Raw genomic sequence first — 121,896 nt, 5'->3', positions numbered from 1 at the left:
GGTCGAAATTAATCCCGAGCCCTCCTTTACGGCGTCCCACATAGCCACGTCGCTTCGGGATTTTAAATCGACACACCATACCATAGTCTGGATATCTGCGTACAACGAAGCATTTAGAAACTGCGCCGTTATCCCTCTCGACAGGAGGTCAGTCGAAACCGACTTCCTGCACCTTGGAGAGGAATTTGCACACACACATACGAAAAGGCTTACTCGCAGAGCGCATAACAACGTTTTATTTGCAATATGATATCAACAACACGTCATAAAGCGGGCAGCCGCTTTTAAGATATAATACAAAGTAGGAGCAGCGAAGGTTCACTCCCGGACATGATGCTTGTCAGCTGCGTCAGGCGAGACTGTGCCACGAAGTACTGAAAAACAAGACTGCCTACGAAACAGAATGCAGAAGCTTGCGGCCGAATTAACGGTGGAAAGGCATCCTTTGTTTCGAATTCGTTCAACGCGGCGCCATACAGTGATGTTTTTGGCACTTCGTCTGCTGGAAAGTCGAAACGTCTTGCGCATGAATCCGAGCTTTTGCTTCTAGGGTAAAAGACATTACTCAACGGACTCGGACATCACTTTCAAATGCGAATCTCCTCAAGCTTGTGGTCGCACGCAGCTTGCAGAGCGCGCTCATTCAACCATTCACACATGTCTTACGGTCGGCAGCTGAAAAGAAAGCAAAATAAAGGTGAAGTGGAAATGAAGACTGACGCGCGTGACACGACGATATTGGATACTAGGCACCATATTTGTGACTTGCCTATATAGGATGATTGCTATTGCTGATGTCGGCTAAACGTCGATTTACTGGCCACCTCTGTTCACTGCCTACCGCTTTGTCGTGGCTAACCTGGCGGCGACCGCTACTTAGGTGGCTTAATCAAGTGCCCCCCTTCAAAATGGGACCAGCTCATCTTCCACTTGCTCTGGTGCCTTCATTCTCAGTTGAAAGTGGTAGTCGGACTAAGGCACACAAGTATCATACAGACCGCCCGGACGGTGGGTCCGCCAACAAAGTAAAACTGTTATGACACAGTAGCTAAGCAACCATGCCTAAAGTACACTACGGCTCGCATGGAATAAAAGAAAGGTAGGCGGAGAGCGAAAACAGGAATGCATCACAAACAACAACTATACAACTTATGCTGCCAACCATTCCAGCTACACCAGCTTGCAGTCATTTGCGCGCCCATCCAAAAAAGAAAAGGGCCTCTCTCCTTAATTTGCCTGCCGACTAGACAAAAGTTCTTAGTCGACTTTCAATCCTCGGGTGGCGACATCCAACGCCTTTACATCCAATACTTCATTCATGATCTCATTTAAATAGAAACAAGAAACAGTTCTCATCTATCCTCTACGGTTCAACAGCCAGAGTGATGTTCGTTATGCGGCCTTCTTCAGCAGCTGAGTCTGTTTGGTTCCCGTGCTATTCCTGGAGGAAGTTGCGGTGCCGTTAGCCGTCGAGTTGTCCGGAGTGTCGACGTAGTCGTAATAGTAAACGTAGTCGATGTACTCCACGTCGTTGTTGCTGGTCGGCGGCGTCTGTTGGCCTTTGGTCGTGGCGTTGCCTTGTGCCTGCGTCAGCGAGTCCTCCTTCTGCAGGCTGGCCTGCGCGTTACTTGGCACGTCTCCGAGGGGTTGTTGCGAAGTCCTGGTCGAAGTGGGAACCGGGGTAGTTGGCGCTGTTGTGGCGCTGGTAGTTGCGGGCTCGGTGCTCGTAAGCAGGGGCACCGTTGATTTGGCAGACTCCACGGGTAGCGTTTGGAGCGTCGTTTGAGTCTGGGGGTTCGTGCTGGTCGCGTCCGTACTCGCTGCGGATCCTGTAGTCGTGACCGTCGTTGGTTGACGGGTACCAGCGGTTGTTGTGCTGACGGTTTCCGTCAACGTGACGGGCCTTGTGGTTTCGGCGTTTTTCGTTGTGGTTGTCTGCTGTGCCGTAGTCGTCGACGGCGGCGCGGTGCTAGGCGTTTCTCTCGGAGTGGACGTCGTGGTCCCTGCTGACGTGGTCCCAGGAGCGTTTGTGTTGGTCGTGCCAACGAAAACGGTCTCCGTCTCTCCTGCAATTTGGTAAGAACGAGTAACGGTCTGAGTTGTGTCTGGCTGACGAGAGGTCTCTGGTGGTGCCGTCGTCCTTGTGGTTGTGACTGCGGCTGTGGTTTCTTGCGTAGACGCTGGCGTGGAAACTGTGGTTGGGGAAGTTATGGTTCTGCTCAACGTCGTTGGTGTCAGCGTGGACTGCGGGACGGTCGAAGTAGTCACAGTCGTGACGGGGACGCCTGTTGTCCTGTCCTCAGGTTTCTCTGCCGAAAGATTCTCAATTGCGAGATTCACTCTTGTTCTCGACTGCGATCCCACGCTCTTGACCAGTGTCAGGGTTGTGTCCGTTGCTGTCGCCTGCGTTGTGGCTTCGGTGCTGACTTCGGTCACCGTGTACACGGTCCGTCCGGTTGTTGCTGCTGTGCTGGTTCCTGCTGTTGGAGTGGCTGTGGTAGAAGTAACCTCTGCGCGTGTGGTCTCTTGTGTTGCCGTCTCGATTCTAGCAAATGCGGTTGTCGTATCCTGGGGTTCCTGTTTCGTCACACGCGGTATCTCTACAGCCATTTTTGTGACCAGTTCTTTCTGGAATTCCTGGTTGTCTGGGTCCGGCGTTGTGGTTTCCGGATCGTCCTTCGGTGCTGGCTGGTCGTCCTGCAGGTCGTCAACGAGCAGCGAAGACTCGTTCCTGTCCTTCTGCTTGGTTAGTTGTTCCTTAACCAGCTCCATCATGGACTCGGGTATCCTTCGCCGGTCGCTAGCCCTATCTTGACCGAGTGACGACAGGTTACGCTTTTGGCCAGGTACGTAGTAATCGATATAGTCGTAGTAGTCAAAGACGTTGTCGACCAGGGATCTGAGGATGGTCGGCAAATTGCCGCTCTTCTTACCGCTCTCACTTTGTTCCTCCTTCGCTGTAACTTCTTCGGCTTTTTCGGTTGTCGCTGGCGTTGTGGGTGTGGTCTGACGAGAAAGCTCCGTCGAAGGCGACGGTGTAGTTCCGAAGATGGATTCTGGCACTGTCAGGCCGAGCGATCTGGTTGTAGTCTCATCGTACACTTCTGTCGTCGGTTCGCTGGGTGGTTCCGTCGTGACCGTCGTAACCCTGGGTTTGTCCGTGCGGTCAGAAGTGAGGGCCGATGTCCGGATCTGTTCGGTGCTGTCCTCAGGTGTGCCCTTCCTGGACTGCGTGGTAGTCTTGGGGCTGTCCGGGGCACTCGTCGTCGGTTGCACTTCAGAAGGCGGCACCACGGGCGCGTCGTTCAGGAAGAACTCTTCGTCGTCCTCGACAGGCGGCACCGTGAGGTTTTTGGGCGGCTCTTGTTGCAAGGAGTCGCTCTGGAAGCCAGGTCCACGGACGATCTCTACCGGGGGTTCGGTCGGCGTCCTCTGCGCTGGCGATGACGTCGTTACTGTGCCGTCAGTGGTGCCGAATGGAGTGGTGTCCTGCGTTGTGACACCGGGACCCTGCGTAGTCAGCATCACCACCTCCACGAGGTCGTCCATGCTTGTAGGGCCGTGGAGGGCGGCGTCGGCTGCCGCCGTTCCGTTTGCGGCAGCGCTAGCGTTGGCGGCGGCTTCGAGGGCTTTGATGCGATTGAGGATGATTGCGTCCAATAGGGTCGTGTTTTGCACCTCCAGGAACCTGGAACGGAAAAATGGGACCTTTACTCGTCGGATAAATGGTACGAACTGGCTGACGTGGGAAGACCTTGAAAAAGATTCAACAATATCAAGATAACGCGTGTGTTGCTCAGCAAGGATGCGGAATAAATATTGTCAAGAGTGAAAGCTAGAAAGAGAATTTGAATATTCCCAGGCTCTTTGCTGAACCTTGCATACAAGGTTGACGGTCGGCGTATGTGGCTAGGCTGCCCCCCCCCCCCCCCCCCCCCGTGTCAAGCTGGTCGATAGAATGCCCTCCTTGATGGGGTAGAAGGCATCTTTGCTCACGTATGTGTTCTTGAAATGTGACAAAGTTCACCCCGCTGATGTATGAATTAGAATGTTGCTCAGGCACACTTCAGGCTAGTATTTCCAAGAGGACGAGCCTATTCAGTTTGAGTTAGAGACTCGTTAAAAATTGGTAGTGGTTTAGCTCGGCTATGCCAGGATATACGTAGCGAAAGCTAAGGCATAGCATGGTTAGCCTTGGTTAATCTTGATTGCAAGGCCAGGTTATTTTGGTTGTGTAGCTATGATGTTGTCGCATTAAAGGCGGCACAACTGTGGTTGCGGCGCACGCGAGCTCTGCTTTTCAATCCTCCGACATGTTATCAGGCATGCGACGCAGCTGTCGAAGCGAGCGGAGGCGAGCGCAACGGCGAGCGCGGTGTGACGTCATACCAAACGGCGGCGAGCCGCGCGGTGTGACGTCATGCCAGATGGCGCGGCGAGCGCGCAAAGCACAGTAACCGTCTCACATATCTCGGCGGACACCCGAACCGCGCCGTAAAGGAAGGGATAAAGGAGGGAGGAAAAGAAGAAAGCGCGGTTCGTTTGTCCACCGAGATATGTTAGGCGCGCGTTGTGACGTCATGTGCCTCCTCGGAGTGCGGCCACGGCGAAATCGCAAGTTCGCGGCTAGTAAAGTTTCCGTTTAATAAAGAACGCCGGGAAGTTTGCGCGACGGCACTTCTGCCTACTGTGTTTCAAGCTTTCTCCAAGCCACCTGGCGAAACTGTCGCCGCTTCTTAAAATGGCAATGCGATCGCATTGCGACTTTAAGAAACCTGCACTGAATAAAGAAGTCTATACTGAATGGATGCCACTCACAGAGTGCAGTTACATTTCCACGGTTGGACGCATTTAGATGACAGGTTGTGAGGTTGCTCACTGCAAAACCTAACGCTTGCTGCGCCGCAGTTTAAAATTTCCGCGGGTATGCTTCTCAATTAGCAGTCCACGAAAATTTTCAAAATATTGCTTTGATTTACTGTAACTGCCTGAGTATGCAGTACTTTTTTGAATCGTAAAATAATATTTTTATCTGTAAATCTAAGTCTTTTACATTTCTGCAGCATTGTTGAGAAACGCTTGAAGCTCAGTAGTTTTACCCCACATTTCCAATGCTAGGGCATTATTAGGGCTAATCAGTGCATTCACTTCCGCTGCACTCTGTCTCGCGCTTTGCAACTGCACTCAGAGACAGCGCGACACGCGGGGCCACGCAGAGCGCAGCCTTGCCTGTCGGGTCGTCTGCCGCACGCGAGTTGAGAGCAAAAGGTGAGGAGGGCGTGCACTGGCCTCTTGAGGACGAAGGGTATCTTGCGCAGCTCCTTGTCGACGCTGACGTGCGGCGTGAAGGGCTTGAGCTGCGTCTGCGTGGGCGGCGGCGGCTTCTTGTGGCGCTGGCAGATCATGCGCGGGCAGCAGGCCGGGAACGGCAGCCGCTTGTCCTCGATGATGTCGCAGAGCAGCGTCGGCCGGTTCTGCAGCCGCGGGCACCTGCGCCGTGGCGAGGGAAAAATGTGCACAATAAGTCAGTACTGCGGGGCCTCATCATTCAAACATCATCGCCATGGGCTGTAGTGCAAAGAGGTTGTCCTTCATATATGCGACATGCGAGGCACCAGCACAGCTAGTCGGCTTCTTTTTGCAACAGGAGAACACTTGAGAGCGACGGCAACGGTTTTGCCGTTCGATTTCCTTGCAGCACTCGGAGGACTTTGGATTTATATGCTTCACGTTGCCTGTATGAGCTTCTTCCGGTAAACTGTGACCTATATTTTTCTTATACGAAACATATTTACCCGACAGTGCTTTTTTTTTTTCCTAGCTGCCTTAGTGTCTGTGAAATACTGGTTTACAATCGACAAAGATGGAAGCGGAAGGAAGTTAAATTTGTGAGTCAGCTGACCACGCTTCTAGCGCACACTGCATTCCCGCGCTTTCCACGGTGGTTGGCTATTTTCAGCTCCTGCCACGGGGGCACACACCGAGTCGGGAGGGAGCGTGCAGTGTGCGGAGTCAGACACGCCTACCTCTGGCCCAACAAGACGAACACGCTGCACGCATCGTGCGGGAGCGTGCGAACCTCGGATGGTCGGGGGGGCAACACCGATCATGGTGTCTTTTGTTCGCCACCGACCACGGACCGGGTCTCGGCAGATGAATCGCCGATAAAGGTGACGGAAACGAGCGGCAGCCGACCCGCCTCGCGTATCGCACACTCCGAGGCGGACGTAGTACAGGTACTTACACACGCGCCGTGATTGTACGGTTAGTTTGTGCGTTCCTGTCTGCGTTGCGCCAACGAGCTCTCGAAAGCGGTTGGGATGGGCGCCGCACCTGGCCGATGCGCGGCCGCTGCATGGGGAGCGACGCGACTGTATATACATCGAAAGTGGGCCCCAATACGACCGCGCGCGGACGGCTGCGTGTAGTATATTTTCCGGTCTACAGTCCTCACCGAGTTACACACTTTGGTGTCTATAAAGAAACCTTATTGGTGCCATAACCGGCGGTAGTCGTATGCACGAAAAGTAAAAATTATAGACGACCAAGGCGGCTGATGGGGCTGAGTATGCGTTAGCATTAGTATTCCTGCTGGGCGGACGAGTCGCTGACGGGTTCAGACCGGGCGACGTGATCCGGTCAACAAATCACCACCTGACACGCCGTACACCCTCTCCGTTCTACCCCACCCGCCATCCGTCGCCTACCACCCTCTCTTTGTCTTCTCTCTCCCATTTTCCCTCCCTTTCGGGGGATTTCCTCCTCTCCACTTTGATACCTGCCAACCGAGGCTTCAGACGGACGGACGGGCAGATGTTTGCAACGTGAGGGTTCTAATGCTAACGCATTAATAATAGTGAGTAACATATTTCATTTATTGGGTCCTGCAGGCCAATATATGACCCCAGCGGGAGCGGGATAAGCAAATCAAAGATCTTGGCATAGGATAAGTAGCAGTGTTATTCTGGCTACCCTCCTGCGTGATTATAACTGGCACAATAATAACGAAACTTCCAGGGTTTCCTCGACCTCAAAAAAGCGGTCACTAGCATGAAATGCCTTACGGTTCAGGAAGTGATTGCGCCGCACTAAAGCGCGCAAGTGGAGACGCTTCTGTCACTGTGATGTGCACCTTCTTATCCGTCGCCCATAGGCTCGTCCACTTGTTTCATTCGTTCCGCTCGCGGAAGCTTATAGCGATAAAGATCCGACGCTTGTGACAGGAGAATAGGGTGTATACGTAGCTCGTGTAAGGTGTACCTGCCATGATCCTTTCAAACGCAGTGCCGATTCCGCTCTGGTTAGCTTCGTCTTCGACAGACATCTGCGGCATACCGAGTTCGCTTTCGTTCACCGGCCTCCGACCGTGCGGCTTCGATTATCCGTTACAACTCTCCGCACTCGCCTCCAGCTCTGATGCACGCGTGGTGGAACCCGAACGGCACAGGAAACAGCTGGTGCGCGTGCCTGCGCAGTGATAGGTAGGTATAGACTCTGCTTCGAAGATGTAGCAAAGGGGATTATGCCGTTGGACGGTAAGTATACACCATGCGTAGTGAGTACCTGAATTCCTTTATCTCCCCCCCCCCTTCACCCTCTCTTCATAGCTTCCCTCACTGCGCGGTTCAGGCAATGTTCAGGCGTCTACAGACCCGCTGCGGTGTGCGGGATGGCCATGGCGTCCACCTGCCGAGCACTGCAGCTTTTAGATGGCGCCGCATTTCGATAATGACCACTGCAAAGTTGCCTGTGCGGCCTGTGGGACGTAGATGCGACTGTTTATCATTTTTCCTGTGCCTGGCACCAGCCATCTAAGGTGAGGGTAAAACAGCGTGATTTTGACAACATACTCTGCTACAAAGGGATAGCAGGCGATTAGCGAACTTGGGACGAAATCGAGCTTCGCGCTCTCAGGAACGGTGCGAAAATTGCTGTAGCACCTTGGCTATCTTATCATCGGCTAATGGGAAAAACCAGTCAGTAACGAAGAGTTCCGCTCTAAAGTGCGCGCGGGTTTGCGAAATCGGTCCCTGTCTCATTGATAACAGACTTGACGATCATAACGCTGGGTCTTTCAGTATTTGAAAGCAGTATTGCAAAATTGAATTCTTTTAGTCGTGTAGGTATCTGTAAACGCCTGTACATGCGTGTTGATGCCTGTGGATACCTATAGATGTGGATACCTACACATACAAAGCTTACACAGGAGAAGATTATTTCCTTCTGTGATCCGCGAACTATACGCCGGCATATACGGCACGTGCTGCCGCCAATGGCTCCACCACAACCACCACCCTGCATTTTTGAGGGCGGGCCAGCCGAAAACGCGGTGGTCATCTTCCTCCTAGCTCGGTGTCGCGTCGGCCCAACGCGAGCTGATACGAGCTTGCGGGACTATGTAGCTACAGGGGCAGCGCCTCCAAAGTGGTCCGCTTTCGCGTCGATCAAGGAGGACACGAGGCCATGCGGTGTGAAGAGCAAAAAAAAATGCACGCCAGCCATCTGGCTGAACGGAGCGAGCGAATCCCTTCCTGCTTTCTGTTATTATTTCGCTGCCAAGGTTCGGTTGAGTCGAGCTGGTTCTTCCCGCAGCTGGCTAGCGTCCACGCTGGGTGCACATACTTGCATGGCGGGCTGGCTTAACCGTCCCGGTGGCTCAGTAGCCTAATAAGCACCGTCCGGCTGCTGGCCGTGAGTTATCGCGCCCGAAGTGGAGACTGTCGCTACTTTTACTTCTCAGAAACACACCCCCGAGACCCGCACCCGTCACATTGCAAAGAAAAGAATTGCGACAAGATGGCGGCTGCCTTCGCACTTATATGTGGAGCAAGTGCGCCTCTTATTGCAGACGTCGCTCGACGATTCACCTTCGAAAAAAGGACGCCCGAAAATATACGACCTTGTCGCTGAAATCACGGACGTTCACGTGGAATGCAGGCGATCTTATAGTTGTTGTTGTTGCCTTACTCTTTATAGTTCCTCCCCTGCCGTGACTGTTGAGCATTTCTTTCTAGCTCAAGCCCAGGGATAACTTCTTTCTTAGGACTCCTCGTAGGTTTCTTAGACCTGAATCGCCCTTTGTCGTCGAGCTTATGAGAAACAGGTCTCAAGGCGCAGCCTTTAAACATGTATAACAGGCCGCCGCGGTGGCTAAGTGATAATGGTGCGCGGCTGCTGACCCAAAAGACGCGGGTTTGATCCCGACCGCGGCGGTGGAATTTTGATGAAGGCAAAATGTAAGAGGCACGTGTACTGTGCGATGACAGTGCACGTTAAAGGACCCCAGGTGGTCGAGATTTCCGGAGCCATTCACCACGGCGTCCCTCATAGCCTGAGTCGCTTTGGGACGTTGAACCATCTTAAACATGTATAACACTTTTTTCTAGCTCGCTGCCCAGTCTCGTCTTGGTCTCTGCGTGAAAGACAAAAAAGAAAAAGAGACGAGCTATCTGATATCCGTGTTTCATTACTGGGTTGAAACCTCCCGCAGATGTTGCATATTCCGCATTTATGCCTGATACAGCATAGTTCATTTCACCACAGCTGCAGATTTTGTACCGGTCCCGCCCACGGAAGGTGCACGTTGAGTTAACGAACGTTCGTGCTAGCATGTGCACTCGCATAAGGGATCGTCTTGCAGCCATTCTGACTGCACACGGGCCTTGCACTCTACTCACAATGCCGCACACCGTAGGCCACTATTTCAGAAAAAGAACTTTCCTAAGGGAGACTTGTGTTGATCAGCTAGGTGACGAATTGGGTTACTACATTTGTTTGTGGTTAGGGGTGGTGCCAGGTGGCCCAAAACAAGGATATATAGTCACAGATTACAACTTTGCGCTATAGTCTATGACAGTCAAAGCGATGGTAACATCCTGAGCCTGTGGTAACACCTGTGAGCCGTGTGGAATGCGTGTTTTTTTCTTGTCCCGCTGTTTACGCGCAAGATATGCTCTGTCTGGCTTTGCCCACACGCGCTGTTCTCCCGCGCACGGTTTCTCATCCTTCTTAGTCATCTACAGGAGTCACCGGGCTCACGAAAGAGATCGTTATAAGGCAGTACATGTGATATCAGTGGAACTTTTCATTGTGCGCCGCCTTCAAAAGTTTCTTCCGAGCTCGGCAGGCAGCGATGATGAGAATATACCACTCTTTATTTCTTCCGATCTGTTCGGTGGTAAGTCGTCACTATTCCGGCAGCAGGACAAAATCTAGAGGCTTTCTTCGTTTTTTAAAGCTTCAAGCCTTACGCTAATGCAATCGGATTAGTAGTACTGTTATAGATATTGAAGAGCAAAACCGCCCACGTTGTAGGCTGTACAGTTTATTGGCTGGATAAAAAAAAAGGAAAGACAACGCCATGGCAAACACCGTGGTTGGTGTCCGCTGCCAGCAAGGGTTTTGCCACTGTAGCTTGTTGCACGAGTGGTAACGGTAAGTATTCGGGAGGCAAAAGCGTCCCACATACCGGCTACACCTGCACGAAGCTTTAAGTTGGCGCATACGAAGTTGCAGATAGAAAGAACGAGTAACCCCGATATCTTTCCCTCTCTCCTGAATCGAAGTGATTGCAAAAGCGATAGGCACCCCTTTCTTCTCTCTTCCGTCGATGTGTGCGCTCACTGCCAGTGCTGCCTGGATCACGTGACCACAGATGGCACTTTATAATTTTGCAGATCAAAGACGGGTACTAGAGTCATTGGTCAGAGGTGACGTCACCGTGTTTGTGGTTGTCACAGGCGTGGTAGTGTTACAAAAATACAACATAAGACGACAGTGACTACGCCGTCAACCCTGGAAAACTTTACTGACTCAGCAGTCATTGTAAATAAAAGGTTTGCCTAATAACCCACTGCTTTCAAGACGACTGTGTCCACAGAAAAAAAAAAAACTGGAATGGTCCACATTTGAGTCACGAAGAAGACGGCAAGAAAAGTGGCGTTCTTTCACAAATGGTCCCCCCCCCCCCCCCGCCACACACACACACACACTTGCAGGGCCCGGGACGCCTACGCGCGCGTTCGGCACTCAGCACGTGACCCCGAGTAGAGCAGCAGCTCGCATGCACAGCGGTCATGTCAGCCTGAAGAGAGCGCTGCCAGGAGCGGCGTTTTCTCTCGCCCCGTCCGCACAAAGACAGGTCGGCTAATTACGACCGGGGCCGGCCGGGTCGCATAGCGGGGCACAAACGCCTCGGCGACCAGAAGAACCGGCAGCAGCAGCAGCCGAAGCGTCTTTGTTCTTGCGAGAGCGGCTTGTGCCCCGCAGGCCAGGAGCGGGGTGAACACTTCCTGAGGCACCCGTTCCGTCCCGCGGGCGGCTTCCGTTCGCTGCGTTGTTCCAACCCGGCGGCGGTGGCTGAAAGAAAAAGTGTCCGCGAGCGTCGTCCTGTTTTCCTAATAGCGCTCGGAGGAGCGCTTGGCACGCGAAAAAAGACGCGGCGGCCATTGGAGTGCGAGACATCTTGGCGCAGTCCCGTGGACGACGTTTTACGGATGATGCGCGCCGCACAAATTGAAGTCGGCGAGCTGGTGGGGCGATAACTATAGGCGAGATCAGCCCGCTCTTCCGATTAAACGAGAGGAAGCGTACACGTTCAGAGTCTCGCTGAAAATTTTCAGAAACAGCACCTCTTTTACTAAGCCTATAAAGTCTGTGCATCAAGATCGTGCACCAAAGATACGGGTGGCACGGAGCGCGACGACATTGAGTCCTCGCTCTCCTGTCCGATGCTGCGGGTCTCCGCTTTTAGAAGATAGAAGAAAATAGATTGTAGAAGAAAATACGTATTCCTGAAGATGCCAGCTGGCTTGCCCCTCGTTTTACAGGATAATTCCTTGCTCAATCGTAGACCACCCATTCACGTTAATCTGTGAATTATTTGTTATTTCAGAAGTGTTAATTGTTGGGCTAGTTCGTAGTGTATTTGGGACATACTCGTAGACAACAACGCAAAGGTTCTAGGCCAAATGAGATACACAGCGCTGTCTTTGTCTTTTCCGCCCTTCCTTCTGTGTATCTTCTTTGGCTTGGAGCCGCTGCGTTGTTGTCTACGAGTATTTGTTATTTACTTAAGTTAGGGGGTTACTCAAGTGTCTTGAAGGAAAGTACGTTTCTATGACATCTTGACCTCGCGGTAAGATTTCCTTGAGCATGAAAATGTCCTCGATCGTCATCAGCCCTTAGCTTCTCGGGACCTATCTGAGGACTTTGGGTTGGTTGTACTGCTCTCCCTCTTTAATGAGAGCGTTTATTGTGTACGAAGCTACGCCGGATGTCGGACAGCTACCCTCCGATCAGCAGTGAACGATGGCCTCATTGAGCCCCCTTGGACCGCGTTTCTGAAGCTTCCGCGCAAGGATGAACCGTTGCAAGTGAAATAACGCACGGTCAACCTGAATACTATGGACAACGCGCACTTTGTTATGCTATATACATCGCACGGAATGTTGCTGACAGCTTAAAGAGAGTATATGCGCAACCTAATCTTGTTCCTCGCCGAACTACAGCGGACGCGCGACAGTAGCTGTCCGGAAGTGAGCTCGCGTACATTACGGGCGTTGAGCGAAAGCTGCAATTAGAAGCATCCCTTCAATTAGTTAATTACGCGGGGGCCACCTGCAGCGCCGCATCGTGTGAGACTTCGCTATTAATAAACTTAATGAAGGGTGGCTTTAGGGCGTGTGTAGCATTGCCTTCGCCATTAGAGGCAGCTCACACCGCGCTTCTCACGAGACGAGCCTGCCTGCCTATGTCATACGAACTGTGTATCTTTCCTGCAGGAAAGGATGTAAGAAAAGCAGTTGCTGAGTTCGGTGACACTATAAGGCGCGCAGCGGCCCGCCTTTTCGAAGCAGCTCGGAACTGCCACAGGCTACAAGCCCTGACGGCCTGTGTAAAGACGTGTATAACCTCTCCCAGCTATAAAGTTTCTCAAGATTACCGAGAGGAAATAGTGGCGCCACTGTCAACGCTTCAGAGCGCTTCATACACCATGTGAATGCTGGGAAGAGCCAACTTCGTAATTGGCTTGGCTAGCGGCTGAGCGAATGCGTGGCTATGGTTGCGGAATCATAGTTTGTGCACGATTATCTTAAACATCATCTATTTAAAGTGCACAGAACATCCCCGCGGTCACGAATATTATAAAGATGTTCGTGCAGGTTTCTAATTTGATAGAAAGGTTAGAAGCTGTTTCCCCGCAACACACGGATTAGATTATGATGATGTTTATGAATCTTCATGGCACAAGGAGAGCTTTGGCCAGAGAGCGTCACGGCACAAACTGTTTTGCTCTATACTGAAGATAAAGTCGAAGTCCCATTTCCCAAGCACTTCACCCGAGATAAGCCGAGGCCATGTGGGAAAGCTTGCACACAGTGTGTGACCGCTAGCAATGGGGATCCATATAAGAGGCAGATGCTCAAACTACGAGAGCAGCACTGCGGATGCAAATTATATGACGCTGTAGTGTACATTTTTCGCTAATGTGTTATATTCCATAGAGGTAAACGCTCGGTGTTAGGCTTGCTTTGAAATTAACAGGGCGCTTTTTGAAGCTTTGCATGCCTTAAGAAGAAGCCTTGCCTCCGTTGCCGAATTCTCGTTCAGAGACAATTACTAGCTGAGTCAAATACACTGTTCAATGCTTCCCGGCATTCGCGTGTAGGGGGATGAACTATCCCTCAAGTCGTATGTTCTTTTCGAAATGTGCCCTCACCTTTTCCCGAAAAAAGAAACTATGCGTTTGAAGCGGACGAAACACAATGCTGTCGAGCACCACCTCAGCTAAGTAACGAGCCATTTCTCGTTTTATATTTAAATCTGGTAAAAAATAAAAGGAGGATTCTTTAAGATTGACGAGGAAAAAAATTCATTTCCAGAGATGTAAGACAGCAGAGAAAGCCAAATGTTGGTGGTATTTCTCGAAAATGCACTTTTAATGCGCAGGGATTCATTTTTGCTTTCCAGATTAAGAGGGAAAGACGCAAAGAACGTTTCGTTTTCGTTTGCGAGCTACTAGCCGCAAATGGCTGCCTCTCCCGCGGACCGATGCCATGGTGTCAACTTCTGACTTGAAATTGCACTACGGCCTGTTCCACGCTTAGAATTTTTCACGCTTTATAACTTAATAACAGAAAATATTCGCGCATTTCAGGAACGTGTCAGAGTTGCTGCTTGCGCCACTTAACCCACACGCAGCGAGTGCCTTATTCTGATAAGCTAAGCTCTAAATTTCACTCGGACATCTTGTTCCGAGCCCATTCTTTCGGCACAAACGTATATTTTCTTTTTTCTGTTTTGATTTTGTATCGTACTCCTCATCGTCAGTGGCTTATAGATGTCGAACTTCAGTTCAGTGTCTACAAATGCAGGTAGTAAAGAAGAAGAAGAAAAGAAACCTTGCACTCGAAGACGCTTGTCATATATGAGCGGGTGCGCTTCGAATATACGCACTTTTTCACACGTAACTTTAACCTCTTTCAAGCATAGAAAGCGGCTCGAAATAAAGCTTCGCTTAATTCATACTCACCTCTTCCCTACAAGGAACACATTGCGACGTGACAAATCTCAGGGTAGTTCGTTGACGAGCGTCGTAGTTATCTAAGTTAAGCGTGTTTTAACTTGCCACAAGTGTTTCTGCAGATTTCGTTCGTTGTGCTGTGATTTAGCCATTAAATTAGTCATTTAGATAGCTCTGTGTAGACTAGAATGCTCTTCTTCTTCTGCTGATGCACGTTAGCGGGAATTTTTTGTTCTTTCACTCAGAAACACAGCACGGATAGTTTCAGTTTCGAACAAAAGTTTAATAGAAAGGAAAACCCGGAACCTTTAAAACAAAAGGAAGACGGCCGCACTCACTCAAAACTGTACTTAAGCTTTCGTATTTGGGTAACTACTTTTTGCAATTCCTAGCCTCTCTCTCTCTCAATCTCTCCTCTTTTTTTTACTGATCCTCTTACCTGATTTTCAGTTTGTTAGGTCGCCCTAACCTCCTGCAACCTCCTCTGCTACGGAAACAGTTACACAATTTTTGTTAGATCATCCCACGCTTGCCATATGCAATCTGCGATTTAAATAGTCACCGCCTGGTTATGGCCAATCACCCTTGTGGGTATGTGCCATTTGTGAGGGGAACAACAACAACAACAACAAAACTGTACTTCTCCGACCCAACTTACGCGACGCTAGCATTACAGAGCTCGTTCGTAAAGTGGACGCATCGAGTTCAGTCGGGGAAAAACAGGTTCCCACAGCGTGTGTACCCGAAAGGCTTGAGAAGAAGCACGCACTGACCGGCGCAACGACGTGTTATACAAAGCGCGATAGAGAGAGGCGCCGGCAGAGGGCGCGCACGCACACACAAAGCACATTAGGGCGCGCACATCTCGTGCGGACGGCGCGCATACTATACCCGCATCTTGCCTCGCGAGCCGAGAAGAGAGGCGAGTTTTACACCGCATCTCTCTCCGCTCGTTTGTCCAGCAGAAAAAAAATGATCACCGCGTATCTGGAGCGGCTTGAAACGCGACGACCCACCAGCCGCGCTCCCTCCCCTGCAAGTCTGTTTTCTTTCTGATCTCGTGCTAGAATATAGGCTCTATAGTTCACGATTACTTGTTTCGTTCGCCTGTGTGCCCGTACTTGCGTGTATGCGTGCGTGTGCTCGACAAGTATGGGCAGGCACAATGAAAAATGCAAAACATTAAATACACCGAAAAAAATAAAGAAAGAAAGAAAGAGAGGGGGGAGGGAGGAGAGAGAGGTGCGGCCTCCCGAAGCTTTCACTGAGGGCGTGCCGTGGCGTGGACGCTGCTGACGGCACATCAGGAAACAGTTCTTTCTCACAGCGCCTGGACAACGGGGCTTGGCCAGATACCGGGAACCCCTTTCCTTTTATGGTGCACCCGATTGCCCCGCGCAACAGCTGTACAGCGCGCACGCTAGGCAGACCTGCAAGTTCGCGTTCGCTTTGAAGACGCGTTGTATACGCTCGTCACCTGTCCTCCCACTAAGATTGGCTCCAGTTACGCGCCACTCGCAAGCAGTCTATATTTATACCGGTAACGTAAGAGGTTTGTAAACCTCTCTAGGTGTTCGGGATCGATTGCGTGGAGGGTGTCGAGGGTGCTAAACGGAGGGTTACGCGGGCTTTGCGGTTATACCGCGACTGCTGCTGGTACTTAATTGCTTGTCTCATTATGCGATCGTCTTGCTACAGCTGCGTTTACTTGGCACAATCCTAAGTTTTTGATCGCGCCTGGATTTCAACCCCTAAATTCCTTTATTTTTTATTTTTTTTTTGCTTGCAGGCATAAAGGAAACTATATCGTCGTCCACAGCGAAATGATTACATCCAAGCACTCTTTTTGCTCGCATGAATTTTGGTGTGCGATAATTACCCACCGCAGTGGCTCGATGTTTAGGGCGCTCGGATACTGAGCCAGAGAACACCCGGGTTTAACCCCGGCTGCGGAGGCCGCGTTTCGATGGAGGCGAAACGCAAATGGTGCCCGTGTTTTGTACGATGTCAGCGCACGTTAAAGAATCCTACGTGGTGTAACTTAATCCGGAGCCCTCTACTACGATGTTCCTATAGCCCATGTGTCACTGCAGGAAATTAAACCCCGCAATTTACATTTTCAAACATTCTGCGGCAGACTGTCGAATGAGGAAGTGTAAGGTGCGAAATGCAGCGGTCTCCTGTAGTATACCATGGCAAATGGGACGGATGCGTGCGGGAACAGCTTGAACCAAGACTCCCTGACAATCCCGTGACGCCTAGGCAGGGGCTTTTCTCGCGATACGCTTCTGCGAATTCTGGAAAGCCTATTCTCGGCTGTGCAAAGGGTGCGTGTGTGTACCCAAAGGATAAAGCGTGCAGATTGCTCAAGCTATTTTCAGCCTCCAGCTCGAAGACTTTCTCACCTTCTTCGGTGAAGGCAACCCGCATCGTGAGTCTGGGGCGCCAGAACCAAGCCGAATCTAATCTAAACAAATCGAACCGACCGTCACATGCTACGGTCACGCGTCATTTTCTCGCCGTCCACGTGCGAAACTGACGCACAAAGCCCGAAAATGCGGAACAAACACCGCCTGGGGCGTTTCTCCGATTAGGAACTTTTTCCCGAACTGGCCCCGAACTGGCATCCTTCGTATAGAGCAGCGGTCAAAGGTTAGGCGCCCGCAGCAGCAGCGCCGCCGCCACTCTCGTTGTGAACGCTCGTCCACGTCATTTACGCGCGTTAGGCCGCCTTTCTTACCACCCTTTTAAAAGACAGCTCCTCGCCCCCGCCTGGCGCGAGCTTTCTTCGTTACGCCAACGTCACAGACTTGTTCTTCCGCCGCTTCCTCAGCAGCGGCTGCTCCGTTGCGTGAACTGGACGGACGCGGGAGCAGGCGGCGCAGCAGGAAGCGAGGGTGGCCGCTCTGCTGTGCGTGTGTAACTTTGCACCGAACGGCCGGCGAGACTACGCCGGCGTCGATACAGCGAGAGTTGGAGGCTTCCTTATTCGAGCGTCGTCGGCATTCTTCTATTCTTTTCTTCGCCCTTCTTCGTTCCCGGTCTTAGCGCGCGCTGCTCTCGCACACACACACGAATGCATGCTGGGAGAAAGAGCAGAGCAGAAGGCAGGGCTGCGCGCGTGCGCCTCTGTCCGCGTCGGTCGCGCGTGTTTGTTGGGCGCCCCGCAAAAGAAAGGAACGCGCGCCAGAGAAAAACAAGCCGAGACAAAGAGAGCAGAAAGAAAGCACGTGTATGAAAAGATGGAAAGAAGCGGCGTTCTTCGCGTTCTTTCTTTCATTCTGCGCTCCTTTTCTTTGTTTTTTTTTCGCTTTGACGATTTCTCACGCCGCGTGTCGGACGGATAGAAGGGATCGCGGTTGCGGCAGGAGAGCAAGAGTTCGTGCCGAAACGTCGCCCTGTCACGAGTGTGGACGCGGCGGAGACAGACCGTGCGGGAAGCCGGCGTTCCTCTCGATGCGAGTGGCTTTAGCTCGGCCGTGCGATGCGCAGTGCATACAGGGACGAAGGTCGATTGGCAGCGGCGCTTACGCTGGCTGTCAGCCGAGACAGCGTGCAAGACAGATGCGAAATGCACGTATATATAGCCGGCCGCCGTGTATATATGTGCGGCGTGAGAGAGCGTGTGTATGCTCTTGCGTGCAGTGTGTGTGCGTGTGTGTGCGAATGGGTGGGCGCGTGCATGTTTGCGTGATTGACGCTTCTTCGTGCCGCATTTAGTGCACTTCTCTGCTTCTTGAGTGCTCTTAGGAGCTGGATTCTCCGTCTAAATTAGTTTTGAGTCTGGCAGCCGGTTATTAGCGCCGCCGATAGAGTTTATGTGTCGGACTCACTATTCCTGTTGTTCCCTCTGACACAAGGCATTCGAGGTTGATTGCCTTGTTCAGCAGCTACTGTCTTCGAGGTTCTCCCACCAGTAACTAGACCTGAAAATCTTAATTGGAAGCGTGCTGGTACCACAAGCTATCCGGACGAACAATTGATTAACTTTCTCGCTGACAAATCGGTAATGCGTAGATGCCATTGCTTGAAATGTTGTTATAAACGCCGCGCGTTACAATTGTCGCTGATCTAAGAGCCATAATCAGGGAGGCCTGGAGGCTGCTGAGCGTTAACTGTCATCTGCTAAATTGTGTGTTGCTATTTGCAGGCTGCAGCTCCTGCGGTATAGGTGTTAAATTAGCCACTCCCACGATGCTTTTAACGACGAGACACAATTCTGTCTGTATACTGTCCTTCATTTAAGCTGCGAATACTGCATATACAGCCCCGGGTGATTTATTTACGCCGTCACGTATACTCTACCCAGGAAAAAGAAGACTGCGGCCGCATTCCGAAGGGACTCGTTCCTTCTTGTCACCGACGCCTTTATGCTGCATTGGATGGGCAGGTTGTCGTAACAGAATGGCGGACAGAAAGGCACCGAAGACGGGAAAGCACCGAATGGGAATAGGGACGCATAATACACGCATTCTCGCCATTCGTGGCATGCACGCAGTCTCGCACGGCCGTTGCTTCAAGCCGTGAACTAGGCCAGAGCTGCATTCTCGGGGCGTGTAAATCGAGGAGCGAATGCAAAATAGGAAGTGCGCGGAGAAAGCGGGGCGTTGCATTGCCCGGTTCGCTTCCACAGCGCCGCTGCAATTGGACCGTTCTTTCATTGTGACGCTCTATAGCGCACAGGTAGGGTAGCACAGGTAACGAGAAGCCGTGATTCGTAAATAGCGGCCGCTCATTGTAATTCCTCGCGGCTGAGTGCAAAGCCTTCTGAGCTCTCGGTTACACGATACAGCTTCCTCGGACAGTCGGATGCCTCCTGTTTCGTTGGCATGCATTGAAGTCTCGTTACGCTTCGGTGCCACGGAAGACCACAACTATGGATCGGAATAGTGCCCTATTACACCGTTCCGAATGCTGACACGAGGAAGCGCTGATCAAGGAAGCGTTACGAGGTGCGCTCACTTACACCGAGACAATACACCAGTGTGCGCTGGATGGTTTAGGTAAGCTCCTGGCTAGGTTGCGAGAATACACCTCGCCCACACCCCTTAATTAAGTGCAAGACGCCTAACCTTCATTTTAAATCACCTGCCTTAGTGCTATGCTGATGACCAACAGCCACGCGATGAGACATCTATATAGAGCGTGGGAAGCAGTTGCTGAAGATTGTTTCCAGACTTCATCACATCTGTTATGCCTAGAAGAGAGTTGACAGGAGAGTTGCGCTTACCGCTGTTATTCGGAATGATTTCGTACGGTTGCTACATTTGTCGAATGACATTTTACTTTCCTAATGCCTTCAAGTTAAACGATGGCGAAGGCTTCGCATTTATTTTTCTTTTATTTCCAAAAGCAGGTTGTTGAACTCCTCCTATACCCGAGAGTCGATAGAAAAAACGTAGGAGCCAACTCTGGCAGCAGACGAAAGGTTCACTTGGGTAATAGTCTTGCTGAAATAACGGGGCGAAGAATATGCTATTGCACTGCAGGCCTAATCAGGTTTGAGACCACGAAACGTGTTGGCGTCATTTCTCCGAGCGAAGCCTCGAGGCAACAAAATTCACGCACTGTAGTCCACCGAGTGGAACCTAGACACACTACGATGGAAAGTTCTTTCATATGGAAGCTGCAAGCGTGGCGGACGTGATGAAGCTATTTACTGCAGGCATTCGTGTTTAAAACGGCGATGAGAAACTCTCCTTCAATTGAATTTATCTCCCGGGGCGTCATTTCAGATTTAACACGTAAAGCATCGACAGAGTGCACGATCGCGGCTTCGGTGCCAGTGCGATGTTTTGCAACGCGACAGCGATTCTCGAGAGAGCGCGCTGAAAGCCACGCGACGCCCCCCCCCCCCCCCCCCCCCCCCCCTTTTTTTTTTTCCGCTTTTCGGAATTCTCTTCCCCGGCGCACGCCTGCCCGCCCGGTCGCTTTCCGCACGGCCCTGCGTAAGCATACACATGCGGAACACGTATATGCGAGGGCTTGCCGCAAGCGCTGGCATCATCGACTGACTACAGGGCGGTGGCTCGCATTCGCTGCTCCGGCGACAGCTGAACCAACGCGCAGCGGAGAAAAAAAAAATGGCAGAGAAAAAAAAAAGCTCGCTTCGCCCTGTTTTCTAGTGTGTGACGGATGGGAGATGTGTTCCGGCGGAAAGTGTCGCGCCAGCGAGCGCGAATGCGGCAGGGCCGTGTCACCGGGGATTTGATGCATCTTGCAGCGTTACATAGCCAGAAAATAAAAACAAAAAAGAGAAAGTGAGACGAACAAGTGGGAGAAAGAATCCAACAGCAACAACAAAAGGCAACGACACTAGCCCGGTCACCGATTTTCGTCGACATCAATCTGCGTGACCGTCATGGTTGTGGATAAGCAGTCTGGTTTGAGGCAATCATTCCCCGTACGTCGCCCGATCTTTGGCGTGAGCGATGATGAGTGGCCAGAGCAGAGACGCGTGTATTCGTTGTGGTTGATTCGGTGGTTGCCAGCTGGCTCCCTGTTCGACGCGCGGATAGCTCCGGACTGTCGAGGCAAGAAAGCGATTCACCCGCGAATCGATTGGGAACCTGCGAGAATTCTCCTGTCTGTTACCCTCGCTTTAGTAATCGGCTATGCCAGCTGGTTCCGGTCGGTGAGCTGGAAGTGACGTTAACCACATGCTCGCTGGCAGCTGACGTGATTGGTCGTACGAGGTTTAGGTAGTAATGCGGGGAGCTCGAGCAGTTGAAATTGGCGCCAACGTCTTGCAGCGGGTCATCTCCGCCCTGGCTTAGAGTCGTCCTCGTTTCCAAGTTCCCTTCCGCGCTGTGAGTGATGATGACAGTGGGGCATTTTGCGTCCAAAATACTGCCAAAGCCACGAGTACAGAAGGGATAAATTGAGAAAGAGGAAATAATAAAGGCGAGAAAAGCACTGAAAAAACAGATCAACCATATCCAGTGTGAGTGATTCGCTGCGATCTTCATAAATGCCCGACGAAGAGTGAAACTGGGTTTTGAAATACATTCTGTCAGTTGCCTTTCTTTATTTTAATGCGAAAGTATTAGGAAGGCCATGAAGCTGAAAACTGTCTGGCGGAGTCGGCGTCATCGGCGTGAGTGTGAAACCTCCACCTTCTTGGAGGTGTTTAGGGGAATGTGCTTCTTCTCTCCACCTACCACTTTTCGATCGTCTCACTCTCCCCTTCCTACTTGTATGGGAGAGCAGGGAGACGTCGGGAGAAGATGAACTCTGCAAAAATAGAAATGACCAAGGTTCAGGTGTCCAACGATATATATGAGACAGATACTGCGCCATTTCCTTTCCCCAAAAACCAATTATTATTATTAAGATTCGTAGTTCCCGGGTTCGAACCCGAACGCGGCGGCTGCGTTTTTATGGAGGAAAAACGCTAAGGCGCCCGTGTGCTGTGCGATGTCAGTGCACGTTAAAAATCCCCAGGTGGTGGTCGAAATTATTCCGGAGCCCTCCACTACGGTACCTCTTTCTTCCTTTCTTCTTTCACTCCCTCCTTTATTCCTTCCTTTACGGCGTGGTTCAGGTGTCCGCCGGTATGTGAGACATATGCTGCGCCATTTCCTTTCCCCCAAAACCAATTATTATTATTATTATTATTATTATTATTATTATTATTATTATTATTATTATTATTAAGAAGAAGAAAATGACTCGGACAACAGCAGACCTGCGTGCAAAGTATGCAACCTTCCGAAGAGCTAGTATCTGCGCAAAAATGACGCTTGCGGCAGCTATTCCTTCTCGAATTGCTGGGGAGGAGAAAGCTGGGTCTCACAAGCCTCACTGGCGGCAGTGCTTGAAACAGCCACCTGCCGGTGCAGGAGTGCATCATTTAACCTTTGCGCCACTACGCCGGTATATAGCGGCATCAAGACTCGCCGCGATCTAACAGTGTGACACATTTTGTGTAGTCGGAATTAGAATACAATCAAAATTGGAACACATTGAAGAGTGAAACAGAATGGACTCAGAATTGGAATATAATAAGGTTTGGAGTAGAATTAGAGCTGGAATAGATTGGTACCTGAAAGAAGAATGAGCCGCCACGGTGGCTGAGTGGTTATGGCGCTCGGCTGCTGGCCCGAACGACGCGGGTTCCATCCCGGCCGCGGCGGTCGAATTTCGATGGAGGCGAAATTCTAGAGGCCCGTGTACTGTGCGATGGCAGTGCACGTTAAAGAACCCCAGGTGGTCGAAATTTCCGGAGCCCTTCACTACGGCGTCTCTCATAGCCTGAGTCGCTTTGGGAAGTTAAACCCCCATAAACTAAACTAAATTGAAAAAATAATGCGATAGCATTGCCTCCGCATCAATCCAATTGATCGCCTCGAAGTTATTTTGCTCAACTTCTCCTTTACGTCGTTGGAGTTAGAACAGAGGGTCAGTACATCACAGAAGCGGCTCATGGCGCAGTATTCATTGGATATAATTTCATTGTAGCTTATGATAGCAAATGAGGCGCGGTAGTAGAGTATGCGCGTTAGAAAGTGACAGGGCTTGCGCGTATCAAGCGGCCGGGTCTTTTGCGTAAAACATAACTGCCAAGACCTCCGGGTGCGTTACTCTTAACGTGATATAGGTTGGACTCAGTCATGCTTTGTACTAAATCTGCGTGCACTATTCATCGGGGAAATCAAACTAGGTCATGGCGAGCCAAGCCTGTAGCCAGTACGTTAGTGTCGAGACGAATTCATGCCTGTCCGTTCTCAAGCATCAGAATGCACACCAACGGCCGCAAAGCACCCAGGGTTTGCCGGCAGCATCACAGCTATATACCGCTGATGCGACGCCCTATAAGCAATTACGCTGGAAGCTCAGGCAAAGGCTGTACCCTGCAAAGCATACGGACGCGCGAGCTCATGCAAATCGTTGCAGCGAATAGTCACGAGTTGCATAAGCCAAGGTAACGCGAGCCATGACTTTTGGGTTAAACGCCAATTGTTCGCGAATGCGCCGTCTTTATACACACCTGACAACGTTCCCGACGCGCATTACGTAAGGGCCATTAGAGATCTCACTGCCGGGATTGTGTGAAAGTTCCCGAGATCACGCCGTTTTTGACGCGCTACTTTCTGCGCTACGAAGACGGCCGCAGTATTCGTGGAGGACGTACAGCGGCGCTGTCTTCTCCAATCGGCATAAGCACTGACCCAGAATTTACACTCTCCCGTGGGTCCGAGGATCAGCTCTGCAAGATACGAGTCCACGATCGTTGCTTATATTTTTTTCCCCGCGCGAGGTCAAGGCAGCTTTGGGAAAAAGGAAAATCCATCTGGCTATGGCGAGCCACGACTGCAGTACGTGTCGTTACATAAGCAGCATCACTAATCAATTTTTAAACGTAACTAGCTGTCCTGAATACTTTTCCCGAGGTTCTGCGTCAATTGCCCGCACACTTGCGTCCTTCACAGTGCTGCCATAACGTTTTGCAGCCGACGGACGTTCCTGAGAATTAGAGCTTTTCATCTTTTACTGCACTGGACACAATATTGTCTGACGTCACGTCTCTTGGCAATCATTTCTGCATAAAAATTACTTCCAGAATTTCTGAAACTGCACGCTATTCAAGTAAAATACTGTTACTGCGCAGATATTGCGAGTGTTATTTGCGCGTGGTTTTCGATGATCGCTGCAGCGTCCCAGGTTAATTACTGGGATTGTATCTGTCGCGGCGAGATCTTTGTCTATCTGCTCATTCACGCGCGCCTTCACATTACGGGCTATAATGAACTTTTCATAAGCGTCGCCATTTGCACACGAGCCGCAGTCTCGAATGCTGTGGTAATAGTTTGAGGTTATATTTTGTTGCCGCGAACCAATTAAGCTTCAATGTTTCGAAACTTTGCACGCGCCTGAGATTTTTTTTTTTCTTCCTATAAGAGGCGCCTATCTTTCACAGCGTGCAAAGGCAGGCATATTGCCCAACAGTCCTCTGGTTGATCCGTCCTTAGCCCCGAACAAAGAGTTAAGCGTCCGTCGCCAAGGAGCCCAGTGTCGCCAGGCCGTTAACCACACGCCACGGTGCCGCACCACCATCCCATGCGGTCACGCCCCCTCGAATAGGCGTCGCTGCTTTTCTGCCCGCACCGAGCACTATCAGGCCGGGCCCATAAGCACCAAGCGCCGAGGCTCGGCCGAATGATGGACGACGTTTCGTCACTGCAGCCACCCTTGTCTGACGCCAAGACGGGCCGGAGACGTCGAGGCATCAATTTCGCCTCGGCGGACACTGTCACTGCGTCTGAATGAAACCATTTGTCACTGCAGTCTGACCTCGCCTAACGGCATCTCCTCACTCGCACCATTTCGCTCCTCCTTCCACCTTCCAGGGCCATAGCCAAGCCCCTCACGCAGGCTCAGTGCTCGCAAGCGACGGAGGACCGCCGCGGGCCATTCCACGCAGAGAGCGAACCGGCCCATGCGGTTACGTGCCACCTAAGCGTTTTGAATCTGGTTGACCCGGGCACGCGAGGGCGGATGCACTCGGAGAGGCTGGAACGAACGCACTCTACGCGCAGCGACCATATTGACTTTGCCCACCTCGCGTTTTGTGGGTCATCCGTAGACTCCGATGCTCGATGTTAACGGATTCCCGCCACAAGTCTGCCCTTTCTGCTGAGTTCCGTATGTCGTTCTCTCTTTATTTTATTCCCGACGCTTCCCTCCCTCGAATCACTGAGAGCAGGGGTGACGGACGAGTCACTTTCTCTGCGAGCGCCTCGGGCATAACCCCTGTAGGGCAATAACATACGCGGCGCTTTCGGTTTATGGAAACGTGAAGGGAGGTTGGGTCGCCTATTAGGCGGGTTGTTAGTGCGAATTTTGACGCCTGCCGTTCCGGCTCCGTATAATTATGCGCGTGCGTTCTCCGCTTGACTAGAACTTGGTGACCTGCAATGACGAACTCGGGAAGCTCACACGCGCTCTGCACGGAGCTCTTCAGTCTTCCGCTTGCTTCAGACCTGTGTGGTATACGTCCTTGTAGGTCATAATTATACGAGGGGCGGTCGAATATGTCAGCATAAATGCTGGGTTATATCACCCTATCGTCGCCGTGGGCGGAACAATAAATGAATCTCTCTACGGCGACTCGCATGTCAGATGAAGTGGAATACAAGAGGGGTTGTACACACAGGTCAAACACGCACTACGGCACGTGCTTTTTTTTTGTCTTTGCATTGCAGGGCTGGCGTGTTTACTCGCGTATTTAGAGAGAAGGACACGCTCGGTAGAAGTAGAGTTGAATGCATTCTCCAGTAACCTTGGGGCAACTGAAACCTGTAGTCTATGCTCAATTGAGTTTAAAGGAACAAGTTTTGGGGATGTTTTTATGAACGTTTGTGACCAGTACTTCGTTCCTTCTAGATCGCGTGCAGTTTGCAGCGTTGGAGTCAGTGTAGGTACAGGATGAATGTGCTCATAATTGAATAAATTAAATGGCCTACAATGAAGATATAACGAAGAATGCGCATTTCCGAAAGGATTTAACAAAACAGAGGTTATAAGAATATAGTAGCTTCTTTAATTTGTTTACATAGGAGGTTAACTGCATGTCACCTTATCTTTATTGGCTGGAACATGTTACTATATATAATGTTGGGACATTTTCATAAGGCCCCGCGCAGGACGACATCGGTTTTTGGGAGGCCCACGGCCATTAACAGCAGCGAGATCACATCCAGTGGCCTGCCCCATCCGCGGTCATCCAATACCAGCAGATCTCGCAGTGTTGCGGTGGCGCCGCCCTTAAAGTCATCACTAAAATGTGGCCACTATAAAACGATGGTGGCGCTATGGTTTAAGCGCTTCGAATTCTGAGCTTTATAAGACGCTGGCACAGACTAGGCTAATCGACTGCGACTGTGTCAAAGGCTTTCAGCTTGGTTTTAATTAAAGAGCAACTTAATTTGACGACCTTAAAGGGATCGAATATGTGAAACATTCAGGCAAATCATGTGAAGTTTTTTTTTTGTGTTAGCATATAAAACGGGGACGTAATCGCCTAATAAAGCCGCATGGTGTTCAAGCTTTTCAGTAGCGCATTGCGCCCGTTTGCTTGAAAGAAAACCAACGTCACCGAAGATAAAGCCCACAAGGTATTCTTTGATGTCGTCGAACGAAGCACGGCATGCAGGATGTGGGTATAGGCAGTGAAAATCTGGTGTCAACCTCATCGTTATCATCGAGCTTCTCCGCGGTTCTTCAATGCAGTGAGCAGAAGCCTGAAGATCGTTACAGCAGCATTGTTTTCGTAGTAAAAAAACACTTCAGATTTAGTTTAAGAAAACTCACTTTAGCGTTAGCCGCCGCGGTGGCTCAGTGAATATAGTGCTCGGCTGCTTAACCTGAATATGTGGGTTTGATCCTGGCCGCGGCAGTCGCATTTTGGTAGAGGCAAACTGCTAGATGCCCGTGTACTGTGCTATGTCAATGCAGTACGTTAAAGAACCCCAGGTGGTCGAAATTATTCAGTGTCCTCCACTACGGCGCCCCTATCATAGTCTGAGTCAGTTTAGGACGTTAAACTTAGTATAACCAAAATAAAATCACTTTAGCGTTTAAAAAAGAAAAGAGGTCGCGCAGCCGCCGTAAGTGCGTTTGTTTCATAAATTACAATACCGGGCCTGTGCATTTCTTGGTAAAGGGATAAAGTAAAAAAAGGCACAACATGACCTAGATGGTCAAAAAAAATTCTCTTAATAGATGATACGCTCTGCAGAGCATCAACTTCTGTTTACAGTCACACCGTGCGATCGACGCCGACACATATACGTTATTTACCCGTGAGAAACGCCCTCTTAGAGTTAGCGGGGAAAAGGCAGAGACAATCGGCAATATTTAACTCATAGGACGATACCCAGTGGTATGCCAATAAGTAATACTGGTGAATCTGTCCTGCAAGAATTACAAGAAAGCAAAGAAAGCGACTGACAGTGCAAGCACTGTCAGCGGTATGCAGTGGCACCTGCGTAATGTAGCATAAGCCAGGTGCTTCAAATAACTGCACTACTCACAACGTTTCGTTGTACGAGGTTAAGAAAGACAGCTTCTAGCAGCAAACGAAACAAAGAGAATGAAGAGACAGTTCAAGGTTTGTCATTAAGAACAACGTGACCGTTCAAACACGTGGAGGTCCGTGCTGAGTCGTAGATGTGATCCCGCTATCCCACGCTGGAGAGTAAAGTGTCTGGATCCTGCTTGGCGGTGGCGTAACGTTGACCCATTTTCTCTGATCGTCTTCCGCGACGACAGAGATGGAGTGACCTTTGAGCTCAGGTTCTTGTACCGCCTCTCGTCGTTTAAAAAGTCATCACGGGATAATCCGTAGTCGCCCTTCGATCACTCTCGCTGAGACAAAACGAAAGCTAAGATCTCGCTGAGCCAATGTAAATACTCCAGAGGGTACAAACGCCCCAACAGAGCACTCCTATTCGACACCGGCGGGGAAAGGCTGGGAAATATACACCTCGCCGTAACGGCGTCACGGCGCATTGTACGAACCATATTGTGGTGTGTATAAGTATACGATGTCTGGGAGATGGAAGCCGATTGTCGGCCAGTCAATCTCCCGTCATCTCGTCGTTCGACGATAGCGACAGAGACCGCGGCAACGCTTAGCGGTGTATATAAATGTCACTACCCACTTTTGCTACTCTTTGAAAAAACGTGACCCTGCACCGAATTCCTCTTTCATCAGACACTTCGATCATCATTTGCTCCCAGCTTTCTTGAAGGCGCCGCACAGCTAGCGTGGTATTCAGCGCATTCGCCGCGGTCCACGTATTTGTGAAGGGGGCAAGCAGCTCTATTGGTTTCCGAGAGATCAACATGGACAGCACTTCGCGCGGCAGTACAAGGTCACTTGTTTGCGCTCTATGAAAATTTTTGTTCACCAAGCGATGAGTTGCCTTTTTTTTCACTCTCCGCCAATGGTGTATAGCCTTCTAACGCACTCAAGGCGATCGCTGCGGCGGCACCCACAGCCGTCAGAGTTCTTCGGGCGCGCGTGGTTCTTGTAATGAGAGCTGTCCGCTCTCGGACTGGAGGGATTGTGTGCACGTGTGTTTTTGCTCGGCACACACGACACCCACGTTTGCGCAGCGGGTGTACAGCGGCTCTCCTTCGCATCGGGCTGCTGCTCGTGGAGACGAAACAATTTGGACCATCGGGGTCTGATACGCGCGCGCTAACACGGAGGCTGTGTTGTGTCTCCCCTGACACGACCGATTGAGTGGAACGCGTGTCGAATCGGCGAGCTATGCAATAACGCCCTGCCTGTCTGGTCCGCATCGTGACGGCGCCCTATGGCCTTTCAGTTTCCCCCGGTTCTCTATATTCTAAAGGCGTGCTCTTTACTGACCCTGTATAGTAATTCAGTGCAGACGCGGGGACCTCCGGGTTTGCTAGGTGACATTTGGTGTAACGGTTTCCGAGCAGAAGTTGACTGAAAGGACCGATGTACTTTTTTTTTTTTTACTGTTCACCGTTACGAGTTCTTTATGGGTGGTTCAGGAGTCTGAAAAATGGCAGTGCCTGAGACAAAAGATATACCCGATTTTGTAACAACATGGTAGCAGTTCGGGCCCATTATTTTTGAAAACAGGAGCATGTCGGTGACAATCACGTAAGTATACGGTGTCAGTTTATAACGTTCATATAGTTTGAGGCAATGTATTTGAATGCATGTTTAAGACGATTCTTATCAGACCGCTATATTATGATTTAATTAATTTGAATATTCCTAAACACAGGCGAAGTGGCGTTTTATTTTGTTGTGAGTCTTATTTTTCGTTTCCTTCCTTCCGCACTTCTATCGCTGGCAGCGGCGGCCTGCGACATGAGTGTCGATATCTGGAAAGCAGCGTCACTCGCTGGCTCCGTTATCAAAAGTAGCGCAGACCACTGTCCGAGAGGTAAAATAAAAGAGAATTTTACATAGTACGGCATCAGATTCTCACTGCTGCTAGTAAGACCGGTCTGTGATTGGCGGTAACTTTGAGCTTGCCAGTCACGACCATCGATTTGACGGCAACATGTCTCACAAGCCAATCACAAATGACTCTGCGGTGACGCGCAAACGGCCAGGTGAGACTGCCTTCAAGTAAAATGATCGCTGTGAGGGAAACTGGAAAACAATCTTTGCAATCACGCCCACAGGATGTCCAGACACGCATGGTTGTTTGAAGAAGGGTGCTTCGTAGTGCGCGCGTAGTACGTACGTGTAATGCACTTCGAGCAGGATACCGGATTCGTCCATCTCGCAGGCCGCTCTGCTGCAGGCTCCGATGGCCCAGCTCTCGTTGATGGCCCTCGCCGAGCAGCTACTCACGTCGTAGCACATGCCCGGAAAGTCTGCGATGAGGGAATGAGAAAAATCAATCAATCAATCAATCAATCAATCAATCAATCAATCAATCAATCAATCAATCAATCAATCAATCAATCAATCAATCAATCAATCAATCAATCAATCAATCAATCTTATTTTCACCAAAACAAAATATACATGGCGAAAAAGGGGGGTAAAAGAAAAAGCTGCCCAATAATATGAACATGTTGAGTACGCTCGTTTAAGACAAGGTCACTATGCACTATGTAAAGCTGACGCCATGCATGGCATGGACCGTCGCAATAGCTTTGGGTCTGAAGGTGTGGCCACACATTGACAACTCGTGGCTGTGAATAATAAAAACCATTTCTTTCTCTTTGCTCGAACACACCCGGCTGCACTTACTTTGCTCGCTCGTGCACTGAAAACAAGTTCTCGCCTTATCTGTGCCGGTCGCAGCACCTTGAACTGGGCGGGCGGAGCCTCTGGCAATGCTTCCGTCTTGAGAACCCAAACCGAGACGGCTACTCCGATAGGGGCGGATGATCTTTGGGTGAACATGAAATCTGATAACTTCAGCAAGATAAATGGCACCCAATGAAAACTCGACGAAAGTTACATAATGTGGTCGAAGCGAACAATCGGTGCATTTAAAATAGACCATGATTTTTTTTTTCCTTTGCCAGTGTGAACCGAATTACAAGCAAAAATAGTTTCATCACGGAGCTTCAAGACAGTATCGTTAAGTACACCTCGCAGTCAAAATATATGCTCATTCATGTTTTGTAAGTTTATGGTGTGCCATGCACACCATAAACTTTGCTCAAATTTTACTTTATACTTTACTAAATTTTACTTTATATAATAGCGCATCGTGAAAACTCTCAATTGTAAATCCAACAACAAAAGGCACAAAAACCCAGACGGTACAAAAGGTAACGTCCAGGTGAGCACAGGATGCTGTGAAGAGTACGCGGAAGTGACACTGCCAACAGTACAGAGAATGCACTGCACGCTCACTAGATTTATTGACCCTGGGCTCTTCTCCAAAAATAAATAGAAGAAACTACGTTACCAAATGTATTCGCCTATTTACATCTGCTGCGCCATGTTCGAAGCATACGTAGTCTTTTGCGTACCTTTTGCCGCCAACTCATTTATTATCGCGCAACGCTGCGAAAACATGTGCGCCGTGAACACTCGCAGCACTTTATATCGAAGTCAGGTTAGTGTACTTTCCCATTTTTAGCCTCCTGAGAAAAATTCGCCGACAGAATGAAAGATTCCCATTTGTAGGCCCGGGTCAGAGGAACTTATTTCCCCGTTTAAGGTGATTTGTTTGCTGGCCATTGTCTCTCATGCTAAACAGTTTAAGTATAGAGCTTGTACGCTATTTATGTCCCTCGTTATTATTTGAATGCAGATTTCTTTTTTCTTCTATTGGCTACAACGGGGAACAAAGAAAGCAAAACTTCGTATGAAACAGCACTGTTGCATAAAAGATGCAACTTTTCCCTATTACATTATTCCTTGTGCAAGGCTCTCTGAAGATTCTGCTCACTGTAACAAAGTAAATGAAAGAAAGAATATAAATGAAAGAGAAAGAAAGAAAAAATGACCGAAGAGGCGTCGGAATCGTTGATTGTGTGCCGAAAAATGAGTTGCGAGAGGGAAAAAGAGGGGAGAATTTCGAATGCTCGCCGCCTTATAGCAGAGCTAAAGCCCGCGCTCAATAAGCCTGTTGCGCCTAAAGACGCTTCGTGTCTTATCGGACGAGATGGTTCGCGCCGATTTCTTTTTTTAGCGCGCACTCTTTCAGTGGACGTTTCTGCAGACACATTAGCGCTATAGCATTTGACTAAGAGGGGCTTTTTAAAGCAACCGCTTCGATTCTGAGGGGAAAAAATGGGCGTCTTTGTGACCTCGTTTGTCGAGGAAAGACCGGTTCGTGGAAAGTCTCGCTTGCTTTCTCTTTATTCTGTCGCTCGCCAAAGCGGTAATGGAAGGCGGATTCTCGGACGCCATTCGGCGGGAAAGTTCCTACAAGTTGCGAGAATCGAGTCAGGCGGGAAGAATCCTAGCGCTTTGCCGCTGATTTCTCTGGCAGCCCTCTAGGCGGATGAAAAGCTATTACTGAGGGGACAGATTGGCGTCGCTGGGAACTCCTTAAAATAGGCCCGCAGAGTGGCTAAATTCAGCCTTGCGTAATTATGGATAACACGGTTAACAATGATCTTAATTACTCGCAAAACGAGATAACAAAAGCAGAAATTTAAGGCAACGCAAAGAGGCTGTTGTTATAAATGGCGATGAACAAACAAAAAAGAAAATTTCAGCAACGTACTAAAAGCGTAGGTGATACGCAGCTCTTAAATACAGCTGTTACTTAAAGTATAGGTGTAGTAGGCCTGCCAAGAGATGTATATTTTTAGATATGCTTACTAGAATCAATAGTATTCGGTTCATCTAATTCTGGTAACTTTCTGTTTTTCTTGTTGTTTGCAAAAGTCGATGAAGTTCAGTAGCAAAAAATAGTTGATGCTCAAGAATAGAACTGTATGACGCTCTAAGACACTGGGAAAATAATGGAGTATTGCGCACGCCTCAGATCAAAATTTCTTTAAAATATAATTAAGCACGACATACTCCTATATGGGTCTTGTTTCACATTTTCCTACCGCTTCCAGCCCAGATCCTTCGCACAGTTGAATAGAATAACAAAATAACTTGTTCAACAAACCCTGTGGCGTGAGTCTTAGGAGTTTTTGAGGAATGCAGTCGAACACGCTTGTTCATGCACAGTCTTTACCAGAAAGCGTTCGGTGCTTTAGCTACCCCCTGGCACAAGTCAGGCTTAGTTGTTCATCACTTTTATTCTTTTTCTCAGGCTGCATACAAGTCGCAGCTGCAATGTCCTGGCACAACAGTGTTTCCCGAGTCGGTCGGCAGCTGATCGTGCCGTGGAGCGACGTGTTCGCGGAGTGAGTCACAGTGTCGGCGGATGGGCGCGCGACTGCTGATCGGTTGCGTAATCCGGTCAGGACGCACCGACCAACCAAAGAGAGGCGGGCGTGACCTGGGACGCATTAAGAAAGTCCTGAGGATGCCTTGCTCGCCACGTGCCCTGTCTATAGACTGTCAACTGGTTCTGCGTTGAGTCAGGCTTGTGCTGCCCTATCAGAAAGCGAAAAAGGAAAGGAAAAAAAAAACAGTCCTAAAGGTGCACAGGTCTGTTATCAGCGCGCGGTTCAGCTCTTTCGCGTTGATTTCGGCTACGTGGTGTTGATTTGACTTAAAAGCCATCCGATACATTTCTGCGCTGGTAGCCCACGAAAACCTATTAACTATTAATTATTAATTCCACGCGCGTTTCTGGCCTTACAATGCACGGGTCGTTCGGCAGAGGCAAAGACGTGGACAACATACTAGAGCATTTCAATTGCTTCCTTCGATCGGCGTCGATGTCTCGGAAGCTGGCTCATTGTCGAGATCCCCTACAGTGAGCGTCGGGCAGATGAACCAAGTCTGCAAGACGGGTTTCCTGTTTTAAGATGGGCTCTAACATCGCACGATGAGCAATGTTGCTGCAGGACTCCCGTCTTAACCAATTAAGATAGCTTAATCTTCCCGACATCAAACTTGTTAGGAATAGTTACGGCTGTAGAGAAAGGACGTCGACTTTACTCAGCCTGCTAGAACTGAACAGAACTAATCGTAAACGGCTGCTGCGTCCCGCAACCGGTAATGTCGAAGGCTGTATAGTATCTTGGATTTTTGCGATGGTCCCCGCAAGCTCGCAATACTCCACAGTGAGTGGTAATTCTGGACAATGTTGATTCACGCTTGTTTTTTTTTTTTTTGGCACCGCAGATCACTCTGAGAATCCAGAATTTTCTCGAAAATTCAGGTTGACAGGCAACTGTTCTTCTTTCAGCAAACGATTAGTACGCTAGAGGAAAACAAAAAAAAAAACAGAGAAAAATTGCAGCATGTTTATTCGGGATGCACCGGTGTAAAAATAATTCTAAAATATATACGAACCAGTTAATATCTTCCGTATGATTCGCAGAAATAGTCGGGGCTGCAAAGAAAATTCATTAATTTGTAAATGAAAACGGACATGTTACTTTTGTGTAATTCAGTATCAAAGGCGGGAACCTACAACGCAACGCTTGTTTAGCGATCAGCGGTACTCAATAGCGGTAACGGACCTGCTGTTGGATCAGTGATAATAATAATAATTGGTTTTTTGGGGAAAGGAAATGGCGCAGTATCTGTCTCATATATCTTTGGACACCTGAACCGCGCCGTAAGGGAAGGGATAAAGGAGGGAGTGAAAGAAGAAAGGAAGAATAGGTGCCGTAGTGGAGGGCTCCGGCATAATTTCGACCACCTGGGGATCTTTAACGTGCACTGACATCGCACAGCACACGGGCGCCTTAGCGTTTTGGATCAGTGGATATTTTCAGATTCTATGCTCGCCCCAGATGTGTTTGAATTTTCCCAAAAGCCCATTTAATGATTTAAAGACAACTTTCTTATTTCTTATCTTCCTTTCTGAAAACATCACTAAGTTACGACCAATCATGAAAGAAACTTCTCGTGCGCATCTTCTGTACACTCTTCCCACCAACTGCGCTTCTTTATTTTGCGTTCTCTCTCACGTTTTCGGCCGCGGTTCCGAGATCTACAATTTGTTTTCCTATTTTGCGCCGTTCCGAACAACGCCTCGCCAGCTACGCACCATCGCGTGTCTGTACCGTTCCCGGTGTTAATTCCGTCCCAACGCACCTGCCGCCGAAAATTGGCCATCACGAGTTAAGCGCGCGCGCGCAAAGCGAAAACATATCAAAACACAAGCGGCGCTAAGGCGTAGTGCGAGGAACCCGGGGAGGACTTGTGATAGGTCAGGTCCCAGTGCCCTCCTATAAGAGCGCCGTTTCGAAATCCCCATGAAATAAAGAAGAACGGAGGTGGAGGGGGGGGGGGGGGGGGGTAGATCCGCGCAGCTACGTGCTTGCGTCTCGGCCCAACGGTGCTACTCACGCCGGGGACCGAGCAGCTCTTCCAGAGCGAGGTCACGCGGTTCGCTGTCGCCCCTGCGTCCGGCGTAACACGGTTGGGGAAAGCCTCCAGCGGCAGCACTGTCCCCCGCAACGGTGTGTACGCCTGTTTTCCGCGCATGGCGTCTCGTTGGCTGCGCTTTCGGAGTGGGCGAGGGTAGGTCGGTCAGTGGAAAGCGAGCTTGCCGCAGATGGCCACTTCCGGGAAGTCCGGCATTTCTTCTCCGGGTGAGAGGAGCTTGCCCGAAGATGAGTGGGAAACACGACAGGCGCAGCAACAAACAACGCCCCGAGCTGAGCAGCCCTTGTCCGGCTGGCGTGAGCACTTATTGTTCTGCTCTCTTCTCTCTCGCCCTCCACCGCTCTCCCTCGTCGCAGAAACTAGTACAGCGGCTTCCCGACGTTTCGGGGCAAATCGGTAATCAGCCGTTACGACGGCCATCGGGGTGGCGCCGCCGCTGCCCAAGAAACTGGGCAAACAGCGACGATCCCGATGCCCGGCCGCGATGAAAGATTGACAGCGGCCCGCAGCTCTGCGGAAAGGCCGAGCACTGCAGGGGGTTCGCTGCCTCCGGTAAAAGAGAACGCGCGAGTTAATGACCCGAAAAAGGTCAGTCATGGTCAGCACGCATGACTCGCGTCTCTCTGTGCGCGACATGTGGAACGCGGCTAGGGCGAATAGCGGGTAAGCGTTTCCGTGGAACGCGCAAACGGTGGTGCACTCAAGGTTCAGCCTCCTGTTGCGCGACATGGGCTCAGGTCAACCATCAATCGCATTACATGGCCATATCTACTCGAGCATGATGGATGCTTGCATTGCAAGGAGGACCTCTCACTCGCACCCCGATTAACAGCGGAGGTGGAAATAAATACGCTTACTTTCTTTTTTTTTTTCGAGGTATCACCTGTCAGAAACTTGTGCATTAGTACACGGCATTCCGGTCTATGAGGGAGGCCGCTGTGAAAGACTCCGCGTTAGGCTTGACCACCGGCGGCCCTTTAATATGCATTATGAAAACGAAAATTGGTTTTGAGGAAAGGAAATGTAATTCACTTGGATTAGACATTCCCTGTTTGGACCTGCACCAAACCCTGGCCAATCCCCCACCGTGGGTATGTGCCATCATCTTTTCAGGGCAACAACAACAAAAGAAATGTCGCCGTAACTATCTCACATATCTCGGGGGACACCTGGACCGCGCCGTAAAGGAAGGGATAAAGGAGGGACCAGAGAAGAAAGGAAGAGAGAGGTGCCGTAGTGGAGGGCTCCGGAATAATATCAACCACCTGCGGATCTTTAACGTGCACTGACATCGCACAGCCCATGGGCGCTTTTTGCGTTTTGCTTCCATCGAAACGCGGCAGCAGCGGTAGGGCTCGAAGCCGGTACTCCGGCTCAAAAGAGCGCCTTAACCTGTGAGCCACCGCGGCGGGTATTTAATATGCATCGAAACCTCAGTTCAAGGTGGGGTGCGCCAACTCGCAACTGCTGCATATGTGTTCCTGCTCCGCAGTTAATTAGTGATGTGTCATGACTTATCTAGTTGATGGTCTAGTGTACAGTAGTGGTTAGTGGTAGATTGGGCTGTCAGCTAGAAAAAAAAATGGTTCTGATTAGTTTTTGCGCATTTAAGTGTTTTTGTGGCAGGTCCAGAAGCTGCTTGAACTTTGACGCATTATTACCGACTGGTGTGTGTGCTCACGGCCTCTGCATGACCTCCTTTGCTCGTTGAAGTCTTCTTCTTCGGTGCTTTTATTTTTGCGTCAAGTTGTATTATACCTACTCCGCGACAAAATAATTGCAAATAAAATACCAACACGTAAGCCCCCTTTTCCTATGTCCTTCCTGAATTTCTTCTTTAGTTTCGACCTAATTTTGGTTTGCATTGAACTGAGTGCTGCTAGTCTAGTGTCACTAAAATGCATTGCATCCAGATCCATGCAGGGGCCTCGATAGAGACTCCCTTAATAATGACACTCGCGGACGTAATTTCATCCTTGAAGGTGGCGAAAGAAGATTGAGCCTGCATCGTGTTTCCGTGTACGATTCCAAGAAAAATAGTGCTTGCAACATATCTAAAACACACACGAAGCGCCCAGTATATATCACTGCTCGACCAAGTGGGAGGTCGGGGGTGAGGGGGTGGGGGGGGGGGGGGTAAGAAGGAAGAGGCGAACTGGGTATATACTCCAACCTGGCGGTGGCCGCACGACAGCCGTGGCTGGGCGTCTGTCACGCGCTGTCAGAGCCGTGACAGGACGCCTTTGAGACCACTGCCCTGACAGCGGAGGCGGCGAGTAGCCGATACCCCCCTCGAGAAATGAAGCAATGACAACGGGCCGATCGCATGCGGGGTAGCCTGGGCGCGTTGTTTCGACGTATAGCTTCACGCTCCAACTTCGCTTGCAACAATGTTGTTTGTACCGTGGCCGTGTTTACCTTTCTTTTTTTTTTTGCGAAAGGTCTGGAGTGAGTGCTAATAATAATAATAATAATTGGTTTTTGGGGAAAGGAAATGGCGCAGTATCTGTCTCATATCTTTGGACACCTGAACCGCGCCGTAAGGGAAGGGATAAAGGAGGGAGTGAAAGCGTAATAGCGTAGACAGTAACCGGCTTTTGATTGCTTTTTCTGCGGAAAGCAGAGCGCGTGCGCCACGCAAATACGTAGAAATATGACAGAAATGGGGATCTGTGGCACTCCAAAAAATAGTAAATAAAAATAGGCGTAACAATAGATGATTCTGGTGTAAGTAAAACTGCAGGTTTGCAGTTGCGTGCATTTGCCACGTAAATCAGCTGTCCATATGTTTCTGAATGGATTCATGCAAGCTTCACACTTGATTCAAACGCGGCCTCGCAACAAGCAGAAATATTTTCGTATTATGAGGCCTTATGACGAACGGAGCGAAGGTAAGTGAGACATTTGGCGACATTTCAGCCCTTATGCGTTGAAATTAGAATAAAAAAAAAGCCTTCTATTCTAAGATACTGCTGTCCTTAACATTTAATGTTACGAATTGACAGCCTCGAGTATTAGAAGCGAGCAAATACCCTTGTGAATTTAGTTTCAAACAAACGATGGTCACGATGGTGTTTTTATATTATCCAGTGAGCGATTTGGTTATGGAACAGTATAGTTTATGTGGATAGAGCCTTTGGTTCGTTCCAACTCGTCACTGGGAGTCAGTGGCGTAGCCAGAAATTTTGTTTGGGGGGGGGGGGGGGGGGGGGCATGATGCAGCGCGGCCTCTTCATAGAATTTGTGGAAGGGTCAAACGCAACAAAAATAACTGCATTGCCATTGCCATTGTGTATTAGAAAACGCTACGCACTGTCTAGACAAACGAAATATGTATTTTTAAAAAATAAAGCAATGTATTCGTATGTCTTAAAAATCATGGCAGACATGATTAAAAAACGTAAAACTGAGCAGGGGACAAGACACAGCAGAGAAGGAAACAGGACGAGCTCGTCCTGTTTGCTTCTCTTCTGTGTATTGTCCCCTGCTCAGTTTTATTTCTTGTAATCATGTCATACCAACTATCACTTTATCGTTCACTCGTGGCAGACGTAACTGATACCAATGCTTCCATGTTTTTGGGTATTTATTAAGTAAAGAAAATATCACACGAAGTCTAGAACTACATCGGTCCGGAACCAGCAAAGCAGTGCATGTCGCTGATATGAAAAAACGTTAAGGCCATGAAATTAGCAAGTAAAGGACAATTATTCTAATGAATGTTTGTTGTTCAAGAGCCTCTACATTTTTGTGCATATGCAACAGCCAGGGAAAAATCTCAATGACGCTGTCCTTCGTTCCAGTGTACTGCGCAGCAGCAGCTGTCACCGGGCATGTATTGCGAGTAATTGCACCGAAATTTTAGTCGCAACAGTGAGCCATCGATAGGCCCTTGGAAGTTTGCGCTAGGATGGGTCCCCTTTCGTTACATGACTCCAGGGGCATGGGAGTTGCCACGAAATCTAACCCGAGTTAGCAACGTTCGCGCCAAAATGTCTTTTCTAGTCTGAAAAAGACACTGTAGGTGGCAAAATCCAGGATGACTTCCGGCGCCGGTGGTTGTTTTGGTCAGCGGTGCGTGACAGTTCGAAAAAATTTCGGAGGGGGGGGGGGGGCTGAAGCCCCATAACCCCCCCCCCCCCCCCCCCCCCGCCTACGCCCCTGCTGGGAGTATCCGTTACTGCGCTTGAGGTATAGCCATCAATGCCACTCACACATTGATTCTTACTTAATAATTTACATACTTTCAATGCAGTGCAACTACAGAGGCCCTATTAATTGAAAGTACGCTGCTGTGAGTTTTCGCGGAGCTAAAAGTAAATGCATGCGACCTTCTTCTTTCTCCGTAATAAAAAGAAGAACAGATGAAAGAAAGCGGGCCAAACGCGCTGCCTATAGGCCGAGCCGATCACAGGGAAAATTGTGAGCAGGCACTGAAGTAACGGACATTGACTTACTTTTTCCTCTTCCCCCGCCATCTCGTAACTGAGACAATAAACAGGACACGCGTCAAGTTTTGCGTCATTTGTGCTTTGCTTAGAGCGTCCGAGTAACGCGAGTCGTTGGCCGACGCGCGACTCGGAGCATCGTGCCCTGTACGAGGAAAAAATGCGCTCGAACCTTTCTCTCGTCCTAATTCAATTCGTCTGTCATGCTCTGGCCGTGGTTCTATAGAGGGCTGCAAAAGCGAACAACGAGGATGCTCTCTCAGTTATGCCCGTCGAGTATCGCCGGGCTCCTGCTGTTTTTTTATTCCTAAATGTGGCGCGCAGTGCCAGCCTGCGCTATATCAGTTGCCTCTGCAAGTTGCGCTTTCCTTGTCTTCACTTACTCCTGCTTCTCGTTCGCTTACCGTAAGGTGTGTCATCCAGTTTTCGCGCTCGTAACGGGTGACCTAATTCATTTCATCCTGCTCTCCAGCGCAACTCTGTCGCATATTTTGCCACAGGTGTGCTTTGTGCTTCAGTAAAGAGTTCTCACAGTACGCTACGTTTTGTCGTAAAAGTGCACTCACACGTGTGGTTCTCTCAGTCAAAACTGTTCTATTTTATAAACCATGAATTACAAGTTAAACGGACATACGCTGCCTGCAGGTCAATAATCTATGTGAACAGAAACGCGAGTAGAAGTTGTTAGGCAAAAAGACCGAAATCTCACGCCAATCACATATTTTATGGCATGTGCTTATGTTGCATGTTTGATTGAAGGGGCCTATTATCTAGGCCTAAATCGTTCGGGAAATTCCCGCATCAAGGATATGCTTCAAGACAGCCGTCGACAAGGCTGTGTTTGAAACTACCTGGTTATGAAGCAAACTACATCAAATACACCGCAAGGAACCCGTTAAGGTCGTTAGACGTCAGTGTAGTATTTATGCTAGTTTTTATTGCGCCGCTCCAGAGCAGATAAACCGCTGTCAGCATTGATACTTAGTTGCATTGCAAGGCTCACCGGTCATTATAGCGTGTCGACCCGCCTTCGTCAACCGTCGGCGTTCTTGTTGCGTAATTAGGGCAATCTGAATAGGAAGTTTGGATGTGGTCGTGCCAGATGACACGCTAATTACGGAGAGTCCATAATACTGACTCCTCTTGGTAACGATTTCTTTCAATTTCGTGACAGCACGCTCAAAATACAGTCACCCACACGCTTTGCACAGGTGCCCTTCAGATGCGCTTTTATGTCACCACGAAACTAAGGGCAAGTTTCACTGCGACAATATTGTACAAATACCAGCCGTGCTCTTGTCTCTTCCTGAACGGTCAACGTTTGCTTCGTGAAATTTGTTTGCGGCGCGTTTTTAAGGCACGCTTTTTGCACGCCTGACTTGGGTTTTAAATTTGACGTCACACATCCCTCACTAAGCGGCGTTCGACACAGAGGTCGTCGAGCGTTTACACGTTCTTCGGAACTGCGCCTACTGGAAGAATCGTCAAAGCGTAGCGCGACAATCTGCGAAAAGGGGGACCACGATGTTTCCCGAAATTTTTTACGAGCGTCTTGATATCGAACATTGATCGGTGCGCCAGAAGTTCACGGAAAGCACAAACTAAATGTTACAGCGGCGCAGCACTCCCCGGCACGCCCGTCGCTCGATCAACGTGTCCTCGTGGCAGAGTTCGACGTTTGCAACTTAATTACCGCGATGTGAGAGAGTGATGCAGCAGTGTTTCTTTCCGGCGATTAAGTAAAGCTTCGCCTTTCCGTGCTGCGCTCTCTCTCTCTCTCTCTCTCTCCCCCCCTCTCTCTCTCTCGTGACGAGCGCACTGACAGGCTCTGACGTCGATCGGCGGTGCGTTTGACCGCGAAGGCGACTGCACGCTGAGAGCGCTGCCGCAGCAAGTTGCATCCGCCCAGGACGTTCGTCTTATTTGGCGTACCTTTCTCGGACACGCCAGTTGGATGGCATCCATCCGCATACACGAGAAAATGAGCACGCGAGCAAAATGAGCACGAAAACAAGCACGCGAGACAGGAGCTCCCCAGGAGGCGAAGACGAGATTGTTACGGTTCATCAGCAGCAGCGACGCAGGCATTCCTGCGCGCGTGCTTCACTGCACTGCCGGTGCAAAGTGGCTCAGCGTCGTAACACGGATACAAGTGATGTACGCCGTAATTACAAAGGAGTGCGGGTCAAACAAGATCCGATGCAAAGATGTATAAGGATTCGTCTCTCAAGAAATCAGACTGATCAACGCAAGCGGGAGCGGACTTCCCGTCACGAAGCTAGGTGCACGCACGTTAGCTTGGCCTAATTTGCGCAGATTCGAGCGGCGTTGGAGCGTTAATTCGGTCGCTTCAGAGCGAAAGTTGTTTATCTGTACACGTGCGGCCTAGAGAGAAGACAAATTGGCGGGCTTTGAAAGCGTTTAGACAAACGTGAAGAATCGGCTAACGTTGTTTGTTGGCTGGTCACCATAAGAAGGATTTGGATAGCGTGTCGATACACCCTCGAGCGTTTAGGAAATGGGATTAAGGAATTACCGATTCCAGTGCCAAACCGAATCGACCCTCGATTCGCTTAAACAAGGACCGACATTACCGAGCACTGCGCAGTGCGGCCTAGCCTTTAGAATACTGCGCACATTAGCTATTCTGGCGATGCGTTCGATCTGCACAAGGCTGCTTTGCTGAATGTGTGGGTCTCCTGGAAACGTGACAACTGCGGAAGCAGGTGCTGATAAGCTGAAAAATAAAGATAAAAATAGAAAAAATAAGAAAGCTTGCTAAGTGTACTACAGGGTCTTCCTCCGAGTTTTTGAGTATTAATATGTGACGACGAATTGGGAATTCCAGTAGGCCCGTACGCATGATTGATGCCCCTGTCACTGCTCCCGATAGCCTTTGCACTTTAATCCAGCGAGATAGCCTGCCTCATCTGATGGGAGCAGCCGACCTTCGAGCAGTCATCGAAATGATGGAGCTGGACACGGCGATTTTGGTTTCAGGAACTTGGCCAGCTTTTCACTGAAGATAACGTCGCGTGTGGCAGCACGCTGATAAAAACTCGGACATCTCATCGTTCACTAGTTTACGGCAAGGCATCCGGACTCTGAGGTGAAATGTGAAAACCGTGCTGTGCAGTTCGTATGGGAAAGTGTATTATAGGGCCTGTTTGCCAATCGCAGACGTTGTTTATTATCAAAAGAATACACGTACACAAAAAAAAACAAGGAAATAAAATGCCACATAAGCGAAGCTTCGTTATATGGAATGCATGATTTTGAACAGAACCGTACTATCTCACCCGCATGTAACAGCGAAATGAAATAAATAAAAATATATCTTGTGGTGCATAGGTAGCGATGAAATGTCTGCCGCACCGTGCTTTCGGCGAATGTCCTCGGATTACAAAAGACTCTTGAATAGCGGCAAGATGGAGTGGTATTCCTGGAAGTAGGTCGCGGAGAAGACTGCATTGGCTTATACTCAAAGCAGGAGCGAACTTATGACTTCTAATTAACCATTCAGAAGAAGGGGAACCGTGCTCAACGCATACGATGTACTACCTTCTGATGCGGATTAGTTCTTTTAGTGCTGATTGTAAGAAATATGCGCAACTTTCCTCTGGCCCTCTTTCAATATCGTTTTATTTTGTGTACCGTAATTCGAACTCGATCTGTCTTTGCAAACTGAACACACCGGCGTACGTGAGCCCGATTCACGCGGCATAAGTGCACGAAGATTTGACCCGATTCAGATCTCGGTGGAGGCCACTATTTTGTGTGGCAAACAACAGCAACTACAGCAACAAGCGCAAAACTCTTTGCGAGAGTGGATTATTCAACGAGCAATGAATGCAGGGAGACAAGAAGCAAATATGAAATAACGAAAAAACAGGAAAATGAGGAGAAAGGGAAAATAAAAATAAAAGGAAAACTTGATGAGTTGACACACTTGGCGCGCGCTGATTTATTCTGCGAGCATAAAAATTTAGAGTTTTGATCCACGAAGAGCGCTTCTACCAGTTGCTCTATGTTCTAGTTAAGAATAATTCGGACTTTGCCACTTCAACAGAGTGACCGCAGTTATTTGTGGCAGGCCATGACGGTCAAGTAAATATCCACCTAGACTGCCGCCGTATAGGTGCTGACATGTGTTCAGAAATATTATTTCAACCTCTAAAAAACAGCCGCACTCCAGTATTCATTCTCCACTTCTATTCCGCATACATATGTTCACTCATATATAATTTAATTCACTCATGTAATTCGTATTCTAGTACTGTCACTAGGAAAGCCGAAACGGTGCTGAAAGACGAAGTTAAAAATGCTTTCTTTTGCCAGACACGTAGCATCGGTTAGAGTAGGTAAAAAACAGAACGAAAAATTCCTCTTCCTGCGACTGAGCTTTCCAATAAAGCGTACATCAGTGCGGAGTGCTCGCGGTTGGTCGACGAATGAATGCTCGCACTTTACATAATCTCTGCCCAGCAATCTTTGTTTATTTTTATTTTTAAGTGGAGGCACATCATTATGTTCGATGTTGGGCGTGGGCCCATCACTCGGCGAAGGCGCGTCACGGAAGAACAGAAGAAAAACTCGAGAATGAAAGAAGGAGAAAGGGAGAAGACCACGGACGGAAGAATCAGCGGCACAGGAAAGGGAGAGGCGAATAGAAGGAGGTCTGAACGGCTCCAATTCGAACCGTTTGGTTTCTCGAGTTGTCATCAGACGCTGGCCGGCGCCATGCAAAGCGATTTAGTCTCCTGACTGACCTGACTGACTGACTGACTGCGCAGCAGAGAGGACGGTGGCGAACTAGTTCAGGTCGTTGCCGCCCCGATCGCGTATGTATACTACCGCGCCTCTCGCGATGATCGTCACGGCAGACGACGCGCGCGCCCCCGTTTCCGGGTTTGCATGCGTCCACCCTGTCCTCGCGAGCCTCAAAAGGCGTTTGGCGGTGGAGGCAGGGTCTGAGCATACAGCGGTGGATTGGGAAAGGGCCCATGCAGCCTCCCACCCTCCCCTCTTCTCTAATTCCACAGCAGTTATAGCTGTCGCAAGCGTCCATCTCGACAACGACGATTTTGTCTAATACTGTGGTCAGCCTCCATCATGCAATGCACCTCTCCCACGTGTGCAAAAGCCGGGATAAAAGAAATTTTTCATGGTAACCGTACCATCTCATTTTTACATTAGATTTTGAGCCGGTTATGTTTCTTTTGGCGCTTTGTTTGTCTCCGTGATTACATTTGTCGCTGCGCGATTAGCTTTAGTTCAGCCCGATAAAGCGTGGATAGCTCTGCGGCGATGATTGAAGTCGACAGGCTTGACTGGTGCTTTGGTTTCGTTCTGCCTGGTTGCAGCCCGTCCCGAAAGCGCTGGACTGTTAAAACGTAATTTTATCCCCGCTGAATCGGGCGTCGCTAACTTAACACGTCCGTGCTGATCAAACAAGTTTTGTTGAACGCCTTTGCTGCTGCCACATTGGTGGCGCAGTGACGGAACTTCCGTCATAAAAGACAGCATGGCAGTGTGTTTTTATCAAAACTGCAACCGTTTGTATCCCGCGAGCACGATCGGTGTTCTCTCTCTTGCGAGGGAATTGTCAATACTCTGGTTAATTCTTTTGTTTACTGTTGTTTATTCGGCTTAACGTGGGATATGAGCGTGCGTTAAGGAATCCCAGGCGATCTAAATTTATCCGAAGCCCTTCACTATACGACTCTTAAAAATTCCTTTAAGCAGTCTATAGACAGTTCATAGACTTCTGTCTATAAACTCTATAGATTCTCTGTAAACAAACCCTAGAGAACAGTTTATAGGCAATACAAATCCTACAAACAGTCAATAGACAATCTATAGATTTATGGCCGTACACTTTTAGTAGACTTTTGTCTATAGACAGTCTATAGACTATGAACGGACAAAAATAAATATCTATAGGAAGGCAATAAATTCTATGAGAAGTCTATAGACTGTCTATCGACCATTTTTCTAAGGTGACGCCTCTCACGGCTAACAGATGCGTCGCTCCGGGGCGTTAAACCACAAAATTAGCAATTTTTTGTTTACTTCTCTACGTTTTTCGGCCACCCCGCCTGCTCCAAGTTTCTATTCAGCACTGTGTGTTTCGTTTTCTGCCCGTATTTAACTCCCGCGCATTTTAAGTTCAATACCGGATGCTCTAATTTGCCACAGTCTATTAAATTCAGCCTTTGTAATATACAGATTAAAGTTTTCGTTTATCCTGTTCCATAAAGTCGGGGGGGGGGGGGGGGAGCAGTTTTATTGTTGATCATTTTTAAACTTTTCTAGAAGGCGATCTGTATAACTATTTCTAGTGTAACAGAAATTCTTCCTGTGCTCTTTGACATTTGGCGACACTTCAATACATTTCCACCCGCAGCAGTGAAGCTCTGAGGACTTGATTCATTTCTTTCAATCTAACCATGCAGCTTTTTAAAGGGGTTCTAAGCCACGCATTAGCTCCATAAGTTAGGCTGTGAAGTTGCGTTCTGGGTATCCTCTTGCGCAGCCAACTTTTTAGCGTCAACATGCAATAATGATATACTTTCGTTTCTTATAAACTACTATTTGCAATTCAACAAGTGCCTGTAATGATAGGGGTGAAGGATTAGTCTTCGTTTTCAATATAGACACAATGTTCACTGATTTCATGACTGTTTCCGTCTTTGAGTATTTTTTTTTTGTGCGCCTCACTACAACCACGTGGCAATAATTTGTGTTTTATTCTTTTTTCTTTACAACTCACTGAGTGTACTACGTTCTTGCAGACTTGAGGAAACTTGCAATGCGAGACAGAGAGTTGCCAGAATGCGTATACCTGGGCGCTTAATATTCCCCAAACGTAATCGCTGCTCTGCTCTCGTCTGCTCTCTTTTGTTCTTTGAGATGCCTCGCGTCGACTTTTACTTCCGCAAGCCGGGAGTCTGCTCATCCGCGCGGCCGCAGGCATTTGCGGAGTGAGCTCCTTGAGTCACGTTTCCCACGAACGAAGTGGCATGAATATGCAGCCTCGGTGATTAAGAGCACGCAACGGTTGCCTGCTTCTGCATCGGACTCCCATTAGCCCCTGTCTCCTCTTGGTGCTCACTCATCGCGGCAGCCACAAGTACGCCGGGCCTAAGAGTTACTGCGTTGAGGTTTCTTTTTCATCGTACTCTCTTTTTCTTTTCCTGTCAGCCATTACTTCACGCATCTATGCATTTCTTGACTCACCCCGTGAGCCCACCATCATGGTGTTACGCTTTCTTGTTCTCACTAACCAACTATTCCGAGAGACCACACCTAACGCTCACGTTCCGCGCTAGCTGAATAAAAATAAGAGCGCTAACTAAATTCGAGACTGGAAGCGTTTTGTTTTTGCATTGCGCTCCATCTATTCCGGCTTTTTCTTCACGTCTGCGGACGTGCTCTCTCGCACACGCACACAAAACACAAACGGCCACACAGGCATTCGGGTGGAGGGAGGGATAGATGAAAGGAGGTAGAGAAATAGCGAGAAATAAACCTTAAAAGAAGTCTAGAAGGAACGTATTTTGTTCTTTTAATTCCTTCGCGCCCCTTTCACGACGCCTCGTGTGCTTCTGTACAGATATCGTCTGCCTCCTCTTTGCTTTCGAAGAGCAAAACCACACCGTTCGTCGCCCGCGTACCCCACCCAGCCAGCGCCCTGCACGCATCCAAGTTGCTCCAGCTGTTGCCTCAGCCCCGAAGCAACGAGCGAACTACCGGGCGAAGAAGCAACGCAGACCCGCGTGCGTTGAGCCGCGGCGCCGGCAGCGCGGCCGATTGTTCTCCCGGCGCAGCCCGCCGTCGCGATGGGCAAGAAGACCTTGCAAGGACGAAGGCGCGATCACCGCGGCACTTAACCCACTTCATCGCGCGGGGGCCCTTTCCTCCTCCTCCTCCTACTCATCCTCCTCCCGCCGCTCCCCTTCCCGCTCCTCTTCCTACCGGATGTCCAGGGGCGCCACCGCAGAGCGGGACGCCGGCCCGGCCGCCGTTTGCACGCGCTCGCGAGGCGGATGCACTGAGCGCGCGGATGACCAGTCGCTCGAGGAGAACAAAAGGATTGAAATTGATTGTTTCTCTTGGCGCCAAGTAATTGGTCGGCGCCGAGAGGTTTGTCCGGAGCCGAGCTGCGGGTTTGTGTGTACGGGCCGGTGTGCGAAAAAAGCCACGATATAAAACCGATACGTGCTGTTGTTTCTGGGTTGTCGGCTTTTGGAAGCGTACTTCTATTGTTTCAAAAATAGGAAATAAGAGTCGTATTGTTTGCTTTCGCACTGAATTTCTATTGTCTCTGCTTTTTGTGTGCGTGTTTGTGCGAATGCTGGGTTTCAACTAGCGATATAGTCGCTTCTTGTACACCGAAACGTGCGGACTATTCCTTTTATTGGGAAGCATTGTCCTTTGCCTTTCTTCGAGACCACTTCAAACAGAAAAGGTGGCCGTGAGCAGGCTCAAACAGCTCCAACTGGTACGGGCCCCAGAAACTTGCGTTGCAACGACCCGATCGTTATGCGTGCGGAAGCATTTCATAGAAGCGTAGTTTCTTGCGAAACGTTCACGGCCGCTATCTGCTCTCTCTGCAAACGCGTTAGGAACGTGCCCGCAAATTTGGTTGGCGTGGTTAGACCTGTGTAATCATAGTAAAACAACTGAGCTAGAACACGCCGGGCAAAATACTTCGAGTGAAATCGCCATCTCACGCATACCAAAAGCCATGCTAATTCAAACGTTCTTAACAACGAAGAGCCCGCAGTTTCGTGGAAGCAACGTTGCTCAAACGTTGACTCTAACATTATTACCGCGGACGCTTGCTCTTAGGAGAATGCTCGCAGGAACCTTGGCGAGCATGTTCATCGCATGACCTGCGCAGCACCTTGGCCACTGGTGTTGATCTCTGATGGAGGATGCAGAAACCGGTTCGATACCTATGGGACTCCCCTTTGTTTCACGTTCGCGACCTTGCCAAGACGTATGGGTGAAGCCTCTGCACGGTAAAGACAGGCGGAGCTGTTCAAATGTATGCGCTCTATCTCTTCCAAGCACGACGATGAAATCAATCGTGATGATCCTGCTCCTGAGTTTTGAAGCAATGCTTGAATGGTCAAGAACGTCTAGCTTCTTGCCCCATTGTTTTATTCGTTATCGGTAGAGCTAACACATAGGTAAAACAGAAATTGAAGCGCCTGAAATGCTTTTTTTTTCATCATTAATCGAGACGTGTCCTTCCACGGGGGTGGTGGTTAAAAAGCGCGAATGTAGACAGATATTTAGTAGGCTCTCCTTGACGCCATGATGGCAATTACTGTTATGTGACCGCTGGCGTCAGCGCCCTCTGCTGCTGCAGGTGCAGGGCTCTGACAGCAGCGTTTATGCATTATTATAGCAGCTTTCAAGCACAGCTGGCATCGGTGAGAGTCAAAGACAAAGTAAGCGTCAGGGAACCGGGTGCAGCTAGGCATGAGGGCAAGGAATTCTCAGGGACAGAGCATCAGCTGATAACAGAGGGAGATCACTGGATGAGGCCCTTGACTAGCAAGGAACTTGGTCTTCTTGATGACGATACTGATGGCGCCGGTGGTGCTCATATAAGTTTTTTTTTTGGGGGGGGGCGGAACGAAGAGTCGCTTCGAGACGATCTCAGCTATATATGTAACAAGTTGCCTCGTTAGTACGTTTTGCCGCTAGTGCCTAATTTCAAGTTTGGACTTGAGAACGGAAATGTCTAACCTGTACCAGCCTCCACTGCACTCTCGCTCCTTACGCTCAGTCTAGCTAACCTGAAAGATCACTGCGTTGTAAGTTCGTCGCCATCAAACAAAGAAGAAATATCCAGTCCTCTTGAACGTGACTCGCAGGGGTTGTCTTCAAGTCGCTTTGAATAACTTAACTTTAGAGATAGTCTGAGCAGTTACTCTTTCTTGGCATAGAACTGGCTCAAACGAACAAAATGCTTCAGAGGCAGCAACGGTTTCTTGCGGACTTCTCTCCTTTTGCCTTTTCGAAGCAACGGAACCCGCACATGTTAACCTCTACAAAAAATGGTCTATAGGCAGTCTATGGGCTTCTTATTCATTCAGTCATTCAGTCTTTATTTTTCTCTTGGACAGAGAAGGAGACAGGACTAAAAGCTCGTAAGCTTGACAGAGGTCCTGCCCCCTTTATCAACTTGGCAGTGCAGTACACAGGCAGAGATTTTCAATTTTCCAAATAAACACTGAAACAAAATAACAAAACACTTTGCAAAAAAAGCAGCGCTATGCATTGCAGCACAAATATAGGTATTAGAAAAACAAATAACTGGTCACGGGGAAACGAAAAAAAATAATAACAGGTATATGTTTAAACTGAGTGCAATATTACGTAATCTTGCTAAGAAAAAATCGCTTAATAACATCACTTGAATGCTGAAAGGGGTCAAACAATTCTTTGTTTAATTTATTTAATAATACTGGAACAGTATAAGAAAGAGACTGCTCGGTATAATAATATGCCCTAGGCGTCGGCACTAACCAAATTTCTTTATGTCTAGTCTGCAGGGTATGCGTGTTTTTCTCAAGTTTTGCCAGATAACTAATATAATGTTCATCACTTTGTGAAGAGCGTTTATATATCATTAAAAGTCTATAATTGTTCAAACTATAGATTGGCAGGATTTCATATTTTAAAAACAAGTCATGTGTGGGGGGGGGGGGGGGGGACTCTATTGCCTTCCTAAAGATATTTCTTTTTGTCTGTTCATAGTCTATAGTCTGTCTATAGACAAGTCTACTAAAAGTATATGGTCATATATCTATAGACTCTCTATAGACTGTCTACAGGATTTGTATTGCCTATAGATCGTTGGCTAGGATTTGTCTTTAGAGAGCCTATAAACTTTATAGACAGAAGTCTATAGACAGTCTATAGACTGTCTAAAGAAATCATTGTAAGGGAATACTCTGCGCTCAGTTACTTCAGCGCAGCCTGTCCGGCGTTCGAATAACATCATCAAGAGGCAGATTTCAGCATATATTAACGCTCGCTGCTCACGAAGCCACCAGGGCTCTCACGTTACCGGCTCATGTCGTTGGGCTAAATTGCGTTTCATTACGCAATCGCACGAGACGACGGCGCAGAATCCGTGGCTTTTCCACGCGGCCACAAGCAACTGTCGACAGAGTCCGGAACAATGGGCGCATCTTAAAACAAAGCATCATATATAACAATGAACTGATTTGGGGGGGGGGGGGGGGGTAGTCGATTCGGTGGTATGGGTCTGGTAAGAGGGGTGGCAGAGACGAAGCGGTTAGCTCGGCCTCGCTGACTGCTTGCTTCCGAATGGCAGGAGGTTAAGGAGAAGGCTTGCCAACGGTGGACAATACGGGTGGGTTGTGCGATACCAGTTCGATGTGTGTACGACAGCGTTCGAAGGGCGCTTCGAAATGACCGCACCGCCGCTAGAGTGTCTTTGACCCGGAAAGGACACATTCCTGGAGCACCGGTCAAGGAATTCAACCTGTTGAAGTCAGTCAGTCGTAAAACAGATGGGAGTGCTCTTCACAGTCGTAGGTAGTTGCAAAGCAGAGCGTTGCTCAGTGCCTACGGGGTGTATGAACTCAAGTTCCGTTTACAAAGAAAGCAGTCTGTCTTTTTGTCCATCCAGGCGGAAAAAAATAATTAACTGGCTTTATCGAACAGGAGGCATCTTTTCATAATTAAAGGTAAAGGGATCGCGGTACGTATTGCCAGAGGGACATATATTAAAGTTCAAAATCACAATCATACATAAGCGCATGTTATTAGTTGGTCTGCCCCTGGTTGCGCCAGTATTTGAAATACTTGCATATGCTCAGATATTGAGGAGATGTCATGCATGCAGGCGTTTTGTTTCTGTTTGTTCATTAGTTTTCCTAGCCTGAAAAAGAAATTCAACAGGAAAAGAAAATGTCACCGATTTGTTTACTACGAGACTTTCTTGCCTTTGTCTTGACAAGGTGTTTTTTCTTTTGGTGTTGTGAAAAATTGCCAAGATGATGTCACTCAGGAAGAGAATAAAAAAATGAGTATTTGCAGGGACACGTGATAGCATAAAGATACAGTCTAAATCAAGCTTAATAACTGTTCGTGATACATCGTGGATGGATCCGCAGTTGTTTCCTCATCAGTCGCTGTCTTCACTGTCTGCCCAAACGACGCGTTCGCGGGCCATTTGAAATAACGAGCCATCTATACTTCTCTCCGTTTCTTCACAACGGAGAAAAGAAAAGACACTTTGCCATAGCTATTCAATTTCTTCACTCTTTTAGGTCTGCTTTAAAAATAAAATTTTAAATATCTAAGATCTCCTCTTTTAAAGTTATCTATCATCTCTAAGGATTTCAATCTTCACCAATAGTTTTAATTTTGAGGATACAGGACGCGAGAGACGGATTTTTACAGCGCGCCTTCACACGTTCCCGCTTACAGGTGGGCAGTTTTGCGTGAGTTTACAAACTTTCACTGGTGACCATGTTAAGCGCAGACGCAGGAACCACATTATCGTTCACTCCTTGACTACATTAGATCAGCGAACCTGTTTAATTTGTTTAAACATCCTCGTTATCCATCATTACATACCCTTTTATGTCCTGTGGCAATAAACATCGCTTTAAGAAAAGACACCCACACTTGATTTAATTTGATGCCTTAAAAAAGCGGAAGATATCAAAGGTGATCGTAAAAATCACGTTAGAAGAGTATGGCTTTGTGGTATACAATGGCTACAGGTGTAATATGAACTGAAGAAGAATGTCTGTCTTTTTTTTTAGTTTTGAATTTAAAGAAGATTTGCTGTACAAGCGTTTTATATGAGTTCGCCGTCACTCAAAAAGAGCTTTAGAATTCCGGGTCTAATTCGCAGTTATCCAAATATCTTGCAAAATGGACGAATTACAATCGGATACATTCCTCTCCAGTGTCTATTCATCACCGGTAAACTTTCTTGAGGCCATTTTGACAGGAAATAGAAATATATATGAAGCTTTCGACTTTAAAAAAAAAGGGTGCATGCAAAGGGTTTGCTTTATGAAAATATTATAACCATGCCAAGCTTTGGCGCATCATGATAGCTTCTGTATATCTGTCTGTAAAATAATGCAGCCATGGCCCAAATAAGACAGCGACCCACGTCTGCAGGGGAAACGTAGTTGGGCGTCGCCCAGTCATGCACAAAAACGCAGTGTATGCTCCGCGGCCGCTGAATGGGATACAGGCGGCTGGCTCAGTTGTTGTACCCCAACTGTGACGAATGAAGTGGAACACCCGGCAGCCGTGCTTGCTGACTGCGCAAACACGGCGGAAGACGACTTCCGGTGCTCGCCGGCGGTCTTTGATCTCGCCTTCCTGACCATGCCTCGCCTCGGTATAGGTCGGCGCGCACTGTTCCGGACGGCGCACCTTCGCGTCTTTCGCATTGTAGAAGACGTGCAATAACGCAGCGTGTTAAAGAGCGGCCCAGTATTGGCAGGGTCCGTGCTGCGCGTCCCGGTGCTGTCTTCTAAAATCGCTCCAGTTATTCGCATCACGCGCATGTGCCGGTTCGCACGGTTTGTGAGCGTCTTGTTATCCTCTAGTGCAGCAGCTGTGGGATGTAGAAGCACGGGAAGAAAAATCGTCGAGTCATGCTCCGTGGTGCCTTCCTGTCTCTTCTGTTCCGGTCTAGTTCGCCATTTGTTTCTTGCAGCTGTGTTTTCGAAAAGTCGTAGAGAGCGCGGCTGAAAATATCGCTTCGTCGGAAGTAATCCTCGGAAGTCTTGGCTAGAGTTGTGATGGTGACCGCGGCATGGCGTTCGAAGAGAACCGGTGCTATATGACGCTTGCTGTTCATCGTCCCACGCGGTCAATTGGGCGCAGACACTGTCTGCCAAATGGTGCGGTACGGATTTCGCTATCAATGCTTCGTCCCAGAGAACGACTAAAATTCTTAATGTTCATTCTTCTAGTGTCCCTCCTGCCCTTACACTTCTTCTGGTTTAGAATTACGAGCAGCTTGTTTAGCCTCCGACGAATAGTATTTTTAAGTTACGCCCTAATGACATCCACTCTGATATCACAAGTAAAGCCGAAGCGTTGTGGAGACGCGGCAGCCTCATCGGAAAACTCAGGCTGGACAGATCTAGGTCTGGAATAATACGAGTTGCACTAAAACTTTATAGGCGAGGGAACACACAGTTTACAGCCGGGAAAGGCAGCAACCAATCGATCAATAAAAAAAATTCAGTGTATCAACTGAAGAGTAGGCTGCAGACTGAGGCGTGAAAGAAAGAAGGAAAGAAACACGGGAACTCCGCGATGGCTCCGCAAGATTGCATCACCCTGTCCGGTCTTGAACGCATTGGGAATGAGTTCGGAGCGCTCCCGTTCTATTCTTGTCGGGTTAAACAGCGCTCGCCTGTGTCCGCATAATGTGCGGCGGCATAGCGGTGCAGTTACGGCACATACGCTGTGGTACAGGATCCGCTCGGTGGCTTGCAGAAGACCTGTTCGTATCGGCCGAAACCAGCCAGCCATCAATCACGAACGTTTGTTTAATTTTTTTATTTAATGTTAAACAGCTGCGGCGTATTATTTTAACCACCGAGCCAGAAGTGGGTGCGCTGTTAGGGACTCGCGCGTGAGAACTGCCACTGCGTTGACAAACTACCCGGAAGATTCGACAAACTGCGTTCTTAAGTCGCTGCTTTGCTAAAACTTCCTCGTTTTCTCAGAAGAGTTTCTGCCGCTGTACCGATCCTCGATCAGAAGTGTCTACTCACAGGCCTGGGCCCTATTTGTGCGTATAATTTTCGTAATATCCAAATTCGTCGTTTCTGATGGCTTGATGCCTAACGAAAGGTAGGGAGAGGTTACGTTAGATTCGGATGACTTGAATGTAAGTAGGCCGGTTTAGGCTTGACTTGGGCGTGGTATGACGTTTACCTAACACATAGGTAATGGGTGCGCCCAAAAGCGGCCATAGCGTCGTGCGGTCAAAAAAGACATCGTTTCAGTTTTAAAAGACAAATGTGTGCTTTAAAATATAAGCTGATACCATGCGTCATGCTGCTATGACAGCTATAGTAATCAATCATTGAGGTTACTTTCGATGAGTGAATTAGTGTTTGTGTATCTTCTGGATACTTGCCCCGAGGCTTTAGATAGCACAATACAGCTGCGCATTCGGCTACAACCCAGAGGTCGTCCTCCCGACTTAAGCAAGGGGAAACATGGGGTCTCTGTCAACTGTCTTTTTTTTTTCTATTAATGGGGCCCTGAAATACCTTCTGAAGTGAGTACATAAGCTCACTCAATCGCTGATTTGTTGTCATCAACATCTAATCCAAATAATACGTTTCTACATGCAACAGAGAACCCACAATCACGCGTGAAAATTGGCGAGCCCTTTCTAGCGACTTTTTGAAACTCTCGCTCTCTTACATGTCGCGCGTCTGCGTATGCCGGTTAAGAGATGGCTATTGGTTAGGCTCTTTCAGACGTCACGCAGTTACCACGGCTGTGGCTAATCAGCGGCGTCGCTTCGGTGGTTCAGGAAACTCCGCCCCCCGGGCAGTTTCTGCGATGGTGGGGCCGAGTGGGTGGGGTCGACCTTTGAGCGTGCAAAAAGTGACGCGAGAGGGAAAGGCGCGAATTTGATGAAATCTAGATTTTTGACTACAGATAACTCAGCTTCTAACAAACGCATAAAAAAAATTCTTGCTGGAGGATATCCGCGAGGCATCGTCTTTTAACATCCCAAGCATGCTGCAACTTTAATGAGAGCCCCTTTCAGAGCCTTTTTAAGGCGCACGACGAACTTGCTCAAGCTGAAGAAAAATTGTGTTTGTCAGATCAGTAAGCGCACCTTTGAGTGTCTGTCGATCCGCACTTAATTTTCCGTGGATTTTTATTTTTCCCTAAATCTGGACGCGACATTTCTTTGTGTGTCACCTTTTTCGCGTTCTCTGCCCACTCGCACGATAGTTAGGTGTAATTTTGGTACAATCTATGCGAAAGAAAAAGGATGTGTTACTCGCTGAAGGATATGGCCGTTCTGTCAACTCGGGACAGTTTTATTTTTACTTCTCAGGTGAGAGAGAGTCGAAGAAATGAAAACTTATCAGGCAGGCAGACGGTACAAGTTTTCGTTTTTTTCTTTAATTTTAGTCAGAACGCATAATTCTCGTTTCTCGAAAGATCTGGCTTTCAAAAGACCTTCAGGAGTGCCCTCCAGTTTCTGGTAGGCCTCCCACACGATAGATACCAGGCATCCCGCAGTGCACACCCGCTGAGTCTGACATCGAGGTCACGGGTTCGGTTTCAGGCTACCCCGACTGTCATTTTGCACGGCACGAAAGTGCAAACTCTCCCGTGCGCTGAATTTTTTTGCCGCTTGAGGAAGGAAGCCGCTAGTTCGGTGTCAGCACTCCCCGCAGCGATATCTTCTGCAGAAATGTACAGAATTAACATTTCTCATTTAAAGGATTGCACAGCGAGCGCGTTTAGATGAGTTGTTTGCTTCGGTGGACACCATTTGCCTTCCAAGAGGTCGTAGGCCGGGGCAACAAACCGAGCTTCGTATTATTACGAAGCCACGACCTCCGGTAAGGTATCCATCGTGGGCTTCATAGGCTTCATCCTGAGCCGATTCTGTTGGCCGGGAGACACGCGCACCTGTCCTGGTGACTCTCACGGAGGTTTGGCTATTTTCTCTCCTCCATCCGATTCGTGACGTCACTGACCAAGTTCTAAAAATGGACGTCGGGGTCTCTGATGGCGGCCACAATTGATCCGCGCTACCAGAGCGGGCAGCCAGGGAGCGACGTGGTCGTCACTGACCCAAAACGGTGCAAGGGGACACCGAGAATGCGTGGTGCACCTGGCAGGTGCGCGCGTATGCCTACATGCGAGGCGGCCGCATCGCCGCCGCCGACCGGTCTGGCACCGAAAAGACCGCCAGCCCGTTGTGATTCAATCCCTGCCGCAACCGGAAGGGAAGACCTTCCGCGAGAGATTGCCGATAAGCGGCGCTGAACGAGCGGTGGACCACCGCTCGCCGCTGTCGCGGGATTAGTGCGGTGCAGTGCGGGATGTCCGAGAAGGCCCGTTCTGGAATCAGGGAAATGCCGCCATTCTCACGGTGATGCTCTCTTCCGCTGGCGCATTGGGGCTTTCCCCATGAACCACACAGGCACTTTTATTTTGGACCAAAAGCGGCTGTGAAGCGGCGTTAGTTTTGAGACCGCGCGCCACGCACGTTTAGTGGACGTGGTTTCGACTTCGTTCCGGACTGTTTACTGCATAATCTGGTTAATTCAAATTTCCGCTTTATACGAAGCAACGTTTTATCCGTCAGCATCAAGCGCATTAGGAAGGCTCGGTTTAATACGAGTTCCACACAACTCGAATCAGTTCTCGGTCGATGTCGAGCTCCAGTTATTGACAGTAGACAGTACGTACTGTCCGTCTCATTTAATGACTAGTGTGCATTCGGCGACTGGTTCGATTACGCGCCCCACTGCACGCAATTAGGTCGGCTCGGCGAGCGCTCTGCAGGCAAGCCCGTAAGCGCGCACTCGCGCGTGCGTGCGACGATGCGACATGCACCGGACGTGCTTCCGGAAACGCACACACGCCCCTGCCCGTTGCGGTCAGTACCGGAAGAAGAAGGCCGCGCGGTCACTGTCTCCTCCCCTGGCTTGTCACTGCGGTCGACCACGATGGTGGCATCCGAGCCGGCCGGATGATATGCCTCGGACAGGTTAATGCGAGAGAAAGGTACCACCTCTTCCCCCCTTCCGTCCACTTCCTCCCCCCCCCCCCCCCCCCCCCCGCCGCTCTTCCGTTTATCGAGCAACCGTGGGAAACCCGTTGTTAAGGGCCGTAGGGGGGTGTCACTCTGCGGGGGCTGTTCCCTTGATGGCTGGATTGACACGTCGACCCCTTGCCTTGAGCTAAGGCTGGGCATGCCTGCCTTGCACGTGGCACCTTAGTACAATGCAATGTGAGTATATGATGCGAGAGAAAGCAGAGACAGAAAAGCGGGCCGGGTGTCAAATCGCCGATCAACGGCGCCTACGCGAAGCGGAGCCCAGGTTTATTTACTTGCTGAACTCTTGTATCTGGAGCGAGTAAGTCCCGTTACGTGGAGCTTGACGCTGTATAGTGATCGATACCGGCAGCATTATGCCCTAGCTTCGAGGGCCCAGGAAAACATCTATTCGTACATCGAAGCATTAAGGTGAAAATAGTATGTAGGAACGGATATATTTTAACAGTTGACAAGCAATAACAAATACAACCATATTAACCTAAGATTCCAGTCTTGAAAGCCCGTCGGTTTTAAGATCACCGCACCTGCAAATAGCTTTCTCAGTGGTCTCTAACCAACATTTTCTCGAGGGAGTCGCGGCCGTCTTATATTAGCACTTTCTGGCCTCATCACTCTCATCTCTACATCACTGTGCTACCCTGGTCTAAATTGGCTTCCCTTCCGCTATAATTCATTCTGGCACTCGAGGAAGCCATCGGTTGTCCCCCCTGTGGGGCTATGGATGTCTTGCCAATGCTATTTCTTTCTTGGATGCCAGCTATAGGATCACGTTTGATGTCTAGTCTACGACGCTGTCTTCTTGTATTTCAACATAACCGCAAGGATCATTATACTTATAACTGCTGCTGACTTTCCTGACCATGCGCTGAACCCTAAAGGACAGAACAGAACAAAGCAAAACAGATCAAAGCAAATCAGAGCAGAGCAGAAAGAAAAGTCACCGGTAACGGAAGGCGCCTTTCACTGCTGCCGCAAACATGAATGAATGAATGAATGAATGAATGAATGAATGAATGAATGAATGAATGAATGAATGAATGAATGAATCAATCAATCAAAAAGAATGCGTTGGGCGCGTCGAGTAGCACGCACACATGGAAGGCATATAGTTACGAACGCAAGTAGCCGTAACTTCGCGCTTCAAACGCGGCACCATTCAGAGCTGACGTGCTGCGGTGGGGCCTAACAAGCGTCACAGTTTAGTTCCTGGTTATCTTTCAGGGTTCCTCGCTGAGTAATAGCGTAGAGACAGGGTCGCGAGTTAACTCGTCCTCGTCACTACCCGTCAGATCACCACGGAGCTCGCGGAGATATTCAACCTGAAAGACGAACTGCCCGCCCTGCCTCGCGCTTATCGGAGCGCGTCGGATGAACGCGGAACGCAACGACGGCGATTTCGCGTTCGGCGTCGCGGAATATCGGGACAGCCCGAGAAGCGACAGCACAGCCAAGCCCGCGATTCGACTTAGGCCGACAGGAAGCGCGCCTATTCTGTTGTTTCGCGCGCGTCCGGCGAGCTTCGTCCCAGAAATCGGAGGGCTAGCGAGAGCATTGCGTCGCTGCCTGCAGAATCGCAGCGACAGTTAAACCCTGACGTTTCTAACCACTCTGTTCGAATTTCGCGACCACCGGCGGTCACGGGGTTGACCCCTACGTCGTGATTGCAGGGTTCCGATTCATCTCCGCATACAAGCGGCCCCCTTGTTCGCTTGAAAGAGGTTAAGAAACACTGAGAGAATAAAACAAAGAGGGGAAAAAAACGAGTGAAGCAGTAGGCGCTATCGTGGATGCTGCTCGCCAATGCAGACGGTACACGTTCCCGGAGGACTTCACGTACAGCGGCGCACTGTACAGACAAGCGTCGTCTTGAGCGAGTCAGTTGATGTCACGTGTCAATGGCGAGAAGTCGAGCTGCGCTCGCGGGCCGAGTGACAGCTCGCCGGTCGCTTGCGCATTTCCCCGTCGATATCAAAATCGCGAAGCTTGGCTTCAGTTTGGACAGTGAGAAAGGCCGGTGAGAGACGGAAATCAAAAAAGTAAACAATAATAGTACAGAGGTAGAAGTGCGCTGGCGTTAAGAGCGAAGGTTGTCACGAAGGGCGGTTCGAACTGGGACGGGAACTTCATCCGGCTGTCACCCAGTGCGATGTCTCTGCAGAGGTGCTGACTCCCCGATGCAAATATGGGAGGGGGTCGAGGGTCGCGCCGGCGAGAGCAGCGAAATTTGAATTGCGGTTCGGTGCTTAATATTCTTGGAAGACGTGCTGGATAAGCGAAACAATAGTGTTTACTGCCACCGTACAGTATATTTAAGACCCGTGGGAATAGGCGCCGACGATTATGTTTCTAGATTTTAAAAATCTGGCTTTTCTTTGTGAAGGCACGGTGTGCAGCTCTGACATCTAATTATGGATAACTTTTATAGTGTATGCGAAGCTTTCAGTAGGACGGTTGTTGAAGACAGGGCTCAATGTGGGCTTCGTAATCTAACTTTAAGCCAGAGACACAGTATTGTTCATGGGATGCACGAATTAATTAACAAACTCACACACAAGCAAACCAGCAGGTGGCGTCATTCTTTCCACGTTCAGCCACGGACTGGAACAGCCTTCCACACGACATCGCCGCAATCCCCTGTCCATCAACATTTGTGAATTGTTTAGAGACTATATTTAACAGCGAATAATTTATGCACCTTACGTGTTTTCTTTGTTTATTAAATCTGATTTATACATGTAACCCACCCCATATGTAACACCCCCAATCCCGGTGGCCTTTAAGGTAATAAAGTGAAGTGAAGTGAAATGCCTCGGCTCACAACGATCAGCCTAAAAAACGAGTTATACTGCACGTCGCTCTAAATGTAACATGTATGTTAGCTTTACGCAAGCAGGCGATAGCAGAATGATTCTCTAAGCTCAAGCATGGCCTTCGCCAAACGCGTCGCTACTTTCCAACTCTGCAAAATTTGTTCTTGAATGAAATTTCTGAAGGAATGCGCGTTCGCAGTGATGATAGAAAACAATACTGCAAGAATACATTTGTTCAGAAAGACTGGGAAATCATGCCTAGACGTGGCCTTAAGGCGATGTCAATACAGAGGTCACCCAAGGGACTTAAGTGACTAGTTCAGCCAAGGAATCTTTCTACCCCTTTTGCTCATTATCCCTCTTTCTCCTTGTCTCTGTTCTCTCTTTGAGCGCTGACAGTTGCTGTGAAGCTTACGCGGAAGTTACCTACATCACAGCGCTAATTGTGGAGGCGAGCTCATCCTCACGGCATCTTTGGTGTTTGACCTCTGGATGTAGGCGCGAGAGCAACGTGTGCCGTTAAGTGGTGTCACGAGAACTTGCATGCAGCAAGCTGCATCTAGCCGTGACGCACCTGTTGCTTTTCAGCAGTCGTACATAAAGACCCATCCTAGAGGCTAGCTTTCGAGTTTGGTAGAGATAGTGGTAAATTACGCGCCAGTGGATAATTGATGCTGGCGAGCGCTTCGCCTAGACCTTGACTGCGCACAGCCTCGACCGAGTATGTCTCGTGCGAGCTGGCATCGCCGTCTTCGCATTTTGTAAACGCAGGTCGCTCGTAACTCGAGTTGGCCTCTTACATCGTCTCAGAAAAAGCGGTTTTTCTCAAGTGTCATGGGTACGTTCGCCAAGTGAGACGTGTGAAAAAGTGCCTGATGCCTATGATTTATAAACGAAGACTGAAGAAGGGAACTACTTAAGTGGGTGCACAAACTGGCCGCTCTGACTCAATTTGCGAATGCTACTGACATAGACATCTCACCGCGTGACGTAGCACAAGACAAAATGAATCATCCTCAGTGTGAGGAAAAAGAGCGTGAGGCATTCGTTAATTTTTAGTCTTGACATATATAGCCACAACTCGCAGCGTCATAAGTAGTGAAGTGTCAAGGCTTCAGCAGAATTAAGTCGTCAGGTTCTTATGGATGCTGTAATCTTAAGGCGTCAACGTTTCCGTTCCCTGGAAAGCCACGAGATGAGAATATTTTGTTGTGAAAACGTAGATTTGTGACATTTGCGATTTGTCGTATTTGACCTTAGTTTGCTTTCTGTATACATAATGGCATCAGGTGGTACAAGAGACTTCGTTTATTCGCACTTGCCGTAAAAGAAAAGAACTTATAATACCTTGACATTGTGTCCTGGCCACTCCCCCGCAGTGGATATGTGCCAGCATTGTTTGAGGCCTACCTACCTACCTACCTTTTCTCACATAAAGAAAGCAGTATAACTGAGCCGCAGAAATAATCTAAAAATCAAATCGGCATGGTCTGCGCTTCACTGCACATTGAAGCTGCAGGAAAAAAACATAAAAGAAAGATCTAGAACCTACTAGAACAATATGAGAGCCTTCCATATATTGAACATGGAATGCAGAAAAATTGCGACAAAAGAACCCAAATTTTGGAATAGAAATAGACTCGATACGTGTTATTTATCGTGAAAAATGGGCTGTCATAAAGTTAACATCGGCCGCCAAGAGGCTTTACCAGATTTCAGTAGCGGGCATATCTTAATAATCACTGGATATGACTTTATTAAGGACAGGTTTGCAAGCAGAAAAGAAAAATTCTGCTTTTAAAACATTTAAAAAAATGCTTCTGTCGAAGCAGTTGTAGAAAGGACGTTACAGTGCGATAGTTGCTTATGCTCTCACGTCGCCAGTGACATAACAAAGGTAAGTCTCAGTGGTGACACAAACCATCGTGCATATTCATGTCGAAGGATAGTGGCGAATGCAGTTGTATTTGCTGAGCAGTGATCATACGCTGCTTATGTCATGCCAATCAGTGGCTTCTAAAAAAAAGCTAAATGTGGCGTTCAAATACTTCACATTATTTTTGAGAGGCTGTTATAATGTTACTCTAATTTAGGTTCATTATTACAATAGTAATTGAGTTGAGAGGCTAAGAAGAAAAAAAGAACACTTGATTGGAGGAAGTAGCGGCTCGAACGCTGCATCTTGCAAGATAAATTTGCGTTTTTTTATGCCTACGTCTGTCGCATTCCGTCTCGTCGCTGAAGCTCTTTCTTTTTATTGGATTAAAGTTGAATCCACTCCAGGTCAAAGGCCTCTGCCAATGCCTTCAGATTTTTCCTGTTTTCCTCCGTGACGGTATAATACGCGAAATATTCTGTGTCGACCAGGCGCCTGAGCAACGACACGCATATTCTTGTAAGCTACAGAACACTCAGCGACTGTACGCAGCCAAATTCCAGCACGCTGGCGACGAATCATGAAGGAATTCGCCTCCATCGAAATGTGGTAACAGCCTCGAGGAAAAAGAAGTCCGCACATAGCGCGCAGTAGTCGACGACACCTCCAAGGACGACAGGGAAGAAGGCAGTGACACGAGCAGATGGAATGAACCGTGCCCCATTTGACCCCAACGGAAGGTCCCTCTCGGCTCCGCACCTGTCTTCTGCAGAGAATCCGCCAACACGGTTCGTGACAACATCCCGTGCTTCCTTCCGCTGCTCGACTCACAAGCGTCGCCCACGTGTTTTGCGAAGGAGCTTTAATTGCGACCGCCCGCGCGCCAACAGCCCACAACGAAGGCTATTAGGTTATGAGAAGAAGATGTGTATTTGAGGAGGAGAAGCAGGAACACTTTTATTGAAAAACTATAGCTTGCTTGTCTCAGGAGAGAACACAACACCGCCCTTTAGGCTCTAAAGGCGTTCGCGTAATCCCCTTTAAGCGCACGGTATTCCCGTGCGCTTAGCGGGGATTATACGCTCCTTTTTGGAGACAAATTCCTTTTTGTTTCCGCCTTCACCGCTCGAATAACCACTATATCTGTAGACGACAGACTAGGCATTTAAGGATAAAACAAAGTAAGCGTTAATAAGCGCCTATTTTCCCCCATAACCTTCTGATCCTTCGTCATTCAGGCACCGTTCCGCGAGCGAAACTTTTACGACGATCCGACTTCGTCTTTTCCAAGTCGATCAAGAAGGAGGTCCGAGCAGAGGTTCCCGGAAACCGTATTACTATACGGCAAGCTCGAGTCTTCTTCGTGCTTCGAAACAATCCGCTTGGAGCGGGCGACGCGGACGTGTGCCGTTAGACAACCTTGAACTCAAGGTGAACTTGCGCGGACGCCGCAGCGTCGTCGAAAGCGTTCTGTTCATCCCTTCTTCTCGCTCCTCGGGCGATGCGTCAGGGCGGAGAAGAAGGAGGTGAGAACGCGACTACAGCCAAGAAAGAAGTGCTTGAGGGAGGTCCGGTTTTTATTAGTTTCTGCTTACTTTTATCGATCTCTCCCCTCTCCCGCCAAGCTCTTCCTTCCCCCCATCCTCCCCGATGCAGAGATGATGTCGCAGCCCGATAAAGAAGCAGCAACGGCAGCAGTAGACACTCTTCTGGCATTCGCAACAGGTTCAAAGCGGGAAAGAACGCTGGCTCAAATTCAAGGAAAGCGGCGGCGTGCGAGCGGCGAAAAAATGTGTGGATGACAGAAAAGCAGGCTCTTCGCGAGTCATTCCTGCAATTCGTGCTCTGTTTTCCCGCTTAGCTTCGACACTTTGGAGCAAACTTGCGGACCGTTGGCTATTCCTGGCTTCTGGCTCGTTTAATATGCGCCTGCGCGTGCTTTCTTTTTTATATCACCCGCCAACGAATCGAATCGGTTTTGGAAAGTAGGGTCACCTGGCGGCGGTAAACACGCGACTGGCTCTACCGTGCCACTGCATGGCCGAGCGGTGTCTATGTGTGATACATTTAAATTTGTCCGCAGCACTCGCACGTTTTAAACTTTGACCTCCTCAAGGTAGCACGCTTTCGTACCTTTATGGCACTGCTCCCGGTAGCCTGTCCAGGTAATATGCCATGTTGAAAAGTCAAGCTTGGGCATCTTTTACATTGCATTTGGGCGCGCTTAACAATCCTAGGACATCAAGCACAAAAGTACGCAAATAACGTATACACTCAGTTGTAAAGCAACTCGTAGCTGTTATTTTTCATTAACAATAAGCAGAAACACCAAATTTCTAACGTTCACTTGACCTCCTTAGAAAAATAAGCAGGTATGCATGCTTCGATGAGCAGAGTAGATGGGTCTCACAGTCAGCCTAACAATACCTGTTGACTGCATCTTTGAAGTGGTGTCCACCAAGGCCTCCATTAGCAGAGAAAGCGATTGGACAAGCCTGAAAACTGGTCTAGTCTAACAACAAAAGCCGGAGGCTCCGGCCTTCGAAAAGATGGACTTCAACAAGCCTGCCTCTGGAACTAGCGTATCTCGAGGAAATTCATCGGAGGTGCTGAAGAAAATACGCAACGCTTGCAGTGAACGCACCCCGCCCTTATTCCGCCGGCGAGGATTGTAGAAGGGCTCCCAAGTATATTTGAGCAGCCAAGACGTGCTCTCGAAAGCTGCAGCTTCTCAGAATTCAGAAAGTGCGAAAAGCAGGTCGCAAGCTCTTAGATGACTTTTAAAAAGGCGTCTCTGATCCGCTCACCTGACGAAAAAAAGAAGAGAATAAGAAACTGCCCCGCCCAAAAATCGACCGTTCTTTAGAACAACCGCATTGAGCGCAAAAACAAAAACAAAACAAAACGAAAAGCGAAGGCATCGGCAGTCACAGCCGTCGTTCGTCTTCGTGGCAACCTCGGCCTTTTCTTTGCCGCCGTCTTCGAAAAAACGCTTCGCCTCGCACGGAAAGCTCTCCTTCGCGAAATGAAGACGTAAACAATGGTCACGCATCATCGTATTCGGCCACTGCTCAGTTTGTCTCTATCGGGAGAGAGCACAAAAAGAAGCTGTGGAGAGGGGGGGAGGGGGGGGGGGGCAGGACCGAGCGGGGTGGAAAGCGGGCGTTCCCCTCGAGCGTCTCGAAATTTCGCGGAGCGAGCGGACCATTAGCGTGCCAGAAGTAACAGCGAGCCTTATGTATCATCATACGCGTTACACAGGCATCGCTTCTGAAAGGGAGGGGGGCTCTCAGCTTCCGACAGCCGCGCACGCGCGTACGGAAGCAGTCGGGCGCTTGTCGCGAATGTGGCAGAGCTCGCACCTTGTCTTTCACGCGTCCGGAGCGTGGCTGCGCGTGCTTCGGTCGGCGAGGACTTCCTGCAGGCCAATTTTGCCGGGGCGTGGCGCCGCCCCTTGAATGCGAACGTCGCTGCACACCGAGAAAGACAGACAGGAGCACCGAGAGTGCGCGGCGAAGCGATACGTCTTTCCCAGGCTATGTTTAGGCAATGCAGTCGCGTCAGAGCGGCTGACGCGAAGCTCTTTTTCTCCCTCTCTCTCACGAGTAGGACGTCGGGAGCGGCAATTATATTGCGCGGTTGACGCTTTGCTTGTCAGAAAAGAAGAGCAGGTCTGGGGCACGGTATGAAGAGGGGTACACGAGTGCGCGATCCGCCATGGATCACAATCGTCTACTTTTTTTTTTTTCGCGTGGCTTTGCACGATGTTGAATAAAGATGAGCGGGGTAAGATACGACACCTATAGTGAGGCGAATGACACCCAAGTAATGTATAGAAAGCAGCGGGTAGCTCTGCACAGGTCTCTGCGAGCGGTTTTTGTCCGCCTGTTATTTGTATCAAGTCCGTTGCACACAACACGGACACTGTTGAAGCGCGTTGCCAGTTCGGATCCTGATATTCATGGCAACAGTGACAGGGCTCCGGCGTAGCGACCTAGCCTCGTGTAAACCACTAGCGTAACGCTTCTTCTAACATAACAGCCTCCGCATCATGCGAGTTGCCGATTCAAGCGTGACATTCCGGAAGCCGACATCTACATGAGTAAGGAAGAACCTAACTCCCGATAGCAGGAACTGTGTAAAGAAAAAGAGGGTCAAAGGGCAAATATTATTAGTCTAGCCGAGATAGACAGCTGTCAGGGATATGTTTAATTTTTGTGATGACTTGTACGGTGTGCACGTTTATTTGAACTTCCCAATGTGCTGTTGACATGCATGGTGGAATGCGTGGGCCGTGATGTGTGTCTTCAGTCTTTCATCATTAATGATCCGCAGACCTTTGTTGTGCCCCTTGTAAACAGCTGAACTGAGCTCTGCGGGAGATGGAAAGGAATGACACAACTTGCGGCCCAAGAGCTCAACTTCAAAAATTCTTTTTTCCCTTTAAACAAAAATTACCTCATAAAAGCTTCAGAAATGAAAGGCAATAAACTGTTCTACAAAATCCGTTATTGTTTGTATTTTTACTTGGACCACCTCAGAGTGAAATTAACGACTGTTTTTGGTTCAGAACGCACTTTTTGTAACTTTAGTATTTCTCTTTTACTTTGGTGTGCGCAGATTCATCACCTGTAACATTTATTATAGGTACTTGACATTCAGAGGAACAAAACGAGTATTTCCGAATTTCTAAGAGCAAGTTGATATTTAAAGCAAAAAACGACAAAAATTGTATATTTTAGTACTTTGCGATTTTTTAAAAATATCAATGTCATGTAAAGCTGCATCCTCCGAATTATATCGAAAGACAGAATCTGTGCAAATGTGAATGAAAAAATTTTTGAAGTGCTTTCTAAAAATTTGAACTTGTTATTAATTATTGAGCAGTGCCTGGTTTCTCGCCTTTTATAAATATTAAAACTGCCCTCACCTCACGAATAATTTTTTTGGCAAAAATATTTCAGGCTTTCATTACGCACATTAAGATATGCTTCCATGAAATATTTTTTGGACAAATTGGAGATGGTCGAGCGCAACGTCTGGGACGTTTGGCGTGGAATGACCCTACTATATTTTACATTGCCGCACGCGGCATTGTCAGGGGTCTGTTAAAAAAATGAGGAAATAGTAGAGTATAGATGAATGTTGGATAAGTTTAACAACAGCGGTCGAAAGCGGAGTAGCTAAACTACAGGAGAGGCTGCGTTAATCGCCCCAATTGGATGAAAGTAAGCGGAACCTACATTTTGTGCCTGCTCCTAAGCTTGCGTATCCAGTGTGCGTACCGTTAGCAGAGCTGGCCTATCGAAACGCCCTACGTCCTGTTTCTGACTAGCGCCTTCTTGTGGACACCTCCACACGCAGGAGAATTGGCCGCAGTGTGTTGCTGCCAGCGTCGCCGTTGCATGGCGGTGACCTCCATTGTTCGGTCGAGAGACGCCATTTTTGCACCAAAATATTGCGTAGATAGGCCAATGCTTAGGCATAAAGCTTCTAAGTTTCTACTTCAGAACAGACCCTGATGCAGGTCAGAGGTTCTGGTCGATCTCGTGGCACAAAGGGTCGAAAGGGCTGCTTTTCGCAATGATATTGCGACAAACTCAACACACTCCCTCAACGTGGCGGAGATGGAAGGCATCGCGGCACCTTAGTCCCTTTCTTCGTTCTCTCGTCGGCTTCTGGAGATCGGTGCCAGGGTACTAGGCTAATCCTTCTTTGCCAGAATGGATGCATTTAATTACGCCACTGGGCCTCAGGTAGTACATGCGTGTCGCGCCTCGTTCGACTATGTACGCATGCAAACGCAGAAGCCTGCTGGCCGACCGCGTATCAGGCCGTCTGTGGGATGGCCCGGTGCGCCACCCACCAGGTCTGACAGATGACGGTGCGCCTTAATGGACTGTTTAACTCTCACGACGCGCGCGGCCAGCCCACGCCGGCGGTGCTCTGTTTTCTGCGGGACCAGGGTAATTGTTGCGGTCTCGTACTCGCATCGAAGCAGAGCCATCTGGATGCGGTCGGATAGCCCCCCTTGCGCAATACAGGAAACAGTGTGTGCGAACGCTTGGTGCATCTTTGTTGTTGCAGGCGCCGTATGGACTATTGGGCAATTCAGGAAATGCAGTCGATCTGGACCAAAGCTCTTATTCCATGCAAAAAGAAAAGGAGCGAATACTTTGCTCTCCAGTTTCGTTTTCTTCATCTTTTTCTTGAGCGTCTACGACGGTTTCATGAGTGATCGAAGGCGTAAAGGCTGGTAGATAAGATATGGTATGCTTTTCGTACCTGCTCCGAGTAAAGACTTTCCGCGGCAAACTCAAAAGTCTAGTCAGTGACTCAATTTCGGAATGTCTGAACAATGCAGCCGTAACAAAGCTCGTTTGTACTTCATAACATGGCAGTTAATTCAGCGAAAGACATCAGTTCAATGGAGCCTTGAATCCTATTTCGTTGGGTCAATACATGATCTCGTGATGCCGGAGTGGTGACGGCCCTGAAATTTTAGTTGGGACAGGCTGTAATTAGCAGCACGCCACCGCAGTAAATCACTGAAAAGCTACCAGATACAGCTGTGTCTACACAGCGGTGAGCGGCCGCGTTTCCATCAGCTTCTCACAGCTAACCATCGTCTACTCTTGGTGTAAGTATAGTGTAAGTGTACTGTAGGAGAAGAGTAAGTGTAGTGTGAGTGTAACGCAAGTGTAAGTGTAGAGTAAGTGTACAGTGTTGCATTATGGCTGCGATACGGCGCATGATGGTCGCAGTTATTCTCTCGCTAGAAACTACAATGGATAAATCCCCTAACGCACTCAGCGGTACTTTCTCCCAGGCTTGGTGCGCGCACCGAATGCTGCACTTCTCTGCGAAACATGCGCACAGCCGCGAGCTCCTCGTGTACGGAACAAAGCGCTCCCATATACGCGTGCGATGATTCGGTCTCCCGGGGACTCCGCGCGCACGACGCGTCCTTCCCGGTGCTCGACAGTCCGACAAAGGCCGAACGTGACCGACCTATTCCGGTCTCCCGCGCACAACACACGCTGCATGCATTGCACGCCGTCCTCTTCTTCGCTGTGGTCCCGTTGCTCAGGAAAACGACAGCGACCTCCCCGCGTCGCTGACAGGCTGGGGTGCGTCCAACAAACAGGACGCATTGCTCCTACCACGTTCAGGATGCAGGCGATGCGCTTCCGGACGAAGTGAAACCGCCTACAGCCGGGCTGCGTCTTTGCGTGCGAACGCGAAATGGGTCGCCGCGGTGAGGCTTCAGGAAGAACGGGGGGAGTGCTTCTTTTACTCGTCGGACGTAATGTCTTAGTGTATCGGGGAGAACAGCGTCGTCTTCGTAAGTGCACCCCGCCAGACAACGCCAAGCTCTGTGCCAACGGCATCGGCAGCCATGGGTCCTCGGCGGTCGTTACCACCGCTTATCGTGGCTTATCTTTCTTTTTTTTTCCTTACACTGCACTCTCGCATTGTCGTTACTACAACATTGCCTGCCTTGTTATTAATGCTGCCACTAATATTGGTTTGATCGGTGGCAGCAGACACGCGAACGGAAGAAAGTGCAACAAGAGGAGTGATTAGACTGCGAGTGGACTGAGGATGAACGGAGACAAAAGAAACCAAGCAAGACGAGGAACCAAGTGGGTGAGACGACGCGGAAGGGGGGCAAGTCAAAGGAGGGCTATGCGGAGCGCCAAGAGTCGTTCCGAGCCGGATTATTTGCATGATGAAGCCCTTATTCACCAAAGCGTCGAGACAGAACGGCCTTCGCAATGACTTACGCAACAAAACGGAACCACTTTGCGTGTGATGTAAAGGCGCCATGGAAAGAGCCCGCAGTTATTCTAGGCTCGATGTCCGGTGGCTGCGACATGTCTTTCAGAAATTCAGTTTTGGGTGGCCGGTGCTTTGAGTTTTGAGTGGCCGGTCCGAGCTAATGTGAGGTTGTTTGAAAATTTAAATTTATGCTCCTTCGTGGCTCCGCAACAAGCGAAGATCATTATGGGTTCGTTCCCGCATCAATTCGGCAAGTCTTCTGGACTCCGTTTAGCCCCAGGCACATCACAGCACGTGGTGGACTTTCTGCTGCATTAGCTTCGAGAAAGAGAGCTTAAATTATGCAGGACGGAGAAGGGACGTCGGCCTTGCCCTTTCTGTGTTCGTCCACTGCACTTCATGCGCATTCGTTGCCAGATGGAGGCGCTTCAGGTCTGTGACGCGTGCGAACGTTACCTTGGAAAGTATGTAACGCTGTGAAAAAATGATTTTTTTTTCGCCACTGAAGACGAGCCTAATTGCTGCGGGCATAGGTCAATGGGATTAGCATAGAACGCTCGCTAATCCAACCGGCAAGACTGGATAGTCCCGGAGGCTTGTCGTTTTAGGTGCCAGTCACTTAACACAAGCGACTTTACATACGACTCCGTTGAAGGAATACATGCCTGAATGCTTGAGTAATGCGTTTTTTGAGCAATCGAAGGCTATACTTATCGCCTAAGCCTGTGGAATCGCTTTTCGGGCCATCAAATAAGACAAGGCTTGACGTTAGCTCTATCCAATGGGCCGCACACTCTTCATACGGCTTTCAAACGCAAGAGCGTTGTCATTGTACAAGGTCGGTAGTAAGAAATGTTAAACCCATGAATCGCACCCTAGCGCCATGGAAGGGGCACCACAGAGAAACGCTGAATGACATAGTTGATAGCGGGACAGCACATATGAATTAAGGCTCCCTTGGAAACATGGCTGGAAAACCTGTTGATGGTTGCACCTTCTCAAGCCCACTTTTGAATCCTTAAAGACTGCTTGAGAGGTTTCATACTGCGCTTTCCTAAATCTCTTTCGTTACTCTGCGCATTGGCACACATCAGGTTCGTACAGCTCCCCCCATCCCCCCCCCCCCCCCCTTCCACAGCCATAAAAAAAAGAGGAATAACTTGGCCTTTGCAACCTCTCAGAGTATTCCACGATACGCAGGGAATTTCATTCGCAGTCTAAGATTAGGTGAAGCGCATAATTGACCATTGTGACTGTAACTCGTTTGTACGCACTATCTTGCATTACTTTGATATTTCACCATCTCAAGGGAGTAAGAGTTTATTAGTTAAAGTAGTTAATACTTCAGAAGTAACGTTGCCGCCTGACGGTCATAATAGTAGCAATGCATGTGGCACGCAGTCTTAACTGCTGGCGGCAAGTCACAATATGGCACATTTACTCACTTTGCATGAAAATACTTTTGGTGCTGACATCGCGCTGAGCGCGAGGCGGAAGTCGGTAATTTCGCTGTGGTTAGCAAACATCTCCAGGCAAATCTGTACACGCCTGATCAGCCTGATAGCGCTGAATGTTGCCCAAGCAGCCCTCTTGGTCTGGCCAGCTGCGACTTTTCCGAACGCTGCCTGAACGAAGAAAAGACGAGGTGGCGGTGCCACTGTGTTCCAGGCAGCCTAGTGACATCTACCCCCGTTCTGTTTCTGCCAGACATAGCTCGGGCCCAGTGAACTAGAAAATTTCGGTGCGTAGTTGGCGTGTGTGCGGGAGGGGGGAGGCATTCCTGGCTCTCAAACTTCGCCTCGTCATTACGGGGCAGTTGGAGAGCAGCGAGCTGGATAATTTCGAAAGCGAAAAGTAGGAGCGCAGTTACCCTCCATCCAGTTAAGGAATATTGCGTGGCTTTCCTTGGATTGACAGCACGCTTTTTGTTTTTCTTTTGGCAAAAGAGCACTTACTTCTCTAGAAGAAAATATGAACAATTTGGCATTGAATTTTGAATATCCATCAACTCTTGTCAGTTTATTTTGCCTTTAGGCCTTGTAAAAACGGGAAGGCAATCGTGAAAATTTACGCAAAAGTAGGGAGTTGTTGGCATGTGTCAGAAATGGAGAATCTTCTGAGTTTTGTAATTATAATGGTGCACTTCAGTGACTACCGGCTACTGAGTATGCGCTAAGGAAGCGCCTGATTTGAGTACTCTGGCGTGTCGTATTGTCCGATTCATAATTTGCCGCTGCGTCAAGAAGTCTGATCGTTGACCTTAGAATGTAGTACTGTCCGAAACACTGGTGACAGCTGCTCCTCAACCGCTATTGTCTTTTATTGGATAAAGTATTCCACCTCTCAACAAGGGATCGGTGGTTGCTCTCTGATGGCGGCTTCACTATGAAAACAGGTCTGTACGACTATCTTTGGAACATAAGTACCGAGTCAAATTCTCGAGGGTCGCAGTTCGAAACACTGCACTACGGCGTCCGTTGGAGGTTTTCTTAAGAACCTGAAACCTTAACAGTTCTGCTTCTTTGCAGCATGATGTAAGCAAAAAAGAAAGGGGTTCATCGCTCACGTCTGACGAAATCGCGAACTACGTCACTTCATGAACAAGCAGATAATGACCGCGCAAATCATATGTATAATGGTGAGTGTACGATTAAAAGTCACTTAAAATGCTCTGGTATCAATAGCTGTCTCAAAACCTACACTTCAGGCTATCGCCTCTATAAGCTCGCACGTCTGCCGCCTTGTCCCTGAAGTTGATTATGACTAACGACCCTTTGTGAAGCCAAGGTGGCTGCGGTGGTTACGAAGCGCCTTAGCTATGTTAGAATGAGCCAAATCACTGAAGCGATAGTGTACCCACCGAGTTACACAATGGTTCCTCTTTGTTCATGACACGAGAGTGATTGATGCTGTCCAGCGCGATGAAATTATGCGGCGTTTTACTTCAAAATTCTAGCCCAGTTTTTTTCTTTCTTCAGTGCCATCAAAGTCAATAAGGCATTCTTTGCAACTGAGCCCACGTTTCCAGTATCAACAGAGCAGATCTTTGGTCGTGCCCTCGCAGAGCCACTGTAGGTGGCTCTGCGAGAGGTACTATCGTTTTCGCCTACATCAGGACTGGTTGTTCGACGCACGTGAGGCTTCCGCCACAGTCTTCGTCTCTGGGTCGTGATCACTCGTCGAGTTGTTAGCGGTAATGACGAGCTGCTGCGGCAGCAACAGCAGCAAAGGCAACGAATTTTTTAAGCGTCACGATGAAGGTGGCGTGTACGCAGGATCCGCTCGTGCCTCCAGCGTCCTCGCGCGCCGTGCTTACAGCGCGTGCGCGTCATGCTGGAGACGACAGCGTCCATACAGCCCAATATTCGATACCGCGTATCTCTGTCGATCACGCTCACGTATCTTGGTTGCACCCGAGTCTTTCTCCGCGCAAGGTCGCGGCGAGTTTCGCCCGCGCCGCCACCGCGTGCGATGGTCGCCGGATTGAGATCGGTGAGCACGATGTGGGCTCCGTTCCCACGCGACTGTCTTCAAGTCCTGGACGCGCACAGCGCACGCCTCCGTATACGAACGTCTGACAGTTGTCGTGCCTGAGACGGCGTGTTGATTGGTCCGTGGACGCACTGTGAAAGCACCAGTGTCACGCTGTCGTTTAGTGCACCCGGAGCTTCGTGATGCATTGGCTAACTAGTAGCTGTCACGGCTGTGTGCTTTTTCCTTGTGATGCATTTATCTACACGTGTTTAATTTTGAAGAGTATACGCATGCTGTTTGTTTATTTATTTTTATATCATATTTGTTCCGCTCTTTTCCTTCCCACAGATGCGATATCAAGCGCTTTGTGTGCTGTCTCTAAATGAATAGGGAAGAGCACTTCGCTGCGCAACTTTTGAATAGGCACTATTTGGTACAGCCTTTGCCATATGTAACCAGGCTGCATGGCTTGCTTCTCATTCGAATAGTAGAGCCCTCATGGCTTCCCTAAAGATCAAAAAGTTCTCAGAAGGTGAGGAAAAGGGTTCTCCTTACTATAGAGAGACTTACAGCTTGAGGGCTGGCATAGTAGCTTGAATATACGACTTAGAAGCAAACCTCGCCTAGCCTAATTACTTTTGGCAGAGGCTGTACGTCGCCACAATATGGGAGAATTGAACGACGGCTCTGACTTTGCTAATAAATGCTATCAGAAGGTGTAACATACACCGGCCTTATTCAAGCGATTCGATTGCAACGTCCCTTTACTAGTATCAGTAAAGGAATATTTACAAAGTATTCAGTATTAACGACGTGCGCGAGGCGTGGCACAATGCCGGGCACGGAAACACTCGTCACCAAAGGGGCACAATACTCGAGGTTTAAATGCTGCGTTCACTCGTCGATAAATAGTTGAACCAACGCGAGTACTCGATGGGTCGGCCAAGAGCCAAGTGGTGACCACGCATTCCTATCAAGCGCTGAATTCGTCGTAACTTCTTCCTCTGGGTGCGTCCTAAACAACCGATATGCTTAGACAGCGAAGCTGCATACGCTTATCCACGTAGTATTCAGGATGGATTCTAAACCAACAAGGTGAGCGCCTGGATGGGTCACTATACAGCCGGCTACGAGTCTGAATTCTGGTCTCGTTCAGCGGTTTAGGCACTTTCTCAGCCCACACGCAACACTACCTCAACCATTCGCCGACCCAGCACAGGCCTGTAGTCAATGCAAACCATAATTTTTTTCACAATGCGCTGGCGCGGCGCGGGACCGCGAGGGGGCCAGCAGCGCACGCACAACCTGTGTCCACCCACGCGTGAACCACGGACTTGTCCAATTTGCCCAACCGGATACCGCCGCAATATCGTGCACCCCCCCCCCCCCCTACCTCCCGCCCCTGCGCCTAACCCGGCCTAACTACCCACTGGTAGGGAGACGGAGCCAGCGGAAAGAACACAGGCCGTAGCCACACAGGGTGGCAAGAGGCGCGCTCGGAGGAGTTGTTGCGTCACAGCGTCTTCGACGGGGCAGCGGAATCGCAGCAGCGCGGCGATTACGCTTGCGGCCACTCACGCACGCAGCGACGCTGCAGCTATCGCGGAGCGCGTGTGCTGTGGGAATAGGAGAATAAGACCGCGGTGCCCCCCCAACTCTCTAGGGCGCCTCCTCCTACGGTGCTTGTGCGCGGGGTCACCTGGGGACGTGAGCGTGCCGCGCGCGTTATTGGAAGCCAAATTGCTTTTGTCTGCGGTCACAGCATCGTGGTGGCGGTGGCCGCCGCATACGATGCTGCCCCTTCTCTGTTCCTGTGGGACAAAGCCCGGAGACGCCAGCAGTGGCGCGCATTGTGGTTACTGGGCGAACACCGCTACGCTGACCCTCTCCTCCTCCCCCCCCCCCCCCCCCCCTTCTCGTGGAAGCGCGTGCTTCCTTCATTGCGATCGAGGCAACGACTACGACGCCTTCGTTTAATTAGCCGTGTCGAATTAGCCAGCACGCCCTGCGAAGCATGCGCGATTTTCCTGCCTAATGAAATGCGATGAGACGGGCCATCTGGGCATTTGTTAATTGCTGTCATCTTTTTCCTCAAACTCCCCGTCTTCTCAGGTAGAACGCGTAGTTTTCAGAGAGAAATGATGCTTAACTGTGCTTAAAGAAGAATACTGAAAAAGTTCTGCTATAGGGTTTCACTGCTAGCTCTGAAGGCCTTCGGTGTGCCTGAAAACTCTAATGGCTCAGCATAAACACAACCCACCGCGCTGGCTCACTGGTTAGAGTGCTCGAATACTGATCCGGAGTACCCGGGTAGAACCCGACCGCGGCGGCCTCGTTTCGATGGAGGCGGAACGCAAAAGGCGCCCGTGTGCTGTGCGATGTCAGTGCACGTTAAAGATCCCCAGCTGGTCGAAATTATTCCGAAGCCCTCCACTACGGCACCTTTTTCTTCCTTTCTTCTCTCAGTCTCTCCTTTATCCCTTCCCTTACGGATCGGTTCAGGTGTCAGCCGAGATGTGAGACAGACACTGCGCCTTTTCCTTTCCCCGAAAACCAATTTTCAACTTTATTATTATTATTTCAACGTAAAGAAAACGCTGCGAATTACTACTTTATATAACTCTAAAATAACAGCAAATAAAGAAATACACACGAAACCAGCTGCAGATGCGTCGAAAAAGAAAATTCCAGTCTGTGGTAACAGTAACTCAGGAAGGCCTATATGGTTTAAAACTTTCATTTAATTTCGAGTCACAACTTCGTCCCTAAATAACGCTGTAGTGACGGGCTCAGGATTATTTGAAGTGTATGATCATTTGTGTTTCTCGCTGCATTTGAATGGTGCCACCACGACCCCGATCGCACCCGCAATGAAAGTCTACCACGTTGTGTGAAAACCCGATGTTTAAGATCACATTGCATTTGTGCCTCGCAGCCTGGGCCGATTTGACAGAGCGAGTCACTGCACAAATGCTAGCATAATTTATACATATTAAACCAGACGACTTGCTCGAAATTTCGCCGATCTTTGTACTGTATTAACGCTCACAGCCTCTCAAATCATATCTGGGCTATTGTCTTCCAACCCGCCGCGGTGGCTCGGTGGTTAGGGCGCTCGGCTACTGATCCGGAGTTCCCGGGTTCGAACCCGACCGCGGCGGCTGCGTTTTTATGGAGGAAGAACGCTAAGGCGCCCGTGTGCTGTGCGATGTCAGTGCACGTTAAGGATCCCCAGGTGGTCTAAATTATTCCGGAGCCCTCCACTACGGCACCTCTCTCTTCAATTCTTCTTTCACTCCCTCCTTTATCCCTTCCCTTGCGGCACGGTTCGGGTGTCCAACGATATATGAGACAGATACTGCGCCATTTCCTTTAACCCAAAACCAATTATTATTATTATTATTATTATTATTACTACTGTCGTGCAGGCGCGCTGGAACGCGCACTTGTAAACGACACTGGTTGTCTTGAACCATCTCTGTGCCCATCCCTGGTAAGCAAAAGTGTACTCGAACCTCGTTATAACGAAACGTTTTATGACTAAATAATCGATATAACGAAAGTATCTCGATTCCCCTTGGAAGCTCTCTGGAAGTCTCGGTCAGAAGTATACAGCCCGAGGGGCCTGCTTCTGAGCCCTGCATTGTGGCTACTCTCGCATACCCTAATCTCACAAAGGCAGGAGGAATTTAAGTGTTCAACCCTCCCAAACTTAGGGCTGTCAGATATATTAAAGAGCCCCGCAGCACTGCTTGCAAGGAAACTCCTTGGGTTGTACATTTTTTGCAAAGACTGTACCTACAGCGGTGCTCCAATTGGCTTTATTCGTGAAGCAACCCTCTGGCAACCCGCATTAGTGAGCTGCTGGTAAAATCCAAGGAGATATTAAGGTTGCCTGCGCCCGATCAGAGTGACGACATACTACGGGAAGCACACCAGCTTGTCGACTCATCGTGTTGGCTGCTTCTCGCACCAAGAATAAGGAAGTCAGCGCAGGCACTTACGGACGAGCACCCATTGGCGCGCGAAGTGGATTCACCATTTTCGTGTCGCAAGATGAAGCTGGTGACGAAGTGATGCATTTGAAACAGGGCGGCGCATCCTGGGAAGTTCTGTCCCCGATAGTACGTCACGCAGTTATCATTATGTCAGCTGCAGGTTGAAGCGCCTCATCTGAGAAGTCACTCCAGCTGTCATAAAAAATATCTTTTAAGGTGCATTGCTAGTAATATATATAACACTGAATCGAGAAATTATACTCATTCATCTACTACACAATAGTAAGAGTCCATGCCTTGCCTGGAGACACTTGACGAGAACAACAATTTAGCACAGTATACACGAACTATTCCAACGCAGTATTTAGGTCGGTTGCGGTCAAACGTACAACTATAGCACGTTGCCGAGCAAATATTCTTTCACCAACCTGTGTGCTGCCTGTATAGCTAAAGAAAGGTGCGATGTATTGCGCTTCCTTGTTACTTTACCTATTTCAAGAGGACTACCACGGAAGCACGCGGTAGAGCTCCAGTCTACTCTAGCAGTGACCTTATTCGCACGATTACAAAGCCCGCCCGCGCCAAGAGTGCGAGCAAGCGCAATAATTGCGCAGAACTGCAGCTTAATCGGCCCCAGTTCGTGAATTAAGTCATTGTTCTTTTTCAGTGGAAGGGTCCATCGGCAGGCCAAGGCAATCAGGTCCGTGCAGGAGCAATACCGAACCGCCGTTCGCTTCGCTGGATACTTTGCGAGTAATATTCTTTGAGGGCCAGCAGAGTTCAGAGTTAAATGAAAGAACAGCTAGCATGAATCTCTATACAAAAATGCATCACCCTGCCCCAATGATAGGTTAGAATTAAACATTGTTTTGGAAGAATGCAGTCAGTCGGCAAAAATCTGCCAGCAGCAATATACATATACATATACATAAAGCTACATATATGACATATAATGACATATTGATGTCATATATACAAAGGATACTGAGAAATTGTAGCCGAGAGAGAAAAGTTGTGCACTTATTTTCGAAGCTATTGATTTATCCATAAATGCGCTTTAGAGGGCTCATATTAGCAAATTAACGTCATGTCATAATCGATGAAAAAAAAAAAAAACATCCTGTGCTTGAATCGGGAGAGGCAGAATGCGACATGACAGGGATTCGATTTTTTGTTTTATCTTAACACATTCTGAATTTTCTTTCTATACTTCGGATTTCATAAGACATAAATGAAACCTTCGTTTGAAGCTAGTCAGACTGGTTATGGTGCTGGCTGTGCCACGTACACGGTCTATCCCTATTTACGGGAGAAGTTGCGGAGGCCAGATGCATTCTCAGGAATTTTCTTTTTCGGCACTCGCCCAAGGGCCTGGACGATCGCACTGTACTATAACCGTTGCGCGAATAAAATTGCTTACTTCGGTTTAGATCTGGTCCCATTAAAATTTTACGCCTTGTATCGCGTCTCTGCGCGTTTGCATATGTTCAAATTTCCCTGACGTTTCTTAATCGCTGTCATTTAAGCTCACTGTTTTCCTCGATCAAACTGTCTCTTCTTTTCACGTCGCATGCAAATACTGTTAGCTTTTTACATGCACATGACAAAATTAAGTCCTTGTTTGTCAGTGAACAACAATGTTGCAGACATCGAAGAGTCGCGAGCGGAGGGACAACACAGCGGACATTTTGAGCGCTTCCGTGGTCCAGGGTCAAACGTAGACAGCAGGCGACTGTATGCACTCAGTTTAGTTCGATCGATGTTACTGTCCTTCGCTTCACTTGAAGGCAGTGCAGAAATGAAAGCGTCAAGCGCAGCAAGGACCAAAGCCCTCACAGGTGAAGACTACACCGTGGCGACGTTCTCACCTTCCGTGCAATCAAGACACGCCGTTAATTGGGTTGACCTCGACTGTCGTGCCAGTGATCGCGGTATTGCTGTTCATGCCTTTCATTCTTGGCACCCGTTGAAAGCACCTCACAGTGGCGCGAAGTAGTCCTTGGATTCGCTTTCGTGCGATTAATTACGACGCTGATACACGTCCAAAGGGCTACAAAGGCTCTGGTCGTACTTTTTTATTTTCTTTCCTAGTTCGATTATGTCAAGGTTACAGCCGGGCTGCGCTCATCGTCATCAACATTTCCTTGCCTGGAACTGTCATTATCATGCACTATCCTAAAGGGTGATGCAATATAAAAATGACCATTACTTCGTGGATAGTCATGATCCAGTTTTAGACATATTCGCGCATGTCTCTATATTTCTGTGTGCAATCGCAGTTCTTCTTTCTTGCTTTAACAACAACTGTAACGGCGACGTATAGAAAAATTAAAAGAAAAAAAAGTGGAACTCGCATTGTGTGCAGTGGCTGAATTTCCCCTCATTTACGACGCAAAAGGAAACATCCGAAAAACACGGAACCCTCGGAGACTCGACAAGAGTCGACCTCCAGAAGCAGCCAAACGCGCGTGCGGTAGATGCAAAGGCAAACGCCGTGCGTACGACAGCGTACGCCACGCGATACGTAGAGATAGGCGCGAGATCTGCAGAGACATGAGTTGAGTCGAGCTGAGTTGAGCTGTTGAATGCTACAGTTGAGATTAGCCTTGCTTATTCTGCCGGCAATTGCTCCACCGTAACGTCCCTTCTATGTTAATAATGTCCTAAAGCCTGTCGCATCTACCCCGCTATGCGCACAGTGTCTTATAATAGCACACATTCCTCTCCCGCAGTCACCATCTATGCACATAATCACTCCACACAGTCCACATCTAAGTTCACTCCAGAAGTGACCAACTAAGCACATATTGAGTCACAGTAGAACATGGTCCATTGCAGTGCCACAATCCATACACACATTCACTCATAGTATAACGTAGTCCACTCCAGAAGACACCATCTATGCACATATTCAATCACAGTAGGCCATAGTCCGTTCCTGCTGTCACCATTTAGAAACAAGATCCATGCCTTGCAGAAATGTTAAAAGAAGGCGTGCAGCCTCCCTTTTGCATGTCTGGTTTCCACTCGGGTAGACAATATTCTGGAACGAGTGAGATGGGAAACGCTTGCTTTTCGGATGAGGCTCAGTGCCGTGGCTGCGGCCCAAATAGACTAAATTTCGCGCCACGCATTAAAAAAGGCCACGCTGTTGTCGTGCTTGCACATTTTCGTTCCCCTCTAGACAAGGCCTGCGTCCGCTGCTCGCCACGTGTTTTTGATATCCGACAAGCGTGTATACGACAGCATAACGCGACAGCTTTTTTCTCTCTACTCCGCGGAGACTCTATGCGCGAGATGATGTGTTCCCTCCGCCTTAAAAGGAAAAGGAAGCCACGGCGTTCTGTTTCCTACGGTCGGCGCTAATCTGGCGAGTCCTTTGCGCTCGGCGCTTCTCTTTTGGGATCGTGCAGAGGGGGGCCAGATTCTTGCCACGGTCGTCCGCGAAGAGCGAGAGTTGCTGAGAAAACAGCGCGAGTAGGAAGCCGCTCTATAGCTGGGCGCATTCAGGAACGTTCCTCCCGTCCCTCTCCCTTTCTCCTCCTCCTCCCGCCCTCCGGCTCCCCTCCTTCAGCTACGCAGCCTTCAGGAGTTCGTGCTCCTCGTAAGGCACGTGCATTAGCCGCGAAGGTTCCAACGGAAGAAAACGAAAGAGAGAGACAGAAGGAAGAACGTCTCGGTCGTCGCTAAAGGTTGAGCTACCAGGGAAGAAGGTCTAAGCAGCGCGACGTTAGCCGGACTCCACTTTCTTCTTTCCACTCTTTTCTTCTGTTTTTCTCCGCCATTACTGTGTGCCGTCTCCGGTCACGTGTCCGAGGAGCTGCCATTGTCAATGCGACCAGGTTAGAGCAAAGAAACGGACGCACCGGCTCCTCCATCACTGCTCGCAGTAAAGAGGATGAAAGAAAAGTAAAAAAGCTAATAGTAGAGAGAGAACGAGACAAACCCATTGTTTGTATTCTCACCCGCAAATGGCTGCTTTAGCGCCCCAAAATAACCGCCCGCGTACGTGATGCACAGAGGACCGCATTTGTTGCGCCGCCGGAGGTGCAAAAGCTCTTTCTTTTCGCGGCGTATCTTGAACTTCGCCTCCTCACCCTCCTTCACTGCCGGTCACTTGGTCGCTTAGGATGCTAGGTGCCCCGGCGTAAATTTGGAAACAGATAGCAATCAGAGCGGCTTTGAAGCGAGCAGGGCTGAAAGATGAGCGCGCTATTTGCATTGTGCACTGCGCTGATGGCGCCGCCCGTGTGGCCGCCGCGGTATTTTGTTTGCCATGGAGCTGCCCCTCAGCGTGACTTGTTGCGAGTTAGCCTGATGAGGCGTAGTTGGCAGGTTGATAAGCTTGGCGCTTTCTTTCATCTCCGTGTTCCTGTCGGCACACTTCCTCGAGAGCCCGTATATTTGAAGAGGAAAAAATTCCCCGAGGCAACGTCCGACGTCATGGGAATTCCATCACCTATCCATCAAAGCCGTAGGGTGACGGGAGATTCTTGTGACAGGACCGTTGTTTTCGGGCAGGCCTGTTTGCGTAATGAATCCTCTAAATGAAGCTCGCACCGCTTATACAGAGCAGGCCTGTCGCCCCGAGGCTCGTGCCTCGTTCCTCCGCTTCCCGAACAGGCATCCGAAAGGTGGCGGGTTCCACTACAGGTACAAGAGCTTGTCAAACTGTCGAAGCCATTTGATCCTAAAATTCTGCTTTGTGTTGCGTTTAGGAGATGATTATATTCAAGTTCCTACCTCGCTTAGAAGCGCCTAGCTCTGTTTTTGATCACTTTTTTGAAAAGGGCTGCTGCCCTCTGTACTTCAAGAACTATTGTTGTAATACCTAATAATGGAAACTGACCTCGCTGAAAGACCACCGCGGAGCAAAAGTTCCTTCGCCTGAGCGCACTTTGAAGGTTTAAAGCGAGGACCCATGCATGCCTTAAGGGTGCAGCAATTGGAAATGCCATCCGATGTATTCTTTTCGCCTTTTACACGGGCACTCATCCATTAGGAGCCCATGTGCACAGTTCGCCGAGGGAAGCCATCCTCTGTATACCGTGCCTGCTGCCATCACACGTAACTGATTTGTGCAGGCGGCTTCGTTTTAGTTGTAGGTATCTCGCCGATATGACGGACGGGCTGATTGGGTTTGCTTGTTCTTGTACAGAGCAAAACAGGGCGAAAACCAGCCACAGCAGTGTTAAAGGCTAGCGGGGGGGGGGGGGGGGGGGGGGTGGGGGGGGATATCCTTAAGCAGTTCTCAGTTGATGGACATTTCATCATATCTTACCTGCTGGAAGTTAGAGTGGTTTTCAGTTTATGGAACACGAGAAGAGGGTTTTGACAGCTGGTGCGTGCCAAGTTGGAGATTCTAGCCAACTTTTGACCACTGAATTAGGTCGTTTGAAATTTTCGCAGAAGCAAATAATATGCAAGGTTTCCAGTTGTCTTTGGTCTCTACTTAAACAGGCGTCTCTGAAGTAGCCGCGTTTCAGTGTAAAATCATAAAGTTGTCAGCGCTGGCTACACAACGCGACAGCGCTGTACCTGTACAATGCTGTAACTTTGCTAAGCAAAGCTTAACTCACCTTAACTCACAAAATATAACTTCTTCAATTCTTCGGCCCAACATAGCAAGTTAGAGGGAGGAAAAAATATCACCTAACCACCTCAAACTACGGGCGAGTCAAGCGAGCTGTGGGCAGCCTAGATCGCTCAAACACCCCAAGTGCTCGTTGAAGTGGGCTCAGGACCCACTCGGCTTTGTAAAATTTCTGCGTTACGTTCATGATGCGATTGCGCTTAATGGGCCCACGAATGTCGGGCGCATAATTTTGCGCGGGAAATATAAAGAGAATAGAAGACACCCGGCACGTCGGAAGGAAACACAAAAGCAAAACTCCAGCGCTAACGATGAGGAAAGGGCCGGAAAGCAGTTACTCGCAGCAAGTGAAAATGGAGCTAAGCCCAGGCGGACCATTTAGTGTAGGCTATTTGTCAGCGATATTGGGGCATTGCTGACGAAACAGGCCCGATCTGCGCATGCGCGAAAGAGGAGAGAAAGGATCCGGGGGTTGAGGGCGCTACAGCCAAAAAAGCTACAACTATGGAGCGCAGAATCGTCCGTCGATAATTTTTCATGCACGATTAGCAGATAATCGTGACTGAGATCAATCGACTCTAAGCTCATTTGTGTCGTAATTCGGCGAGGCGTGAAGGCGAAAAAAAAAATTTAACACGGTCAATGCGCCTGCCTGGGAAGGACAAGTGCCAATTAGTTTTTCCTTTTCGGTTCTTGTTCTTTTCTCAGACATATCGAAGCCGCTAATGAGGTGCTCTCGAGGAGTGAAGTTCGCTCTTTCCGCGGCCGGCCCAGAATCTACCGCTGCGCTCCCTCTCCACTTCGCTTCGGTCATCTAGTACTCTCCCTCTCTCGCGCGCGGTGAATGCGATCGCTCGGCGGTAGCACTTGACCCGCACTCCCGAGTCACGTTTCTATCGTTTTCGCCTCATCGCTTCTGGCGTGCCTTTGACAGCGCATGACGGTTTCATTGCGGGAATCGCCTTTTCAAGGCTGTCGATCGCATTAGGAGTCGGCTTTCCACTTATTCGCTTTCCTCGTTGCTCGCGATGTTGCGACAGCCCGCAACGAATGCCCGGATAGGCTTGATGTGTCAGAGGACTACTTCTTCCGTCGGCGGACAACACCGGAACAAAGCGAATTAAAGCGGTCTGCTTTTGTTGTTTCGCGAAACGCTGCTGTAAACGAGTTTACGAGTTTGTCAAGCAAGAAAGTTGTAGAAGCCGAAGCCACGTGACGCTAGTTTCAAGCTGTGGTCAAAAGACACATGTGTCGCTCCCAGGTGTCATGAACAGCCCACGGCCACAAACGCCGGATGACGCAGCTCAAAAATCATGGTAAATATGACAGAAACATAGGAGCTGAATTTTCTCCTTTGAGGATCTCAATCCGCTTCGCAGTTATAAACATTACGTGCTAGTTGTGTGTTAGAAGTTAAAGAGGAAAGTCCCTACACATTATTTTTTTTTTTTCGTGGTAATCTCGTCAGGAGAGCACACCTACCGCTCTCAAACCTTCGCTCCCTCCCTGAGATTTAACCTCCTTCCCTCCGAACTTCCGCACCCAGATTGCCGACGTCTAGTTGTGTGTCATCTTCAACCACAGGGTGATAGTCATCGGTTACTAAGGACAACTTCAATGAACAACGCCGTAAACGTTGAAGGAAGCCCCTCACGCATCTGTCGTCAGAAAATTCTAAAGTGCACACCGAGGTTAAACATGTCAGATTTTGCTTTCCTTTTTGTTCGCATGTCTTCTTTCTCTCATGGTTGCTCCCGATTCCATTAAAACATTTTTTGCCAAGCACTATTACTGGTACACCGCCGTTGTTAATTTAGGTACCGCTGGTATTCAGCACTGCCGCCTTCCCCATCTATCCTGACCGCTGCGTGAATCCATTCCGTCACGTTTCTTCGCCTGTAATGGTACCAATGACCTTACACGGCATGACGCCGTTGCAGCATGCAGTTTTATTTTTTAATCTCCTGCCCGCACTTGGAAGCGCTTTGAAGTCCGAAACCAGGCGCAGGCCGCATACTATTTCCTATGTAGAGCGGGCTTTCTAGCTCCCGTAGCAAAATGGACGGTCAATTTGGCATACCTAGCCTCGCGGCAGCAAATCGCGTGACCGCGTGTGGCTCGGCAACAGTATAGGAGCCCTTTTCTATGAAATGCGACAGGCACACGCAAATTCACGCTGAGCCGAGTATTATGATCACTGCGTGCGTATAAATATAAAGAAAGAACCCGCACGTCTTGGTTTAGCGCCCGGGGCCCTGTCACGCCCTTATTCCCACTTATCGCCCATATTTTGAAAGCGACTCCACGTTTCCCTCACAGCAGACGGGAAAGGGTGACTCGGTTTTACGTTTCCTGATAAACTGACATACAAAAAAAAAAAAAACGAAAGCTTTGGAGGTACCAAGCACGGCTTTCTTCCATTGTCTAACGCTTTCAGCTGTTCGTGCTAAGCGAGTGCATTTTCGCGTAGAGATTGCGCTCTTTTTTCCTCTATCGTCAGACGCTGAGGTGGCGTCGCGCACGCGGTGTGCATTGGGCGTACTACGCTCCCGAGACGCGTCGTCTCGGTGCAGTCGTTCACATGCACTGGAGGTTTCGCTGTAGGCTGTATCGCGCACGTGCTGCTTTCGCAGTAGACACGGTAGGAAGAAACAGACATGTGGGGTGGGGGGGTGGGGGGGGGGGGGGGGGGAGGGGGGGGGGGGCGCTGATGTGCCGGGAGGGGACGGGGTGGAGGAATCGATTGTGAGATACGGAACCACCTTGACCCCAAGCGTAGCTTCCTTTTACGCGAGAAAGCGCGAGATGTCGCAGAGCTACGTCTTCGCCTGCTTGCGACGAATGGGCTGTTTAGGCAAAAAATGGTTTTTGGTACCGTAGTTTCAAGTGTATAGTATGCACTAGTTGTCTAGTCCGCGGAACTAAATGTTGACTGAAAAAAAATTTGCTTGATGTCCGCTTCCGGTACGTTGATGCTATATTGGATTATGTTGAAAAAGAAAAGGCTTTGTAGCCCGCACCTGTAGATACCTCCAGAACCGGAGATTTTGGTTTTCAAAAATTTATAGTTTTCTTTCAAGCGTGTTTCGGGCGCGATAGCGGATCTCGCAGAAACGCACCCAGTAACATCCTGAAATCTCGAAAATCACGCTGCTCACACAGTTCGAGTTTTCCGGCGGTTTTGTAGAGATGGACACATCCGTTCCTATGTGATCAGCGCTCGCTGGCTGTAGCCTACACAGCGAGCTCATTTAATACGACTAACCTGTTACCTGTACACAGGCGGTTGTTGCTGAGGGATGACGGAGTTGAGGGGCTTCAGTGACTTGATGATGTCTTAGCGCTATTCGGTTCATATACTGCTCCACCGAACCTATTAGACGTATAGCCTAACGCGATTTGAAGGTTACCGAGGCTGTAATCGCGGATAGGAAAGATAATTTTTTCTTGCTGTGCTGATCACTCGGTCTTCAATGAAAATGAGGTTGCAGGATATAAAGAATCACTCGGTCACGTATTCCTTACGGCCTTCTTGCTAAAGTTAACCTCGTTAGAGGAGTTTAAACCGAGTGAACTAGGCCTTAACGAATAACCTTCAAATCTCGACAGACTGCACGGTGAAAAAAATTGACGCGGATTTTCGCAAGTGCTAATAATTCTGGAGACTGTGAAGCGTTAATTGCTTGGGTGTCATTAGCTGTTGACCTGGGAGTTGATGCACTGAAAACGAAGTCTGGTACGTGTCCCTTGACCAGAAGCCTTTAATGCTGTCAATATTTGCTCCTAAAGCTGCCTAACCCTAAGATGAGAACAACGTTAATATTTCCTTTTCATCGTAGTGGCCTACGTTCACTGCAACCATCAAAATGCGAAAAATAAATTGCTTGCACATCCTGTCGTCGGTCGGAACTATAGAAAGCCTTGATGACACAACAAAACAAGATGAGCAAGAAGTATACAGCGCCTCCAGTTGAAAAAGGCGCCCTTTAGAGCTTCCATTTTAGTTGACATTAAAACAAAACAAAAACAACAGAAAAATGCGTTAAAAAACAGTACTGACGCAGCGTTAAAGATGTGACATATGTACGCCCGCAAGGAGCTGTGGCCAAGAGCATGGCAGCTGACTAGAAAACCGGGACCAACAAGTAACGCGTTCTCTCCAGGAGTACATACAGTAATGGTTCGCGAAGCTAAAATTGTGGGTCTCGGGCGCTTTATCGCGGCGGCGGACGGCGCAGATATCCCACGGCCATTGTTGCGACCAGCTTGTCACGCTCATTGTGCATAAAAATAACTTCCACAAGAAGGCTTCCTTTTCTTGTTGTTCTTGGGTTAACAGCGTACAACTTGTTAATTATTCTTTCTTTCTAACTCCCGTATCAAGCACTGTCGCTTCTTAATTGCCACCTATCTCTCTCTCTCTCCCCTACAGCCAGAGAAAGACGCTCTTCCATTGTGTGCCCACATCTCTGGCAGCGACGAGGCGCTAAAACTGGGCACCACTTCTGGCTCCACATCGTCGCCAAAGGAGACCGGCCTCTGATACGAGAGAGGACGGGAAAAAGACCACTTCGGGCTTAGCGCTGCGAGCTAAACGTGAGTGAGGTAAGGCTACTAAGATGGGGGGAAGGGGGCGGAGGGGAGGGGGGGGGGTGTAGCGGCTTTGGGTGATTACGGAAGCGCCGTGAGGCTCTTTTGGTTTAGACGCGCTCGCTACATGTTGGAGAAGAATGCGTCATTACGAGTTCATCGCCTGAGCGATGGAACGCCGGGGGTGGTAGTGGTGGTAGTGGTTTTATTAAAAATAATAGTAAAAAGGAAGGAAAAGATTTTTGCTAGCCCCGGCATCCGCCATCGATACTGAAGCACCTGAGCTGGGGCAGCGGAAATAAAGGACAGCAGGCAGAATGGAGAAATGAAATGAAAGAGGTGAGGGGACAGGGGGACGCCGTAAACATTTTGCGCAGAAAGCGAATCAAGTTTCCGCGAAAGTGGAATGTGTTGTCAGTGTGAACGACGACAGGCTTTTATATATTTTTTTCTATTCACCTTTTGCTTTCGTCAAAAGTGTTCCGTACTGGTTTTCTATGGCAGTCTTAACTGTTCAATGCGATCGATGGAAACTCTTTAAGAGGAAGATTTTGCTACATATCATAATAATGGACGCTTACCATCATTATTTCCATAAGAGTGTCTAACACTTTTCCAATTTTCAAAATATTTGCCTGACAAAGCTGGACGAGAAATGAATGCCTACCAACTTGCCCAAAGAGCATCAGAATCACAGGTAACTTAAGAAATGGGGAAAAATGTGAGTTGGGAGGAACAAACTAAAAAAACCCTACGTTTTCATTCCCACGTAGTTCAAGTGTTTATTCGCCATCTGTTTTGTCAGCAAATGACATCGCGCGCAGCAAAACGACACAGCTAAATAACCTCTACCCCGAACTCGTTTCTGTCATTGTCAAGGTGATATTCTCTGCCCAGAGAGAAGTAATAAACTCACTCACTGGTACATCAACTCGTCTGTAATTTCTCTCTTTTTCCCACTCGATGCTGAGGTATTTGCATCCTTTAATTACATTAAGTCTTGCATATAATTTTTAAACGAACATGAGAAAGAACAAAAAAAAGCCATCTGCTTCTTTGATGGTCGATCTATTTGCGAGTGGGAAGTACCAGAAATAAATTTAGATTTGATATTTATAATTGCCACGCTCCACAGTTACAGTATTCTGTCTCATTTACGGTCATTCTCGTTTCTTTATTTACTCAGCGTAAAAATAAATGTAAGTTCGAATGAGAAGAAATTCAGTGCAACTTTTTACGGACGGGCACAACAATACACATGACCGGACGGGTTCTCGTCTTTTGCTAAAAAAATGTAGAAGCCTGGCGTCACCGGAACACTGGCACACTCCCGCTTTTTGAGCTACTTCAGTAAACGCGTCCACGGTTGGCACGTGTCCGTCCTACTGGCCCACGAAACAACAATGTGCCACAAGCTACGAGTCACAGGTTCTCAGGTAGCTCCTCGTAAACTTACGCGAGTTTTGCTTTCTGGTGCCCAGCGCAGACAAAAGGACTCGGGACACTCTATACCAACAAACAGCGACGCAGAGAGAAAGATTCTAAATTAGGCCCAGTTTCCACGCCGTGCCCAGTGCAGTGCCTTCGCGCAACGCATATAGCCTCACATAATGCTCTGCAGCCCGGCGCTTGGCAGACGGCAACACTCGCAGTTGAACCTGTTCTGGCTCTCTCCCACGCCTTCCCCTTTCATTTCTCGCCCGTTTTCTTTTTTACTTGGCGCACTTTTTCTGCTTCATCATCCCGAGTTCGTGAACGACGAAACGTGAGCGACATGCACGTCCTTTTTGTTTGTTTCTATTTTTTTCCCCTTGACTCCGTCGTAGCTCTGCTTGTTTCGCTTTCGTGCCCGGCCACGCACTCGCTCTGTGTATCGGGCGTACTACGCACGCGACGCTGCCGGCAGCGGGCGGTGAGGTTGGCGTCGGTCTTCGCTCCGCGTTGTCGACTCCAATCTGCTCTCTTTTACGAGGCCACTGCGTTTCCTCCCTCCCCTCACTCAAGCGTTCAAATAGCTTCTCTTTCCTTCTCCACTTCCTCCTCTCAATTTGGACTCCTTGCCGAGGGGGCTAAAGAAAGGTAAAAACAGCCGGCGACGGACCCACCGACTCCGGATGAGATGCCCGAGGTAGCTCCCGACTCGACCGGTCGCCTGCGTTCCTTCCTTCGTGGCTTAAAAGGAGAGTTCAGGCCATTTCCTTCTGAGAAGAGAAGCACTGGTGGCTTTATTGTTGCCAGTTCGTCCACATCTGTCGCTGCCGGCGCCGAAGTTCGTCCTTGAACCCAGCCTCCGCGCCCTCGTTGGGATCTGGATGCACTGCGAACCGCCCGACAGACAGCTCGGTGATCCGGACGCCAGAGTCTCGACGGCACATCAGCGCTTGTATACCATGCGCCTGGCGTGTGCAAATGATGCGCCCAACCGGTCTCGGTTTTATGTGGCCCTCCGCGGGTTTGTTTTCAGAGGCTTCTGCGGCGTATCAAACTCGGTCTATCGTATCGTGCAGTGCCCGTGTGGAGTTCGTGTAGCCCGTGGTGGGCGCATGCGCTGTCGCAGTATATTTAATGCGAATAAGCACTAAATTTGTTTTCTTCTGCGGTGAAGGCATAGCGCACTTGCTGTCCAGATCAGTAAAGGTTTTAGCATGTGGACTGTTGGAGCCTGTTTGTGCAACGTCCTGTGCGCAAGGTGTTCCTGCATGAACAACGTGCAGCCTCCGTGTGCACGAAAAGTAGAGCATAGCTTTCGAGCCATTAGAGAACCTCATTCGAGTCGTTATGGTTCTTCTTGAACATAATCTTTGAACAAGAATCGTATAAGATCGGAACATGCCGTTTTTTCATACCGTCATTACGAAGCAAGCATTGCGAAACACTTCTTTTCTTATATTTTTATTCTCGTCATATTCTGCAAGCTGGGACAATGAGTAAATTGTAGGATTTGATAGAACTTGTAAACGTCTACTTCGACATGTGGATGATTGTCTAGTCTGACAACAACATAATGCTCACAGTGACGGCTTGACGTCACAGATCGCTTCGAAGCTTCCTGGAGCTTCCAAGGCAGTGTTAAGAACCCTTCAGAAAGGAACCGGTTTCACGCCATGATGGAGAAGCCCCCCTGACTGCCTCATTTTGTTTCTTCACTAGACGGTAGCTGCCGTAGGCTGGTGCAGAGCGCAAGCAGAGCAACCGTTAATCACATCTTGTTCATATTTTCTTTTTTTCACAAAGCGAGAGTAGAGCGCGCGAAACTCCTCGCTTGTTATGCGTATTCCTTTGTGCAATCCTTTAATTAAAGGCGCGCACACGGGCCGCAAAGCGCACAGCTCATCGAACAATGCGGAACTTCGATTCAGTGGTACGAGCACAACTGAAGAAGTCGTGTTTACTCGTTTTCATGGCTTTTCAAAAGGAACTCTTTGTGACACAGCAGCGCCACAGAGAACTCGATGCGAGTCCGTGCTTGTCGGGTGGCCAGGGACCGTCTCATAATTACCATCCATCTGCCATCGGACTCGAGAGACGGGAAGGGATAAACGGGCCATCCATTAACGCGAATGACGCTTTCCGGACCGCTCGAGCAAGAACAGTTGATAGCTGGGCACTCGGTCACTAGAGCAGCGATTAAATGGCTAACGCTGAAAGGTCGCGTACGCTACTACCGGAGTAAACAACGCGAAGACGCATCGATGTGGTGGGAAGAATTGTAGCGTTCATCTGAATGGCGGCGACTGACAAAAGCAAACCCTGCTTACGCGGAATGACTGAGCACCGTCTCGAAGGCTTCCAGTGCTCAGTAGAAGGCTGCGGGAGAAGTGGGCAAGGCGTGACGGGAACGTCTGGAGGGGGGAGGGGGGTGTTTGCGGACCGGTACCGAGATTATTTGTCGGCATTTGCCATGTCTCGTCGATAAGAGGGTTAATTGGCGACCCGAGCCATCATCGCCGCTGGTCGTGTCTGCTCGCAAAGCTGGGGCACGTCAGGTCACCCGCACTGTATAGACGCCTTGGACATCGGCCGCCGTCCGCTCCAGTTCCGCCCCGAACGAGTCGAACTGCCTGTCACGGGTTGCTCGGGGCTATCTCGGCGTATCACGGTCCTTTTATAATCCAACGCTGCTGGCCTGTACGTAACTGGCGGCAGCTCCTTACTCTGACAAGTTCCAATCCTTAGCAAGTGTTTACACATGCACAGGTTCAGTCAGGCATTACTTGCGACACGTTAAAGTTTGTTGAGCGTGTGTTGAGCGACGGTTCTACACAAACTAGCCGGGAGCAAAAAAGAGGAAGAACTGCGCTGCATAGTGTATGTCTTGTATTGCACCGTGCTTCTCTGTTGAGTTAACATGTAGCGAAGCGCGCATGGGAGTCCGACAGCATAGCTGTAATAATAATAATAATTGGTTTTGGGGGAAACGAAATGGCCCAGTGTCTGTCCCATATATCTGCGGACACCTGAACCGCGCCGTAAGGGAAGGGATAAGGGAGGGAGTGAAAGAAGAAAGGAAGAAGGAGGTGCCGTAGTGGAGGGCTCCGGAATAATTTCGACCACCTGGGGATCTTTAACGTGCACTGACATCGCACAGCACACGGGCGCCTTAGCGTTTTTCCTCCATAAAAACGCAGCCGCCGCGGTCGGGTTCGAACCCGGGAGCTCCGGATCAGTAGTCGAGCGCCCTAACCACTGAGCCACCGCGGCATAGCTGTGTTTGTACCGGTTTTCATGTAAATGGCGGAGTGCTTGGCTTGAAGCACACTGGCACGGGTCGGCCCGGTATTGCACTGCCTCCGGGATCGGCCCGAGGCATGTTAGCGCGGCGGGTCTGTTCTTTCACTCTTTCCTCTCCTATCATTTACCCATCCTGCTTTGAGCACGCGGCAGCGAGCGTGGCTCGGCTTGAGCCAGTGGGCAGGCCCGTGCACTTTCCTTTTCCTTCTTCTTCTCAGCAACAGCATGTTACATGTTACGAGTTGGCCAGTCCCTGTTATAGACCACGCTGGGACCCCTACGGGCCCATTTCATGTTTGTGTACTGCAAACAAATCACCAGCACTGTCTATTTGTCTGCCAGGTTGACAAGTAATACTTTAACTCTTCAGTAATGCAAGCTGTGACCCATATATGTATTAAACGAACTCCTGAACGAGATAATACGACACTTCGTATTACGCGACAAAAAAAAAAAAAAATGCAGTCACCGATTTCACGTCCGCACTCATTCGCGATTTTAGTTCGAGACTGGCCTTCAATATGGCAGTCGGTTTTCACCTGTCACAGCTCGAAACTACCAAGGAGCAACGCTAATTCGATTACTTCCTTGCTAAGCTGCGCTCCTAATGTAGCCTACCTTTTGAGCCTCCATATTTTATTGTCCACGTGCTACAGCCTTCTTTTAAACAACGTAGCGTGGTGATCTTCCTTGACTTTTGACGCATTAAGTTTTTTTTTTTCAGATCTGGGCATACACATACGCGGGAAAGGCTGATAACAAATCGAAATTGTAAAGGTTAAGGTAACCGGACCGCGGCGGCTGCGTTTTTAAGGAGGGAAAACGCTAAGGCGCTCGTGTTCTGTGCGATGTCAGTGCGCGTTAAAGATCCCGAGGTGGTCGAAATTATTTCGGAGCCCTCCACTACGGCACCTCCTTCTTCCTTTCTTCTTTCACTCTCTCCCTCATCCCTTCCCTTACGGCGCGGTTCAGGTGTCCAACGATATATGAGACAGATACTGCTCCATTTTCCTTTCCGCAAAAAACAATTATTATTATTATTATTAAAGGTTAAGGAACTCCATTTCGATTCTTCCTTTCTTTCTTACACTCCCTCCCTTATCCCTTCCCTTACGGCGCGGTTCAGGTGTCCAACCATATATGAGACAGATACTGCGTCATTTCCTTTCCCCAAAAACCAATTATTATTATTATTAAGTTGATCTCGCCGCGTATTCACAACGCCAAAGACTTATGTCACTCCGATAAATCTTTTCTTGTACAGCGAGGATTATCCTCACATCCGTTACTGTCACACTGTCGCGCACGTCTATTGACATTTTCTTGCGTAAGGGCTGCTATGTTGATCGCACAGCATAAACAATGCTCCACGTTGCTGGTATTTCCGGACTGCGCCGATTTCCTCGTCGGGAGTCCAGCGACTGTCCGGTCGGTGTTGCGGACAGCTTCATGTTTCTACACCGCGGGTCGCTCTTTATTCCGCGAACACGATTCGTGCCAAAACAAGCCGAGTAAAACAAACAAATAAAAAAGCGGCTCACTCGTAGACGTACACGTGAGATAAAAGAAGGCGGTGATCGGCTCGGAAGCGGTGACCGCTTCCTCCTCGTCGTTTTATAAATGGGAAGCGGAAGCTGCGACCGAGCGTCGGGCGGACGCCCGACGAGGCGGCCTCGCATGCGCAAGGGAGTGGAGCGCGACGCTTTTAAGCGCAAACTTGTTTTGCGCCAAACGACGTTCCCTTACGTTCTGTAAAGTAATAGTATTCGTAACTTTTCCTGCAAGAAAGGTCGCCGGGTTCTGCTGCTGTTGTAAGAGGTTGGTTCGCTGCCTACACCCCCCCCCCGCCCCCCCCCACTCCCCCTTGCAGTCGGCGGAAAAGAACAAAAATGGCCGACCAAATACAAGCCGGCGAGGACGACTGTCTAGTGTCTGGGGTGCTGCATTTAGGTAATGCATATGATTCCTAGCTGATATCTTGTGCATGCTTTAAAGCTCAGACGCACTGCGCTTGCATGGAATGTTGCTGTTTGATGAGTGGCGTTAACCCGCCACGGTGGCTCAGTGGTAAGGGCGCTCGGCTACTGATCCGAAGTGCCCGGGTTCGAACCCGACCGTGGCGGCTGCGTTTCGATGGAGGCAAAACGCTAAGGCGCCCATGTGCTGTGCGATGTCAGTGCACGTTAAAGATCCCCAGGTGGTCGAAATTGTTCCGGAGCCCTTCACTACGGCACCTCTTTATTCCTTTCTTCTTTCAGTCCCTCCTTTATCCCTTCCCTTACGGCGCTGTTGAGGTGTCCAACGATATGTGAGACAGATACTGCGCGATTTCCTTTCCCCCAAAACCAATTATTATTATTGATGAGTGGCGTGAGATGCTACTGAGAAAAAGCTAACGCTAACAGCTTGGCCCCCAATGCGTTAATATGTGAGAGAGACGACAATCATATGTACGTACCTTAAGAGAGATAGAGATAGTTTCAGAAAAACAAGTGCCTGTAACAGTTGCGACTGTTTTATTTTTATTTTTGCATGAATGAATCAAATAATATAGCCCTTAATGCGAGATTAGGAAGGCTGATGGGATCGCGGGTCTACTATATTTGAAAAGAGAGAAATCAAAAGGAGAAAGAGAGAACAAATACAAAACACGAAGCTACTGATCGAAAGATCTGCGCCTCCTATAGTTTCACATATCCACAAAGGTGGCAGTACGCTTGTTTAGATAGCCTATAATTAATACTTTCGACTACAGATTCTTACGTATCACATGAGCTTCAGGTAGGGGTCGAAAGTGCTCCGTGCTTCGAAAGAGAGCACATCGCATTTTTGTTTTTTGTTATTATTCTCGAGTGGACGTCTTAATGCACAAACATGCTTGCGTATCTACTCATTGGCGACCATGCAGACAGCGGATCGAATTCCAAAATCACTACTAATCGTGCGAGCCCATCGACCAGTGCCACGCCTTGGCGGTTGGCCTTGCACCTTGCTCGTATAATGCAAGCGTAACCAGGGACGGCAGAGAGAGCTTAGTGACGCTCCCCAACGCGATTTGTTTTCATTATTTTTTTCAGCGAACGTCAGAACCAAACTGCGCTATCCATCGAAAATTAGGCGTAACTTTCGCACCCCAATTCCTCCTTTTCTCTCATCTTTTTTTTTCGCTTGATCGGTAACCGCAGCGCAACCTAAATTGTTAATTACAGTGCGTGTTTGTACGAGAGGAAGATTTCCCTGCAATGCAACGCGGCTGCAGAGCCAATGCGCCGGATTCCTGGCGCGTCAAGAGTAAGGAGGTTTCGTCGTTACGTAACTGAGAGAACTCCCAGCTCGCGTCCACCCTGACATCGGCATCGCTTTGCGACCCACTTGCAACGCCTGCAGTTGACTGATCTGCGCCATCGACGTTTGACAAGTGTTTTTCGACGTCGCGATTATTTGCTCTTTCTTTTCATTATTTGTCTCTCGGCTTGTGATACGCGATCCCTCCGCAGTTTGTTTTCGCGCGCAGTACACGTCGCGGGGACCAGCCTTGAAATCTGTCATCGCCATCGTTTTCCGCGCTAATGGGCTCCGAAGTAACCTGTCATCGGGTGTCGACGCGTGCTGGGCGCTGCGACAGCACCTGCCGAGTGGAATTCGTCGACGCTTACAGAGAGGCGTGAATGTCCTTGCTGTCACTGCGTTCGCCGCCTGTCGCGTGTACGCTTTCCTTACGGACTACGAATACCCCTGAAGAAGGTGTGCAGCCTCGCTCAAAAGTAGCCGAGCCAGAAAGCCAGATTACGCGCCCGTGAGACTGCAAAGCTGATGATGATGACGCTCCAAAGCTCCGGAGTGCTGAGGACTACAGTTCTCTCCACCATTCCGGGATTTGGAGCTGCGGAAACGCCTTATAAGGGGCACTCCACAAACTGTTCAAAAGCTAGTCCACTGGCTCGTGGATTTCTGACCAAGGCTTTTTACGGCCTAGAAAAGAGCGAGTAATTCCCAGAGATTATGTGATAATGTCCTTTATCTACTCTGGAGGCTCTGGAAATTAAAGAAAAATAAAGTCAACGCCGATAACCGCTGTCGTGCCTAGAATTTCATACGCCTGAGAGACTTCTTACAGGCCGTCGATGAATGCTAGTACTTGAGGGATTACTAGTGCATTGTTTCTTCCCGCATCAGGTCACCTTCAACACGATAGCTTCAAATCAAGCCTTCTAAAATTTTATGCAATCTAAGTGTAGTGGCAGTGTATTTCATGTGTTTCCTAGAGAAAGCATTTTAAGACACGTCGCGTATACATCAAAACGGCGTCGGCTTGCGATCTGTATGTACTGCGATGGGTGTGACTTTCGCCAAATTAATTCTGGATCCATCTCACGTTCCTAACCCAACGAGCGTTGCACGCATCGAGTATGAACACGCCCGAAGATTCCATTCTTTGCCCAAATTTGCATACGATATTTACCTGCGCCAATTTAAACTACCAATTAAGTCCGGTCACTCTGCACAGTCTTAAAGCCTCCGCTTCTCCTGTCAACCTGCAGTGTCGCGCCAAACTGGGTCTCCCGTCTCTCTGTCCTGCCTTTTACCACTAGTACAATATTTCCTAACGCCGTTACTCCGATTTCGCGTTGCGACGTTATTTTTTCCTAGCGACTCGTTGTATGCCCTTCTTCTATTTCATTTTTTTTAAATACAGGAACAGCACAGACGTTACACTTGCCGCACCACTGAGAGAACGTGCGATAATTCTGTTTTAACGAACCTCCTACTTGCAGTGCGCCTATCAGCAGTTCTGAAATACTTTGCACTACTTGCGAGTGGCTGCTCGCGCTCGCCGGTGAATAACGTAAACTTGTTCGCCTGTTGCGAAAAAGTAAGTTGCCGTGGATAAAGCGAAGCTCTGCAGAGCTAACCCTCGACATCTTCCTCAACGACGTGTCTTGAGACACGCCAGTTAATTCTGTCCCAAAGTGATTGAGTGCTGCACGTGCACGCGGGCAAAGGGCGTTGTCCCCTGTCAGGCAACGGACGCAAATCTTCATTCAGGCAACGGACGCAAAGAACGTTCCTCTAATTACGGGTTTGCGGTTAATTGGATGAGGCGAGCGTTGCCTCCGTGCCCAAACAGCCAGGGAGCACGGCGATGTCATGGGGCCCCGGTGATGGGAAGTTAGATGTCGAAGACTTCCTCCCTGCTTAACCGGGGTTCCGCCGAAGCCTCAAGCTCGGAAATGGCGATCGTTCAAAAAACCCTTTTTGGCCTTATTGTCGGCTGCAGCTGTGGCTGAGTGCTGAGGGCGCTCGACTACTGATCCGGAGTTCCCGGGTTCGAACCCGACTGCGGCGGCTGCGTTTTTATGGAGGCAAGATGCTAGGGCACCCGTGTGCTGTGCGATGTCAGTGCACGTTAAAGATCCCCAGGGTGGTCGAAATTATTCCGGAGCCCTCCACTACGGCACCTCTTCTTCCTTTCTTCTTTCATTCCCTCCTTTATCCCTTCCCTTACGGCGCGGTTTAGGTGTCCAACGATATATGAGACAGATACTGCGCCATTCCTTTTCCCCAAAACACAATTATTATTATTATTATTATTGTCGGCTGCAGCTGTGGTTCTAACGTCTGGTTTGTGAGCATTTGATGCCCGTGGTGACATTTCAATGGTCCCTAAGACTAGCTTGGACCTCCAGCGCAGCAATATTTATGGCTTGAAAACTGGGCAGGATGAAATAGCATAGCCTCGCAATTTCAGCGCATAAACATAACCGTGTCCTTCTAAGCTTATTTCCAAAGGAACCCATCACTGAAGTGCGCCGCACCCATGCAACAGTGAACTAACGACAATAAGAGGCAAAATGATATTATGAGCCTTTTTTTTTTCAATTTACGGGACGTAAATAAAGTAATCATGGGCCTCTTTAGTGTGTATGAATATCTCTGCACCCTGCTTTGGGGCTCAATCGGCACTTTCATTGGAGCGAAAGTTGGAGCTAGTTGGTCTCTGGTGTAGTCTGGCTCACGTATGGTTGTCGAAAGAAGAAGATAAAGATTGCTTTCTTATTTTTTTTTTAAATAACACTGCCTGACACACAAGGTACGCCGCCCATGTTAACAGAACCTTGAAACTATCACCTATGTGATGTCTGCACTTTTTAAAATTGTGAAATCTTTTTGGTTTTGGAGAAAACTTTAAGCTGATATCTACGGATGTGCAGAAAGCACATTCCTCGCCAGGGTAACCAGTTTGGGGGCCGTAACTTGTAACGCTCCGTTTCACTATTCGTTGTCTTCTTTTCTTGCCATTGGGCAGCCCCGCCTCCGATGAAGCATGGCCAATATCACTGCTTATTTAGCTGTTGATCATGACGTAACAAGCCGCAACTATCAGTGGTAGAAGAGTGAAGGAATGAAGAGCAAGAGGGGGATCGTTACAAAATAGAGGCACAGGGGATATGTTTTTCCCCAGCATAATAACAACGTACCGGGCATTTCTTGGCAGTGATGTAGTCTAGAGCCTAAACCGTTTTGATTCGTACAGTGAAAAAGAAAATAAAACAACAAATAGGCAAGCAGCATCGCAGTGCGAACTTCCAGGTATAATCTCAGCAGTTAGAGCTAATTGAGGAACGCAGGAACGCAACTAGGACGTGTGCGGGAAGTCAGCGATGTTCAAGAGCCCACGCAGGTAGAATCGGTTCCTATTCCTGCGAGCGACTCCCCAGCTGTATCAACGCTAACACCCTGTTTAAAGCGGCAACATCCAAATGGATAGGCGAAAAAAAATGGTGAGCAGAAAGTGGAGCATGTGTTGCCCATGAAATGAAGCATCAAAGAAAACCTGGAAACTTGCCAGACCGTTCTCGGCTAGATTAGCACATTCTTGCGTGCATCTTTGAAAGCAACTCTGCCAAAGGTGGTTATCCGTTTTGGCGTCGGACGAGGTACGACTGTTCCCTGCTGTTAGTGGACGGTTAAGGTGTACGCACGACCGTTAGGGCATGTACAGCTGTTGGAGCATGCCCGGCCGGTGCTTTTCCCGAAGTAGAAGGGTGGCGCACTCGACGCTTAGCCTCACACTTTTCGCGTTTACTCTGCACTGTGGTCTACGCGACTCCTAGACCTCCGGTGAACTATAAGGGTCAGAGGCGTGAGAGCTTACGAAGGCCTCTTGCAGTGCGGTTCCGTCCCGGGACCCCGAACGATCCGAACGTGACGCAAGGCCCGCATAACGGCCCCCCGCCACGTACACACATACTACGGCTGATAAACACGTCGTCCTCGCGGCCTGGTGGGAATATCGAGCAGCACGCGGTGGTGGCCAGGGCGGGTCGAGGGAAAGGAGGGTGTGGTTAAGGGGCCTGCCAGAGAAGATTGTTCGGCACCACAGCTATAGGCACGATGTGCGAACGAATCCGCGCGGCGACAGGACTCGTGACGTTGCGACCTCTCGGATGACCCGCTTTGTTTCGTGGCGGCCGCTACGGGATTAGAGCGCACACGGCCGACCCGGATGGACGGTGCTTGTTCGGCCGGCCCCGTTGCATCAGCAGCGGATATGTACCCCGTCCTCAGCGGGCGGCGTCGTTGACCATTGTTTTACTCTTCGCGTCGCGCGCGCCAAAATGCGAGTCGTGTTTCTTCCTCCGCCGCTGCGCGCCGCGTAATTTGCGAGGCAGCGGCTATTCGGGGAATATCTAGGAAGAGGCAGGTGGGGCATGGCGACTCCGGCGCCGGGATGACACCTGGCCAGTTGGGCAGCTAGTCGTGTCTTTCTACCGCGCGCTTATACAGCTATGCATGCAACTTTTTTTTTTTGTCTGTCGCTCACGGCGGTGAGGCGCGCCACTTGCTCGTTATTTATAGCAGGCCAAAGCGCATACGCTTTGTGCGCTGCGGTCCAGTGTTTGCGAAGTTTGTGGCTTGTTTCGGTAAAAACGAAAGAAACCTTGAGAGATGAACGCGTTGAAATGTAAGTTTTTTTTTTTCAGGTTCTTGAAGTGTTGCCTGTGAACAAGATGAAATTTCTTTTTTTTTTGTAGTAACCGATTTGGTTTACAGCGACGCTGAGCATGTAAACGACGCTTGCTCAGGTACTGCCTTTGCCGAGTGCATTGTCTGTCCCCGCAAAGCCTTTCATAGAAAACGATTCAAAGTATGTTTCGCAAATATGACCTTTCGTTCACGGAAGATGAAAATATTTGTTGTGATGTTGCCGGTGCCAGCTCTGCTGACTCTCTCCCGACTGATATCGGAATCGCTACTGTGCAATTAGGGGTCAGTGCGCATTTCACGCGCAGGCTGTGTTTCACCGTTAATTTCTTCCTTTGGGCAGGCGGCGACGCATTTCTAAACGTTGTTGCTGCCATGTCACAAGCACAACCGCAGGAAGATGTGCGAGAGTAAATATTCGCTGAAGCACATCTGTGGTCTCGGCGGCTCTTCCGCTTTAGAAAGTATTACATTAAACGCGCCATCCTGCGCGGTCCCGCTCAGCTGGAATAGAGTTCTACAGTGTGTCGGCGCTGCGGCAATTAGCGTCTAGACGGCATGCGGTGCCAACTCAAGCGTCGACTTTCCGCTGGCACGCCAGATAGAGAGAAGAAAGGAAGAGGAAATGAAAACCGAAACAAAAACGCACCAGAACGCATACGAAAGTGCGGTTGCCGGGCGCTCGAGAGCGCTCACAGTTTAGGAACCGTGGCGCGTGCCGCATGCAGCCAGCCCTGCGGGTCTTCCTTACGAGACGGTGGCTGGCCGCTCTCCGGCCGCGTGCATTTTCTTTTCTTTTTCAAGTTCGCCGGGCGAAATTCCGCATCTACCGCTTCCTATAAGAGCCGAGAGCACACGCATGCACACACGCACGCACACCTTCCTGTTACAATTCTCGACATTGCCCCCGAGCAGAAAGATCTGGCTTCTACGCATTCGCGCGTTGTTCCTGCCTCTCTTTCAACCTGCTCTCCTCTCTTCCTGCTGCATGCACCCTTTATTTTTGTTTGTTTGTTTTGGGGCTCGCTGGCGAATATCAAGCCCGAGCACGTGAGTAGAATGCACGAATGGAGGAGCACGAATATGCACGGAGGAAGCGGAGAAGAGTTCGTGAAACGCGAAAAGCTGCGGCACACTGGCGGCTAAGGTGAAGGACACGTCGGGGATACAACGCGAGGTGCGTGTATCACGAAAACCGACCAGCGGGTGGAAAACAAGACCGCCAGGAAAGGAGGGGGGGGGGGGGGGGGGGTAGACGTCTGCTTTCACGCACGGTCTAACCTGGAGACCCAGCTGTTTCTTTTTTCTTTTTTTTTCTCTCTGAGTTCCCTTCTCGGAAGCGCGTGGCTTGGATTCGCGGATAATCACGGGCACCCTGAGAGTTTGCGGTGATGCCTGCTTGCATGCATGGATGAAGCGGCTGTTTTGCGGCGGCAGTGGTGGCGAAGGGAAACCGGAGAGTGCGTTGACCGCTACACTTTCGTTAGAGGCGGAAAAAAAAAAAAAACACGTTGTTTCAAGTCCTTCCATTTCCGCGATGCTTGGAAGTAGCAGCGGCGGTAGCACCAATAGCTCCACCACTGCCGGCTCTGAGCCAAGCCTAATCCGTCCACGCGACTACCTACACGAGCCGTCCTTGCTCTAAGTAGCGGCTGTACATCTGTCGCGACTTGGAGACCATTCGCGGTGACCACGGCACCCCACACCGTGATGCTATCAGCCGTGAACAGGGAAGCAATCATCATTGAATGCGGATTATCAATATTGGAATCGGCATGCCGCCTTCACACCGATTCGATTGGAGTTAAGCTCCACGGCTCCAGCATCGCGGCGGGTAGTTACAGGGGGCGTCTGTTTCCTCACGTTTATTACGTTATCTCACCGGACCTCTGTGTGCCACGCGCGTTTTTTCCCCTCTGTTTTTATCGAGGCGCGGTGGTGGGGGCAGGGGGGGGGGGGAGGGGGGCGTTGCTAAACTTTTCTTGTACAACAATCCCTGCTCGTGGCCACCTAGGGAGTTAATTCTTTTTTTTTCCGCACAAATAAACATGGGCGACTGTTATTCCTGCTGCGCTGCTGCGAAAGCGGCGAACACATTCTTTACAAGCTGTTCTTTTTTTTAACGCTTAATGATTACGTTTTGTTTTGCTGTTTTTGTGCGAGCAGTACAATGCACAAATAAAACAGTGTATTTGGCGAAGGCACTTAGTAATGGCCTTTCCTCTCCACATTTAGGATGGCTAAAACAAGATGAAACCACATTTCTCAGGATGAAAGCACACCAGTTCTATTTACACGCAAGAAATGCAAAAAAATCAATAGTTCAAATCAATTCAATATCAATAAAGTCATCACGTGACATCGTAAGTATAGATGTTTGCAGCGGAGGTGACCAATGTGTAGTAATTTTTGCGTCGAACGTAAGTGTTTTCGATCATTGAAGGGACTCCTTCGAAATTATTGATGAGGCTAAAAAATTTGTAAGGACAAGGGGGACGACACTTTTCACAGTTCAGGGATAATAATGAAAGCAGTTCAGCGGGCTGAAATTGACCAACAACGCTTCTAATGCATTGAAAATAGTTTATCGTAGCCGTGAAAGAAGCTTCTTTCGCTTGGCTGGACTGAAAGCTCATTTTCTGATTTAACTGAAAAAGACCTATCGTTCTTCCAGCACCTTATGAAATATTTATTGCTTTTTCACGAGTGGTTTTCTTGCTCCCTCAGAACCAACGCAGGAAACGAGAAAAAAATGCAGTGACAGCTACCTAGCAGGTGTCCTGCATTACATTAGAGTGACACACAAGACTTACCTTTCACGATTTTGTGCTGAGCAGTAATTAAAAAAAAACACGTGAGTTCAGTTGGATCTAAACCGTCTCTCGCGAAAAATTATAAGCCGTCTAAAATAATGCGCACGTTAGAAAAAGAAGCAAATGAATATGCAAAAAAATGTCGATGGCTACGTCCTAAGGTGATCTGCTTGATTTTCGATCACAGAAAACAAGCAACGAAAGCCATATACTGAAATATTTTCACAGCCCTCAATGTACTGGTGAAGACATCGAATTCCCCCAATTTTAATTACGTTCTTAGGTCGTTCATAACACGCACATTATTGTTTTCTTGAGGCTACAAACACTGAGTAAATGAAGCAAACAGACATTATTTTCAACATATTATGTACACACTGGCTCTAGCTTACATGTCAAAAAATAAACACGCCTTCGTTAAAAGTGGCAACCAGCATTTATAAGCGATTCCGGATTTTTGGACACATTGCAGCGTAGAATTTAACATTGTGTGTAGCTGTTATTCTTCTGTGCTTCACTCTAATTTCAAGAAAAAAGAAGGCCATTATTGCGCGTCTCTCTTTTTCTTTAGGGTTATCAAAGTCGAAAGGTCGGACTCCGACGTTGCTTCCCGGAGTAACTTACAAGTTTGAAATTACTAGGTTCGCCTGGTGAGGACGTGGTACGCCTGTTGATTGGTGCGCTCACGCCTGAAATGCGTTAGTGCTTTTTTTTTTCTTGACAGAAACTAAAATTTTTTCACTATTTTTGAGGCGGTTCTTCAGTAATGAACTTGTTTTGATGTGATAAGCACTTGTAGCAACTCCTTATGACAGTATCGTCGCTGTTAAAAAGAAATACCTAAGTTTTAAACTTCGATGAAGCTCAGGTTAGCAATGCCTCAGTTTTGACTAAAAAGGTGAAAAATAAATCAGCTTCCCGGCCGTGTTTTTTATTTCTTAGTCTGCAAAAAAAAATTTTAAAGACTCTGCATAAAAGCTATGGGAATTTTTCTGCTCAGTATAGATGCGCCAATGCGATCTCGGCCACATGTGCCAAACTTCAAAAGGGCGAAATGCAAAAACGTCAACAAGCTTCGCTTTGTGTGCGTCAAAAAGCCCCAGGTGATTGAAATTAATCCAAAGCCCTTGGCCACTGAGCGCCTCATAGGTCGCAGTGTTTAGCCGTACAACATAAAAAAAAGAGGTAGAAGCATTAATTGTTGCTTCATAAATAGCGACTAAAATGAAAGAGGCCTGACTAAAGTCTCGTATGCTATTATTTCCTCAAATCCCCTTAAGGCAAAACGAGATTTATGTTGTTCATTTGACCTGAGCACAACGTCCACAACAAACCTTGTTTATTGTGTGAAATTTATGAACAGAAACTTTTCGTTCATTTTGGAGTCAATTTTTTTTTTCCTTTGGTGCCTTCATATACACGGGGGCCAGCGAACAGAAACACAAAGAGGGTCGCGAGCATCCGTGCATTAAATGCATAAAAGAGGTGAGAGCAAGCGTTCGGTTCTAAACCAGCAATCGCGGTGGGTTTTGTAAAATTTTGTGTAAAACGGTCTTTTCCATCGACAGCAAGGCGCCCGGAAGGATTTAATGACTGGTTAGCCATTCATGCAGGTACTTTTTAATTGAGCCTGCAGCTATAAAATGAACAAGCGGAAACTAGAACTCTTGGGTCACCTGCGAACCTTTTCCTTCTGCAGCCGGAAATTGGCCAGTTCAAACAAAACAAACCCCGCTGCAGAGCTGAAGCGCAAGCTGAAAGAACGTAACGAACTTGCATGACCGCTTAGCGGTGTACACCGCCAAGTAAGGGAAGCAGCGGTAAGCTTAGGTCACTTCGCCGACAAGTGATTTCAGAAACAGGAAGACCTCTTCTTTGTTTAGTTCCCTTTCCAGAGCACTCTTTCTGCAGATAGTGAGGAGAGGGATGCGAAGAAAGAAAAGAAATCCGCGAAATAAAAGAAGAAAAAAATGAAGAAAGCCGTGCGCTAAGTTTGCTCGACTCGTTATGGTGTGAAGAGGAAACAGTTATCCACTGACTTCCTCACCGCAACTGATCGTGCCTGTAATAACTGAACCGAATGAAAGCGGTTCTTAAAACAATCGCATTATATGATCTCGCGGTATAGGCTCGCGCCACTCTGTCATCATCGGTTGCATCTAAAAACGAGGGCAGACGAGTAGCTGAATACCTGTCCAATCGCTACCGTGATTGACCTGAAAGTGCAATGACGAACTCCGTGACTTGCTTGCTTGCGCTCGATATCATCGCGCCGCGCATCCTGCTGGAGCCGTATACAGCACACAAAGCATTCGTGCACTGAGTGTGCATAGGAGGCTTAACACATCGCACGCTCCAAAACACCCAGGCTGTTCCCACGAGCGATAATCGATCATGATGGATGCCAACGAGGAAGGGCATAGAGCAGATAGGGGAATGCAAAGTTGCGAATGCTGCTTCCGGCGTTCTTGTTGATTTTTAATGCTGCCATTTTTCTGTTCTTACTGGCTGCGTGAATTGGTTATATTTCGCATTCCTTCTTTCCACATGCCTAGCAGCAATAGCATTTGAGACGCGATACAGTTAAGAACGCGTTAGATTCGTTGAGTTGCTGAGGCGATGCGCTACCCTTCGCTAATGTTTGAATTCCAATGCCTTGCTCGGGAGATCATACCTAGACGAAAGGCGCTCTCGCGAGTTGCGCCAAATTGTGCCTACTACTCCCATCTCGTACTACGTCAGGTAAAGACAGTCTAACCTGCTACTCACATAGGCACACATCACACATTGCAGGCGAGATAATCTTCTATCGAACTAAGTTTCTTGCTAAGCTGCAGACTCAGTGGACTTGAAACTATTGGCGAGGATAAGCGAGGCCATTGCCTGCGGCCGTCTCCTGCCCTTCCTTCACCCGTGTAAAACACGGAGCGACATCGCACATTGCATGCCATGTCCAGAAAAGAGAAAGCACACATTCCAAGCGCACACAACAGCCAACCACGTCTTTCTTGAGCGCCGCTTCACGAAAGTGCGGTTTCCCGGAGAGACCGGCACGGCGAACGAACACGGCGGCAAGGAGCGGCGGGCTACCCCGCGTAGCAGCGGACGCCGGGCCCTCAGCAGCGAGCGCACAGGGCCCGGGGTTGTCGAGCGACCCAGGAGGGGCCGCGGGGGAGGGGGGAGTAGAAGCGCGACAGCGTGCCTACCTCGGACGATATCCGCCTTCATGACGACGCGGTAGCCCTTGACGACGGCCCACTGTCCGGCGCAGGAGCCGGCAAGGAGCAGCGAGACCACGAGCAGGACGAGTCGTTCGCACCACATGGCCATCCCGTTGACGTCTGCCGGCCAGACTGACTGGGCGACGGAGCCATCCGCGCCGTTTAACCGCTTTCCCTTTCGACCGGGGCAAGAGGGGGGGTGCCGTTCCAGTTCCCCGCTCACCCCCTTCCCTGCAGGAAGAAGAAGACGCGCCTGTTCTCACCTGGACGCCGGCACCACTCTCGCTGGCGCCGCCGCCGCCGACGCTGCTCCCGCTGCTGTTGCTGCTGCTGCCGCCGCGGAGGCTGTGGTGGCGGCACGGACAGCGTCTGAAAGCGCACGGCTGTGCACGCATGGCGGTTCGTATAATCAAATTACCGCGATTAATCAGCTTGACCGCGTAGGGACGTTACTGCAATGTGCGTGGATGTGGCTGGTCCTTTCGAAGAATGTCGCCAGCTCGTCGATGCGACAACGGGGAAAAATAAGACCCCGCCGAGGTGGCTCAATGGTTAGGGCGCTCGACTACTGATCCGGAGTTCCCGGGTTCGAAATCGACCGCGGCGGCAGCGTTTTTATGGAGGAAAAACGCTAAGGCGCCCGTGTGCTGTGCGATGTCAGTGCACGTTAAAGATCCCCAGGTGGTCGAAATTATTCCGGAGCCCTCCGCTACGGCACCTCTTCTTCCTTTCTTCTTTCACTCCCTCCTTTATTCCTTCCCTTACGGCGCGGTTCAAGTGTCCAAAGATATATGAGACAGATACTGCGCCATTTCCTTTCCCCAAAAAACCAATTATTATTATTATTATTATTATTATTATTATTATTATTATTATTATTATTATTATTATTATTATTATTATTATTATTATTAAAAATAACACCGCGTGTCTCAGGCTGCACATCTTGTTCTCCGGAGTTCACTTGTGAGAAGCGGAAGACAGATGCCAGCCAATGATTTTAACTCTGGGAAAATTTGTGGCCCCACCTCCCCCGCCCTCCTCCATCAGGCGGGCAATTTTACAAAGGAAAACCATGCTGACGCCCCTTTTTTCAACGATAAAAGCCCCAAAAATGCGAGGTGAATCCGCCCCTGTTTTAACTCAGGCAGCCTTTAACTCTATCGCGCACTTGATGCCAGACTCCAATATAATTAGAATCGTAAATAATAGAAATAAGTTTTGAATACTACCCAGAGCTCGCCCCTGGCCATCGTCGAGTTTCAGCAACGCTCCGCTCACTGATCTCAGTCGCAAACACCGCTCGACCATCGCTAGCGTAGTGCCACCTGCTTGGAGAGAAAAGAAAACCTTGATGATCGTTTAGAACAGAGGCTTACTTGGTGCATCTAGCCCATTTATGCCAGAAGATTTATTTCCGCCTGGAGCGGTTCATCTGGTCCTCACCGTAATGGAGCCCTAAGTTTTCAATGCGTGAACAAGCAAACAATTTTTGGCATTGGGTCACCGATGATACAACTTGTGTATATAAACGATATAGCAGCGGAACTTGTTAGTTCAGTGAACTTTACATGCATCAGCCGATATGATGCGATGAAGAAGTATCGATGGAGTTTTTCCAAGACAGCGGCCCGCCTTCGTCTCCGTCAAACCTGTCGTTTTTGACTGGCGACGCTGATTCAGTCTGTATTTCTGTTGGTTTAGACTAATGTCGATTGCGAGCGTGCGCATGAGTGAGTTGAACCTTAGTTGACCGTATGTATGGTACCCTCCTTCTTCGCGGAAATTTCCACTGTGAAGTGTGAAGCTTCCTCCTCCGGCTACTAAGCCGCCTGATCACTCCCTCCTTTATCCCTTCCCTTACGGCGCGGTTCAGGTGTCCAACGATATATCAGACAGATACTGGGCCGTTTCCTTTCCACAAAAACCTATTATGATTATTATTATTATTATTATTATTATTATTATTATTATTATTATTATTATGGCAACGTGGGGATACGTAACTCAAGCGAGCACTTCACCCTCAGATCATCGGGGCGTAACGAAGAAAAACACATTAATAGCTTGTTATTTGTTAACTCGGGCCTAGTGAGAGCTTTTGGCATTGAAAATAAAAACTTCCATACTTTCGCCACAGGCATATTCATACTATATGTATTCAAAAATTGATGTAGACACCAAAGCTCCGCCTAAACGGTATGACGCGATAGCTTTAGTGGGTTGACGCCCATATATGCGGAATAGGTCATTCTTGACTTTACATTTATAGATCCCTGCGAGTACTCATACCACTCCTGGCGCAGTGGTTCAGTGGTTAAGCGATGGTCCTACGATGGCAGGTGCTGCCAGCGATAGTCCTTGTGTAGCCCAAGTTTCTTTTCCCGAGCGACCAATCATTAATCTGTCACCTGCTGTGGCGGGCAGTTTGCTCAATGTCCGGTGGGCAGGTCGTGAGGACGCCGCAAGGTCACGTGACCAAGGTGGCCCACCTGCCTCCTAGGTTGCTCTCTGGAGGCGCTCGTGCGCAGTGCGATGTCAGTGCACGTTAAAGATCCCAGCTGGTTGAAATTATTCCGGGGCTCTCCACTACGGCGCCTCTTTCTCTCTTTCATCTTTCACTCCCACCTTCCTTCCTTCCCTTACGGCGCGGTTTGGTTGTCCGCCGAGATGTGAGACAGATACTGCGCCATTTCTTTTCCCCAACAACCAATTTTCTTTCTTTGCACCTGTCAGAGCCATGCCCGTGATTTTTCGCTCACAACGCCGACAGCCCTGCCTGTGAGAGCTGTGGTTGTGCGGAGACCATCGCTCATCTTCTCTGTGAGTGCCCTGCATATGCGAGTGCAAGACATACACTGTGTTGTGCCCTGGACCGCCTCGATCCTCGCCCATTAACAGAGCAAAAGATCCTCGGTCCGTGGCCACAGCAGTCGACTGCCCTCAAGGCATACAAGGCACTCTTTGCCTACTTGAGAGCGACTAGATTGAGTGACAAATTGTGACAGCGTTGTGCGTGTGTGTGTGTTATGCCTTTTTTCTCTTCTCTCTTCCTCCTTTTAGTCCCCTAATTCCTCTTCCCCAGTGCAGGGTAGCCAACCGGAACCCCTTTCTGGTTAACATCCCTGCCTTTCCCTCCTCCTCTTTATCTATCTATCTACCTGGACTCTCTTCTGTTCTCATCAACACCCATCATATCCCTCTTTCTCCCACCTTCCCAATGCGGAGTATCAGACCAAGTAGTCGTACCTAAGTCCGACATCTGTAACCGCTCTCTCGATTTGCGTCATAGTCGCCACGTTCTTCTTCAGTCTCCCAGGCTGCCCGAGCCGAGTGAACCGACTTCACTTACGACGAGTGCGTGGGCACTGCAGCATACTCTGAAGCTCATATGAGTGGTTGCATGCAGCTGGCCTAATGGCCGCAGTAGCTAAAGTCAGACGTCTTTACACAGATATGTTTACAGCGAAGCTGTTATAGTGGCTGACTCGTGGCGTGAACGTCGGCGTCTAGCGTTTGAGTAACACATCACGTGACCAGTGACGTCACGTCACCGGCAGCGAGGAGCCGTCCTAGCGTGCTACGCACAGGTGGCGGTGGTACACATTAACTATATATACGTGGTGAAAAACTTATTTTTAGAATGGGTGACTTGGAGAACGGTCCTTGCGGGCGGCGTCTTCAGTCAAGACTCTGATAGCTTATGCTATCCTGCGGGTGAGAGAGCTGGGCAGTGCGGCTTCCCATGAGGAGGCAGTCGGCAACCATTTATACTCCGCACAAGTGTTGACGGAGTTCCTTGACTTCATCGCAAATCACAAAAGTACGAACAGTTGCGCTGGTCAAACACGTTACCTACAAAGCGTAATCGTAGAGGCATTATTCAGTCCGACAGCTCATTTAGAGGCCAGGCTAAAGAGTCCGCACGCATTGTTACATTAGCGCACGTTAATGATTCCTTCCGGAGCCCTGAACTACGGCCATTCTCTAAGCACAGGTGCCGCTTCGGCGCGTTAAGCTGCACACCCTTCACCACTTTCGAACCCTTTTGGAACGAACAGATTCTAATCTGCCTGACAAACATGCTTGCGCCTTATAGAACGAGCGCAGGGCGCCCTTAATCTGGGAGCCCTCGCTGTAAAGCACGTTTTAGGTTGCGTCTTTCAGCGGAGCCTCCCGCCAGCACCGACTAGTATATTTTCGTCACTAGCTGTCCCCTATCTGAATGAAGCAAGCTTTCTGCCTGAACATCATGTAAGAATGCTCCTACGCAAGCCTGGCTACAGCTAATCACCAGAGTTTGGGGCACTAATTAGACTTTCGTTTCGCTTGAGTCTGGTCCGAGAGAACTAATTTGTGGACGCCATGCGCGCTCTGGTTTTTAAAGCGCGTCGACGCTTTAATTGCGCTTCTAGACCTCTGTCGCGCACGTCCGCACCTCTCCTCGTGCTATGCCTTTAACACTGAGTGTTGTCGCGGTTGCTAGCACGTCGAGACACTTGTTCTCAGCGCGTACCCCGAGGCTCCAGGAACAGGCCGGACACTTTTATTCGTAATGGCTGTCCATGTCGCGGTCTATGTCTGGCAGCACCGCTAGGCTCTTGGCGCCTAAGTACGGCGCGATTATTCAAAAACAGCGTGAGAGGCGTCTCGGGTTACAGCGCTTGTCATTATAAGCGGCTTTTCCCGTGGTAAACAGCGTCGTGGTACGGAAAGTTACCGGCCCAGTTGGTACATGGTTTCAATGAAAACAGCGCGCGAAAGACAGGACCTACAAAAAGGAGACAGGCACTGTGTGTGTGCGTGTCTCCTTTTTGTAGGTCCTGTCTTTCGGGCGCTGTTTTCGTTGAAACCGTCGTGTTATGTAGAAACTGAAGGCTGCCGCCTTCACATGTTGCTCTCGGCTATTCTCAACTGAACGATCCATTAACGGAAAGGACGTTATTAACTATCTCTGTCGTTGACATGATCTCGAAAAAAGCAGTACGTAAAAGATGCTAATGCAACGCTCGTGGACACATACGTGACACCAATAGTTACAAGAACAGCATATACACAGAAATGTCACAAGCGCATGTGCACTAACAGCTCGTAGAAAGAACCACAAGAACATCTACATCGACCAGGGCCCGCTGGTGTGGTATAGGTAATCGATTTTGGGTTGCTGCAGAACGGTGAAAGCCTTGCTTATGCACCGTATCCCTAGTCTTGAAAATAAACTGAGCGTTTATTTACTTGGCGTTTAAGTGAAGTCTCCGAGAACCGTGGAGCGCAGTCCGAGGCGGGACAGTAAGCAGCTACGTGTGAGCAGCCTGCATTGTTACGTGCATTGTTGAGCTCCTAGAGGCGAATATTAACACTAGTGCTGATCTGGTCGGTGTAGGTCATGCCACTGAAAAAAAAAAAAAGGCAGTAAACAGCACCATATGTGGAGGATAGAATTGGCGACCGATGTTTGACGGTACATTTGAAAGAAATTGGCTGGGAAGTAGATTACAACCGCCTCCGCGATGTTGAATGCAGCTGGGCCAATTTTCAGTGGTCCCGAGAGTCCAAATTTCACTCCACAGGCTTTAAGACTGGTAATGTGGACCCAAACATTAAAGGGAAGCGGCTTAGACCAGCCTGCACAAGTTGGTATATGCCATCTAAGTTGCAGACTGGCATAAAGTTAAAGTTGCATCCTCGGTAGCCCTGAAAATCGCCCAGCTTTGTTCAGCACTGGGAAGGCGCTTGAGGTCTGCTTTCATCTACATGTTGACCTCCTCTTTTTAAGCGTTGTTGCCAATACTTAGAGCAAGGGAGTTTCGGGAAGTCTCATACCCCACGCCAGTATTGGCAAGGGGTCTAGACCACCCGCGCTAGAGTGTAGAGGCTGCTTGAATCGAAAGCAGGCAGCGATCTTTTATTATTCTTGTCAGTGGTGGTCGGAAGAATTCTCTCTCGTTTCGAAAATTTTGCGGTTATTTTTAGTGACAGTACTACAAGAAAGTGTTGCGAATAAAATTATATACGTTACAAGAGCCGTCACTTCGTTTCCCCGTATGCTGTTTGACGTCAGATACTGTCGAGCACACTGGCAGAGCGTGGGGATCACTTGTTTAGGTCTGTGTCATAGAGTGAGCAAAAAAAACAACAACACAACTTTAGGAATTATTGCTCCGCTATCCAGCATACCCGTGTTGCCATATTAACCTGTGGATGCGTTACCATGGTAACCATTGTAACCATGGTAACACACCCACCGGTTACGCCGACGGCGAAGCGCAAGCCAGGGACGGGCACCTAACAGTTACCGCTGTAAAACGAGAAAATTACTTTTACGAACATGGCAGGGCATATTACTGCTCCAGCAGGATCTTGACGTACATAATTTAAAATAAATGATAATGTGAAACAAAAATTATATTTGAGACTATTTTCCAATATCAATCAATGGTATCATACTTTCACAAATATTAGAAAGACATTTTATCGGTAATGTGAGCATTTTTGTTCAAGCACAATCTGCTTAGCCAGCATCAATATCGGTTTGTGGCCGGTTCTGGTACCCGTATATAAACATAAAAGCTGTCGAATTCCTTTCGTTCCACTTTCGATAAGGATGAAGCGTTATTTGGCGTTTTTCTTGAACCGATTTATTGCTGTGCATCAGAACATTCCCTTTGAAAGGCTTTCTCGCTGTGGGTTTCGAGGTATTTTGCTAATGTCATTACGAAACTATACCTGTCCGAACAATCGCAAATGGTGGCACCTGGGTGTGTGCAAAGCAGAATTGTAAATTTTTCATAGTGGAGTTCCCCAGGAGTCCATCTTATTTAATGTTTGTGTTAATGACCTCGACAGTGTTATAACTTCGTTGCAGATTTATCAATACGCAGATGGCACACTGCTCATCTCAAGTAATGCCGATTTTTCGTGCGCAGCCCAGGTACTTCAACAGGATGCTGATAAGCTGTGTGATTGGTTCCTATATAATTTAATTGAGATAAACTCCCAGAAAACTTGGCTAGCATGTTTTAGAAATCCACACACACACACACGAACTAATTCCAATAATGGATCTTTTTTTTCCCCCAATTTTAGATGCGCCTCATGTTCCTGCTACTCCGTCAACTATGTTCATTTTGTAAAATAGAGAAAAAGCAATATAATAAATTGAAAGGTGGAGAGGTAAGACGGCGGTGAGGTGACCCTGTCCGGCATGCTACTCCACACTAGGGAAGGGGGAAAGGGAAAGTGTAAGGAGAGTTAGGGTGCGAAAGGAGAGTGATGACGTCATCATATAATGAATTGCTTGGGGTGGTTTGGATATAGACACACGCTGGGTGACAATCATCTCGCGTAGACGACGTGTATCGCATGCAGCACGTGTCTTCCACATATAGCATATGTCTTGCACACAAACCGGTTCTCGCTGCACGCACTCCGCGCACAGTTGCAAAGAAGAGCTCTGCACACTCTCATATCCCGGAGAAACCCGTACGTCTTTAAATTGTCCTAGTGTATCGGTACATACTCGTAGACAGCAATTTGCCCTGAAATACACGCATGGCTCAACTGTGCAAAAAACTTAGAGGTGTCGCATGCTTGTTCTATGCTATGAAGGCCTACCTGCCGTTTGTCATTCGACGATTAATAAATAGCCCAGTCTTTAGGATATTTTCTGCTTGGGAATGGCATCTTCTATGTGAGAAAACAGGATAAACCATATTCTTAACAACATGGCTAAAAGTGTTATAAATTAAACATCCAACAATTCACAAAATGTGTTCCTCGCGTCCGGTTTGCCTTCCTTTGACACGCTGTTGAAACCAGTTATTGCACCTCGATATTTCGGAAATGTTATTTTAAGCAGCAAAGTGTTAAATTAGTTCAATTGTCAAAAATTTCTCGATATGTTGTTCCTAAAATGCGAACTCATTTTCACGAATCCATAAGGTGATACCTTATAGCGCATATATTTCATGAGTTTCCCGATGATGTTTTTGACTTACACTCGTGGTCAGTTCCGTGATGTCACAACTAAGCTCGAACAGTGGTGAGTAAGTGTGGTAACCGTTTAACAAAAACTAAGTTGCTGCTGCCGGAAGGCTCTCTACAAGCACAATTGTGGCGTTGGCGTGTCCGCGTTTTGTATTGTAGCCCTGAATTTATTAAAATATTAATGTTATTATTAAGCCATTTGTGGCTTTGATAGGCTTGTAACTGGAAATGTAGAATGAAAACGGGCAATAAAATTGTTTGTTTTTCCTCTTCTTCTTGCTTTCATTATGTGCGCCAGAACTTATGCAGTCTAGTGACACTTAGGAACCAACCTAACGATTTGGGACATCAATATATCAGGCGTTTCTTTTTAGTCTTTACTGCTTAAAAAAAAATGGCACTGATGTCCACGTGGATGCTGCCTGCACTGAGTATGTTTTGGGCTCGGCGCACAAAAGTTAGTGGTGACCGTCATGCGAATAACGGGCTGAAATTTGTTAACTGTTTCACACTTTGTGCTGCTTGTTTTGTATTGATTAGAGACTAATCTAATTTACAGAACTTGTAAAAGTGCAATAGGCCTTGAAATAATTACCTGTTTTTTTTTTTCTGCCTGCTTCAAGTTCCGGCACACACAGAGCGCCCAGTTTCGGAATGGGGCGGAAAAGAGCAGGGTATTGATTGACGAATATATTAAGGCCTGTTGCACTTTGGAAAGGTCTGCAAATTTCATTAGTCTCGAATAAATATTCTTAGAGACTGCAGTTGCTACATTTAGCAAAGAATGAATAATTTGAAATTTAATTAACAGATTTTGACCAGCTAGTTGTATAACCAGGAACGCTGTCTTGCGTCCATCGAGCTTAGCACACTCAGTGAAGGCAGCACCCCCCCCCCCCCCCCCCCCACATCTGGATTCCCCATCTGCGTCGTCTTTTTTAATACATCTACAAAAATGAAAAAGAATCACCCGGTATATCTGGCATGCGTTCCAAATTTCAGTAGTTCACCGTTTACTGCGACTACACGAGAAAGTTAAACAAAGAAAAAAACCTAAGGGCCTAATCGCTGTAGTTTGACATGCATCAAGCATGCGCTAGAAAATGTCTCACAGATCCGCGATTGTTTGATAGGGGCCAACGGTCCCGCGTTCTGAACAGTGCTGTAAAAGCGACTTTGAGTAAGTGTCTGCCAATAACTCATAGGTTATTCTGACTTGCCAAAACTGGCCCATACGTTTCCGCGTGTGTATACTTTGTTTCACGTTACGCCGCGAGCGAGAGATGAGGCGAGGACGCGGCCCTTTCCCCACAATCAATCTTGAGCGCGCTTGCGTCGAGGGGTGCGGAGGCCACTTCCGACGTGGCATGTTTTGTCGTACCTTGGGTCGTTCCGCTTAGCCCGTCGCGCCTGCGGCTCCTCGCCCCGGCTTTTTTTCCGTCAAGAATCTTTCTATCGTCGCTGGCTCTCGACTAGAAGATTGGACTTGTCTGGTCCCCCCCTGTGTTCCTGTTTTGTTTTGCACGGAACAACAGCAAACAGAAATCGAAGACCACTAACCGAAAGAGCTGCCGTACATCCTTTTTTGCTTGTGCCGACACTTTACGTTGGAGACAGCCTCCGTGCTACGGCAAACCGCAGCTACTACCAGCAACAGAGGGGGGGGGGTCGGCATAGCCAACAGCCGCAAGTGAACAAATAAAGGGTGAAGTGAACACGGAGCAAACAGCGCAGCGGATTCCCCGAGCCTCTCTGCAGCAGCCTGCGTTCGCCTCGCTCTGATGTTGATTTTGAGCGCGTAAGTTCGCGTATAGGCCAACCAGCCTGGCGGGCCGAAATGGAGCGACAAAATAAACAGCTCGAAGCACAGCGAGACGACGGAATGGGCAAGAAAACAAGCAAACAAACAAACAAACAGACTGATCGCTTGAAATCGCCGAGATCTCGCCGCCGGAGGCGACGTCCGGACGCGATGGGACCTTTCATCGAAGCAGACGACTTCGCTCCCTTTCTGCTGCGGATGCAGCTAGGAAGGGGAGAATGAGCGAGGCCGATGGCAAAGGCGCGGCTACGGCTGCGGAGGCTGGGAGGTAATTTCGACTCTTCGAAAGTGGCCCGCCGCTCAGGGGTCGAATCGACATTTTGACAGAGGGAGAAACTGCGGAGAAATCAAGCGATGCAAGGAGGGTGAACGGTGATGCATAAAGAGGTTGATGCAGCAAGCAACGGCAGCTTCGAGCGGTGCATCTCCTCCTACCTCCACAGCCTCTGCGCGTTTATGCGGAAAGTGCAGTTAGTGCGGACGTTCGCGTTGCTGAGGGCCGCGACGCGGGAAAGAGTACAAAGGAGACGGAAAGCGGGGCAAAGTTTTCGCGTGTTTCCGATGCGCGACTGGGCAGACTCGTCCGGGCCGCGAAGTGGAGCGCAGATGAAGTTTCAGATGGCAGTCAGCGCGGGGCCGGTGCTGTGGGCAAGCGGACGTCACTCGCTCACCTCTCGCGACGCGTAACGCGTGTTCTTCGAGTCGTCAGTGTCAGGCGGGTCGGGTTTTTGCGCGCTTTCGCGGCTGAAGCGCAGTCATTTCTCGCGCGCGGAAGCGAGCGTTAGCGAAAGGTGAGTGCTTCTGCCCCGCCGCACGCCGCGTTCTCTCGAGTCCAAGTGAAGGAGTTAAGTGACGCGGTGGAGTTGGCAGCGCGGTCCCTTATCGGAGAGCAGCCCGCACGGGGCCGGGTCATCCGCACGACGTCCGTAGAGCAATTATTTCTTGGCGCGTGCTCGCGCGTAGAGGGTCCGGAGCGAATGGTTTGTCGGCTTCGTTGTCACTTTTGTTACTACGCGGCGCTTCCAGCCTGGTTTTCTTTCTTGTACGTGAGCTACTGCCGGTCAGCGCATGCACGGGGGGAAGCGCGGAAATTGAAAGCTGCTGCCCAGATTTTGCGAAGAAGCCACTCTACCTCGACTGTATCAGCGACGGAAGGCACCATTGCACGCGATTTTAGTTAAGTTGGTTTCTCAAAAAATTCTGCTTTCTGAAATTTCACGAATGTTTTGATGTGGAGAAAACGGTGAGAAAGGTTCGGTGAAAGGGGTACCTCTCTTTTGAAGTAGTTTTCATAACTTACGCAAAACATTGGGAATGACTACTTTTAGACCCCCTGCTCTCGTTCATCTTGTTGACAAACCGCACCGGGTGTTGGCGCTCTTGTGAGAAAAGTCCTGACACATGGGTCGTCTTGAAGCAAGCTGTAGAATAACCTGTGTGGTACGACACTGTGAAAGTGAGCGTAGGGATTCGAACTGTCACAGACCAGCAGCCACGTTCGAGTGGCGCTGAAATAATTTGGTTGCTGAATTCCTTGACTGGGATCCGGAAGCTTGGAGTGCCTGCCCGTAGAAAACATCCTGACTTCAGAGCAGTACGACCAGGGTAGGCGAAAGTGTCACTGAGAGGATAAAAAAGAGAAGGAAAAGGAGTCGGTACTACTGAGGGGAAAAAAGAATATAAGACGGCTATAGGCTTTATCTTTGATCTCAATGTCACATTTGACAGCAAGGTTGAGTCCCACAAAAATTTTTTTTCCTTTAACGTGAAATCACGGCGCGAGTTTGCTTGGCTTTACTACTACTACTACTACTACTACTACTACTACTACTACTACTACTACTACTACTACTACTACTACTACTACTACTACTACTACTACTACTGTGCGTGACATGTTCAGATGTCCAGAAATTTCAGTGAGACAACTCGTCCTATCTTTGCCCGAGGCTAACCGAAGGTCATTGCATTGAATTTTTTATTGAGTATTGGTCGTGTCAGTATCGCAATGATCATTGTTGCAAGTTTTCAAGCTTCCTGTGTGCGTTGATAGACTTCTGTATTTGGGTCCCAAAAGGGAAACAACAGACTATTTACGCAAAGCTGCCATTAAGGGCAACGCCATCTTCTTTAGACAACTGCGAGCTCTCAATTTGTCGAGAATGAATGGCTGCTGCCTTCATCAGGCTCGATGTCTCACAACATGCACTGAGGTTGGCGGCTCACTGGATGCCACTCGTGGAGAGCGCTCATTTATCAAGTGTGACCTTAGGCTACTTGGTAATGATTACCTTTGATACGTGTTCGTCGCTAGGATGCTGTTGTCTTTTATGACTTTTATGAGAGTTTGCTGTGATATCTTCACAAGCGACTTCCTTTGAGATACTGGAAAAGCAAAGTTTTAATAAGTACCTACTGGGCGTGAGCATACTGAGCGTCGCCTAGTTAACTTCCTTGCCTTTCCGTTCATTTTCCTCTCTCTGACTTAGTGGGTACCTAATTTTCGCGTTTATCGCTATTCGCATGCAGGTCGTGAAAATTGGATTTCGCGAGTAATTTCAGCAAAATAATAATAATAATAATAATAATTGGTTTTGGGGGGGAAAGGAAATGGCGCAGTATCTGTCTCATATATCGTTGGACACCTGAACCGCGCCGTAAGGGAAGGGTAAATGAGGGAGTGAAAGAAGAAAGGAAGAGAGAGGTGCCGTAGTGGAGGGCTCCGGAATAATTTCGACCACCTGGGGATCTTTAACGTGCACTGACATCGCGCAGCACACGGGCGCCTTAGCGTTTTTACTCCATAAAAACGCAGCCGCCGCGGTCGGATCGAACCCGGGAACTCCGGATCAGTAGTCGAGCGCCCTAACCACTGAGCCACCGCGGCGGGGCAAAATGCAAAATGCTTACTTCGAATTCGTGAAGAAAAAAATAATAATAATTGGTTTTTGGGGAAAGGAAATGGCGTAGTATCTGTCTCATATATCGTTGGACACCTGAACCGCGCCGTAAGAGAAGGGATAAAGGAGGAAGTGAAATAATAATAATAATAATAATAATTGGTTTTTGGTGGAATGGAAATGGCGCAGTATCTGTCTCATATATCGTTGGACACCTGAACCGCGCCGTAAGGGAAGGGATAAGGATAAGTGAAAGAAGAAAGAAAGAGAGGTGCCGTAGTGGAGGGCTCCGGAATAATTTCGACCATCTGAGGATCTTTAACATGCACTGACATCGCACAGCACACGGGCGCCTTAGCGTTTTGCCTCCATAAAAACGCAGCCGCCGCGGTCGGGTTCGAACCTGAGAACTCCGGATCAGTAGCCGAAGTTCCCGGGTTCGAACCCGACTACAGTGGCTGCGTTTTTATGTCTGTCTCCAAGTTCGGTACGTTCTTACCTCTCAGCAGCTAGAAGTGCAATGTGCAATGGCATGCGCAGTGCATGTGAGGTGGCGGTTTTTCACGGCGTAGAAAATGCTCCATCGTTTCTAGAGGTTACTCATTTCGCTTCCCGCGGGTGTGAGCTCAAAGGGAAGTGTTTAGGGGGTGATGCTCCTAACTCGCTGTCCGAATCTCTCTTTCTTTGTTGATTTATATCCAGCCCATATCCTTTCTGGCGCGTCCAAAAACCATCAGATCATTTTGACAGGTTGTGCGTAGCAGATTCTGAAAGATTTAGGGCTTGCTATGTGCATGAGATGAGTGCGCAAAGAAAAGCGTGTGTATAGCTCCTGCCTGAAGCTGCGGAATTCAGTAGGCTTTCGAATTCCAAAAACATCCTCTTGAAGGAGCAACATCATCAATGTGTGTTCTTTTTACGTAATGCTTAGCCCTGCCAAAGTGGGTTGTAAGAAAGTGGAGCACCATGTATCGCGAGCTGTTTTCCTCTTTACGGCGTCAGAAAGTTTGCAGTCCTCGGGGAAAAGAAGAGAACTAAGAGCTCCGCCATGTCTGCTAGGCGAAATTTACTATACCGTAAATTCGCGAAATTGAGCTCGCCAAAAAAAAATTGAGCTCGCCAAAAAAAAATTGAGTCGTTTAAAAGAAACAGCGTTCAGCTGCTCACCAATGACGATATTAGCCTGGTAGTGTGTGCTTGCAAGAACACGGTCGACCCATGGGAACCAGTCTGGCTCCGACACAAATTTATTTTACACTCTTTATACATTTAAGAGTACCGTTTAGCTGCTTGCCGCTGTGGCTATCGAGTTTTTTTACTTGTCTTCTCTTTATTGCCCTGTTTGGTCTATTACCCTCACCTTTCCTTCACCCTCTCCCTTCCAGTCTCTTACTTTTTCCCTGCTTTGCTTTTATCTAGAACGAAGCTTCTACCCTTTCTCTTTCTCTGAGCTGCGCAAACAAAGAAACAAGTGCTCTTGTTCCCTCCTTGTGCACAAGAGCTCTTGTTGCGAAGTGCTCTTGTTCGCAAGTGTGCAAGTGCTCTGTATCTACTCGGCGTAACGGAATTAAAGTCTTTCGCTGGAGTGTCACACAGTTACGTATCAATCGGCGCCTCGGAGTGGCGCTTTGAAAACGCTAGTGAAGGAGTTATATGTACATGTTTGCGTCTGCGTGACAGCAATCATGCTGCCAACTATCAATACAGACAGATTTCTTGTGATTCGGGCAGCGAAGTGCCCGCTAGAGAACGGTGCAGAAATGTTTCCGTTTGTCAGCCTGTGTCACTTGTTGAATCTGATAACACGTGATATTTTTTTCAAAAGTGCCGGTGTACGTTAATTGAAAAAATAAAAGTGTCGAAGCATTATTGCCCATAGAGAAGGATTCGGCTTCTCAAGTCGCAGCACATTTTGAGATCACGGTATAGAGAGACCCATGTTACACATTTCTCATGTGATTGCAACAGTCATGCAGTATATGCAGGTTTACCAATAATATTTGCGTATAAATATCCACCGATATGCTACGCCGCCCTGCGCAAACTAGGCATGATGAATTGGACTTTATGTTTTGGGATCCTATGCGAGAAGTGGAAATAGCTCTGGCGAATAAGTAAAAGCAGTTTTGCGAACAAACATATTTGGTGAAGATCTATACTTTACAGCGTATTTTTCTTAAGAGATCCGCGATAGGTGTTCTTCAGTAACATTCCCCTTTCCGCACCGCGTCACATCGCAGTAGCCTCTTGCGTCGGGAAAAGGAGCCTCATCCTCTCCTATAGCACGGTGCCGCAGCTTCAAGATCCCTCACAGTCCGCGCTGCATCTGTATTCTTTCTCATTCTCGCTGTGCGGCGCCGCAGCTGCCAGATCCCTCGATCTCCACGCTGCTCCTCCGTATTCTTTCTCACTCTCGCTGCGCGGCGCCACAGCTGCCGGATTCCTCACCCACCGCGATGCTCCTCCGCATTCTTTATCACTCTCGCCATGCGGCGCCGCAGATGCTAGATCCCTCACACTCCGCGATGCTCTTCTGTATTCTTTCTCACTCTCGCTGCGCGGCGCCACAGTTGCAGATTCCTCGCCCTCCGCGCTGCTCCTCCGCATTCTTTATCACTCTCGCCATGCGGCGCCGCAGATGCTAGATCCCTCACACTCCGCGATGCTCTTCTGTATTCTTTCTCACTCTCGCTGCGCGGCGCCACAGTTGCAGATTCCTCGCCCTCCGCGCTGCTCCTCCGCATTCTTTATCACTCTCGCCATGCGGCGCCGCAGATGCTAGATCCCTCACACTCCGCGATGCTCTTCTGTATTCTTTCTCACTCTCGCTGCGCGGCGCCACAGTTGCAGATTCCTCGCCCTCCGCGCTGCTCCTCCGCATTCTTTATCACTCTCGCCATGCGGCGCCGCAGATGCTAGATCCCTCACACTCCGCGATGCTCTTCTGTATTCTTTCTCACTCTCGCTGCGCGGCGCCACAGTTGCAGATGCCTCGCCCTCCGCGCTGCTCCTCCGTATTCTTTCTCACTCTCGCCATGCGGCGCCACA

The 121,896-nt window shown here is 49.0% G+C and overlaps 1 protein-coding gene across 1 annotated transcript; it reads right to left on the bottom strand.

Annotated features, from left to right (window-relative positions):
• Positions 1-218: 218 nt before the first annotated feature.
• On the bottom strand, positions 219-106,287 carry LOC144129161 (uncharacterized). Its single transcript, XM_077663115.1, has 4 exons — positions 106,126-106,287; positions 29,764-29,896; positions 5,290-5,490; positions 219-3,688 (listed from the first exon to the last, which is right to left on the bottom strand). The coding sequence occupies exons 1-4, from the start codon at positions 106,247-106,249 to the stop codon at positions 1,393-1,395; spliced, it is 2,754 nt and encodes a 917-aa protein (XP_077519241.1). The 5' UTR covers positions 106,250-106,287; the 3' UTR covers positions 219-1,392.
• Positions 106,288-121,896: the final 15,609 nt, after the last annotated feature.

The sequence above is a fragment of the Amblyomma americanum genome, chromosome 4 (genome assembly GCF_052857255.1).
Source record: "Amblyomma americanum isolate KBUSLIRL-KWMA chromosome 4, ASM5285725v1, whole genome shotgun sequence".
NCBI lineage: Eukaryota > Metazoa > Arthropoda > Arachnida > Ixodida > Ixodidae > Amblyomma > Amblyomma americanum.
The sequence above is the reverse complement of the archived record's forward strand: the minus strand, read 5'-3'. Positions and strand labels throughout refer to the sequence as shown.

Excerpts from the sequence above, each read along its gene's own strand:
- LOC144129161 (XM_077663115.1), bottom strand. The coding sequence starts at position 106,249 with ATGGCCATGTGGTGCGAACGACTCGTCCTGCTCGTGGTCTCGCTGCTC. Across the intron at positions 29,897-106,125 it reads GAAGGCGGATATCGTCCGAG|ACTTTCCGGGCATGTGCTAC; the intron begins GTAGGCACGCTG and ends CCCTCATCGCAG. Across the intron at positions 3,689-5,289 it reads ATACCCTTCGTCCTCAAGAG|GTTCCTGGAGGTGCAAAACA; the intron begins GCCAGTGCACGC and ends TTTCCGTTCCAG.